Source organism: Heterodontus francisci, chromosome 12, assembly GCF_036365525.1.
Source record: "Heterodontus francisci isolate sHetFra1 chromosome 12, sHetFra1.hap1, whole genome shotgun sequence".
Classification (NCBI taxonomy): domain Eukaryota; kingdom Metazoa; phylum Chordata; class Chondrichthyes; order Heterodontiformes; family Heterodontidae; genus Heterodontus; species Heterodontus francisci.
The window spans coordinates 45,158,527-45,302,705 of record NC_090382.1 but is presented as its reverse complement, the minus strand read 5'-3'; the positions used below and the strand labels follow the sequence as shown (position 1 = coordinate 45,302,705).

Genomic DNA, 144,179 nt, shown 5'->3' with positions numbered 1-144,179 from the left:
AAGGTGGTCAGCTACCAAGCAGGATTTGACAGCTTTCAAGCTGGACTGGAGAGAGAGAGAGAGGGGTGGGGGGGGGGGGGGGGGGTGGGGGTGGGTGGAGAGACTCCCATTTGGGTCTGCATGTCTCAGAGTCCAGAAGCTTCTCTTCTCTGTTGCAGAAAGACACAAGCTTAAAACTACAGATGGGGAGGAGCTTGTCACATGACAGTCATTCAGTGATTCAAACAGAGCAGTTAGCAGCATTTCTTCCTTGCTAAAAAGAAGAGGTAGTTCCCATAAACTTCCAGGGTCTTGGTTCTTGCTGGGAAAGAGCAGACATTTCGTCTCCCTCCTCATAAGACTTGCAATTTAGGATACAGTGTTGCAAATTAGGTGGCCATCCTAAGAACAAAGAACAAAGAAAATTACAGCACAGGAACAGGCCCTTCGGCCCTCCAAGCCTGCGCTGATCCAGCTGCTAGCAAAGTCATCTTTTTATCTGTTCTTTTTAAAATTTCTTCAAAACATAAATTAATTTCTCCAGTCAGTGCATTAAAGAAAATTATCATTCAACAAAACAAGTTGGCATGACACTCTCTTGTATTATCTCCTGGTTTTCCCACACCCCTGCCAAGTTCGTTTAACCCCTCCCCACTAGCAAATCACCCCGCAAGGAACTTTTTCCCAGATCTGTTCAGGTGCAACCCGTCTGGCCTGTGCAGGTCCCACCTTCTGCAGAACTGGTCCCAGTGTCCCAGGAATCTAAAGGCCTTCCTCCTGTGCCACCTTTCCAGCCATACATTCATCTGCACTATCCTCTTATTTCTATACTCAGTGGTGTGTGATACTGGGAGTAATCTGGAGATTACTACTTTTGAGCTCCTGCTTGCTAATTTCTTACCTAGCTCACTAAACTTGTTCTGCAGGACCACATCCCTCTTCCTGCCTATGTTGTTGGTACCAATGTGGACCACGACTCCTGGCTGTTCACCCTCCTCCCTTAGGGTGCTCTGCAGCCATTCAGTGACATCCTTGACCCTGGCAGGAGGGAAGCAATACACCATCCTGGATTCACATCTGCGGCCACAGAAATGCCTGTCTGTGCCCCTGACTAACCAATATCCTATCACTATTGCTCTTGCAGTAATCCTTGAGTCACCCTGTGCAGCTGAGCCAACCGTGGTGCCATGGCATTGGCTCTGGCTGCACTTTCCAGATGAACCATCACTTTCCACAGAATTCAGAACTGAACACTGGTTGGAGAGTGAGATGGACTCAGGGGTCACCAGCCTGTTTCTTCTTGATTGTCTGGCAGTAACCCATTCCATTTCTCCTTTCATACTTTTAAGCTGCAGGGTGACCACATCCATAGACTTGCTATCCAAAAAGCTCTCGACCTAATGGATGTTCCACAATGATATTAGCTCTAGTTCAAAAACCCGGAGCTCAAGCTGCTGCAACCAATGACACTTGCTGCACATATAGTTATCCAGACACGAGAAGCATCCTGGAGCTCCCACATAGCACAGGCTGTGCATTGCAGAGGTTGGAGCAGCCCTGTGATTCCTTTGTATTTTATAAAATAAACTTTGGTAGTACAAATAACCCCTGCTACTCATAAAACCTGCTACTACTACTACTAATAATAAACCCTATCAATAGTAATGAACCTTCCCAATAGTAATAATAACCTTACAACTGCTAATAATAAACTTCACAAATACTAATAAATCTTACCACTATTAATATACCCTACCAATACCAGTAGTATTATAACCTCATTGTTACGACCAGGTGAGAAATGTGTCTGGGGGTCTTTTGCTGTCTTTACCTGGTCTTATTGTAACAGGGTTTTATTTTTAAACACACAGAGTTTTGAGCTCCCCCTTTTGTGAATCCTTGTCCACAGCTTTCCAATTATAAGGCAAAGAAACCAACACAGCAGGTTTTCTCAGGTTTAAAGGAGAAAAGTGAAATTTATTAAAACTTAGACTTAAACTCTAATATGAATGATGCCTACGGATATATGACGCGCCCATGCTAGCATGCACACGCGATATACACATGCAGATAGGGACAGAAAAGAGAAGAAACGATAAAGTGGAACAGTTTGAGGCAATATCTTGTTACAGTGCTTTGAGCTCATGGTATAGTCCTTTCGTAGGTAATTCTTGCTGTTTCGTTGGGGCCCAGTATTCTGCTTAAAACTTGTTCACATATCGGAGACTTTTCTCTCTTTGAGGTTCACATGTTTTCACAAGATTCAGTTCCATGGGAAGGAGATGGGAGCAGGCAGTTCCAGGAGCACATGGCATTCTGAGTTCAAATCCCTTGTTGGAAGTTCAAATCTCAACAGCCAGCTAGTCATGTGATTAAAACTGGTCTGACCACTTCTTCTGTGCTTGTGGATTCCACTATCTTAGCAGTCAACCTGGAATACTAGCTGCCCCCACCTTCAACATCTGGTAATCAAAAGTCCATTGTTGGTTAAATGGGTCAGGGCATGGTCCTTTCTCTCTTGTTCCAACTCTGCTAGTTACTATGCAAATATCTTTCCAGTCAGGGGCTTGCAATTTTAAGTTTATTGTTCATGTGGAGAAATCATGTGTGCCTCAGTCTTGGCAGGTGGGTGGTTTGCCTGACCCTCACCAATGGTAATAAACATTACCAATACTAATAAACCTGATTTAAAAATAAAAGACAAGACTCGCCAGCTACTCACTTGTTACCTGTTATTATTATTTAATATTTTTAACTTTTTAAACTTCCAGTTGTTTAGATTTAGTCCTTAAGCAGCAAATACTCACCAGCCAATCAACTCATGACTTTCCTGTGATGTCACGGTTTTTTTTTTCAAACTCCAGCACCTAGGAGATTCCTCCCAGGTCCACTGCCTCTCCCGACTCCTTACTAATGGAAATGGGCTGCAGCATACTTCAGACAGCATTCCCATGAAATCAGGGCTGGCTGATTCACTTTCACTAGCAATGGTGTCCAGCGTCTGGGAGAGGGTGGAGGGGAAGGGAATGGAGGGAAATGAAAGGGAGAGATGTAGGGCCAGGGCGGAGGATAGGGGCAGAAGCTGGGAGTGGTGCTCTGGTGGGGGCAAGAGGAGTGGCACCTTGGAGGAAGGAAAGTTTATGTTGGTTGAGGGCAAGGTGGGGAGGAATGCTAGCTTGAATATAAGATTGGAGGCTGAAATACTGCCATTAGGACCTTCTTTAAAGACCGTTGCTTTTAGTCTCCCCTTCTAATATCTCTTTCTTTGGTTCAGCATTGATTTTTGTCTGACTACCCTTCTGTGAAGCACCTTTGGATGTTTTTCGATAATAAACACACTATATAAATGGAAGCTGAGTAGATGTAAGCATAGATTATTTGCTGGAGTGAGGCTTTGAATCCACAATTTTCTGAATGAGGTGAGAGTACTACCAACTGAGTTAAACTGACACTACCAGAGTTTTCATTTTGAAATTCTTACTTGTTGTCTGCAAAATGAGTAGAACATGGCATTTGTTTTACAGAAAAAGCAAAACCTTAATGACAATAGTTCTTCTCGCATCTTCATCTTTTTGTGTGGGTAAATACATGCAAGAATCCTCAAACTAGCACAGTCCATTACTTCTTATCAACAGCAATCGCTTCTTATCACCAGTTCCCTTTGCTATTTTTACTCTGATGCAGCCAACAAGGAGATGTGCTGGCTGAGTTGAGGCCAGATTTGAGACTAAACGTGTAGCTGTCTGTGATATGTATGAGGTCTGGTGAGGATGTGGGCCAAAGTGGTGAGGCAAATTTATATAAAATGTAAAACTGTAAGTCATGCTAATACTTTCTTTGGAAATCAAGGCTACAGCTATACATCAATTCTGGTTTAATACCAGTAGCTGTACAATATGATGCACAGTTGGCAAGACTCAAATTCTCTCCTGGAAGCTATTTTTAATGTTTATGTTTGAGAGAAATTGCTGCAGCACCCACTTTATTTTACATTATAAAGACTCAATACTAAATTTATAAAAAGCCCAGGGATCTCCAAAAGGTCACTAAACCCTGCTTCAAGTGTTTTGTTTCAGAGTGAAAATCCACCAAGGACATTGTCTCCTGGTTTATGCTTCCACTTTCATACTGATACACAACTGAAACAGTTTTGCATAAACATTAGAGTGATAGTATAACAGCACCTCTGAAATTGTGGAGAAGGGGAGTAGGAGGAAGAGCGATCAAAAGGTAAGAACCCCTGAAACCTGTAACATGATGTGCAATTTGCTGCATTTTGTTGAAGAAAAGTTTCTGTCACTGGATAGCCATGTAGTATTGTTCATTTCAGCCCATCTCAGGACGCAGGTTTGCGATTTATCGGTCCAATCTGAACAAGACAACAAGAGATGTCTTTTTCTTTCCTCTGTCAGTCTGTACAGCTGTGATATGTAGTTTATCTTCAAATAAATCCTAAATTTCAGATAAGTGAATGCACCTGTGACCCAGGCTCCTGCTGACTTAACACTTTAAACAACTTACTTATACTTTCATCCCAGACTTAATCACTTTGCCACTGATGTTATTAACATTTCATTCGGTTTATTATTTTCTCTAAAATTTGCATCAAATGACATTATCTTTAAATGCTCCAATGATCCTTTGTTACTGCTCAGTGGAACATGTAGTTTTACATAGGGCGGCACAGTGGCGCAGTGGTTAGCACCGCAGCCTCACAGCTCCAGCGACCCGGGTTCAATTCTGGGTACTGCCTGTGTGGAGTTTGCAAGTTCTCCCTGTGTCTACGTGGGTTTCCTCCGGGTGCTCTGGTTTCCTCCCACAGCCAAAAGGCTTGCAGGTCGATGGGTAAATTGGCCATTATAAATTGTCCCTAGTATAGGTAGGTGGTAGGGGAATGTTGGAACAGGTGAGGATGTGGTAGGAATATGGGATTAGTGTAGGATTAGTATAAATGGGTGGTTAATGGTCGGCACAGACTCGGTGGCCGAAGGGCCTGTTTCAGTGCTGTAAATCTAAATCTAAATGGCAAATATCAACAGATTTACTGATTACCATGTGATGGCTTTTCAAAATGCTTTTTTTCAGTTGTGAATTTTGTTCTTCTTTGTACAGGAATGCAGCATGAGAAATTCAACTCATGGCTGCCTATTTTTACAGTGTAAGTTTCTGAACTTGGTAGTGCAATCTTTGCTGATCACCATATTGACTTGGGCAACTTGTCATCATCCAGGACACCTGCCATACTCCCTGCATGCTCCACAACCTCATTCTGCAATGGGAGAATCTCTTAGAGCCACCTGGGGAGGAAGAAGAGGAGCTGGAAGAACATACAGTGTACAGTTGGGGTTTCTCTTCTGCATTGGAATTAAAGCATACTGAGCCAGTAGAGTTGGCAACTGCCACAGCATCCAAAGCTGAAACCAAACAACTGCCTCTTTTTAAAGGTTCACAGCATCAAACTGATACAAATGCAAAATGCTCTGACTTCACTTCTGCTTTCAGAAGGAAGTCTTTGTTACCTAGTAACTGTTCTAAGAATGCTTGCAAATTGAGAGGAATTAATATCATAGAATAGTTACAGCACAGAATGAGGCTATTCAGCCCATCATGTCCATGCCAGTTCTCTGCAAGATCAACCCACCTAGTCCCACTCCAATTGCACATTGCTGTTAATATACTTGCATCCTTCTAGTTATTGTGTGAAACATGTTGGTTATGGCCTACTAATTTGGCTGTATCCAATCTATATTCAAAGTAAATGGAGTGAAACTGACAGTAATGCTGCCACTACTCCAAAAGCATTGGTCTCTCGTAACCAGCTTACTCTCCTGTGCAGCAGTTTTACTCTTTCCCACTTATAATTGGGAATTGGCTAAAAAAGAAAATGTTTTCAATAAAAAGTTTTAAATTGACTCTAACTGGCAATTTATTTGATGATATTCAGTTGTGAAATCGCCACTGGTACAAACATGCCTGGAGGAACATTTATATTGAAAGCGGGCTGAATTGGATGTGAATGGGGAATAAAAGGAACTGAATTCAAAGAACACACATTGAGGCATTATTTATCAAATTATAGTAGATTATTCTCATGGAGCTCTGCTATATTTGAATCACTCCACAATTCCAATTACCATAAACCAAGTTATCTGTTCATTTACCACATCATCCATCATCTTTTCCTGGTTGTGACTCCACCTGCTGTGACATCATATGGCAGTAAAAGCCATTGGGAAAAACTCATTGTGATGTCACAGCAGAGAGTTCTTTAGGAAAAGGTTGCTGTTGGATTTTCTAGTCAAAGAATTTGCATCACAAAAGAGAGTAACAAGGGCTGACTGAAATACTGGTTAATGTACAGATAGTTCCTGTTATAAACTTTGGGATCCTAGGATAAATCAGTAGACTTTAACATGAATGATATAAAATGTTGTACGTACAATGTGCATCAGTGTGTCCATTGTATCCAATGTAAGAAAGGGTGGAATGAAGGAAATATTAAGAATACAGAGAAAAGCACAATTTGACCAGCAACAAAAAGTACATTTAACCAAGGTAGAAGCATAGAGATGGATGGAAAAATCAAGACCATTCTAAGATTTGAAGTGGGGGAAGAGGGGAGGGAGACATAACCAGTGCCAAATAAACTTTGTGGGAGGGGGAACAGACATTTCCCCCAGTGACTGTATCTATGATTCAATTTACAGGGCTGTATGTGGACAACATTTTAATCTCATTTTAAAGTCAGCACCATTTCCATATGATCTGTAAGACTGTTATATATACAGGCATATGGAGACAATCAAAGCTGTTTGTGTTTTGTTTGTGTACTCTACTTGTAAACAGAGTGAGTTTCAATGATTTTGTTCAGCTGTTTCCCAACTTTATTGCATGGTGTGATCTGCTAAACATCCAGAAAGCAGTTTCTAGTTTTCGATCTACGTGATCTGATACAGATACTCACTCGTATTGAACGAGATGTTTAAAAAAAGGTAACAAGTTAAAAATGAATTAATAAGAATGGCTGGTATGGTTAATTAGAATACTGCTTATTTATCTCTTGTTTCAAATCCAGCCAAGACAATGAGATTCCCCCATCTGCACCATCTGTAAAGATCTTTGATTTCGTAGTTTTGACCTAATTCTTGTAGTCTATAAGTTCATATGACAAAATTGCTCATAACTCAGTACAAATTGGTCATTTCATTTAGAGAGGCCACACGGATATCAAAGATGGGAAATGGAATATTACAGTGTACAGTTGGGGTTTCTCTTCTGCATTGGAATTAAAGCATACTTCTGGAACACAGCAGAGGCAGCTTTGTTCTGCACCTCCTAAAATTGCCAGCATGAGCTGAGCACATTAAATAACATGGAATCTCTGATACCAACAGAACTTCCCCTAATAATACAGTATGCTTTGAAATCTTCTGAAACTTTGTGTTTATTGGGCACAGACAGCCTGCATTGGAATATCATGTTTGTATAACCTGGCCATGCTTGGATACTGCTGACTGTGTGAATACTAATGTTGAGTTCTTCAGGCATGTTAATAATATAGAAAGCAATATGTGATGCTCTGTGTGAAGTGGTGATAGATTATGCATCAATATAAACTAAACTCATTTTTATGTTTACTAGAATGATACCAGGGATGAGGGACTTCAGTCATGTGAAGGAATTAGAGAACCTTAGAGCAGAGAAGGATAAGGGGAGATTTAATAGAGGTGTTCAAAATCATGAAGGGGTTTGAAAGAGCAAATAAGAAACTGTTCCCACTGACAGGAGGGTTGGTAACCAGAGGATAAGGCAATTGGCATAAGAAGCAGAGAGGAGATGAGATTGTTTTTCTACTCAGTAAATTATTATGAGTGCATGGAGTGCACTGCCTGAAAGGGTGGAGAAAGCAGATTTAATAACTTTCAAAAGAGAATTGGATATATATTTGAAAAGGAAATATTTGCAGGGATATGGGGAAACAGCAGGACCAATTAGATAGTTTCAAAGAATCTGCATAGGCACAGTGGGCTGAATGGCCTTCTTCTGTGTTGTATGATTCCATGATTTTTATGTTTCTTATCTTTAAGTTGATTTCAAAGGAAATTGAGTTCGATAAAGGGTGGGAAAGATGTACTGTCAGGCAGCAAAGATGAAATATAGTGAAAAGAGTTTTCCTCCTCCTAATTTTCTTTCCCCTCCCTTCTTCCCTCAAGTCCATGTAAATGCTGAATATCAGACAATTATCAAAGTGCACACTCGAATAAGCCAGAGTAACACGGGCCCTTCAGTTCAGTCGACTATTCTAAAATAGGATCCACGTCATTACAGATTTGAGTCCTTGCATACACTAACACTTCAAACTGTCAACTATGTGAGTGATGAGTTGTATATGCCATCAGCTGGGATACTTTTGGAAAATGTCCAGCCCCAGATGAAGTTATATACATCACCAAATTCAATTGACACTTGGGCTTACGGGTATTTGTCACCTATTCTTGAAGCAACATGTATGTCAAAACTGTGGAAGATTCAGAAGAGGAGGTCAGAAAAACACAATCCATGGGCAAGGGCAGGTTGAACTGGGCCACGCCAAGGACTAGAGTTCTTTAGTGGCTTACATTTCAGTTATTCCATAATACTATAGTAACCAAAATGGAAACATGTTAGATATCCAGTATTGAAAGCAAATAGGCACAGAAGAATAATTATACCAGTACCAAAAAAAAAGAAAAACATGGGCCAAAATTTTATGTTGGGTAGGAGGCCCTGCCCACTGGCTAAAAATTTGGGGGCGAGCCCATCTCTGCCAGGCCTGGGGAACCACATCAGGATTTTATGCTCCCCAGGCCGTGAATTGGCTTTGGATGGGACTTCCACCTCTCTGTGCGCCAATCAGTGAGACACTGCTGGAACTGCATCCAGCCAACAGAAGCAAGAGGGACAGCGACCCCAGTACCAAGGTAAGTTTTTGGGGCCACACCGGGGCCCAGCCAATTGTCAAGGGAGGTCGGTTGGAGGTGGGGTGTGGGGCTGTGGAGTGTTGTGCAGTAGTGGGGGGGGCCCTCCATGGGCCACAGGGTGCCCGATCAGGAGGGCTCCCCCCAGCCTGCAAGAAGGTTGTTTGGTTTCACCTGGCGGCATTCTTGGGGCCTGATTCGCCTGCCAACCACTGGTAAAATACCAGAGGCAGCAGGAGGAGGCCCTTAAGTGGCAGTTAATTGGCCACTTAAGGGCCTTGATTGCCCTGGGGCGTGTGGGCCATTTCTCTCCACTGCTGCCTCACATAAAATTGTAGCAGGGGGTGGGAAGGCGTCGGCATTAGCACCCCTTGCTTCCCATTCAATTTTACGGCATCCCACACCCCCTCTCTTGCCCCCTCGTGTGAGGGTCATAAAATTTTGGCCATATAATTCAATCTGTTGAGATCAATGGTGCGTTGCATTAGAAGTGTTTTACATCTAACTTCACTTAGCTTATTGCTCTCCACATAATGGCTATCACTTTGGTCCACATTCTGAAGGGAATGCAGTGGATGTTGTCGATATGGATTTTAAGAAAGCGTTTGATAAAGTACCACATAAAAGGTTGGTTAACAAAATTGAGGCTCATGGAATAGGAGGGGCAGTATCCAATTGGATAAAAAAAAATTGACCTAAGGACAGAAAACAGTGAGTCAGGGTAAATGGCTGTTTTTCAGACTGGAGGATGGTAGACAGTGGTATTCACCAAGGGTCAGTGCTATGACCACTGCTTTTTTTGCTATATATAAATTAATTGCATCTTGAAATACAGAGCAGAATTTCAAAATTTGCAAACTTGGAGCAGGGGCAGACAGTGAGCAAGATACAAGCCCCCTGCAACAGGACATAAATATGCTAGCAAAATGGGTAGACAAGTGGCAGACGGAATTTAATACAGACAACTGTTAGGTGATGCATTTTGGCAGAAGGGATAGGGTGAGGCAATATAGACTTAATGGAACAGTTCTAAAAAGTGTGCAGAAACAGAGGGACCTGGGGGTGCATGTGCATCGATCTTTGAAGGTGGCAAGACATATTGAGAGAGAGAGAGAGAGTGGTTAGTAAAGCATATGGGATCTCAGGCTTCATAAATAGAGACATTGAGTACAAAAGCAGGGAAGTTATTCTGAACCTTTCCAAAGCTCTGGTTAGGCCCAAACTAGAGTACTGTATCCAGTTTTGGTCACCACACTATAGGAAGGATGTGAGGGTCCTTGAGAGGGTGCAGAGGAGGTTTACCAGAATGGTTCCAGGGATGGGGATTTTAGTTACAAGGTCCGATTGGAAAAGTTGGGATTGTTCTCCTTGGAGCAAAGGAGATTGAGGGGAGATTTGATAGTGGTGTGCAAGATTGTGACAGGCTTAGATAAGTTAGACAAGGAAAAACTGTTCCCATTTGCTGATGGTACAAGGTCTAGGGGTCACAGATTGAAGGTTTTGGGAAAGAGTTGCCGGTGAATATGAGGAAGAACTTTTTTTATGCAGCGAGCGACAAGGACCTGGAACTCACTACCCACGAGGGTGGTGGAAGCGGATCCAATCAATGATTTCAAAAGGAAATTGGATGGGCACTTGAAGGAAATAAACTTGCAGGGCCACGGGAATTGAGCAGGGGAGTGGGACTGATTGGATTGCTCTACAGAGAGTCGGCATGGACTCGATGGGCCAAGTGGCCTCCTTCTGTGCCGTAAATTACTCTATCACTCTATGACAATATTCTGCTCTAATTGAATACAAACTTTTAGGTAAAGAAAAAAGGATTTGCATTTATGTAGTACCTAAACATGTCATTCAGAAATAACTCAATGTGGTTCAGTAAAATGAATTAATTAGATATGCATTGACTGTTGTTATAGAGTCTTTGGATCAGCTTAAAGAGATTATTTGATTTTCTGGTATAATCCAAATATTGTTGGCTCTGTGTCATGAAAGTAATGTTCACAAGAAAGATTTTCTACCTAATTTGAATAGTTCTAAATCTCTGTTGAATGTAATATTGTAAGTGTATTATTGTACCATGTCAGACCAAAGTTTAATATTAAGTAATAAAGACTAGGCTGGATAGGTTTTATAAGACAAAATCAAATATGGACACCGACAAACATGGAAAGTTTAGGCTATACGTCTGCTGCATTGATCCACTTGGACATGATCTGCAATATCATTGAATTCAAAGGGTAGAGAAAAGGATCCTAAACTCGGGTTTGTTGACAGTCTAACAACATACATCATAACATTCAGTAATGACCCCCATCAAAAGGAAGTCATGTGGAATATGGGTCAATCTTAGCAAAAGAATTGTATAAAATGGAGCTCAATTATGAATTTAAAGACTTAGCCAAAGTAGAAGTGATGTACATCTGGCTGCAACTACTCAGTGGCTACATGACAGCTCAAATTTTATCAAAAATTCCAGCAAAGAAAAGAACATGTGAACCTTTAAGTTTAATGTTCACTTCAATGTTAAGAATATTGTTAAGAATAAAACCCATACATGATTTGTACAAATTTCCAGTGTTGAATATTTGATCACTAAATTTGTGAAAATATTTTTATATTGCATTTTAATGTCAGTGTTCATGGAATAAACCATGCAGTTATCATTTTTCTGTACAAAATATTGGTCTTTCAGGTGAAATAATAAACATCATAATTAACTTTTAACCTTGTCATAGCTGTGATGATCAAACAATTCCTAATGCTTGCTGCTTTTTAATGAGACCTTTAAGAATTTGCTACTAATACCCACACATCTTTGTGTCTGTAACTAAGATTAAATAACAACCTACAAAGACAGCATTTGGCAACATGTCAGAACAATGAAATACAAAATTAATATTGAATCTGAGGGAAGTTTGACATTGGGAAAGCTGAATGTTTTTAAAACAAGTTTAATAGTGTGTCTTATAATATTTACTGCTCTATAAAGGAGCTTAAAGGATATTTGTCAGGGAGAGCAGAAACCTGGGCTGAATATAAAATGGCTCAAAGATGGTGACAGACTGTGAATCTATTCTAATATTTTGAAAAGTGGTGCATTTGAAGATTATTGTTTAATGTGATCCTTGTTTGGGCTGCAATATGGTCATTTTAAAAGATGGCCCAACACTATAATAGGATATGAAAATACATCTACCTTTTCCAAGTTCTGATATCTGCTCTCTTTAAATCAGTATAACCTTTCACCTTTAGACAGCTTCAATACTCGATGCATACACAGTATGATGATATACTGCTATTGGTGGTTGTTTTGTGAAGTAGGAGTGGTGTAATGTGGGTTAATTTAAGTTAGATTGCAAAAAAAAAGACTTCATTTCATTTCTCCCAAATTTAGCCATGTGGCAGGTTTGCTGTTGGCGACTGGAAAAAAAATTAGCAACTCATCTTTTTCAAATAATGTGCCACTGCATACATTAATATTAAGAATTATTGTTCTGTCCATTTACATTCCATTGTTGCCTTGAGGGATATAAATGTCAAAGCAAATGGGCCATTTGTTACTTACAGACCAGTCCAGTTTATTTTAATGTGTCCATATCTGGGTATAAGACACACAGAAGCATTCCAGTGAAATAAAAGTCACATCACAATTCACCAATATGTGATGGTTTCATGGTTTAATACAATCAACAGTTCCTCCTCAAGATGTGCCAGTTTGTTTATCATGGATTCATGTACTACAGATGTTCTGTGTGAAATGAAATATATGCAAAATCAAAAAGATAACAACATGACAAGGACAAGGAAGCTTTGAGGCTGGTGGGATGATGAGCCTTTCTAACTAGTAATGGTTCCAAAACTTCTTTTTTATGTTTGTAATGTATACAGCTCAGAAAAATGAATCAATTGTTGTTAGCACAATGACTTTCAATAGCGTGAACCATTTATTGGAGATACAGAGACTTACTGATTCTGTGTCGAGAATATAATCTGTTCACCAGCGGAGAAAGAGGACATCACGAAGAAGCAAGAAAGTCAGAAGTAGGCTGATGAAAAGAAATGTTTTCCCTTGCTGCCGTAAATAAAAAATAGTTTTGGGCACGTCTCATGTACACAGATAATACAGTATACGATGTCATTAAATATGCCTTTACTGATCCACCACAATCCTATCCAATTTTGGGCAGGATAACAAAGGAAATTCCAACATGGCTTTCAAAGAAGTTGGATAAATATCTTGAACAGTTCAATTGGTTGGTTTTGTGATGGTTGTGCATAAATGATTTTCTTTGATACATGCAAGCTGTTTGGTAACTAGAATCCCTATCTCTTGAGTCAGAAGGTTGTGGGTTCAAGTCCTACTCCAGATACTTCAACATAGAAATCTAGATTGATGCTCCCTTGCAGTACTGAAGGAGTGCTGCACTGTTGAAGGTGCTGCCTTTTGGATGAAGCTGTAAACCAAGACCCTGTCTATTCTCTCAGGTGGAAGTTCTTAGATTTTAGAACAGTTCCCAAGGATTGGAAAGTAGCAAAAATAATCCCACTATTTAAGAAAGGAGGAAGTGAGAAAACAGGGATCTCTATCACCAGTAGTAGGCAAAATGCTAGAATCTATTATTAGGGACATGGTGACAGTGCACTTAAAAATCATAATATGACTAGCAGAGTCAATATGGACTTATGAAAGGGAAATTGTGTTTGACAAATCTGTTAAGAGTTTTTTGCAGCTGTAGTTAGAATGATGTATAAGGGGGAAACCAATGGATATAATTTATTTGGATTTTTGGAAAGTATTCGATAAGGTGCACATAAGATATTATTACACAAATTAGGATTCATGGGATTGGGGGTAGTATGTTAACAAAATTAACAGTCATTTGGACAAATGTGGATTAATTTAGGAAAGCCAGCATGGATTTGTTAAGTTTAATTAACTTGCTTGAGTTTTTGATGAGGTAACTGAGAGGGTTGATGAGTGTAATGTGAATAATGTGGTGTAAATGCACTTCTAAAAGGCATTTGTCATGTGCACAAGAAGTGCGATGATACAAATTATGGACTAAATCTGAAGAATTATAAAAACTGACTTTATCTCTTGAACCATGCTCCAAAATAGCCACTGAAGAAGAATGAGCTCAGCTCCGACAGGGAGAAAGGAAAATCTTCAAAGCTAAGAGGTGCCAATTGCACCCATCCTAAAACATTCCAGAATATAATGTCTTCTTCTGAAACAAAGAAGGTGTGAAGTAGCCATGGCCTGGGCCATTGTGTGATCACCATGGAGGAGAGACCAAAGCATCTCCTACTAGAAAGTGAGAAATAATGCAGCTTTACCTTAAAAATCAGCCTAGAAAGAGACACCCCAGAAAGAAAGAAAAGCAACATCTAGAAGCTTGTTTTCAGCAAAGCAGAAGTCACATGCTCTGCCTTGAAATTCTACATCTACACTTTATACAGCAGTGAACTAGAAGTGATCCACTGTCTTCAACTGAACTTTCAACCAAGTGAGCAATCTACAAACACCTCAGGCCTGCAACCCACGAGAACTCGCTTTCCAAGAGAATTCAACAGGTTACTGTGATCTCCCCTGAAACCTAGCCCCCACTTATAATTGCTTTCCCCCTTTTCCCTCTATATCTATCTCTTGTGTGTATGTGTGTGTGTCAGTGAATGTGTGAGTGGATGCGGTGCGACAATTTCGGGATAAGGCATATTAATCATTAAACAATTGATTTTCTGTGTTAAACCTACAAGAAAACCTGTAGCTGTCTCTGTTTATTTGATAAATAAAATACCAAGGGGTTAAACCCTAAATAACAAAACACACTTGTTGCAATCACTTGGGAGTAGAACAGTGGGAACCACCCAAACCTCACCATGTGGCTGTAACACATTCGTGCCACATAACAGGCTTGTCAGCAAAGTTAGAGCTTATGGAATAACAGGGACTGTAGCAGCATGGATTTGAAATTGGTTGAGTGACAGGAAACATTAGTTGCTTTTTGGACTGGAAGAAGGTATATAGTGATGTTCCCCAAGGGTCTGTGTTAGGACCCCTACTTTTCTTGATATATATTAATGACCTAGACTTAGGTGTACAGGGTAAAATTTCAAAGTTTGTGGATGACACAAAACTTGGTAGTATTGTGAACTGTGAGGAGGATAGTGATAAACTTCAAGTGGACATAGACAGGCTGTTGGAATGGGTGGACAAGTGGAGGATGGAATTTAATGCAGAGAAATGTGAAGTAATTCATTGTGGTATAATGAATGAGGAGAGGCAAAATAAATAAAAGGGTACAGTTCCAAAGGGGGTGCAGGAGCAAAGGGACCCAGGCGTATATGTGCAAAAATCATTGAAGGTGGCAAGGCAGGTTCAGAAAATTGTTAATAAAGAATATGGGGTCCTGGGCTTTATAAATAGGCACAGAAAGAACTAAAGCAAGGAAGTTATGATTAGCCTGTATAAAACACTGGTCTGGCCACAACTGGAATATTGTATCCAGTTCTGGACACCATACTTTAGGAAGGATGTGAAGGCATTAGAGAGGGTGCAGAAAAGATTTATGAGAATGGTTTCAGGGATGAGAGACTTCAGTTATATGGATAGAATGGAAGAGTTGGGGCTGTTCTCCTTGGAGTAAAGAGAAAATTAAGAGGAAATTTAATAGAGGTGTTCAAAATCATGAGTGGTCTGGACAGAGTAGATAGGCAGAAACTGTTCCCATTGGTGGAAGTATTGAGAACCAGAGGACAGTGATTTAAGGTGATTGACAAAAGAAGCAATTGAGACATGAGGAAAAACTTTTTTATGCAGCGAGTGGTTAGAATCTGGAATGCACCGCCCGAGAGTGTGGTGGAGGCAGATTCAGTTGAGGTCTTCAAAAGAGAATTGGATAATTATCTGAAGAGAAAAAAAGTTTCAGGGCTACGGGGAAAAGGCGGGGAGTGGGACTAGGTGAGTTGCTCTTGCAGAGAGCTGGAACAGACATAATGGGCTGAATGGCCTCCTTCTGTGCTGTAACTATTCTATGATAGTCATGCATTTAAATGTTAATTTCAAACCGAGTTGGCGGTTAAAATTATATTTGAATGCAAATAATAGGTAGACAGACAGGAGAGGTTATAGGTGTAATGCTGTAGTGTTTTGAAATTTTAATTGCATTGTGCATTGTATACTCTAGAGGCTGCTGTAAAACACACATGCCAGCAAAAGGGAAAGGGAAAGTAAAACAGAATAAAGAAGCAGCCTTTATGTTCAACATGTAGGGCGGCACAGTGGTGCAATGGTTAGCACTGCAGCCTCACAGCTCCAGCGACCTGGGTTCAATTCTGGGTACTGCCTGTGTGGAGTTTGCAAGTTCTCCCTGTGTCTGCATGGGTTTTCTCTGGGTGCTCCGGTTTCCTGCCAAAAGACTTGCAGGTTGATAGGTAAATTGGCCATTATAAATTTCCCCTAGTATAGGTAGGTGGTAGGGAAATATAGGGACAGGTGGGGATGTGGTAGGAATATGGGATTAGTGTAGGATTAGTATATATGGGTGGTTGATGGTTGGCACAGACTCGGTGGGCCGAAGGGCCTGTTTCAGTGCTGTATAACTAAAACTAAAAACAGCTTGCTGCTTCTGACTCAGCCTCTGCCTCATATTTCTTACTAAACTTGGCTAAACCTCGCTCAAGCTCCAAGAACATCACAATGAGGCAGTATGGTTGGAGGTGAGGTGGAATGAGAAGGTTGGTAAAGGCTGAGCAAGGCTTATCATAGACAGTGTCAGCTTCATGGAACTTTTCTTATTAGAACAATGCAGAATATGGGGTGATATGATAGAATTGTTTAAAATTTTGAAAGGGTAGGGAAGGGTTGATACTTTTACCTTAGTGTTGGCTTCTTTAACAAAACCAGAAAATGCTGGAAATCTCAACAGGTCAGGCAGCATCTCAGGAGAGAAAATCAGAGTTAACGTTCCAGGTCTGTGTGACCTTTCATCAGAACTGGCAAAAGTTAGAAATGTAACAGGGTTTGAGCAAGTGAAAGGGGGAGGGGGCAAGAAGAACAAAAGGGAAGGTCTGTGATGGGGTGGAGGGCTCAACATTGAGTTCAATAATTTTAGATCATAACCTCTGTCCCCATTTTTTTGTGCTTAAGTGTATTTTTTTGCTGGTTCATTTTCTTTCTCCCCCACCCCCATTTCTTTCTTGATCACTTTACTTTGTGTTAAGACGGTTGCTATCCTGTCATTTACACTGCATCCAGATACATCTTTTATTTATTTACTTGTCCCGTTACTATCTGCTTTGACTCTATACCATGAAACCTTTTGTCATTTAATCTCTCCTGCCTTCCATCCCATCACAGACCTTCCCTTTTGTTCTTCTTGCCCCCTCCCCCTTTCACTTGCTCAAAATCTGTTACATTTCTAACTTTTGCCAGTTCTGATGAAAGGTCATACAGACCTGGAATGTTAATTTTGTTTTTTCTCTCCTGAGATGCTGCCTGACCTGCTGAGATTTTCAGCATTTTCTGGTTTTGTTAAAGAAGCCAAGACTAAGTTAAAAGTTTGTGTCAGAAATTCAACATTTTTACCTATCGGGATATTATCAGGCTTTGTGAGTGTAACATTTCAAGGTGTGATAACCACTTTCCTATCCTTTACAGATACACACTAGATTATTTTTATTGTGTATTATTGTGTTTTGCCAGTTTTTGTGTCGTGTGTGGTCAGCATGGACACCAACTCCATGTTCTCATGTGACATTGCACACATGTGAGTAGTAACAATACTGATTGTAACATCACTGCAGATTTATGGGGAAATAAACTGCAAATTATTTGGAAATTCCAATCAGGGTTCAATAAAACATTGAGAGGAAAAAAATTCTATTTGCCACATCTATGCTGGCCTGGTCACCATAGTAATAGATGTGTAAATATATATGGTTTTCACATATGCCATATTGCATGTGCCATAAAAATGATCCATTTCAACAATAGGGTTTGCCTTATAGTAAACAGACTAAGATAGCAAGAGACTTCAAGAGGACATAGGTACACTGGTGGAATGGGTGGATACATGGCAGATGAAATTCAACGCAGAGGACAGTTTGGTGATACATTTTGGTAGGAAGAATGAGGAGAGGCAATACCTGCTAAATGGTATAATTTTAAAGGAGGTGCAGAAGAGAGAGACCTGGGGTGTTTGTGCACAAATCTTTGAAGGTGACAGGACAGGTTAACAAAGCACTTAATATAGCATATAATATCCTGGGCTTTATCAATAGAGGCATAAAATATGAAAGCCAGGAAGTTATGCTAAACCTATATAAAACACTAATTTGGTCTCAGCTGGAGTATTGTGTCCAATTCTGGGCACCACACTTTAGGAAGAATGTGAAAGCTTTGGAAAAGTTGCAGAAGAGATTTACTAGAATGGTTCCAGGGATGAGGAATTATAGTTACATGGATAGACTGGAGAAGATGGGGTTGTTCTCCTTAGATCAGAGAAGGCTAAGAAGAGATTTGACAGAAAGGTTTAAAATCATGACGGCTTTAGATAGGGTAAATAAAGAGAAACTGTTTCAATTGACTGAAGAGTCAATAACCAGAAGCACAGATGGAAAGTGATTGGCAAAATAACCAGAGGCAATATCAGGAAAAACATTTTTACAAAACCGGTGGTTAGAATTTGGATGTACTGTCTGTGGGTGGTGGATACAAATTCAACAGTAGCTGACAAAAAGGAATTGGATAAATACTTGAATGAAAATATATTACAGGGATATGAGAAAGAGTGTAGGAGGGACTGTTACAACCTCAGCGAGACCATTTTTGTTAAAAATGTGAGATATGAACCTCCAGACCAATTACGTGAAAAGATTTCATGTTTTAAGACTTTTATTATAACAACTAAACTAAGAACATCCCCATTAATTAAATAGTAATTTGTAAGTAGCTAATACACCAAATTACAAAGAAAGGTATTTTCTTTATTTATTAAAATACTTGAAAACCTCACACCCCTACACTTATACGTTACACAATCCTCTTTGATGGAGCAATCTTTATAGTCCCAAACTCTTCCCAATTGCAATGGGTTGGATCTCCCAGACTTTTTCAAAATTCAAGTCCTCTTTGCTCACTTGTCCGAACATTTTGACCTGGACATCCATGAATAAGGTGTGTCCTGGTGGTCCTGTTGGACTTTTACTTCTCTGCAAACTTCAACTTTCAAAACTGGTTCAAGTCTTCACAGCCTTTCACTGTATCAGGCTTCTGAGAGCAGGTGTTCTCTCTCTCTCTCTCTTTCTCTTTCTCTCGAGGCTGCCACCACTGATTGTCTTCCTTATAGCCTGTCTGCCCTCAGAAAATCTGTTAAATTTAAACAGAACCAAACGTCAATAGATTGTTATCTTTTTCCAACATATAAAGTCCAGAAGTCTGGTTTCAGCGGAGCCACCTGGGCCTTCCATTGTTCCCAGGTGTTAACAGCTGCCTGGTACATCTGCATTCTCAGAATCACTGACTACTTGTTTACGATCCAAAAGTCTTCGAGGGCGAAAACCATTGTTCGTCAGGTGCTACCCTGCAGTCTCTGTTTTTCAAAAAAAAAGGTCTTTGATCTCTGTTCCTTGTTGTCTTGGTAACCAAGATTTCTGTCTTGTCCTTGAGCAGAGTGAATGTGAAGTCACCTGACTTCTTGGACTCCATCTTAACCTTTTAAAAATCACAGATTTTAAAACATAATCATGTTACCAAGCAGAGTGTTCATAACACCTCCCCCCAAAAAATAGAAAATTCATTACTGCAGTTAAGATTTTTCTAACAACTTATAATCTTGTAAACACTTACATTATTAATATTTTACACTTTACACAGGTAACAACAATTTTTTATATTTCTGAGTTGTTTACCTCCATTATACCCTTTCTTTAAGTTCTGGTTGGAGCATCGGCAATTACATTGTTCTTTCCTGCAACGTGTACAGTCTTTAGCATGAATGGTTGTATCATTAAACTACATCAAAATAATCTGGCATTCTTGGTTTTGAACTTTTCTAAAAAACCTTAATGGATTATGATCAGTGTAAACAGTTATTTCCCCTTGGCCATTATTAACATAAACTTCAAAATGTTGAAGGGTCAATATGAAACCTAAAGCCTCCCTTTCAATAGTGGAATACTTCTTCTGGTACTTATTGAGTTTTGTATAGGAATGACTGACTGGTCATTCAATACCAGTATCATCATCCTGGAGTAATACTGCTTCCACTCCTACATCACTGGCATCAACAGCTACTTTAAAGGGCTTGCCAAAATTTGGTGCTGCTAGAACAGATTCATTTATTAAAATGGCCTTTAATTTTTCAAACACCATTTGACAGGATTCTGTCCACTGGATCTTCACACCATTCTTTAATAAATTCACCAGTGGAGTTACTACTGCATTGAAGTTAGGAGCAGACTTCCAATAGAACCCACACATTCCTAGAAAACGTAATATCACGTTTTTTGTCTTGGGGGGACTGGAAGGTTTATTATTGCCTGAACCTTAGCTCCCCTAGGCAACACTCAACCTTAACTGACTACATGCCCCAAATAGGTGACCTTAGCCTCAGAAAACTTACTCTTTGCTAAGTTTACTACCAAATTGGCTTTCTTTAACCTGTCGAACATAGCCTTTAAGTGTTTAACATGGTTTTCCCTGGTGTGTCTGTATATCAACAAATCATCAAGGTACACAACACAATTGCTTAGTCCAGCAATCACCTGGTTAGTCAAGCTTTGAAATGTGACCGGTGCATTTTTCATACCAAATGGCATGACTTTACACTGAAATAGGCCATCTGGGGTCACAAAGGCAGACATTTCTTTAGTGTAGTCGGTCAAGAGGACTTGTCAATAACCTTTCAGCAAGTCAATTTTGCTAATAAAGACTGAATTCCCCATTCTGTCAATACAATCCTCAAGTAGTGGGATTGGGTAAGAGTCTGTTTTAGTTACTGTGTTGACTTTCCGATAATCAATACAAAATCTTTTGGAACCATCTGGTTTTGGTATTGGCACCGAGTGAACTCTAACTGCTTTGACTCGGTTTAATTATATCATTCTTTAGCATATATTGAACCTCCTCCCTGACCTGAGCCAATTTATTAGGATTGAGTCAATAAGGATTCTATTTAATGGGTGTAGCTGTTCCTATACCAACCCCATGAATAGCCAGAGGAGTTTGACCTTGTGTATCTGCACATACTGCTTTAAATTCTTTTAACAGTTTAGCTATGTCTCTTTTATATTGTTCAGAAAGATAGTGTAGAACTGTATCTAAATTTTCTAACACCTTTGAGTTTGCCAGTTTCATCGCAGGAGGATCAATCTGAGAGTCTCTGCCCCCTCCTCCAATTCCTCAAAAGTAAGACTATTTTTAACCTCCTCTTCTGTCATTTGACATACATTTGACATACTGGCTGACAAGGTTCATAGTCAGAGAATCTTTTCAACATATTCACGTGACATACTCTTTGACCTTTCCGTCTGTCTGGGGTGCTAACCAAATTGTTCACCTCATGAGGTTTCCTCTTCATGAATAAGGTCCACTGAATCTGGCTTTCAGTGGTTCCCCAGGCAAAGGCAACAAAACTAACACATCGTGCTGAAAACTGACCACTTGTCTCCAGGCTGCAAATTGCGTGCCTTAGCTGTTCTATCCATTTGGGTTTTCATCAGTTGCTGAGAAATCTTGAGATATTTTCTCACCATTTCACACACTTTGTGAGTCTCTCTCGAAATTCTGACACAGAGGGCTGGGTTTTTCCTACCTTCAAAAGCGACCGGGCGCACGCACAGGATTTGCCACGCTGAACCACCGCGATATTTAGTGCGGCAGCTCATTTACATGGAGAGGCCTTCAAGCCCTTCAGGTCCATTTAAATTTTTAAAGTTACAGGTCAGTAAAAAATAAATATAAAACTTTATTAGCACTTTCAATCCCCTCTCCTACCCCGCCCCCCATGACAAATCAATCTATAAATTGCTCACTCCCCCCAAAAAAAGTACAATTTTGATCCCGACCTTCCGCACTGAACTTTCTTCACTTTAACCTTCTACCCCCATTCCACCATCCCCTCCACCAATTGTGTTCGTTTTTGCCATTCTTCACCCCACCCCACCCTGAAAACTTCACTCCTCCCTCCTCCCCACCAGTGTTCCACCTCGGATCTCCGAACGGAGATCTGAAGGTGCGGGAGTTCCGGCTACCAGCCAGAATATCGGAGCGGGATGGACATCGCGATGAGGTAAGTATTAATTCATTTATTAACATAAATTTAAATATTTTAATTAGGTCCCCATTTCTGAGCAGTGGGAGGTCGGCCCAAGTCCTCGCCGTCACTAGTAATATGGGGCGGGGCCTTCCCGGTGTCGAGGCCCATTGCGGGCCTCTCATGGAGGTATTTTCCAGGCCCCCTCCACCATGACCCCCGACATAGGGGGGCTCGTAAAATCCAGCCCATAATCTAAGAGGGTTGTTTCCTTTGCCTGTGCTAAAAAGCTCTCCTTTACGAGTTTAAGGAAAGCCCTAACCTAGACCAATTCAAATGGACTGAATCCAGTGGACTCATTTGGTGTGTCCCTGTTGGCAAATAATAAATATGAAAGTACTACAGGCCTCTCATAAGTCAGGGAGAGATAGAGGAGCAGATATGTAGGCAAATCTCAGAGAGGTGTAAAAATAATAGGGTAATAACAGTAGGGGATTTCAACTTCCCAAATATCAACTGGGATAGTCAGTGCAAAAGGCTTAAAGAGGGCGGAAATCTTAAAATGCATAGAGAGCTTTTTGAGCCAGTACGTAGAAAGACCTACAAGAGAAGGGGCGTTACTGGACCTAATCCTAGGGAATGAAGCTGGACAAGTGGTAGAAGTGTCACTGGGGAGCATTTTGGGGAAAGTGACCATAACTCTGTAAGATTTAAGGTAGTTATGGAAAAGGACAAAGATGGACCTGAAATAAATTGGGGCAAGGCCGATTTCACTATGATAGAACAGGAGCTGGCCAAAGTGGACTGCGAGCAGCTACTTGTAGGAAAGTCTACATCAGACCAGTGGGAGTCATTCAAAGAGGAAATAGCGAGAGTTCAGGGCCAACATGATCCTGTCAAGGTGAAGGGTGGTCCCAACAAGTCGAGGGAACCCTGGAAGTCCAGGGAACCCTGGATGTCAAGGGATATAGAAGATTGGATAAGGGAAAAAAGGAGGCTTATGGCAGATTCAGAGGGCTGAAAACAGCGGAGGCCCTAGAGGAGTATAGAAAGTGTTGGGGGATACTTAAAAAAGTAATTAGGACAGCGAAGAGGAGACATGAGAAAACATTGGTGGTCAAGATAAAGGAAAATCCCAAGACGTTTTATAAGTATATTAAGGGCAAGAGGATAAGCAGGGAAAGAGTAGGGCCCATTAGGGACCAAAGTGGCAATTTGTGTGTCGAGCCGGAGGATATAGGTGAGGTTTTAAATGATTACTTTTCATCTGTGTTCACTATGGAGAAGGACGATGTAGGTGTAGAGATCAGGGAGGGGGATTGTGATATACTTGAACATATTAGCATTGAAAGGGAGGAAGTATTAGCGGTTTTAGCGGGCTTAAAAGTGTATAAATCCCCAGGCCCAGATGAGATCTATCCCAGGCTGCTATGTGAGGCAAGGGAGGAGATAGCAGGGGCTCGGAAACAAATTTTCAAATCCTCTCTGGCCACAGCAGAGGTACCAGAGGACTGGAGGACATCGAATGTGGGACCATTATTCAAGAAGGGTAGCAAGGATAAACCAGGTAATTACAGGCTGGTGAGTTTAACATCAGAGGTTGGGAAACTATTGGAAAAAACTCTGAGGGATAGGATTAATCTCCACTTGGAGAGGCAGGGATTAATCAAGGATAGTCAGCATGGCTTTGTCAAGGGGAGATCGTGTCTATCTAAGTTGATTGAATTTTTTGAGGCGGTGACGAGCTGTGTAGATGAGAGTAAAGCAGTTGATGTAGTCGACATGGACTTCAGTAAGGCTTTTGATAAGGTCCCACATGGGAGATTGGTTAAGAAGGTAAGAGCCCATGGGATCCAGGGCAATTTGGCAAATTGGATCCAAAATTGGCTTTGTGGCAGGAGACAGAGGGTGATGGTCAAGGGTTGTTTCTGAGTGGAAGGAAGCCTGTGACCAGTGGTGTACCGCAGGGATCGGTGCTGGGAACCTTGCTGTTTGTAGTGCACATTAATGATTTAGAAGTGAATATAGGAGGTATGATCAGTAAGTTTGCAAATGACACAAAAATTGGTGCTGTCGTAAATAGTGATGAGGAAAGCCTTAGACTACAGGATGATATAGATGGGCTGGTAAGATGGGCAGAGCAGTGGCAAATGGAATTTAATCCTGAGAGGTGTGAGGTAATGCATTTTGGGAGGACTAACAAGGCAAGGGAATATACAATGGATGGTAGGACCCTAGGAAGTACAGAGGGACCTTGGTGTACTTGTCCATAGATCACTGAAGGCAGCAGCACATGTAGATAAGGTGGTTAGGAAGGCATATGGGATACTTGCCTTTATTAGCTGAGGCATAGAATATAAGAGCAGGGAGGTTATGATGGAGCTGTATAAAATGCTAGTTAGGCCACAGCTGGAGTACTGTGTACAGTTCTGGGCACCACACTATAGGAAGGATGTGATTGCACTGGAGAGGGTGCAGAGGAGATTCACCAGGATGTCGCCTGGGCTGGAGCGTTTCAGCTATGAAGAGAGACTGAAAAGGCTAGGGTTGTTTTACTTAGAGCAGAGAAGGATGAGGGGGGACATGATTGAGGTATACAAAATTAGGAGGGGCATTGATAGATTATATAGGAAGAAACTTTTTCCCTTAGTGGAGGGATCAATAACCAGGGGGCATAGATTTAAGGTAAGGGGCAGGAGGTTTAGTGGGGATTTGAGGAAAGAAAATTTCACCCAGAGGGTGGTTGGAATCTGGAAGGCACTGCCTGAAGATGTGGTCAAGGCAGGAACCATCACAACATTTAAGAAGTATTTAGATGAGCACTTGAAATGCCATAGCATACAAGGTTGTAGGCCAAGTGCTGGAAAATGGGATTAGAATAGGTAGGTGCTTGATGGCCGGCATGAACACAATGGGCCGAAGGGCCTGTTTCTGTGCTGTATGACTCTATGACTCTGTAAGATATGTGACTTCCAATAAGGGTTTGTTTTTAATCAAATGCCCAAGTCCTTCCAGTGACCTTTTTCTAAAAAGTAAACAAAGACCAGCATCTATGAAACCTCTTCAGTCTTTCAAATGAATCAATTTCCACAATTTTCAAACATGAGTCCTCAAAAAATATAAAAAAATAGAAGCACTTTCATAACACCTCCATCCTTGGAGGAATGAAATGCCATTCTTAAATGCGTTTCATTACAAAGAGTGGAAAAAAAGATGAAAAAATATTAAAACGCATTTATACACTCATTCTCATTCACTCTTTACCTGTAACAAATACAGTTATGCTCTGTACCATCTTTGTACTCAGATAATTCAAGGCAAGGATACATTCTAGATAAAGCATCAGCAATTACATTGTTTTCCCTCACAATATGGATAATCTTTAAGTGATAGGCCTGCAATATGGCTAGGGGGTTATGATCAGTATATACCAGTGTCTTTCTGTAGTCGTGGTGGACATATACTTCAAAATCTTTAAGCAGTAGGCCCAGGGTTTCTTTTCCCACTGTAGAGTATCTCTTTTGGTGTTGATTTAGCTTTTTGTAAAAGTATTCCACTGGCCTTTCTATGCCTGATTCATTGTCTTGTAAAAGGACTGCACCAATCCCCAGGCCACTAGCATCACTTGCTACCTTGAAGGGCTTAGTGAAATTTGGAGCAGCCAACACTGGTTCATTGATCAAAAAGGCTTTCAGCCTCTCAAAAGATGCTTGGCACTCTCCTGGCTTTCTTTTTTTCTAGCAAATCCGTCAGTGGAGCAGCTATAGTGCTAAAACTTGGTACAAACTTGCAGTAGAAACCACACATCCCCAAAAACCTCATGATTTCTCATTTAGCCTTAGGAGAATAGAACTCCATGAATGCTAGTACTTTTGCTGTTCTTGGCAACACTTTTCCTTGCCCTACTATATCCCGAGGTAGGATACCTGCACTTTTGCAAATTCACTTTTGGCAAGGTTGATCACCAAATCAGCTGACTGTAATTTTCTAAACAGAGCTTTTAGGTGTTCCAAATAGTCCTTCCAAGCATCACTGTATACCAGAACATCATCAAGGTAAACCTCACAGTTAGGAACACTGGCTACCACTGGGTTCATTAGTCTCTGGAAAGTTGCTGGGGCATTACTTGGCATTGGAAAAGACTATCTGGTGTAAGAAAGACTGATATTTCTTTAGCACGGGGTGTTAAAGGACACGGCCAATATCCCCTTAACAAATCCATTTTGGTAAGAAACGTGGCACTGCCATCTCTGTCAATACAGTCTTCCAAGTGAGGAACTGGGTAAGAGTCTACCGTTGTTACAGCGTAAACCTTTCTGTAGTCTATGCAAAATCTAATTGAACCATCGGGCTTCGGCACTAACATGACTGGGAAACTCCAGCTGCTTTGATTGGGTCCAGTTAGGTGGTTTTCCAACATGTATTGGATTTCAGCATTCACCTGGGCCTGTTTCTCTGGACTTAAGTGATAAGGATGTTGTTTTATAGTATGGCTGAGGTTGTACATCCTGGTTTGTCCCTACAGACTCCTTTAAATGCTATGAGTAGCCTTGTCAGGTCTTCTCATTGTTCTGCCTCTAAAAATGAAAGCATAGTGTCTAATCTCCCTAACAATTCAGTGATAGCTAACCGGATAGTAGAAGGTTCAATTTGAGAATTGTCTAGGCTTCGCCTGCCTCATCCTCACTATCCCTTTCATCCTTCACTGTCCCTATTACCTGACATACTTGTTCTTGCTTATCCTCCTCCCAGCAGTGATATTGTTTCAACATATTGATGTGCCATGTGGGGCTGCATTTTAAGAGTCCGCTGCCGAAGTAGGCAGAGGACATAAAAACATGTGCCCCGCCCATACGGACACCGCGTCACGGAGCCGCTGCGATTTCAAACGCGGCGGCTCATTTGCATGGCTGCGGCGCCCACCCCGTGATGACATGGAGGGGGCGGGTGAGCCGGCAACAGTGTCCGGCACCAATGCGCAGGTGCCGTGCCATTTTTAAAGGTTTTACAGCCCTTAATGGAGATTTAAAAATTAAAGGGCCAGGTCAGTTGAATAACCAAAAATCAGAAATAAATTACCTTTAAATTCATTTTCCCACCCCACTCAATGGCATCTCAAAACATTCCTGCTCTTCCCCCCCCCCCCGGAATTCATTTATTAAGAATTTGATCTTTCCCCACCCTACCCCACAAAGTTCAGTACCTTTGCCCTTCACCCCTTCCCATCACCCTCTCCCAACCAATCCACATTGTTGTTACCCTGCTCCCCCCCTCCTGGACAGGGAAAAAAAAACCCTCCCCCATCCCCACAGGTGTCATGCCACGTTTCCCTGAACAGGGATTGAAAGGCGCAAAATTGTCGGCCCGAATGAAGATCAGTGTGGTGATCAAGGAGGCGATGGGACCCTCATTAAATCAGGTATGTGAATTAGTTTTCATATTGAAATGGGGGTCCTGTTGCCGAGCGGTGGGGCGGCTGCCATGAGGCCTCGTTGGCGCCGTCGAGATTGGCACGGGACTTTCCGCCGTCGGGGCCAGTGGCGGGCCTTCGCCGTAATGATCTTCATGGCCTCCCCACCAATGGCGGAGGGGCTTTAAAACCCAGCCCATCTGAATCCTTTTTCGGAAATCTGGGGTGTCCATCAAATAATTTACTTCACCAATCCTTTTGACTACTCTATATAGTCCACTGAACCGTGCTTTCAGTGGTTCACCCTGTAAAGTCAGTAAGACTAACACTGCGTCCCCTGGTTGAAATCTTCGTGTCCTGGCATGCTTGTTGCCCATTTCCTCATGGTTGTTTAGGAAGCTTTTTGGTGTTCCTGAGCCACTTTGCAGGGTCTCGTGAACCGCTCACAGAACACATACATAATCTAACATGGAAGATTCATCCTTCTGTTCTAAAAACTTTTCTTTGATTAGTTTTAGAGGACTTCTTACCTCATGTCCATAAACTAATTCAAAAGGACTAAACTGGTAGACTCATTAGGTGAATCCCTGGTGGCAAACAAAAGAAATTCCAGCCCTTTGTCCCAATCATGGGGATATTCATGACAGTATGCTCTAATCATCATTTTGAAGGTCTGATGGTACCGTTCTAAAGCCCCTTGTGTCTGTGGGTGGTATGCTGAGGAGTTTAATTGTGTTATCCCCAGATCACTCATAACTTCTTGAAAATTTTTAGACATAAAACTTGATCCAACTAGATCTCAATCGATAATCCATATTGAGTGAAGAACTGGGTTAACTTCTCTACCACTACCTTAGGGGAAATTGTTCTCAAGGGAACGGCCTCTGGGAACTGAGTAGCCATATCTATGATGGTGAGTATATATTGGTGTCCCACTTTAGTTTTCGGTGAAGGTCCCACACAGTCTACCAACACCCTACTAAATGGTTTCCCAAAAACTGGTATGGGAATTAGAGGTACTTGTTTTATGGCAGGTTGTGGTTTTCCCACAATCTGGCATGTTTGGCTCGTTTTACAAAACTGCACCTCGACCTTGTAAAGACCTGGCCAGAACAAATGTTGAGATATACATGATTGGGTTTTCCGGATCCCCACATGTCCTGCTATAGAAATTTCATGGCTTATCCTTAATATTTCCCGGTGATATTTGGGTGGTACCACTATCCAGTGAACAACTGTCCATTCTTGTCCGGAGGACTGTGAGGAGGTCTCTACTTCCTCATCAGATTCCCATTTTTAATATAGTAGCCTTTCGGAACTCCCTTTGCTTCAGCTTCAGTTGGAGCCGATTGTGCCACTTTATTTAACTCTGGATCGGCTTGCTGAGCCTTGATTAGCGAAAACTTACTGAACATTTCCTTTGGATTATCAAAATCCCCAAAGAAAGTTTCAGACATTCAGCTATCTGTCTGTGGTGCCAATTTCACCTGTGACAATGGAACTTGTTTAGACATTGCTTGGACACTACACATGAAGGGAAAATTCCTGGCACCTGCAACTGTTCCATATCCTTGACTTCATTTGGTCTTTCTGTGACTACTGGAGAAGCTACTACCTTTGCTCTGGCCAAATCATTCCCCAGGAGTAGGTCACCTCTGTCTACCGGCAAACTATGGACAACTCCTACGGTTACTGTTCCAGACATTAGGTCACACTCCGGGTGCACCCGATTCAAAGGTATGGGTAAATACTCCCTGCTGATAGCATTCATTAAAACTTTGGCATTCAATGTGCTCATTGGTGGAAAAGTTATGCCTTTCCCCAGCAAAAGTGTTTGGGTGCCTCCTGTATCCCTAAGTATAACTATACGTTTACCTGCCTCACTTGAGGGATAAAGAGTTATTTTTCCTTTTGACAAGAATTTCCTGTAGCTCTTAAGTATCTTGTACACGTCTCCTGCACTCACAGCGGTTTTTGTACTTGGCCTTACAGCTGCAGTCATAGCTACAGCCTGATCTATCATCTCCTCGGTCAGAGCCCTTTTCTCTGCATTGGCCTTGTGTACCCCAATAAGTCCCATGGGTTTACTCTGTTGCTTCCAGCATTCTGTACAAAGGCGTCCCAACTTGTGGCAATAGAAACACTTAGGTTTATGGACCTCAATTCCACCCTCAGGGCTGAATTTTACGAGCCCCTCAATGCCCTGTGTCGCGATGGAGGGGCCCGTAAAATTCTACGGGGAGAGGCCCGCCTCAACACCCAACGTTGAGAAGAGCTCGTCGCATATTACCGGCGGCGGCGAGACCTCGGTGCAGCTTCATCTACAAATTCAAATTAGCCTAAATTGTTACCAATTCATTTACCTGCCGCTTCCGAGGTGAGAACCTGGTGGGGAGGGGGGAGGAATTAAATTTTCAGGGCGGGAGGGGTGGAGGAGCGGGGAAAACACTTTTGATTGGATGTGGGGATGGTGGGAAGGGGTTGAAGGGCAAAAGTTAGAAGGTTGTGGGGGGATGTTCAGGTAGGGAAAAAGGCATGTTTTGGTTATCTCGGGCAATGAAAAGACTGGGTGGGGGGGGTGGCATTGAGGAAGGGCCTCCATATCATTATTATTTGCAATCAAAAAATAAATGTTTACTTTACCTTTAAAAATTAAAATTACTTCGAAGTGCATAATGGCCTCTAGAAATGGCGCCACGCCTGCGCAGTGGTGCCGGACGTCATTGCCGGGGACGCGGCCGCTCCGCCCCTCTATTTAATTCAGCCCCCGCAGGTAGTATCGCAGGGGCTGTGCGGCACCCCTTCCATGTCGGACGGCCATGGAGTTCAAAGTGCGCCACTGCGGTGCGCAAATAAAATACAGCCCTTAGCATCTTCCTTTCTGGGCTGAGGAGGAGATCCTGTGGTGTTCCCAGCTCTCCCTTCTTGTCCCCGGTTACTTGCCTTCCTTTCACCTTCCCACCTTCTTTCCTTCTCAGGTTTGTGGGGGTGATGGAAAAAGTGTTTGGGCTTGTGGACAAGCTCATAATCATCAGTGATCTCAGCTGCCTGTCTGGCTGTTGAAACCTTCTGGTTCTCTATTACTAACTTATGAAGGGAGCGAATTTTTAAATTCTTCCAGGAGAATTAATTCCCTAAGGTTCTCATACATCGCCTCTACCTTTAGTGCCCGTATTCAACGATCAAAATTAATTTGCTTTACCCTCTCAAATTCTATATATGTCTACCCAGACAATCTCCGGAGGTTCTGAAATTTTTGCCGGCAAGCTTCAGGGACTAACTTATACGCAGCGAGAATTGCCTTTTTTGTCATCTCATAATCTGCAGAAGTCTCTTCAGAAAGCTTGGTATAAACTTCATGAGCTTTGCCCGTCAACCTGCTTTGCATAAGCAGTGATCAGCTTTCTTTGGCCACTTCATCTGTTTGGCTATTTTTCAAAAGAAATGAAAAATGCCTCTACGTATCTTTCCTCAAAGTTAGGGAGGGCTTGCACAAATTTAAACAGCTCTCCATTGGGTCCTGGGCTTGGAGACAGATATTCCCCACCAGAACTTTCACTGGAGTCAAGACCACTCTTTTGACTTTGTTCCAGCTTTCTAATCTCAACTTCTATCTCTTCTCTGTCTCTTTCTCTTTTCAATTCCAGTTCAAGTTTTTTTTTATTACCAATTTTTCCTCATGCTCAAGTTTTCTTAATTCCTTTTCCTGCTCAAGCTTCATCTATAACTGAATTTTAGCTAATTCAACTTCATTACCCTTTGGTTTACTTTCTTATTCGCCCAATTTCAAATGGTGTGCTATTACTTCAATTATGTCTGCTTTCTTAGCTCCTGGTTTTCACTCTAACACCAACAGTTCTGGCAAATCCTTTAGTTTAACCTTGGTTAAGTGTCTCAAATCACTCAGGGAAAGATCTTCTTTCCCCAGAAAAGTCACAGCAACTATCAAAGACATTCCAGTAGAATAAACTTTACTTAATTGGACAAGAAACCTGGTTAGTTTTTTTCATTTCCAATTAATTATTATCCCACTTACAATTGCATATTGTTGGCATTGGGTTTATCCTGGAAAGATAACCCCCAATTACGTATGTTATGACCGAGGTGAGAGGAATACACTGTTTATGCTAGTGCCACTTTTTCACAGGTCACAATATAAATTTTCCCACTTACTTATACTCTATTTTTCCCAGAACACACTAACCAGGTTTCTTTAATGAACAGCAAAATTATCAGTTTATTATACAACAAGTCTTAACTAGTTTGCAAGTTCTCCTTGTGACCGCGTGGGTTTTCGTCGGTTGCTCCGGTTTCCTCCCACCGCCAAAGACTTGCAGGTGATAGGTAAATTGGCCATTGTAAATTGCCCCTAGTGTAGGTAGGTGGTAGGGAATATGGGATTACTGTAGGGTTAGTATAAATGGGTGGTTCTTGGTCGGCACAGACTCGGTGGGCCGAAGGGCCTGTTTCAGTGCTGTATCTCTAAATAAATAAATAAAAATAAATAAATAGTAATGAAGTAAAGCGTAAGCACACAGATTAAAACTTTAAAGTCCCAACATTAAATTTTAAATTTCCCTTTTTTACCTTAGCCCCCTCACACTTACACACACACATATGCATACACTGGTTAACCAAAAAAATGGATTTTTTTTTAACAATTCAGAGCTCTATTACAGACAAAAAGCACTTGGGCTGGTTACTTGCTCATTTTTGAAGAAAACAGCAGATGAGATACGTTGTTCCAAAGCTGGCATACAGAATAACTTCTGCGTACACATAGACAGGTCACTGAGACCTTTTAGAACAGTTCTTTTCAGGCGGCATTGAAATGTAATTTAGCAGGCTTTCTTCAAAGCAGGAAATGAGATGAATTGACACAATATCCAAAAACAAAACTAAAACCCCTGATAGCCATAAATCCAGACATGTGACTTCTCTAATTCCAAACTGTTCCATAGTCCATAAGACTCCGGCTGTTTACTTAGTTTAAGATATGTGACCTCGGGTAAGTTTTTTTAAAACAGTCCCAAGTGTCCTTCCAGTGACCCTTTTAACAAAAAACAAGTCCAGACATCTTCTCAGGTCTTTTCCATAGTCTTTTAAAAACAAGTCTTCAAAAAAAAATAATGGAAGCATACAAAAAATTGGACAGTTGTAAGGAGTTGTGCTCCAGGAGTTCCACAGGAGCTAGCTTTGCCTGGTTACTGTTTGGTTGAGAGCAGTAATGCTCAGAAAATGGCCCAGGACCACGTTAGCCATCTTCCCACCACTTATGACTATGAGCAGACCTGTTTGGTCTCATTCACAGTTTGCTATTTGTAGTTGCTGCTTAGGATTGTGACCCCTGAGGAGATCACTGCTCAGGATTGTGGCTCTTAATAAATTCAGTATGTACCCCGGTTCAGAAGGTCTATTTCTCTGGTTTACTGTTTCTCTGTTATGTTGACCACTCACCGCTGACTTTGAGATAAGCCTTGCTGACAAATCTAGCGATCTCTCTGGTGAGAATGTCATCTCTCTTGCCATGTACTGCAAGTGATTGCTGAGTTCTTTATTGGATATTCCCAGCATGGAGCTGGAGTGATGTCATCAGGCTGTCCAAGCAGCTAATAACATTAAAGGATTTTCACAGACCTTCCAAACAGGAAACAAAAAGCACTGAAATAAAATCACTTAAAAAAAAAATTACATAGAGCAAATTAAAGATTGGGGTGAAGGTAGATAAAATATTCCTAAAAAAATTGTTTTCAAAAAACTTAAAAACATTTAGTTTTAAAAAATCTACTAATTAACAGTGCTCCACAAACATAAAATTATTTTTTCAGGGCCAGTTCTGCTCATCATATTTTCCTAACTACACCGCTGTTAAAAACCCAGTTATACCTGATTGAACAAGGTGTAATTTTTTATGGGGTTTCTAAGGGGAGTGGGAAAGTTGAAGTTTTTGCTAATCTCAATGATTGCTGGTTCTGTGGGTTTGGGGAGGGGTGGGTGGGGTGGTGCACAGTGCAGCCTGTCTCAGAGGCCTGTGTGACTGACTGCAACTTCAGGATTTCCGCGCTCATCTGTGCGTGCCTGATATCCTGAAGTTGTGGTCAGTTTCAGAGGGTTAATGAGGGCAAATGTTGACAGTTTGCTGTCAACCTCCCCTGCAAAATCTGGACCATTACTTTTTGGAAGATTTCTTTTTCCTTTATTCCTTTATTACTTTATCTTTTATACATCTGTTGTATAGTTCATTTTCAATTTGTTTTTACTTTGTTAAGAGAAATTATAGCAGAAAATGTTGGAAATAGACAGTGGGCACATCATCTGAAAATGAAAAAGACAATTTCACGTTTTATCAAAACTCTTTATTAAAACGGGAAACTGAAGATAAGCAAATCCATTTACAGGACTAAACAATTTGAAAAGCAGGGGAGAATAACAGGTAAAAATAGAGTTGTGATTGTTGACTTCTTTCACACAGAGACAATTAATGCTTTTTTTTTTGGAGAAGGTGGAAAGGCGATTGAACTGGTGGATGATACATAAAGATAATAATGAGGCAATGAAAAGGTATTAAAAGAACAAAATGACATGAAAATAGAAAAGTTAGATGGTGGGATAAAAACAGGAAAGATATGTTAAAAAATTCAAAAATGGAAACCAATGAATTGGAATATTAGATGGAAGAATAGGCAGGAGCCTGGAAGATGTGGTTAAGTTATGGAATTGCTACAGTCACTGTTCTTGGGCTCTCTTCAACCTTCTGGTCAGAAGAAAATAGATACTATTCCTGAAGCTTGTGTTGAGCTCGATTAGAATAGACACCAAGGATGGAAAGGGCAGAGTGTAACTGGGAAGGGAAGTTAAAGCAGCTAAAAGTAAATTTTGCTACTATGCTACCCTTCTGTACCACTCCTACTGGAGCTTCAGTGACATCCAAGATATATTGGATGGGATAGAAAGTTCTGACTGGTTTGATGGTGCACTATTATTTATGAAGGGTGAAAACAATAAAATCCCAGCTGTGTTAGCTGATGTCCTGAAACTGTCAAACTATTGGTATACAACACATAAATTGGAATGAGACTGAGGAGGTGATTCGCGTGGATTCTGTTTGACATTCGAAATCGATCAAATCTACAGAAATGGGACGTGGTGGGACTGGGCACATTTGAGTTATGATTCCTAACATAGACAAGACACCAGACAGCAGTACACAGTCTGTTTACACAATTGTTATAAATTTGGAGCCATACTTAAATTTACAGCTGCTTCAAATCAAAATGCCCAATGTAAGAAAAAAATTACTTTTGTTCTAATGTTCATCCAGAATCAAAACATTCGCCTTCCAACATCAGTTTAATACTGTCTTCAAAAAGGTGAATCTGAATTAGACTGCTTTAAAAAGTGTGATTCAAAATCCCAATCTCCACATACCTTACCAGTATGTGAACCAAGTGATCAGGTCACACGTCCAGCACATGCCACAGGTTACTTAAATGGTAGATGAGTTGGAATCTGACTAAAAGCCAATGCAATATTATACTCATAGGATTAACTCTATTGATCTAAATTCTGTTTCTGAGGATGCAAGGCTATTCACTGACACTGTACATATAAATGTTAATTATGAACTTGCATCAAAAATCAGTAAGTTTTCAGTGCTTACTCTGTTCTGGTAACATCAGTGGGCATGCTTTACCCTTCATTTATTTAGATGGAAATTGTAGCTCCAAATCTGGAATTCCCATCATTGAGATCTCCAAAGATTCTTCCTAAGCCTGATGCACAAAATAGATTAATAGTGCACTTTCCTTTTATGTGTATTCTTTTTGTTTGATTTGCAACAAGTTATGGTCTGACCACTGCACTATATTTAAGAAACTCATTAACAGATGCTGCTGGGTGCTTTTAGAAAGTGAAACTTGTAAGCTGGATATGAATTAATCAATTAATTCATTTTGAAGTATGATCACTACCATGTTGACAAATATGACAGCCAGTTGTACAAAGTGGGATCACTGAATTTAACCTAATATATCAGATAGGCTCAGTTGCTACCACTCTTGTTCCTGAGAACATCAAGGGTCCATACCCCATTCCAGGGTTTGAGCACATAATCTAGGCTGACACTTCAGGGCAGTACTGATGGGATACTACATTTTTGGAGGGCCTAGCTTTTAAATAAAATGTTGAAAGGAGGTCCTGTCTGCCTGGTGAAATGCATGTAAATGCCCATGGCTTGAACTGAAGAAGACCAGTGCACTGTTTAACATCCGTCCCTCAATCAATCAAATGAAAAAATCAGACTGTGGTCAGTCAGCTTATTTGATGTTCCCGGGACCTAGCTGTGTGCTACCATGTTTGCCCATAAAATAGCAGTGATTACAAAACTAATTAATTGGCTGTGAAGCATTTAACAAACCCAGGGGTGCAGTAGGCATTATATAACTGTAATTTCTAACAATGACTTGCCATCTGGCATTATAAATGTGTTAGCTTTTATTCAAATTAGATTAAGAAATACAAACATACAAAACAAATGCACTGTGAAAGATTGTGTTGTTGTGACAGATACAGAAATTCTCCTCAACAGTCCCATCTAAAGTTGGAGCCTGTGTCCCTGGTAGATTTCGATCCTATTTTCCCCAGTTACTGCTGCTTCCTGGGCTGCCATGTAGCAGGTGGTGGTGGTGATGGTAGGCCTAGAAAGTAGGGTAAAGCCAAACGTTCCCTCCAGTGGAGGGACAGAGTTTTGTACTGACCTGCTTTCCCTGCAGTCATCCCCAGAGGCACTTGCACCAGTCTCAGCCAAGGCCTTAAGTGGGAGTCTTCCTTCTGGGTGTCAGGGTGCTGTTTCCCCTTTAAGATCCCTTGTTACCACTTCTGCTGGTACAGCCGCACCATCAGAATTTCCTCACTCACGTTGAGAGGCTCTGTCTTGAAAATGGGAATCACACTGGGAGTAAACCATACATATGCAATGAAGTTTGATCCGGGAAAATACACATGGCTAGGCAGGTGCAGAAAGATGGGCAGAAGTCCCTCCTGTCCGAAATTTCACCCTGCAGAGAACTAACATGTATGGAGGTGTTGAGCCCTTTCAAAAGTGATGCTCCAGGATCCTTTCTGATTATTAGCATCATGAATTGCTGGGAGAGTTTATCACGTGGCAAGTCAGGCACTGGGACAGACGACTTTCCCAAAAGGGTCAACAGTAACAACTTATATTTGTATAGAACCTTAAATGTAATAAAACATTCCAAGGCACTTTACAGGAGCATTATAAAAGAAAGAATGACAATGTAGGTCAGCAAGCAAGGGGTTATCAGGGAACAGGACTTGGCACAAGTTAAGATATGGGCAGTAGAGTTTTGGATGCCCTCAAGTTTACAGAGAGTAGAATGTGGGAAACCAGTCAGGAGTACATTGGAATAGTCAAGTCTCGAAGTAACAAAGGCATGAATGAGGGTTTCAGCAGCAGATGAGCTGAGACAGGGGCAAAGTCAGGAGATGTTATGGAGGTGGAAATAGGCAGTCTTAGTGAATACATGGATATGAGGTTGGAAGCTCATCTCGGGGTCAAATGTGACTCCAAGGTTGCAGACTGTTGTCAGGGAGAGAGATGGAGTCGGTAGCTAAGGAATGGAGGTTGGAACGGGGACCGAAAACAACGGCTTCAGACTTCCCAATATTTAATTAGAGGAAATTGCGTCTCATCCAGTACTAGATGTTGGATAAGCAGTCTGATAATTTAGCAACAGTGGAGGAGTCGAGAGAAGTGGTGGTGAGGGAGAGCTGAGTATAGTCAGCAAACATGTGAAAACTAACACTGTGTTTTCGGATGATGTCGCCGAGGGACAGCATGTAGACAAGAAATAGGAGCGGGCCAAGGATAGATCCTTGGGGCAACCAGAGGTAATGATGCGGGAGCAGGAATAGAAGCCATTGCAAGTGATTCTCTGGCTACAATTAAATAAATAAGAATGGAACCACATGAGAGCAGTCCCACCCAGCTGGACAATGGAGGAGGATGGTGTGGTCAGCAAAGAAGTGCAAAGAATGACCAATAGATTGATGAGGAGGGAAAAATTAGTGTACGAGAGAAAGCTAGCTAGAAATATAAAAACAGATGGTAAGAGTTTCTATAGATATTTAATAAAGAAAAGAGTTAACAAATGAGCATTGGTCCTATAGAAATTGAGTCTGGGAAATTAGTAAGGGAAAATAAGGAGCTGGCAGATGAATTGAACAGGTATTTTGCATCGGTCTTCACTATAGAGGATACAATTAGCATCCTAGAAATAGCTGTAAATCAGGAAATGAAAGGGAGGGAGGAACTCAAGAAAATTACAATCACCAGGGAAGTGGTACTGAGCAAATTGTTGGACTTGCGGGCTGACAAGTCCCGTGTCCTGATAAACTTCTTCCTAGGGTGTTAAAAGAAGTGGCTAATGAGATAGTTGATGCATTGGTTTTGATTTTCCAAAATTCCCTTGATTCAGGGAAGGTTCCATTAGATTAGAAAATAATGCATGTAACAGGAAGCAGAAATCAGGAAACTACAGGCCAGTTAGCTTAACATCTGTCTCAGGGAAAACATTATTAGTAAAGACGGGGGCACTTAGAAAAATTCAAGGTAATCAGGCAGTGTCAACATGGTTTTGTGAAAGGGAAATCATGTTTAACCAACTGATTGAAGTTCTTTGAAGGAGTAACATGCTGTGGATATAGGGGACCGGTGGATGCATTGTACTTAGATTTCCAGAAGGCATTTGATAAGGCGCCACATCAAAGGTTATTGCGGAAAATAAAAGCTCATGGTGTAGGGGGTAACATATTGGCATGGATAGAAGATTGGCTAGCTAACAGGAAACAGAGAGTAAGCATAAATGGGTCATTTTCTGGTTGGCAAGATGTAACGAGTGTAGATGTATGGATCAGTGCTGGCGCCTTAACTTTTTACAATTTATATAAATAATTTATATGAAGGGACCAAAGCTATGGTTACTAAATTTGCTGATGACACAAAGATAGTTAGGAAAGTAAGTTATGAAGAGGACGTAAAGGAGGCTACAAAGGGATATAGATAAGTTAAGTGAGTGAGCAAAGATCTAGCAAATGAAGTATAATGTGGGAAAGTCGGAAAATGTGAAACTGTCCATTTTGGCAGGAAGAATAAAAAAGAAGCATATTATCTAAATGGTGAGAGACTGCAGAGCTCTGAGATGCAGAGGGATCTGGGTGTCCTCGTGCATGAATTGCAAAAGGTTAGTATGCAGGTTCAGCAAGTAATTATGAAAGCTAATAGAATGTTATCCTTTATTGCGAGGGGAATTGAATACGGAAGTAGGGAGGTTATGCTTCAGTTATACAGGGCATTGGTAAGACCACATCTGGAGTACTGTGTGCAGTATTGGTCTCCTTATTTAAGGAAAGATGTAAATGCGTTGGAAGCAGTTCAGAGAAGGTTTACTTGACTAATACCTGGAATGGGCGGGATGTCTTATGAGGAAAGATTGGACAGGCTTGGCTTGTATCGCTGGAGTTTGGGCGAGTAAGAAGCAACTTGATTGAAACATATAAGATCCTGAGGAGTCTTGACAGTGTGGATGTGGAAAGGATGTTTCCCCTTGTGGGAGAATCTTGAACTTGGGGTCACTATTTAAAGACAAGGGGTTGCCCATTTAAAACAGAGATGAGGAGAAATTTTTTCTCTCAAAGGGCCGTGAGTTTTTGGAACTCTCTTCCTCAAAAGGCGGTGGAAGCAGAGTCTTTAAAAAATTTTAACGCAGAGGTAGATTCTTGATAAGCAAAGGGGTAGGCGGGAATGTGAAGTTGCGGTTACAATCAGATCAGTCATGATCTTATTGAATGGGGGAGTGGGCTGGAGGGGCTGAGTGGCCTACTCCTGCTCCAAATTCGTATTTTCATATGTAACCATGTCATAGGCTGCAGAGAAGGTCCTACAAAAAGCATTGGAGCCTTTAACTTATTGAGCTTCATGAAGTGTTACAGCGGGCTTTTCAGACACCTAGGGAACAGCCTGATCTAATATAATGGGTGGCACATTTCCAGCATGGAATGTACATGTGCACACTGCCTGCCATACTGCAGACATAGGTGTCCTTTTTACACCGGTACAACCGATGCAACATGATCGAATATCTAGGCCAATTAATCCATCATTCCTTAAGTTCAACTTAGAAGATGGGTCCTTAACCAAGTGCAGGACCCGCGTTCATATATATTTATTTGCTACTGTCAGGCGGCCACCCAAGATGACAAAGTCTTTAGAATCAATGTGGTATCCGATGCACCTCTGCTCCAATTTTGCATGGGAAAAATGTGCGACAGTGAGTTGAATTTTTCTCCCGGGATCTCAAATGCCACATCTGAAAGACAGCTCCACTAACAATGCAGCACTTCCTCAGTATTGCACTGATATATCAGCCTATGGAGGCGTCACAGCCAAAAACGGTGGGATAGTGATCAAGAGTGGAAACTCTGTCCAACTTTTCCATTCCCTAATCAAGAGACAGTAGGACTATTTATAGCATCCCTATTTCACCTGAATTGACACCCTACAGACCAGGGAATCAAATTTCACACTTCCTGGTCGATATGGTTTAATTGCTACTGGACAAAGTCAGTAAGTCATTGAGAAAGTTTTATATTTTTCTGTTTCCTACTATTTCACAATGGCATTGTACATACACTTGAAGAGGTCTAACATGCTGACGTATGGGACTAAATTGGACAGCTCTGTAAAAGAGCCGACACAGGCTTTTTAAGGGAAGGTTGTGTCTTACTGACTTAATTGAATTTTTTGAGGAAGTAACAAGGAGGATTCATGAGGGTAGTGCAGTGGATGTTGTCTGCCTGGATTTTAGTAAGGCATTTGTCAAGGTCCCACATGGCAGACTGGTCAGAAAAATAAAAGCCCATGGGATACAGGGGAATGTGGCGAGATGGATCCAAAATTGGCTCACTGACAGGAAACAAAGGGTAATGGTCGACGGATGTTTTTGTAAATGGAAGGCGGTTTCCAGTGGCGTTCCACAGGGCTCAGTGTTGGGTGCCTTGCTATTTGTGGTATATATTAATGATTTGGATGTAAATGTAGGAGGCGTGATTGGGAAATTTGCAGATGACACAAAAATTGGCTGTGTAGTTGATAGTGAAGAAGATAGCTGTAGTCTCCAGAATGATATCAATGGTTTGGTTGAGTGGGTGGAAAAGTGGCAAATGGAATTCAATCCGGAGAAGTATGAGGTAATGCATTTAGGGAGGGCAAACAAAGCAAGGGAATACACAATAAACAGGAGGCTATTGAGAAGGGTAGAGCAAGTGAGAGACCTTGGAGTGCATGTCCACATGTCCCTGAAGGTGGCTGGACAGGTAGGTAAAGTGGTGAAGAAGGCGTATGGAATGCTTTCCTTTATTGGCCGAGGTATAGAATACAAAAGCAGGGATGTAATGCTGGAACTGTATAAAACGCTGGTTAGATCACAGCTGGAGTATTGCGTACAGTTCTGGTCACCACATTACAGGAAGGACATAATTTATCTGGAGATAGTACAGAGGAGATTTACAAGAATGTTGCCAGGGCGTGAAAATTGCATCTATGAGGAAAGATTGGATTGGCTAAGGTTGTTTTCCTTAGAACAGAAAAAGGTGACAATTGAGGTGTACAAAATTATGAGGGACCTAGATAGAGTACTCAGGAAGGACCTGTTTCCCCTAGCAGAGAGGTCAATTACAGGGGGGCATAGATTTAAGGTGATTGGTAGAAGAATTAGAGGGGATATGAGGAAAACCGTTTTTCACTCAGAGGATAGTGGGTGTCTGGAATTCACTGCCCAGATCAGTGGTGGAACAGAAATCCTCAACTCATTTAAAAGGTACCTGGACGTGCACCTGAAGTGCTGTAACCTGCAAGGCTATGGACCAGGTACTGGAAGCTGGGATTGGATTGGGCGGCAAGTTTTTTTGGGTGGCGCAGACATGATGGGCTGAATGGCCTCTTTCTGTGCTGTAACTTTCCTATGGTTATATGTTCTATGATTCTATGACAGGCCAAATGGCTGTAAGATTCAATGATTCTATTTCTTCTTATTGAGGCATTTGTCCTTTTATATTTCACCATATTTCCTCCCTTTGGTGTCCTCTCGGACACATAACCTGCAGTTGGCTCTCCCTCTGATTTTTCCCTCCCATTCCATACTCAACACTGTCCAATAGTGATGTGGCAGAGATTTAGAGCTCTTCAGAGTTGCGGATTGAATCTTTATCTCACCAACTCAGTTACTTTTGTTTATTATAAATAGTTTGTTTAATTTTACCCCAATTTTTCTTTTGCTTTTTTCTTTTCCTCCATGTCATAAGCCAAGAGGGCAAATACCTGCACTCTTTGCCATTTTGTAAGTGGCTGCCAGAAGGTGTGTAAAATTACTTTGGGTGATTCATCCATTGAATTTAACTTCACGCTGCATCTCACTACTACACATTGGAGCTCCTGACGGCACAGACTAGGTTGGAAACTTGACAAATCAGAAATCACGTGCATAATCCTCCAGCCTACCAATCCAGAACATAGCTTATTGGTACATCAGGATCCTAACTTCCCTTCACTGCTCAGGATGTCACCTTTAACTATCCCAAGAACAGTATTAATATCATCTGATGACTGTTAGCTTGCATCAGTTGGGTAGAAAAGAAAAACAGGATAGGCCATAAAGTTTCCTTGCAATTATATTTAAAATTGCAAAAAGATGGGTTGAATTAATGAATAACCACAAATAAAACTCTGAACAAAGTAACACTGAAATTAACACTAAATTAGCACTTTTACTCGGTGAGACCATGTGAATTATTGGCATTAAAAATGGAAAATTCCCAACGATACAATTAGGGGTGCATTTCTGAGGTTGGCTGTTAAGGTGCATTGTTAGTCTCTGACCCCCTCGGGGTAACAGACTGAAATACTAATACTGGTGTAAGGTTGCAGCCTATATCATTCAACCTTGACTGGCTTAATTCCACAGAAGACATTCCCATTGTCTCAACAGGACTAGTGTTCTGTGATGTAATTGATCGTCTCTGTCTATACTTATCCATATAATCTTCAATCCCGTTCTTCACCTGATATTCATCCAGCACCTTTCTAAAAATTAATCAATTAAAACATTAGTTGCTTTTGCTCAAATTTATTCCACTGATCTGGAGAAAACACTTTTTTCCCCCAATTTTTAGCCTTAGTTGAGGTTTTCAGGTTCTGTATTTATGCCCTTTATCCCTGTGATCACAGTCCCACTTTTGCCTTGAGCAAACCAATGATAGTTTATGGAAACAGTGCACCTTTGCAGTATGTCAGGTGTCATATCTGTGATGGAGCTTGCGTTGTAGGATGACTAAACATTGATTTCTCCATTCATTACACCTGTATCTCCTGCACTGTTTACCTAAAACAGTTGTGTTTTGTTGCTTTTGAACCTACAGTTCTACAAATAGATTCCTTTGTAAAGATATACAGTAGATGCACTATAAATCTGAAGTCATATTTAATACCAGCCAGTTTAGCTGTAATCTTGGGAATAATTTGGAGGTAGTTTTGGGGGACATGCTGTAATTTGACTGTAATTTCAATTCTAGAAATGAATTCAGATATACAGCAGACTGATGGGATGAAAGTTTCCTTCTTGGTTTATATGAAAAAGTTTGAATAATTTTAACTCGGTTATAGTATTCATGGATATTGGGTATGAAGTTAACTATAATTTGCCTTTCAAATAACAGCATCAATTATTATGGCTATAAAGATGTCTGGTTTGGAAAATAAAATTCACAGTGATGTAGCAAGAGGTGGCAGGTAAGGCATATTGTTGACAGTCAAACTTAATGTTTGCCTATGCTAAAGTGACCTTGGATGCTGTCATAAAGTTTACAGTGACAACAATTTAAAAGTACTTCATTGACTTTAAAGCGCTTTGGGATATCCTGAGGTTGTGAAAGGCGCTAAGTAAATGGAAATGTTTCTTTTACCAAAAGTGAAGAGAAATTCTATAATCCCAGGTAGTTATTAGCCCATCACTCAAAAAGGTTTAATCGTCATCAGTCCAACAATCTTCAGCTGCATCATGTTTTAAAATTCTTTCATGGGATGTGGGCATCACTGGCTAAGCCAGGATTTATTGCCCATCCATAATTGCCCTTGAGAAGGTGGTGCTGAGCTGCCTTCTTGAACTGCTGTAGTCCATGTGGTGTGGGGACATGCACAATGCTGTTAGGAAGGGAGTTCCAGGATGTTTGACACAGAAACAGTGAAGGAATGGTGATACAGTTCCAAGTCGGGATGGTGTGTGGCTCGGAGGGGAACTATAGTGAATCTGGGATCTATGTGACCAGGGCAAGCAACCGTGTAATAAAATAAAAACAAAATACTGCAGATGCTGGAAATCTGAAATAAAAACAGTATTTGCTGGAAATACTCAGCAGCTCTGGCAGCAGCTGTGGAGAGAGAAACAGAGTTAACGCTTCAGGTCTATAACCTTTTGTCAGAACTGGCAAAGGTTAGAAATGCAATAAGCTTTGAGCAAGTGAAACAAGGGAGGGGGTAGAAGAACAAACCGTTTGGTTTCCCCACTCAACGTCCTTACTTCCTGTTTCATTTCCATCTTTTTCCCCATGTTAAAGCTCTCTGAGATGGTTTTCTTTCTGAGTAATCGAATACAAATCAAGGTGCTCCTCATTAAACAGGCTGCTTTTCATTTTGAATAGCTGTAAAGAGCTAACCTATCAGAAGTAATTGACTTAAATTGGAGATTAGTAGACAGTATCCTGTGTGTCCCAAGTTCTGCTATCCCTCTCCAACTCTGCAGCACATAAAACAGCAGTATAATAGTAATTCTGTTTCCCCCCGCCCCCACCACAACCACTGATGTTACACTGTTGTTGATATGGTACCAACAGGCACATTATAAAGGTTGTATTGTTCTGCATTTAACAAACACATTTACAGTTTTAAAGTTAAGATTAGAAGATTTTTTTCTCTTCCAGAGTAGTGGATATATGGAGCAGACTCCCAGTAAAAGAGTTCATGCTGTGTCCATTAAATATTTTTGTTTAGAAAAAAGAGTTGGATAACTATTTGATTTGGAACAAAACTCAATATTAGCTTTGAAAAGGAAATTCATTATATACTTGAAAAGGGAAAAAAATTTCAGGCTATGGGGAAAGAGTGAGGGAGTGGAATTAATTGGATAGCTCTTTCAAAGAACCAGCACAGGCACAATAACCTCCTTCTGTATTCTATGATTCTATGGTTCTAAGACTAAATGTTTGAGGTAGGAATGGATAGAGATGGGTTCTCCTTGATCGCCTTCCACCAGTGCACCGGAGACTCAAAGAGGGGTTTCTCAACGTTGTTTGGGGTCAGCAGTGTAGCATTGAACTTCCATGTCCCCCTGCCAATCCACTGGTCATCCTGTAAGTGACAGTCGGCCAGTAAGAGGCAGTGGTCAGAGATGAACACTGGCTTGACATCGGTGGATCTGACCGTGAAAGCACGGGACACAAATAGGAAGTCAATCCTGGAATGGGCAGACCCATCTGGTCTTGACCAGGTGTATCTACGCTGCGCTCTGTCTGCAGGTTTGCTGAAGACGTCGTGCAGCTTGGCATCTTTTACTGCTTCCATTAGGAATCTGGATGTGATGTCCAGTTTGCTGTCATCCCTGCCGGATCGTCCAGCTGCGTTAATGATGCAGTTGAAGTCACCGCCTAGAATGGTCTGGATGTTGCCAGCAGCAGTGGGAGCTGCTGGAGGACCGTCAGTCACTCGCTGAATTGAGCCGGGAGGTACACATTGATCAACCGGAGCGGAGCGTTGTTGTACATTACATCTGCTACGGGAATGTGGCCGCCCACCACCTCCTTAACTTCGTTGCCTCCCCGCAGCAGAATACCCAGGCTGGAGGAAAGGGCATCATTAGCCCCTGACCAGATCGATGGCCCGTGGGACCACCATCGCAACCATTGCCTGTAGGTGCTGAGGTGTGGTATTCCACACTCCTGCAGAAACAGCAGGTCGGCTTTGATCTTGGCGAGGTAATCCAAGGTTGAAACACATCGTGTAGTGGATTTAATGCTACGCATGTTAATCGAAGCAATCTTTATACCCATGTTAAAGTTAGTTATTGCTTTCCACACCAGTTGTCCTTGCTAGTCCCAGTCCTTGGGTATGCTCCTGCATACCCATAGTGTACGCAAGCTGTTTCACATTTGTTGGGCTCAGAAACCCCTCCTGGTTAATCATGGGGGGTTTGTTCCACTGGGTTGACATCGGGAGGGTCTTGTAAGCAACAGGCCTGGGCTGTCCTCTGCTGTTGGTGTCTTTCCCCTCTGTTCCTCCTCAAAGACATCACTGCTCCCGGATTCCTGGAGCTGCAGTGCGTCAGACGCTTCTCTGCTCTCGGTGTCCCGGAGCTGGGGTACGTTGGGCATGTTGCTAGGCTTGGCGCTTTAGGTTTGGGACTCACTGGGCCCCTCACAGCTTCCAGTGCCCTGGAGCTGGAGAGATTTATCTTCCAGCTCCTTTGAGTTCTGCCACTTCTTTTGCAGGTGCCATTGTTCTGGCACTTCTTTGTCCAATGAGGAAGAGCTGCCGTAATCTGTCTCAGACGGTAGCCTCCACTTGCCACTAGTTTGGGTGGTGGCCTGTTCCTTTTTGGGAGACTTTTTCTTTGTGGTTTTCCTTTGTACCACTTGCCACTGACCTGTTTGTCCATCTGCTGCCTCCTCCTCCATTGATTCTGTCTGTAGAGGAGGGGTTTCCGAGCACGGGGTAGGTGTTGGGTCGCTGGTTGCAGCTACCTCACCTTTCTTCTCCTTCTCAGGTACACTTTCCTCGTTGCGGAGAGGGTTGCTTGTCTCCCTCCCAGCACCAGACACCTTCACTGCTCCTTCTCCCGGCCTTTCCTTGGACCTTACCGCCTGAGCATAACTGAGGCAGCGTTTGGGGCAGGTTTTGTAGAGGTGGCCTGCCTCACTGCACAGGTTGCAACACTTACTCTGCTTAAAGTCCTTGATCTGATGGCCTTCCTTCTTGCAGTTCTTGCAGACGACTGTACTGCAGTAGGCTGCCACGTGACCAGATTTGCCACAGGTACAACAAACTCTGGGCTGCCCAGCATAGACCAAGAAGCCTCGACTTCCCCCGATAGCGAAGCTGGAGGGAGGATGGATGATGGCTCTATTGGCATTGACCTTCAAGGTCACCTTGACCTGTCGCTTGCTGGTCCAAATCCCAAATGGGTCCTTGACATCAGTGCTGCTGCTAGCCACCTCAACGTACCTGGCGAGGAAGGTGAGTACATCCATGACAGGAACATGGGGGTTGTAAAGGTGAATTGCCACCACCCGGTCGTGTTGCGACGGCAGTATGAAGAGCGGCTCCACTGTGAGGATGGACAGCGGCGCCTGGTTTCCCTTGTCCTTGAACACCTTCAGGAACTTGATGCATCCTGCCATGTTCATGAATGTCACGTCGAAATATCCACTGCTGGATAAGTCCTACAGGCAGAAGATGTCCGTAGCTTGGAATCTACAGCAATCAATAAGGATTTTTTAAATGAAGAAGGTACGGTCAACAGGTGCGCCTCCTTCCTTATCCTGCACCACTACCCAAATGGCGTTACGCACTCCCTGGCCTGAAGCCCTAGAATTGGTTACAGCCATTTTCCTCAAAACCTACCTGGAACAGAATCAAAGGCCGCTGATCATTGTTTCTTTCCCTGCCAGGAATTTTTTTTTTATTTCCAAAATATACTTTATTCATAAAAATCTGTAAAAATTACATTCCCAAACAGTTTAAAACAGCATCAAGTCAAAAAATACAAACAGTGCAAAGGTGATCTGTTTCCTTCTATACAATCATGAGTTGCCTCACAACCCTTCCATTTCATTGTCATGCCATATACATTTTTACATTTACAGCACATAAAATTTTCCCAATACAGTTCGAGGGGTTTCCCATGGATCCAGCCCCTCAGTTCAGCTTGATGGGGGGATCTTACACTGTGGTCTTTCCCCATTGAGCCTTTGCTGCGGCTGCCCCAAGCTTTAGTGCGTCCCTCAGCACGTAGTCCTGGACCTTGGAATGTGCCAGTCTGCAACATTCAGTGGTGGACAACTCTTTGCGCTGGAAGACCAGCAAGTTTCGGGCAGACCAAAGGGCGTCTTTCACCGAATTGATAGTCCTCCAGCAGCAGTTGATGTTTGTCTCAGTGTGCGTCCCTGGGAACAGCCCGTAAAGCACAGACCCCTGTGTTACAGAGCTGCTTGGGATGAACCTCGACAAAAGCCACTGCATCTCTTTCCACACCTGCTTTGCAAAGACACATTCCAGGAGGAGGTGGGCAACCGTCTCTTCCCCACCACAGCCACCGCGGGGGCATTGCGCGGAGGGGGCGAGACTTCGGGCGTGCATGAAGGATCTGACGGGGAGGGCCCTTCTCACCACCAGCCAAGCTACATCTTGGTGCTTGTTTGAAAGTTCTGGTGATGAGGCATTCCGCCAAATGACTTTGGCAGTCTGCTCGGGGAACCATCCGACAGGATCCACCGTCTCCTTTTCCCGTAGGGCCTAGAGGACATTCCGTGCAGACCACTGCCTGATGGACCGGTGGTCAAAGGTGTTTTCCCGCAGAAACTGCTCCGCGAAGGATAGGTGGTGCGGCACGGTCCAACTGCATGGAGCGTTCCGCGGCAATGTGACTAGGCCCATCCTTCGCAACACCGGGGACAGATGGAACCTCAGCACGTAGTGACACTTGGAGTTTGCGTACTGGAGGTCTACACACAGCTTGATGCAGCCACACACGAAGGTGGTCATCAGGATGAGGGCCACGTTGGGTACATTTTTCCCTCCCTTATCCAGAGGTTTGAACATCGTGTCCCTCTGGACCCGGTCCATTTTAGATCCCCAGATGAAGCGTAAAATGGCTCGGGTGACCGCCACAGCGCAGGAGTGGGGTATGGGCCAGACCTGCGCCACGTAGAGCAACAACGTGAGCGCCTCGCACCTGATGACCAGGTTCTTACCCACAATGGAGAGAGATCGCTGCCCCCACATGCTCAACTTTTGTTGTACCTTGGCTACTCGCTCCTCCCAGGTTTTGGTGCACGCCCCGGCCCTTCCGAACCATATCCCCAGCACCTTCAGGTAGTCTGACTTGACGGTGAAGGGGACAAAGGATCGGTCAGCACAGTTCCCAAAGACTTTCCCTGCCAGGAATTAATGCTGTTTTTATACTGCACTGAGGATTGTGATACTGGAACTATTTCCATGGTAGTTCACAGTGTTCTCACTGTTCACACATCATTGTGAAGTTGAATGGACAGATTTTAGTGCAGGTTGTTCTGTAATTAAGTGCCATGCACCACTTATATGTTTCAGTATTGGTGATTTTTGGATTATCAGTGCTTTTTGCTTATTAAAATGTGAATGTTGGGCTGTCGGTCATTTTCACTCTAAAGAAGCTTTACTTTTTTAGGGGAGGGATTAGTTTTGCATCAGCTGTTTTTTGATCTACTACTAAGGCATCTCTCCCTGTCTGTATTTGACTGCTTCATGAGCAACAGTGCTGAACTTTTGATGTCAAATTGCTGTCTGAAATGCAGCATCAAAACACAGCCAAAATGATTGTATTTTATTAATGCACCCTGGATTAATGGCTAATGGCAATGGCCTGGAGTTTCCGCTCGGTTCTGAAGGTTTTTACAGCGCAATTTGGCCAAACCAGCACAAGTAATCACGGAATTTCAAGGGTAGAATATATTTAGTGCTAATTTAGGAAGCAATGCACTAGAAGCTGGCTCCATCCACAAAAATGACCATGCCGCCAGTTCGATTTAATCTCCATTGCGAGTTTCTACTAATTGTGCCTGTTTACTGGCCTTTGAGGAGACTCTTAAAATTAAGCTTGATTTTGGGGCCATCAGGACAATAATAGGCATGTTGTAAAAGTTCTTGATTATAATTTTTTTAATTCACCGAGAAACTGACTACTGTACACCAATGTATCTAGCAAATTGTTCTGTACATATTTTTAAAGTCATTTTCAGTTATTTAAAATCGCAGTGGATTAGACACTGATTATAAATGTTTATTTTTTGTGATAACCACATTTTCAGCTGTATTAAAAATGTCAGCTGTATTAATAAAACTGCACGAAGTTACCATTCTTAACTATAAAAAGCAGTATTGTTTAAAGCAAAAAAGATTTTTTTTTTAAATGCAGTCCTAAAACGCTGCCTGGTTACGCTGGTTCATGGCGAATTATATGATTGGCAATATGCAAATAAGTGGTTGGAAACTTGCGATAGAAAACACATCAAAACTAGTGCATTTTAAATACAATTTGCGTCCGGATCACTGATTGAGCTGAAAGCGGACACTCTACCCCTCTATATTTATTCTTGTAATTCAATTCCGTAACACCGAGGTATAGCAACTTTTCCAGTTTAGTTCTTTGAGGATACCAGTAACGTTTGAAAAAAGGATTCAAAGATTGTTATGAAAGAAACAATATAATAAAGCTAATTTGAATTTTTAACTCGCTTTAAGACGCACTGTTCGCTAATGTCCCTCTTCATAATAAATTTCACAAAATACAAATATTGTAACTGTTGTATATGGAATATTTCCAGTGAAATGTAAATATAGTTTAAACTACTGGACCACCCAGAGGCCTGCACATTTGTATTGCAAGATCTCCATGCTTCAGGTGAATTACGTGAAGTTGGTTCCAGATTTCATCTGAGACTGGAGAGATGCTAGAGTATGCCTTAGGGCCACACTTGCTTGTCCTTTATTGATGTGAGCTTCTATCTACCTGATAGACAGCTGTCACCAATGTTGGAAGTACTCTGCTTCCCTTCATCCGGAGATAGTCATCAGCAGTTCAGGGGATGTTTTGATGGTACCTGAATTACAGTGTTTGTTGTTTTCTTAATGCATTTGACCCTCATCAGGAGAACTTACCTGAAAGATGCTCAGTTTGTACGCACGTGACTTATATTAAAGGCACAACAACAAAACTGGTTTGCATAAAAGGGGCCAAACCCCTTAATTAAGTTCTGTTGTGGAGTGATTGTTGTGGGATCTGAAACTTTCACTAGAGTTGACCACTGGAGTTTTACATGATTTAAAACTGGAAACTATCAAAGGTCAGAAACCAACAATGGTAGGAAATGTATTAACAAGTGCTTCTCTAACCTGTGGCTTTGCAAGATTTTATAAGTTGTATTAAATGTTAAAAACACAAATTCGCCCTCTCTCTCACACAATGCATATGTATTGTAACTCACAATATGTAACTCACAAGCATTCACATTTATTCCTTTAGTAACTTTAGACTTTAGCATCATTTTGAAACTTGTTTTAATTTCCTACCTGATCCCCAAGTTTTTCATTTGACCTATGTTCCCATTGGTGGATTTTTAAAAATTCATTTATGGGATTTGGGCATCGCTGGCTAGGCCAGCATTTATGACCCATCCCTAATTCCCTTGAGAAGATGGTGGTGAGCTGCCCTCTAGAACCATTGCAGTCCATGTGGAATGTTCGAGAACCAGAGAAATCGATTGAAGGTGATTGGCAAAAGAACCAATGGCAACATGAGGGAAAAAAATAATGCAGCAAGTGGTTAGGATCTGGAATGCACTACCTAAGAGTCTGATGGAGGCAGATACAATCAGGGCTTTCAAAAGGGAATGGGATAAACAGCTGAAGAGAACAAAAGTTTGCAGGGCTACCAGGAAAGGGTGAAAGAGTGGGACTAGCTGAGTTGCTCTTGCAGAGAGCCGGCATGGACACAAAGGGTCAAATGGCCACATTCTGTGCTGTAACCATTCAAAGATTCTTGCATTTTCTCAGCCTTACATGTCCTTAGCGATTTCAGCAGTCGGTCTTTCTTAATGTCTTAATGTTTTTGTTCATTGCTTGACTGAGAGGATCCATTCCATGATTTCTTTATGGGTTTGTTTGTGTGTGTGTGTGTGTGTGTATGCATAATCAGAAATTTCATGCATTGACAACTAGACAATTATTTCTCTACTCCTGCATCTAAGGAAGGATACAAGTACTGAACTCTGCTATTCTCAGTTCAAAGAACATACTAATGGCATAGTATAATTTAGTAATATTGGCTGCTAGTGATCCAAAATTGTTACCGTTCTTATACGGTACCTGCTGTATAATTGCAGACTCAAACACATACTTCATGATATAACATTGACGCCATGCTTTTGACAACTTTGCCAAATTGCCTCTATAAAGCTGTCAATGCTGATCACTGTTGGTGTAAGCGGGATCATCTTCAGGAACTGGTATTCTTTAATGCCACTTTGCACCAGTGGGAGGTGGTCACTGTGAAACTTCCTCTGTTAACTCACCTTTGCAAGTTATAAGGGAGGTGGTGGCGTAGTGGTAATGTCACTGGACTAGTAGCCCAGAGGCCCAAGCTCATGCTCTGTGGACATGAATCCCACCATGGCAGATGGTGAAATTTGAATTCAATTAATAAATCTGGAATTAAAAAGTGAGTCTAATGGTGACTATGAAACCATTGTCGATTGTTGTAAAAAGCCAACTGGTTCACTACTGTCCTTTAGGGAAGGACATCTGCTGTCCTTACCTGGTCTGGCCTACATGTGACTCCAGACCCACAGCAATGTGGTTGACTCTTAAATGCCCTTTGAGATGGCATAGCAAGCCACTCAGTTCAAGGGCAATTAGGGATGGGCAATAAATGCTGGCCTAGCCAGTGATGCCCACATCCCATAAATGAATAATTAAAAAAAATTATGTTTCAAAAGGTCTGTGCTCAAATCTTTTTCGTAGAAACGGACCTGAATCATAAACCAATGAATAGAATTAGATGTGAAACATTGACTGCAAACATGCAGAACTCCACCAGGTTGCACATCTCTAACAATCCAAATGAACAATTTAACCAAAGTTTCATGCTTACATCATGTCCAACATTATTGATCTGCACTGCACTGATGTGTTGTATAAAGATAACAGAACACACTCATACTTTCTCTTCCATGTGCACACACATGGTGACTCTCAAATTCTCACACATTGGGCTGGATTTTATGTCGGGTGGACAGGAGCTGGCTACTGACGTAAAAGTCGGTGGTGAACCTGCTTCAGCCTACATGGGGATCTGGGAGCAGTGGCCACTGCTGGGACTGCAGCCCAGCCGAGGAAATGGAGCCAGGAGTGGAGGCAAGTCTGGTTTGCCTCGCCGGGGGTAACTGGTCGGGTCCCGGCAAGGCAAGGGGGAAGGGGGATGTCTTGGTCCAGGGGGTGGTTGGGGAAGCGGGGGCAGGCCTCAATGGGGCATCCTATGCCCATTTATCAGGCCCACCCCCGGGGCGCTGAGAGGCCGCCAGCTTTCATTGGGTGGCCTTTTCCGGCTCCAGGACGCCCGCTTGCTATGGGTAAAATACCCGTGGAGGCGGGCAAAGGCCCTTAAGTGGTCGTTAATTTGTAACTTAAGGGCCTTGGTTGACCTGGGGCGGGCGGCTAGTTTTCAACCCCTCCCCCCCACCCTACGTAAAGTGGGGCAGAGGTGGCAGCGGGTCGGGAAGGCCTCCTGGAGCCTCCTGCTCCATTTTACACCACACCCCCTCCCCCTCTCTCCCCCCACCCCCCCCCCCCCCCACCACCACCATCCGGCTCGCTGGGGTGGCGTAAAATTCCAGCCATAATGGCCCGGATTTCGCAGCCAGCAGTGAAGCAATGACACTTACTGCTATCCTTGAAGAAGGCTGCCCACAAAGATCTAGTGATTTATGCGGCATATAGTTCACCTTTACAGAAGTCAGGTTGAAGCCAGCACCAAGTCAAATGGATTTCCAGATGTTCAGCAACAGTGACGTCATCAAGCAGGGTATGTAGCCTAATCACAGTGAAGTGTTCTCAGAAAGCAAAGCTGGAAGTAAAATCATCCATCACTTTTAATTAAATTTTAGAGAGGGGGGGAAAGATTGGGACATACACATGGGAATAAGTCAGAAAATGAAACATCATAATTTTTTTTAAAATATTTTTTAATTGTGATATTTTTATCATAGTGGAGAAATTTGACAGTCCACAGATATAAAATTAGTTTTTCAGGGCCAAAGAGTCGAAATGGAGTCGGAAACTGTTTTGTTAAGATGAAAGAACTGCATGTTGTGGTGCCCATGCATTAACTCGAGGACACCATACAGGTGATATTACATCGAAATAGTGAATGGATCCAACGACTGGCCACAAACGTAAAAGTCACAACTGTGTATTGTTTAGTCAGATCAGCGAGCTTTAAAAATTTTTGATACTACAACGGAATCCATGGAATGGCTTATCTGTACAATGGGTAAATAATTCATTTTTCTTTCAATTTCTTTTAAATATAGAACAAGTAACGAAAGGGAAGCATGATTCTATACTAAGAGCATGGCATTTCACACAGCCACAGAAATTGTATGCTACGTTGTTGTTACTATGCTACCAGTTATGCACGTCTCTTGAGTTTTAAATACGATGTAGAGGTTGTGATGGAAGATATGTGAAAGTTAAGGGCTGGATTTTAAGTGTTTCCAGTATTCTGCCGAATGCAGTCCGTGATAAAATCAAGAAGGATAATGTATGAATTGTCGTTGGTTGCGGATTTTAAGAAATTCTCCTTTGTTTAAGGCACGATTTGGAAAGTTTAATTCAATATTTACAATGAAATCCGTTTCTTTCCATTTGTATTGTGGTATATTTCGTGTTCTTCATTCCCACCTGCTGATAAAATTGAATTCATGTCATCATATGACAAAGCCATCAAGATTTTTTTTAAATGCAATTGTCTAGCTTTGCCGAATGTGGGTTATAGGGACATGACTCATGTATAAATTGTCTTTGGTTCATTTTCATGGTTCTTAAGAATTTTTGGAGTGCCGTTGTTTTGTTTTATTTATTTTTTCTGATCGAATTTGAACAGAAAAGAATTATACCTGGTTAGACGATCCATTTAATCAAAGTTCAAAACAGTTTTTATGACAAAACCGTATCATACTAATGCTATGGCACTTCATCTGAGTTCATGCTCATTTCAGTACTATAGTTATACTCCTCACCTGCCTCATTGAAACACAGTTTCTATTTCACACCAATGCAGAAATGTTAATATCATTGCAGCCAAACGAAGGTTAGTTTTTCATTCACTGTGAGGTAGTCTCACACTGCTTTAATTTTACATGCCGTCACACCCGATATCACACTTCAAAAATATTACACTTTGTTACGGATGCAAAACGACTGTTTACAAAGAAGATAAACATTCATTAACATGGAGCCAACAATTTACAAGCAATTTATTAACTTCTCTTCCAATCTGCTACAATCACAAGCAGCTGCAATTACCTGCTTTTCTATAGTGGGTACACGAGCAGTGCCTCTAAAATACAGGGCCAGTTTCGCTGGAACCCCGAACATTTTCTTTAGACTCTGCTTCCCATCGGACTGCAGTTATACTCCATTTTGTGCAAATCCAAAGTGATTTGAGACGCTTGCAGAGGAGCCGCACGTCATATGGCTTCACTGCACTCAGGAATCAGATCAATACCTGATTCCTGCGTTACAATGCCTGTGTTAACTTGCACGGGAAAATGTTTTACATTGATGCAAAAGTAGAACTGCAGTCTTTAAAAAGTGTGGTTGCACTGGTGAACAGAATCACCATTTTTAAAAAAACTATCTGCCATATTAACTGGATAATGAAACTGGCAGGAAGAGTTCCCCACACTTCTGCTTCCATCCAACTGACGATGCAATTTAACGATTACAGACGAGAACATGTATAGACAATCACACACCAATTGGTGGTGCATCATAATTCTGTCATGCATCGACATTAACACACATCTGGTGCATTTATATTGCATGTTTAAAGCAAGAACGAAGTCATTTTGGCTTTGCGCTGATGATTCATAGAATGGTTTGAGCATAGAAGGAGGCTACTCGGCCCGTCTTGTCATACCGGCTCTCTGCAAGAGCAACTCAGCTAGTCCCACTCTCCCGCCCTTTCCAGATAGTCATGCAATATGTTTCTCTTCAGGTGCTTATTCAATTCCCCTTTGCAAGCCCCGATTGTATCTGCTTCCATCTCACGCTCAGGTCCCGCATTCCAGAGCCTCAGCGCTCGCTCCGTAAAATAGATTTCCCTCATGTTGCTTTGCCAATCACATGAAGTCAGTATCCTCTGGCTGGTAACCCATTTGTTAATGGGAACAGTTTCTCTCTATCTATTCTGTCTAGACCGCTCATGATTTTGAACACTTCTATCAAATCTCCTCTCAACCTTCTCTTCTCCAAGGAAATCCATCCCAGCTTCTCCAATCTTTCCATGTAACTGAAGTCCCTCCCTGAAACCATTCTCATAAATCATTCTGCACCCTCGCTAAAGCTTTCACATGCTTCCTAAAGTGCACAAATCAACGATTCTCGGAAGACCGCCATCATTAACAACGAGCTCAGTAGACTCAATGTAGACATTGCAGCACTTCAGGAGACACGCCTCACCGCGAGTGGATCTCTAGCAGAGCAAGGCTACACCTTCTTCTGGCAGGGCAGGGATCCTGAAGAACCAAGACAGCATGGAGTGGGCTTCGCCATCAGAAACTCCTTGCTCAGCATGATAGAGCTCCCCTCAAATGGCTCGGAACGCATACTGTCCATCCGACTGCTCACCGCCTCTGGTCCAGTACACCTACTCAGCATCTATGCTCCAACACTCTGCTCCCCACCTGAAGCTGAAGACCAGTTCTACGAGGAACTCCATAATATCATTAATAGCATCCCCAAAACCGAACACCTGTTCCTGCTGGGGGACTTTAATGCCAGGGTTGGGGCCGACCATGACTCATGGCCTTCCTGCTTGGGCGCTATGGCGTTGGAAGGATGAATGAGAATGGGCAGAGACTGCTTGAGTTGTGTACCTATCATAACCTCTCCGCATCACCAACTCGTTCTTTCACACTAACCCCTGTCACCAGGTTTCATGGAGGCACCCAAGATCGGGTCGTTGGCACCAGCTAGACCTCATCGTCACAAGGCGAGCCTCCTTAAACAGTGTTCAAATCACACGCAGCTTCCACAGCGCGGACTGCGACACTGACCACTCCCTGGTGTTCAGACCAAAGAAGTTGCATCATTCCAAGCAGAAGGGCCACCCGCGCATCAACACGAGCAGAATTTCTCATCCACAGCTGTTACAAAAATTTCTAAACCACTTGTAACAGCCCTTCAAAACACTCCCACAGGGGATGCTGAGACCAAGTGGGCCCACATCAGAGATGCCATCTATGAGTCAGCTTTGACCACCTACGGCAAACGTGCGAAGATGAATGCAGACTGGTTTCAATCTCATACTGAAGAGCTGGAACCTGTCATCGCCAGTAAGCGCATTGCACTGTTGAACTACAAGAAAGCCCCCAGCGAGTTAACATCCGTAGTACTTAAAGCAGCCAGAAGCACTGCACAAAGAACAGCCAGGCGCTGCGCAAATGACTACTGGCAACACCTATGCAGTCATATTCAGCTGGCCTCAGACACCGGAAACATCAGAGGAATGTATGATGGCATTAAGAGAGCTTTTGGGCCAACCATCAAGATGATTGCCCCCCTCAAATCTAAATCAGGGGACATAATCACTGACCAATGCAAGCAAATGGACTGCTGGGTTGAGCACTACCTAGAACTGTACTCCAGGGAGAATGTTTTCACTGAGACTGCCCTTAATGCAGCCCAGCCTCTACCAGTCATGGATGAGCTGGACATACAGCCAACAAAATCGGAACTCAGTGATGCCATTGATTCTCTAGCCAGCGGAAAAACCCCTGGGAAGGACAGCATTACCCCTGAAATAATCAAGAGTGCCAAGCCTGCTATACTCTCAGCACTACATGAACTGCTTTGCCTGTGCTGGGACGAGGGAGCAGTACCTCAGGACATGCGCGATGCCAATATCATCACCCTCTGTAAAAACAAAGGCGACCGCGGTGACTGCAACAACTACCGTGGAATCTCCCTGCTCAGCATAGTGGGGAAAGTCTTTACTCGAGTCGCTTTAAACAGGCTCCAGAAGCTGGCCGAGTGCGTCTACCCTGAGGCACAGTGTGGCTTTCGAGCAGAGAGATCGACCATTGACATGCTGTTCTCCCTTTGTCAGATACAGGAGAAGTGCCACGAACAACAGATGCCCCTCTACGTTGCTTTCATTGATCTCATCAAAGCCTTTGACCTCGTCAGCAGACGTGGTCTCTTCAGACTACTAGAAAAGATTGGATGTCCACCAAAGCTACTAAGTATCATCACCTCATTCCATGACAATATGAAAGGCACAATTCAACATAGCGGCACCTCATCAGACCCCTTTCCTATCCTGAGTGGCGTGAAACAGGGATGTGTTCTCGCACCCACACTTTTTGGGATTTTTTTCTCCCTGCTGCTCTCACATGCGTTCAAGTCCTCTGAAGAGGGAATTTTCCTCCACACAAGATCAGGGGACAGGTTGTTCAACCTTGCCCGTCTAAGAGCGAAGTCCAAAGTACGGAAAGTCCTCATCAGAGAACTCCTCTTTGCTGACGATGCTGCTTTAACATCTCACACTGAAGAGTGCCTGCAGAGTCTCATCGACAGGTTTGCGGCTGCCTGCAACAAATTTGGCCTAAGCATCAGCCTCAAGAAAACGAACATCATGGGACAGGACGTCAGAAATGCTCCATCCATCAATATTGCCAACCACGCTCTGGAAGTGGTTCAAGAGTTCACCTACCTAGGCTCAATTATCACCAGTAACCTGTCCCTAGATGCAGAAATCAACAAGCGCATGAGAAAGGCTTCCACTGCTATGTCCAGACTGGCCAAGAGACTGTGGGAAAATGGCGCACTGACATGGAACACAAAAGTCCGAGTGTATCAGGCCTGTGTCCTCGTACCTTGCTCTATGGCAGCGAGGCCTGGACAACATATGTCAGCCAAGAGCGACGTCTCAATTCATTCCATCTTCGCTGCCTTCGGAGAATACTTGGCATCAGGTGGCAGGGCCGTATCTCCAACACAGAAGTCCTCGAGGCGGCCAACATCCCCAGCTTATACACACTGAGTCAGCGGCGCTTGAGATGGCTTGGCCATGTGAGCCGCATGGAAGATGGCAGGATCCCCAAGGACACATTGTACAGCGAGCTCGCCACTGGTATCAGACCCACCGGCTGTCCATGTCTCCGCTTTAAAGACATTTGCAAACGCGACATGATGTCCTGTGACATTGATCACAAGTCGTGGGAGTCAGTTGCCAGCGTTTGCCAGAGCTGGCGGGCAGCCATAAAGGCGGGGCTAAAGTGTGGCGAGTCGAAAAGACTTAGCAGTTGGCAGGAAAAAAGACAGAAGCACAAGGGGAGAGCCAACTGTGTAACAGCCCTGACAAACAATTTTTCTGCAGCACCTGTGGAAGAGCATGTCACTCTAGAATTGGCCTTTCTCGCCACTCCAGGCGCTGCTCCACACACCACTGACCACCTCTAGGCGCTTACCCATTGTCTCTCGAGATAAGGAGGCCAAAGAAGAAGAAAGAAAGTGCAGTGCCCAGAATTGGTAAAAATACTCCAGTTGAGGTCAAACTAGAGTTTGCGAAATGTTCATCGTAACTTTCTATGCCTCTATTTATAAAGCCCTGGATGCCGTATACCTTTTTAACCACTTTCTCAACCAGTCCTGCCACCTTCAATGATTTGTTTGCATGCACCACCTTTAGAATTGTCCCTTTCATTTTATATTGCACCCCCCACCCCACCCCCCCCCGCATTTGCCCTACCAAAATGTTCCATTTCACACTTCTCTGTATTAAATTTCATCTGCCATGTGTCTGCCCATTCCACCAGCCTGTCTATGTCCTCTTGAAGTCTGATTACTATCCTCCTCACAGTTCACAATATTTCCAAGTTTTGTGTAATCTGCAAATTTTGAAACTGTGCCCCGTACACCCAAGTCATTAATACAGATCAAGAAAAGCAGTGCTTCTTGTACCGACCCCTGGGGAACCCACTGTATACCTTCCTGCAGTCTGGAAAACAACTGTTCACCATTATTCTGTTTCCTGTCCCTGAGCCAACTTTGTATCCATGCTATACAAAAGAAAAATAGTATGGATGCCTGGAAATCTGGAATATGAACAGAAAATGCTGGAAATATTCATCAGAACTGGACAAGTTAGAAATGTAATAGGTTTTAAGCAAGTTAAAAGGGGGGGGGGTGGAAAAAGAACAAAAGAGAAGGTCTGTGATATGTTGGAAGACAGGAGAGATTAAATGTCAAAAGGGTCGGTAGTGCAAGGCCAAAAGGAGTGGTAATGGGGCTTGTAAAGAAAGAAAAGATGTGTCTAGAGGAGACGAGAATGGCAGAATGATGAACAGCTGCCATCTGAAAGCAAAAAAAAAACAAGATAAAAATGCAAGTAAAACTGAAACCTGCTCTGCTTCATCCACTTAGGCCCCTACCTCAATGAATTTTGAGCTCAGCACGAGCTCTTCTTCTGTCGCTTTTGCTTTTGTGCCCATTTCTTTGGCCAGGAGTCCTCCCCCCTGCACAGTGGACCCTTTTATCCATCTCCAATATTCTCCCTTCAACCTGGGCCCCTCCCTCTAGCCTCTTATGCTCTCTTGATCTTTTCATTGAGAACTTCCAGCTGAGATCAGCTGTCTCATTTTCTCTGCTCCCCTCACTCACTCTAACTTGTTTCCCTCTGAAATTGTTGCACTCTGTTCTCTCAGATCCAACCCTGTCTGGCAAACCAACCTCTACCTTGAAGAGGCTGAAAGCCAACTCTCTGCCCAGCTTCTTACATCCCCATGAACTATAATCCCACCACTGAACATCAAACCATCATCTCCAGGTCTGGAACTGACCTCACCTCCTCTGGAAATTTTCCCATCATGGCCTCCAAGCTCATTATCCCCCAACCCCATACACCCTGCTTCTACCTTCTTCCCAATATCCATGAACAGGACTGCCCTAATAGGCCTATCATTTCATCCTGTTCCTGCCCCACTGAACTGATTTCTCCTACCTTGACTCTTTTCTTCCCTTGTCCCATCTCTTCTCACCTACATCTGTGACTCTTCTGATGCCCTCCTTCACTTTAACAGATTCCAATTTCCAGTTTCCTGGCCCTAACCATCTCCTCTGCACATTGTTGTTTAATCAGTCTACACCCCCAACCCCAACAGGATGATCTGAGGGCTCTCCACTTCTTCCTTGAATGAAGGCCCACACAATCTCCAACCACCACCACCCTCCTCCACCTGGCTGAACTTGTTGTCACATTGAACAACCTCTCCTTAACTCCACTCACTTGTTCCAAATAAAGGTGTTGCTATGGGTACCCACATGGGTCCTAGTTTTGCCTGCCTTTTTGTGGGATATGTGGAACATGCCTTGTTCCAGTCCAGCTCGGACCACCTCCCTCACCCTTTTTTCTGGTACATTGATGACTGTATCGGTGCTGTTTCCTGCCCTTGCCCTGAATTGGAAAATTTCATCAACTTTGCTTCCAATTTCCAACCTTCTCACACCTTTACATCTTCATCTCTGACACTTCCCCTCCCTTCCTCGACTTCGCTGTCTCCTTTTCTGGAGATAGGCTGTCTACTAGTATTCATTATAAGCCCATTGGAATCCCGCATCTACCTTGACTACACTTCCTCACACCCTGCCTCCTGTAAGGATTCCATTCCATTCTCCCAGATTTTCCATCTCCATTGCATTTGCTCTGATGATGCAATCTTCCATACCAGTGCTTTGGATATGTCTTCCTTTTTCCTCAACCTCCCCACCCTCACTGCCCACACCTTGGTTGACAGGGTACTGGACTGTGCCCGTCCCATTTCCCACACTTCTGCTCTCATCCCTTCCGCTACCTCCCAGAATCACGACAGAGTTCCACTTCTCCTCACCTTCCACTCTGCCAGCATCTGTATTTAACGGATCATACTCCGCCACATCCATTGTGATGCCACATTAAGTGTGATACCACCACCAAGTACATCTTCCCCTCCCCTTTCGGCATTCTGAAGGGGACTGTTCTCTCCGTGACACCTTGGTTCATTCCTCAATCAACCCCACCATCCCCTCTCCTTACCATGCAAGCATGCCCTTTTACCTCCTGTCTCCTCCCTCCTTCCAGATGAAACAACAATTTACATGTACTTCTCTCAAGTTAGTATACTGTATTTGCTGCTCATAATGTGGTCTGCTGTACACTAGGGAGGCCAAACACAGATTGGGTGACTGCTTTGCGGAACAGCTCAATTTAGTCCACAAGTGTGACCCCGAGCTTCCTGTTGCTTGCCATTTAATTCTTCATCTTGCTTTCATGCTGACCCTTCTGTCCTCAGCCTCCTGCAGTATTGCAATGAAACTCAGTCTAAGTTCCAGGAACAGTGCCTCATCTTTTTATTCGGCACTTTCCAGCCTTCTGGACTCAACATTGAATTCAACAATTTCAGACCATAACTTCGGTTCCCATTTTGTTTCCTTTTTCTTTGCAGGTTTCAGTTTTACTCCTGTTTTTTCTTTTGGATGGCAGCTGTTCATCATTTTGCCATTCCCACCTCCTCTGGACACATCTTTTGTTTCTTTACTGGTCCCATTACCACTCCCTTTGGCCTTACACCACCATCTCTTTTGTCATTTAATCTCTCGTGCCTTCCCTTTTGTTCTCTTCCCCTCCACCCCCGCTTCACTTGTTTAAAACCTATTACATTTCTAACTTTTATGAGTTCTGATGAAAGGCCATCAACCTGAAATGTAACTCCGTTTCTCTCTCCACAGATGCTGCTTGACCTGCTGAGCATTTCCAGCATTTTGTGTTTTTCTTTTGTTTCCATGCTGCTACTTTCTGATAACCTGACTTTGTAAATCTGGAGTCAGGGCCTGACTTGATTCTGGAGCAAAGTGGAATGAAACTCTTTGAAGTAATGCACAACTCTTTTCTCCAATTTGATGTTGCATGGGGTGTAAATCCAATGTGCGTAGTTTACAAAGTGCTCAGGGGTCCATTGGACCCTATGAACATGTTGTAAACCTACCTGACCTTTGCACTTTCTGAACATTGAGAGGGATAGGAGCAGACGGGAAGGGAAAATATTTAATTGGGGGAGGGGGAATTACAATGCTATTAGGCAGGAACTGGGGAGCATTAATTGGGAACAGATGTTCTCAGGGAAATGCACGACAGAAATGTGGAGGTTGTTTAGGGAGCACTTGCTGCGACTGCTAGATAGGTTTGTCCCGATGAGGCAAGGAAGGGATGGTAGGGTGAAGGAACCTTGGATGACAAGAGATGTGGAACAGCTAGTCAAGAGGAAGGAGGAAGCTTATTTAAGGTTGAGGAAGCAAGGATCAGACAGGCCTCTAGAAGGTTACAAGGTAGCCAGGAAGGAACTGAAGAATGGACTTAGGAGAGCTAGAAGGGGACATGAAAAAGTCTTGGCGGGTAGGATTAAGGAAAATCCCAAGGCATTCTACACTTATGTGAGGAACAAGAGGATGGCCAGAGTGAGGGTAGGGCCGATCAGGGATAGTGGATGGAACTTGTGCCTGGAGTCGGAGGAGGGAGGGGAGGTCCTAAATGAATACTTTGCTTCAGTATTCACTAGTGAGAGGGACCTGGTCATTTGTGAGGACAGCGTGGAACAGGCTGATATGCTCGAACAGGTTGAGGTTAAGAGGGAGGATGTGCTGGAAATTTTGAATGATATGAGGACAGATAAATCCCCGGGGCCAGATGGGATATACCCAAGGATATTACGGGAAGCGAGGGAAGAGATTGCCGCACCTTTGGCGATGATCTTTGCGTCCTCACTGTCCACTGGAGTAGTACCGGATGATTGGAGGGTGGCAAATGTTATTCCCTTGTTCAAGAAAGGGAATAGGGATAACCCTGGGAATTATAGACCAGTCAGTCTTACGTCGGTGGTGGGAAAATTATTGAAGAGGATTCTGAGAGACAGGATTTATGATTATTTGGAAAAGCATGGTTTGATTAGAGATAGTCAGCATGGCTTTGTGAGGGGCAGGTCATGCCTCACAAGCCTTATTGAATTCTTTGAAGATGTGACAAAACACATTGATGAAGGAAGAGCAGTGGATGTGGTATATATGAATTTTAACAAGGCGTTTGATAAGGTTCCCCATGGTAGGCTCATTCAGAAAGTAAGAAGGCATGGGATACAGGGAAAGTTGGCTGTCTGGATACAAAATTGGCTGGCCCATAGAAGACAGAGGGTGGTAGTAGATGGAAAGTATTCAGCATGGAGCTCGCTGACCAGTGGTGTTCCGCAGGGATCTGTTCTGGGACCTCTGCTCTTTGTGATTTTTATAAATGACTTGGATGAGGAAGTGGAAGGCTGGGTTAGCAAGTTTGCCGATGACACGAAGATTGCTGGAGTTGTGGATAGTGTGGAAGGCTGTTGTAGGTTGCAACGGGACATTGACAGGATGCAGAGCTGGGCTGAGAAGTGGCAGATGGAGTTCAACTTGGAAAAGTGTGAAGTGATTCATTTTGGAAGGTCGAATTTGAATGCAGAATACAGGCTTAAAGACAGGATTCTTGGTAGTGTGGAGGAACAGAGGGATCTTGGGGTCCATGTCCATAGATCGCTCAAATTGCCACCCAAGTTGATAGGGTTGTTGAGAAGGCGTATGGTGTGTTGGCTTTCATTAACAGGGGGATTGAGTTTAAGAGCTGCGAGGTTATGCTGCAGCTCTATAAGGCCCTGGTTCGACCACACTTGGAATATTGTGTTCAGTTCTGGTCGCCTCATTATAGGAAGAATGTGGAAGCTTTAGAGAGGGTGCAGAGGAGATTTACCAGGATGCTGCCTGGACTGGAGGGCATGTCTTACGAAGAAAGATTGAGGGAGCTCGGGCTTTTCTCATTGGAGCGAAAAAGGATGAGAGGTGACTTGATAGAGGTGTACAAGATGATAAGAGGCATAGATAGAGTGGATAGCCAGAGACTTTTTCCCAGGGCAGAAAGGGCTATCACCAGGGGGCATAATTTTAAGGTGATTGGAGGAAGGTTTCGGGGAGATGTCAGAGGTAGGTTCTTTACACAGAGAGTGGTGGGTGCGTGGAATGTGCTGCCAGCAGTGGTAGTAGAAGCAAATACATTAGGGACATTTAAGCGACTCTTGGATAGGTACATGGATGATAGTAGAATGAAGGGTAGGTAGGTAGTTTGATCTTAGAGTAGTTTAAAAGTTCGGCACAACATTGTGGGTCGAAGGGCCTGTACTGTGCTGTACTGTTCTATGTTCTATGTTCTAACTTGTGGGAGAGGGCTCTGCACTCGCATTCATCCTAAACAGGAAAGTTCAAACAGCAGCCATGTGGTGGCCAAGAATATCGAAAGATATACAAGAAATGATTTCAAATTGGCATGTAGGTGCAGTGCACAGACAGGATCAGAGAGAACCTCTTATCTCGACCTGATTCCCAACCAGACCATGGGAACATCTAGCAATGGATCTATTCATCTTTCATGGAAAATCTGACCTGATTGTAGTCGATTATTTTTCTAGGTGGATCAAGGTTAAACGTATGTACACAACAACAACTGAAGCAGTCATTCGAGTGTTACAAAAAATCTTCGCAACACATTATACCTGATCAGATAATATCTGATAATGGACCACAATTACTTCATGAACTTTGAGGAAAACTGTGGATTTGTACATCTAACAAGTTCCCCTAGGTATCAACAATCTAATGGAGAAGCTGAGTGAGCAGTCTGAACTATTAAAGCACTGCTAAAGAAAAATCAAGATTTTCAAACAACACTTCTGAACTACAGATCTATTCCATTATTATGCAGATTAGTACCATCCAAACAGTTAATGGGAAGAAAACTTAGAACGCAACTTCCAATCCTACACAAGAACTTACTTCCAGGGCTACAAATCCATGATTATCAGAGAGTTCAAAACAGAGAAATGTCTTACCAAAAGCAGCAAGCCTATATTTATAACAGGGAATACCATACCAGGAACCTACTGAAGTTGACAGAAGGACAAAAGGTATGGGTACAAGGCCAAAACAGAGAAACAGTAATTATCCAGAGAGAGAAGAATCAACAGAGGTCTTAGTCAGTAAGAACTTCAGAAGATACTATACAAAGAAATAGAAGGAATCGTATTCCTATTCATCAAATAAGCCATTCAGTCATACAGTTGATGGTGAGCCTAAAATTCAGAAAGCACCAGATACTACAAACCTCAATGAAGGCTGCCCAAATCAAGAAACTGGAGTTCGGAGCAAGACTACCAATCCTCCGCATCTGATGACAACAAGATCAGGGAGAGTTGTGAAGCCTCCTGACAGATTGAATCTATGAAGTCAGAGACCTTGAGGGGAGTTGGGACAGAATTTATTTATTTTATTTAGAGATACAGCACTGAAACAGGCCCTTCAGCCCACAGAGTCTGTGCCAACCAACAACCACCCATTTATACTAACCCTACAGTAATCCCATATTCCCTATCACCTACCTACACTAGGGGCAATTTACAACGGCCAATTTACCTATCACCTGCAAGTCTTTGGATGTGGGAGGAAACCGGAGCACCCGGCGAAAACCCACGCAGAACTTGCAAACTCCGCATAGGCAGTACCCAGAATCGAACCCGGGTCCCTGGAGCTGTGAGGTAGTATAAGGGTCTGAAACAGTTAATGTTGAGAGAGTGTAAAGAATACCTCCCACCATGATGATGTAACAGATCACATGTAAGACGATTCACCATATCATTAGCACACTCCCTTTGCCGCATGACCTCCTTGTCAGTTAATCTCTCCTGCTGTCTGTCCTAGCACACACCTTCCCTTTTGTTTCCTTTCCATCCTCTTCCCCCCACCCCCACTTCACTTGCTTAAAAGCTATTACATTTCTAACCTTTGCCAGCTCTGATGAAAGGTCGTGGACCTGAAACATTAACTCTGCATCTCTCTCCACATATGCTGCCTGACCTGCCCTGTATTTCCAGCATTTCTCTTTTTATTTCAGATTTCCAGCATCCGCAGTATTTTGCTTTTATTACATGTAAGAGAGACTTGAAGATAGATGCAGTGAGGCTTTAGAGCAGACACAAAGACGGGTGTGAAGCAGCACATAATTGTAATTTAATAAAGGTTAATGTTCTAATTACTCCAGACTAAGGAATCTACAACGGTAAACACCAGCATAGACTAGCTGGGCCGAATGGCCTGTTTCAGTGCTGTAAATGTGAGTTTTTGTAAGAGCTTTGCATAAGCAGCTAAGCACAAAACCCTGTCTTTTTTAAACAACAGAACTATGGATTCAGTCAGGTGGTGTGAACTGGGCCGCTGAAATCCGACCTGCAGCTACTGGTCTTAGACTGGTAGCTGCAACCTAAATGTAGCCACTGACTTATTTCTCCAATACCTCTGTGGCAGTTTTTACATTTATCTCTCGCTCTCATTCATCCCCGCTATCTCATATATGTCTCTCACACTCACAGTGTTGCATCTGCAAAATTAATTAATGCCTGGCCTCTAATTTTTTTCAGTTGATAATCCCACAAATTAATCAAATTCATTTCAAAAGCAAGAAAATACAGTAAACTTTCGTTCCGAACGCCAAGCACAATCTGAAGTTAGTAGCATATTTTGTCATCAAAGAAGATATAATACTTGCCCCGAAAACACAGGGGGATGGGATGTGAAACGTGCCAATGGTTGTGTAGGTAGACGTTCCCTTTTTTGTGTGTGTAATATTCACTTGTAACGACTCATTTACAAAGAGAATGTTATTGGTGTTTAAATATTTAACCTGCACCAAACAAAAACGAAACGAATTCATCGCTGCGCTTACAAATACCTAATAGGTTCAATGTGATCATGATTTTCCTATTCCGTTAATACTGGAAAATATAAAAGGATTTTTAAAGTACAGCTTTGTGAAGAACGACAGATTTATACCATGTTGGCTTCATAACTTTATATCCTGAAGAATATTTCAAATAACGTACAGCATTAATATAATTGAAAACGTGTCGGTTTAAAGAAACGATTAAAGACGAAATGAATATTTTAAGCCAACTTGTAAGGTTATTCAGTCAGCACTGCGTCTTAGTGTTTATTCTAGTGAGTTTTGACGAGGTAAATTGAAAAGGCATGTTAATATAATTCCAAGATAATTAATATCAATGCGTATGTATACATATTTTTTTATTGTATGTTCTGGTAACTCTTGCGATAAATGAAATAAACAAAAAACCACAATTGCACACTTTTACTGTTTGAACTGCAGTGATTTACACTTCTAACGGCTTACAATTTGTACACCATAACTGAAGATTCCAAGCAATAGCTTTGTAATTTGATAACCAATGGTTTTATATAATGTCATAAAAGTAAAGAAATAGAAAGGAAATGGGCAGCGTTAGTGCATGATTTAAAGGTGTTTTATTCTACCTGATCTATGGCTACTTAACTCTGAATTCGGGGCTGCTAATATTCCGTTTTTCTGTACAAAGTGGTGTCAGCACTACTATTTTTACATTGTGCGTCCTTTAAATTTAAATGAACCACTCACCCTTTACCATATTAGCGCTGCACTACGGAAGACAAAATCAAATACCAAAGCAATTTTTAAATATGAAATTCAAAAGTTGTACGGAAAAAGCGTATAAATTGCGGATGGATTTGCCCGCGTGTTTTTTTTAAATCTACAATATTCCTTTTACCATAATCCACGATTTTGTTTTCAGTCGCACCATTTCAGTCTGGGGCAATAAAAAGTACAACGTACTTTATGCAAGAACATTCTGGGGACTAAATAATGGCAAAAGTCTCATTCAGTGAAGTGGAGTACTGCAAAATAAAAGCTTCAGAAGAGGTCGAAATTAAGATATCACTTCTTCCTTGCTCACTCCCCCTCTGATGAGAAGTTTGAAATTACAATAGTACTTTTTAAAGTTCTGAAGCTATATTAACAGGCTTTGACCGTTTTGCCAAGTTGTCCATGATTTTTATTATTTTGTGACCATAAAGACGAGGAGAAGCTACAACTTCTCGCCATTCTGTCGAATAATCAATGACCTGTGTAACCAGCCGTGAGAGCGCGAATACCGTGCTATGTTTGAGTCAATGTTAACATTACCAGGCCCTGATCCCATGCAATGTAGAAACCCCAGTGTTCTGGTGGATTTGAGTCTGTACCGCAGTATTCAAGTCATTGACAGTGAAATTCATGTTCATAAAGCTGCCGGTCGCTGTAGAAGGGGGTACGGCTTGCACACTAGGATAGTTACAGCTGTAGTTGGCAGTAGTGGCTGCACCACTGTAGCTGGTATAGTTTGCATAAGTGCCATAAGCGTAAGGGCTGATGTTCATGTTATACGGCGAGTTATAAGGTGAGGAGTCTCCCAGACACGGCTTCCCATCTCTGACCAGAACTGGCACCGCGACCCTTCTCGGAGGCGGAAGGCCCACCATCTCTAGAGATTTATCCTGGCGTTGCCTTTTACATTTGTATCTGCGATTTTGGAACCAGATTTTGACCTGGGTGGAAGTGAGCTTCAGTATATTTGCCAAATGGTCTCTCTCGGGTGCAGAGAGATACTTCTGCTGTTTAAACCGCCTCTCCAGTTCGTAGACCTGAGCCTGTGAGAAGAGAACTCGCGGTTTCCTTCTCCTTCGACGGGGTCGCTCGGCTTCGTCAGGTTTCTGTCCTTCCTTCTCCGTGTTAACTTCCATCAGTCGGCATTCTAAATTGCAAAGCAAGGTCATTATTAATAACCAGACCCTTTTTTCCTGCAACTTTCTGCTTAAACCGTTTCTCTCGTTGAATTAACTTTCCCAAGGGCTAGCCAACTTCAATCAATATCGATCAAACTAACAGGTACAAAGCCTGATCAATACATTGACATCTATATGAAGTTTAAAATACAATTAACACGAAGGTACAACTAGAGAACTTTAATGCATTTTATGCTGTACACCTCAACAAAAGCTCGGAAAGGCTCAAGAGTTACAATATTTCAACGGAAGCCGGAGATAACCTCCTGCAGTATGGGTTAATGGGTTCCCCGGTATTTTGTATGAGGTAGCATACTGTAGATCTGAATGATTTTTAGTTTTTCAAAATAAAAAATTAGAACGCTGTTAATGTTGAAGTTCAACCAGGACGTCACTATCAAATGGTTGGTTAACACATGATCAGAGGACGCGACTTGACAAGGTCAACACGAGCACGTTGAAAAATGACAAGAAATAGGACACTTTAAATTGAACGATTTCTCCCTTCAACTTTAGAATTTTCCTGAATTACTCAGCGCAATGTTGTATATCCATAGACGTCAAGGTCACTGTTTACGTATAAACACAGGTTTGGGGTGGAGTAAAATGGATCTCACAGTGAAGTATTGTCAAATGTGTAATTTCATATAGTCATGATTTCAAATACGGCATTTTAAGGAACATAAAATAATTATTGGTAAATATATTTTACTCCTTTAAAAACCGGAAAAATCACACGCCTTCCCAAATGGAAAATATATTCCTAAATTTATAAAAACATATCCCAATATATTCATATTGTTATAATCTTTGTATTAATATTCTTCTTATTGAAACTGAAAATGAACTCGGGAAATCTCAATACCTTTTCACAAAGCAAGCAACCTTTGTGATATTGAATCGGATATTAGAATGTTTCAAACACAGTAATGTAGAGAATCCAAACCTGGAGCGTTTAGTGCTAGCCTGGGTGGAGGTGGGGAGGGGGATGCAAAGCTCTCGGAAAATGAAATGTTAAATTATCACTAGTTTGACACGAATTGATCGCTAACCAAAGATCAGGCAGAAAACAATTCACACTTCTAAAATAAATCCTTTGCTGTCCTTGAATGTCTATTGGTACAGTATTTTAAAACTGCAAACAATATGGAACCGATAGCAATAATAGACACTGAAATAATTAAAAGTAGCAAGCCCAAAAATGTTTAAACTTTTTTTTATTTCAAATCAGTACAACAAATATTTACATTAATTATAAAAAGGGTCTTTTAATTTTTTTATTTAGCCCGTAACAATACATCATTCTGAGTTTCTTGAACGATGAATAAATGCCCAATGAATATATTTGCAAAGGATTTTAATAGATATCTCTTTGAAGTGTGAAGATATCTTTGGGGCGCTCCAGAAATAAATAAATGCAACTTTTATGTAAAATTACTATAAAGACTTATGTTTCCACTGTGCTGTGTTCTATTGCAAACTCCTATTTTAGCCAATTTTCCTAATTTAAGTCTGATTTAAAGTTTTCCAGTCATGATATATATTTTATTCAGTTATTTTATTAGTTTGGACTTCAAAACATCTCGTCCAGATCACCGAACAGGTATATCTTGTGAAAGACATAACTGAAAGAACTTCTTCACATTGGACATGAAGTGAAGCGGGTTCAAATATTTGCAAAGGTCCTTTCTTACCCTTAATTTTTCCCGTCGGTCCACTGCTTGTCTTTACTTCTCTGTTGTCGATTTCCAAATAATTATTTGCGAATGAAGTGCTTGAATAGCTGGGATGATTTTTGCAGGAATTCAGTTTGGGCAGTAGCTCGTTGTATGTTGCCAGGGATTGCGTTTCACGGTAGTGTTGTTGTTTGGTCCGCTCTAGCATACATGAGGCAGGGGATGGAGGCGAGTCGAGCCCGGCCGAGTCACCCAGAGACGCCATGTCAGGATGGTGCTGAAGATTTAAAATATCCTTCACTGAGAATGGGGTGGAAGTTGCTGCGCCGGCAAACATGTTGAGAACTAACTATTGCATCCAAAGTGGCCTCCAGAAGGCGGAATCTTGGAAAGCTTAGAGTAAGAGATATATTTGGTCATCGGAATAAGCAAGAACAATTAATAATCGTTTAATTTAGTTATTCGGCGGTGCACCGTTCATCTTGCCTGCAGTTTGACTAAAATATTTGGTTATGGGATGAGCTGGTGCGATCTGACATCAGTACACTCGGTGGGGGGCAGGGGGCGGGGGTGTGTGAGGCGGCATTGGATCACTGAGGCCAACATGTTATACAAACGGCTATTGGCCTAAGGTACTGTGCTCTGTGCGCCGACAGTTAGGCGTTCAGCTGATATACCTAATATGGCCTAACACGAGCACCATCCATTTTCATGTCAGCAATTGTTCTAAAATTCTTACACCATTGAACATTTTTTTAACTTTATGGCAAGTTTAATTTGTGAAAAATACATGAAATAACAACGTAAACATATACTTGAACAAAGTATTTTTGTTCACTTTCGGTGACCTACTGTAATCTCATGGAACAACAGAGAAACTGGCGCTAGTAAACAACACACTGCGTTTATTGAAGTCTCCTCAAAAGAAGCTCACGTCACATTTATAAAAGTGTGTCTGAGTGTGAATATGTGTGTGAATATGTGTGTGTTCTGTGAGTGTGAATATGTGAATGTGGATATGTGTGTGTCTGAGTGTCAATATGTGAGTGTGTGAATATGTGTGTCTGAGTGTGAATGTGTGTGTGTGAATATGAGTGCGTGTGTCAGTGAGTGTAAATATGTGTGTGAATATGAGTGCGTGTGTCTGTGAGCGTGAATATGTATATGTGAATATGAGTGCGTGTGTCTGTAAGTCTGAATGTGTGTGAATATGAGTGCGTGTGTCTGAGTGTGAATATGTATATGTGAATATGAGTGCGTGTGTCTGAGAGTGTGAATATGTGTGTGTGAATATGTGAGTGCGTGTGTCTGAGAGTGTGAATACGCGTGTGTGAATATGTGAGTGCGTGTGGCTGAGTGTGAATATGTGTGTGTGAATATGTGAGTGCGTGTGTCTGTGAGTGTGAATATGTGTGTGTGAATATGTGAGTGCGTGTGGCTGTGAGTGTGAATACGCGTGTGTGAATATGTGAGTGCGTGTGTCTGTGAGTGTGAATATGTGAGTGCCCGCGCGCTCTGACTTTATCTTAGGCAATTTAATATCAGACAACAGGCCCCTTTTGAACCCCACGTTTCGCATCACTTATCACTGACTTGTTAATCTATCTACACTCTCTCTCTTACTCTCTTTAAGCTTGGAACTGTCCTGCAGTATGGACTTTGACCTTTCTCTTTGGTTTTCCACCTAGAACATAGAATACTTAGATTGACTTATTGAAGAACTAAAAAAGCACATTAAAGCTTGGCGCGTGAATTCCTATCTGCAGTCTGTGAATCCGGCTTTTATAAAGCCTGTTCTTGTAATTTAAACTTTCTACTTGGGTAATTCAATTTTATGTTGCATAATATTTTGCAGAGAATAGCTTTGAACAAGAATACACAACACCGCAATTTGAACACTAAGATTGGATTTTTGAAGTTTGCGGTTCTCTGCAATAAAATTTCTCCGACCCAGGCCCTACCGGGCCGCTGGATGAGATGTTTGCTGAAAGTTCCAAACCGATGGTAATTACAGTATTTAAATGCTGAATATTGAAAGTTAAGAATTTAAACCAACTCGTTTTCAACAGCGGAAAGAACCTTCAAATGAATTCGAGCACAGAATGTATTTTCTGCTGCTTCCTCATTGTTATTGTCCTGCTGTTTGGAGAACAGTACAACAACTAAACAGAACAAGCTGGATGCTCTGAGAGTTTACCTAAAGTGTGAGAAGGAATGGAATCCACGACAGGCGACATGCTGGGAGTTGGAAACTGTGGCCCTGCAACTACTTCAGACACGCCGGTCGCTGATAACGAGTTTGGATAAGAGACGATTAGGAGGGCTGCAAACGTAAAGAGGAAACAGTAGACAGCGTGTTAACAGACAAAAAACAAACAAAAACCTATGGCGTTGGATGGAACAGAATCTGTCATTTTGATTTTGTTGGAATGTATGTATTTAGTTATCCTATTCTACGTAATGAACGTGTACCTTGAAACGGAATGGCGCATCAATTGAAAATTTGACTCAGTTGAGTAAGAAATAAGGCGCACTAGTGACAAAGCAAATAAACCATTTTCATGCAGCGGTCATTACAATGCGAATTACAGCCCACTGGACGGAATGACATGAAACAGTGTGCGAATATTTTTATCCCAAAGCCTTTTCAGCACAAGCTCAGTGTTTCCATTGATAAATTCAGTGAACCAATTCATTTCCTCAATTTGAAAGTGGCATTTAGCCTCAATAATGTGATACAAGGGAACATTCAATACGTCACGAATTGTAAAGCGTGCATTAGGCAATATTAATTCAATCCAATCAGTCGTACTTTTAAATAATATAGATAGGAAACTAGAACATTTCGAAATTTCCAACAGCTCTTCTCCGGTGCTGTCAGTTTACTGTTAACAAGACGTCTAGATGTTCCCTTTTGGCACTTCTGAATATTTTTAGGAATTTAATATGGTACTGGATAAATGAGAAGTCGAAGAGCAATAAATGTAACTATTTCCGTTACACATATAAAACGGGATCAATTTTTTGATCGTTTATCAGTCGCAAAAAATGCTGTATTTTACATTATTTAAATTCTACTGTTCTGTAAAATCAGAAAGTTAATCACTATTTCATCACGGGTACCATGGAAGATGTATCTGGGAAGAACGATTATTCGGTTACTTTCACGTCCATATCCATCTGGAAATAGAAAAAAACTTGCATTTAAATAGCGCCTTTCACGACCATGATCTCGTAAAGCTCTTTACAGCAAATGAAGTACTTTTGAAGTACAGTCAGTGTTATAAGGTAGGAAACGCAGCGGCCAAAAATGTACACAGCAAACACTCACAAACAGCAATGTGGTAATGACCAGGTAAACTGTTTTATGATGTTGATTCAGGGATAAATATTGGCCAGGACACCAGGGACAACTCCCCTGCTGTTCTTCGAAATAGTGCCATGGGATCTTTTACATCCACCTGAGAGGACAGGTAAAGCCTCAGATTAATGTCTCATTCGGAAGACTGGTCCTCGGGTAGTGCAGCACTCCCTCAACCTGCAAGTGGAGTGTCAGCCTGGATTTTGTGCTCAGGTCTCTGAAGGGGAAACTTGAACACACAACCTTGTGACTTAGAAGTGAGAGTGTTACCTACTGAGCCACAGCGGACACGCATTGTAACCAAGGTGGATAAACTATTCAATATACTTATGGCGTTATTTCAGACCGACGGGTTCCCCGAGCAGACCGTCAAAGTCATTTGGCGGAATGCCTCATCACCAGAACTTTCAAACAAGCACCAAGACTTAGCTTGGCTGGTGGTGAGAAGGGCCCTCCCCGTCAGATCCTTCATGCACACCCGAAGTCTCGCCCCCTCCGCACAGTGCCCCCGCGTTGGCTGTGGTGGGGAAGAGACGGTCGCCCACCTCCTCCTGGAATGTGCCTTTGCAAAGCAGGTGTGGAAAGAGATGCAGTGGTTTTTGTCAAGGTTCATCCCAAGCAGCTCTGTAACACAGGAGTCTGTGCTCTACGGGCTGTTCCCAGGGACGCACACCGAGACAAACATCAACTGCTGCTGGAGGACTATCAATTCGGTGAAAGACGCCCTTTGGTCTGCCCGAAACTTGCTGGTCTTCCAGCGCAAAGAGTTGTCCACCACCGAATGTTGCAGACTGGCACATTCCAAGGTCCAGGACTACGTGCTGAGGGACGCACTAAAGCTTGGGGCAGCCGCAGCAAAGGCTCAATGGGGAAAGACCACAGTGTAAGGTTCCCCCACCAAGCTGGACTGAGGGGCTGGATCAATGGGAAACCCCTCGAACTGTATCGTTAATATTCTCAATTGCTGTAAATGTAAAACTGTAATTGACATGACAATTGTGAAACGGAAGGGTTGGGAAGAAACACATGACAGTATTGAAGGAAACTGATCTCCCTTGCAATGTTTGTATTTTTTGGTGCTGTTTGGAAACTGTTTGGCAATGTAATTTTTACAGATTTTTATGAATAAAGTATATTTTGGAAATTAAAAAAAAAGTTATTTCAGACCGACGGACAAACAGCTGACCAAGGCTATGAATGGAGATGTATTGCTTTCATTTTTGGCCAAATGGTTCCCATTCCAGCTTTGGCAGTTTCTTTGCATAGATGACTGGGGACCTCTAACACATTTTCATTTTTAGCAATATGACCACCAGTGTAGGACAAACTAGTGATAAGGCTGCACACAATTTGAATTTCAGCCTTCATTGTTATCATCATTTTGTCAGTAACTAAGCTGAAAAGTGTGGAAGTCATAACCGATCTTTATCAGCAACTGTGCAAAATGCGATGGTTTCCAAATCAAATGCAGCAATTGGGACATTTTAGACCGTTCATTTGTGCATCCACAGCAGGCAGCAACATTCATACGACCTCGTGCTTGTCACAATCAGAGGCATCTCTGATATCAACGGCCATTGAATTCCCGTCTATTTTTAGCCAATGCTTTTGATTACAAACGGAAGAAACCGGGAAACCTTCATTTCTGTCAGACTGCCTGGTGTGCGTTAGCCATACTGTTGCTGTTCGCAAAGCCGTAATTTTCACAACCGAGAATGCAAGGTGTTGTCTGCCTCTCGTTTCATAATTGATTTTAAAAATGTTTAAGACCTGACTGGCCGCCTTTTTGGGTTTTAAGAGCTTAGTCAGAAACAAATCATGGCAATTATTGTTCAAAATCTAGAGCTGACTATATTATGATTGTGAAGAAATCCAGCTCCGTGACACCCAAAAGGCGATTGGGGGATTTTTCCGGTAACACTTGCTGGAGAATCATAAAATAATAAAAACTGTAGCTCGGAAGGGAGCCATTGAACCCATAGTGTTTGTGCTGGTGTTGGCTCTTCAACTAGGGCTAAATAATTTCATTTCCCTGCTCTTTCCCTGTATCCTTTATTTTCTTGCTTTTGAAGATTAAAGTATATTCTGGGTGTCAGCCTTGGCTCAGTAGTAGCACCGCCTCTGAGTCAGAAAGCTGTGGGCTCAAGTGTCACTCCAGAAACTTAAATATATAATGGAGGCTGAACTGTTAAAGATGCCATCTTTTCCACCAGATGTTAAAGCGAGGCCACATATGTCCTCTCAAGTGAATGTAAAAGATCTCATGGCGGTAGTTCAAAAAGAGTAGGAGAATTCAGTAATCCCCCCGCCCCACCACATTTCCGTCCCAATCAATATTTATCAGTCAACTAACATCAGTAAAAACTGATGATTTGGTCATCTCTTTTCTGTTTGTGGGACCTTGCTGTGCTTAAGTCGGATAATATTTTCTATATCATAACTTCATTGGCTAGAAAGCGCATTGGGAGGTCCTGAGGCCATGACAGGCGCTATTTAAATGTAAGTCTTTATTTTTAAACTACTTACCAAACTTCTTTTTAAATGTAGTCTCACACAGTGACCACCTGTACTAAAGCAGTTCATGCTCTAATAACGTTTTGTGAACAAAATGACTTGCATTTTCTCCCTTCATTATTCTGGTGACAATTCTCAATGGATTATCTTATATATTATTTAGACAGATTTACCAATACGCGAATTTCCAATATTTATCCTTTCAAGCCGTTTTAATTTTTAAAATCTCTATTAGCCCAATCCTTAAACTGCCCTGTCACAGTGGAAACGTCCTAATTTTCCATGCCTCTTTTCAGCATCTAATTCTCTTCTTTCCCGGTATAATTCTAGTAAATCTGTCCATGTCTGCAATACCATCTGCAATAACGGGTGCCCGGAACTGCGCTCAATATTTCAACTGTAGCCCACCAACATCTTGTACAAATTCAACATCATTTTCCTTGCCTTTATATTTAGTGCATCTCTACATCAAAAACCCTACATAATGTACCACTACTTTGAGTTCTGTGCCCTTTGCTGTGTGCTAGATGACGTTGCAAAAGTTATGGCAGGTGAATAATGTTTTATTTATAAACCAATATTTATGGATAATTACAGAGAGCAGAGCTCGTTTGAAAGAATGAATGATCATTTCGAATATCTACTTGTCGCAAAATCATGACATTCTAGCATATAGGAGAGAGCCTGATCCCTGGTAGAACCTGATTCAATATTCTGGGCTGTTCGGTTCAGGTAAGTAGAGATTCGGTACTTGAAATATTTTCTGCTGGGAAATGATAAACAGCTACATCCTCTAACAAGATTGTATTACGCATTCTTTTTATTTTTGCACTCTGGACCGAGGGCTGAAACTTTGGCATTCATTTAAGCCAACTAAGGTTTATCTGTTAACAGTCTGCGTTGCACTTCACGTGCGCTTATTGATGTAGTATTGTAAATGTTTTCTAATTCCCTAGAGCGAATGTATAGTTTGTACATACCAAAAAGGCACTTCGGCTATTTTTAAATGTGGTCTTTAATAAATTCGTATTCTAAAGATTTACATCTGGGAAAATTAGAAAAGTTGTGCGTTTAAAAGAAAGAATCTTTTTCTCAGATGTGCAGGGTTTAATCGTGTTGGGTGATAGCAGAGTCACCAACATATTTGACAGCCTTATGTCTCCTCCCGAGTGATTCGCTTTGTTTTTCTGAGACTTTCTCGTTTGGAGCGTTCTGCTAGAAACAACACTAAATCCCACAAGTTACACTGTAAAGCATGAAAAGGTGGGGAGCACAAGTTATTTCTAATCCTGATGATCACAAGATGTTGCAGACACAAATCCAAAAAAAGTCAACTAAAAAGCTTTTAGCCTGTATATTTAGAAAGCTTCTAGTGAGTTCCACACCAGATTAGCTTCCATCACCTTCATTGCCACTTTGCTCGCACGGATCCGCTTAAACAGATTTCCGTACACTCCCATTGGGGTAAGAAATCCTTCCCTTGCTAGTTTTTCTGGATTCCACACATAACATGGCAAATATTGGGAAATTCAACCTCTGTCAGAAAGCTGCGTGTGAATGTACAACACGACAGTTATTTGAATGAAAATGCTGAGTCAATTGACTGGATTAAAGTTTCGTTGATATATCTGTGGTTCTAAGATTAACCATGGAAATGTCATCAAATATGAAGATAAGAGAATACAATCACGTTTCGGGAGCTTTTCTCCAGCATCTTCTTGCATCTAATTTCCTCACAAGCTGAACATTGACCGAGGGTTTCGCAGTATCCTTCTGTGGTAGTGAACAAATAACCAGGTTTTCAAGGTATAGAAATATATGCAAGCATTGTGAAGAATGTCCATACATTATAATTTAGATGGTCCAGTTAGTAACACATGCCACATTCAACAATATCACTGAGATAACTCATTTTGTCATGAGGAGTTATTATTTGGTATATTAGTCATAGAGTCATGGAATGGTCACTGCCATTCGGCCTTCGTGTCCGTGCCGCTTCTCTGTAAGAGCACCTCAGCTGGTCGGTCTTCCCTACACCTCGGGAGTCATCAATGTAATTTTCATAGGCAGTTTTCCTTATAAATGTGCACATATGAATTTAGAATGATAAGAACTGATAGGAAAAACCCAGGCTAGTTCAATCCCAGCAAATAGAAACTGGAACACCAGAATATGTCCCAGAAATTCATGAGATCGAGAGGATCCAGTAAGAGGTTATCGCTTACTTGACAAAACGTGCGAACAATGTAATTAGGGTAGTAACTAATCACACTAGGTAATCACTAATGGAATACAATCATGAATATCAGGAAGTAATAACAATTATGCAAGGAGCCAAGCCTGGTTGAAATGCCATTGTTTTAAAGTATATACTTTTCAGTTCCGTGCATGGTGGAAAGTCAAAGGGGTATAACACATTTCCTAAAAGTGTTAAGGATGGCATTACTGTAATAAATTACAGCTAAATACGGTGGATATAAACGCAATATGAATCACACTGTAGTAAATATAGGCGCTGCAGAGGTAACCTCGTATCGCCTCATTTTTATGGTTTTATAAGTATCTCGGAGATTAATGATCTCGTGCTACGATTTTCAAAAAGGATGTCATTAAGCAGCGTGAGGCGATAATGGTGCCTTGCACAATGATAAGAGACAATTATCAACAGATAAGAATTAGCAGACAACTGCAGGGAGGGAGAGACAAATGCAATGTCTTAATTGACAAGTCTGCTCTTTTCCAGACGTCACCTGAGTCACTGGATTAGGTTGTAGATTGGTAATTGACTGCCAGGAATCAATATTCTTTTGTATGCTCTTCAAGGGTGTTCCTTAAATAATCTAAATAACACGAAACAAAGGGAGGTCATCAATTCCTCTGGGCCCTGGCTCGAACACACTTCAAGATGCTCAAGCCGTTATTGGAGGCCGGAGTCGAAAGCCTCACAAATGATCGAAAGGTAAGGTTGAGGACTAGAGGAGTTTTCTTGAACCCAAGTGTAAGAAATGTTTTTACCTTATTTTCAGGAAATGGCTTTGAAATTATTTTTACTTCTTCTGTGAAACAGGCACTTCATCAAGCAATTTATATCAGACATAATCCTTTCTATTAACGTTTGACTGCTGGGAAGATTAAAGATACAACTCGGACAGAAGTACTGTATTGTGCTACCTCGCATCTTGGGCTATTTAATTTTTTTTCCTTTTAAGCTATGACACGAGTGAGATGGTCATTAAACACAAAAAAGGGAAGTTCTGGGAGAATCCTGATCATTTTAAATCAGAAATATATAACTGGGCATAAGTAGTGTTAAAACAGGGACACTGTACGCAGCGACATTGAACGAATTCGGTGGATAGTTCAAATAATATCTGATAAGATTCTCTTATCATGTGAAGTACTGACTTCCGTTTCAATTAAAATTCCTCAGTTAAAATTAATGGTGGTGTCATGATAGCTTCTGACAGAGTGCATCAGGCTTCCTGTAATAGCTGTGTCCGTGCTGACAGTTTTTAGACAGTTATTGGTGTCGCGTATCTCAGGATTTAAATCTTGTCAATTGAAACAGAATCACCAAGCAAGGACGATCTTCTGCACACACACACGCGACCTTTGGTATAAATGACATAAAGGTAGCTTGGATTTTATCTCACAGGCGCTTCGACATTTATTTACTATTTCCCCATGTTTCCGTTTTGTCCCTTCTCAAAAATAAACCTTAGAATATGCGTTTATATCAGATTTCTACACACCGACACCAGCAAATGTGTTTTGGAATTAGTTTAATACGCTTGCATTTTTGTCTTGTAATTTAAAAAAAAATTGATCAAAACACGCTATATCTCTTGATTATATGTAATATTTGTTTTTACATGTGGCATTTCTCTACGTTCCCATCTTTCAGCATTTTCCCGACGAAAATGTTTTCACCCAAGAGCTGTGCTCAACGACAGTGGCAACCCTGAGCCGTTTCCCATGTTACACAAAACAAATTCCTTTGGAGTGTTTATCTCTTGCTAATTAGAGTTAAGATTATTTTATCATTTCATTTTTTCAGTCAAAGCGTCATTCTCGTTAACTAAAGGTGACAGTATTTTTAAGAGAATACTCGATACAAAAAAATTGCAGGGCGACGGGGAAAGGCGGTGGAGTGGGGGACTAGGTGAGTTGCTCTTGCAGAGAGCCGGCACGGAGACGACGGGCCGAATTGCCTCCTTCTCTGCTGTAACCATTCTATGACTCTAAAATACCCAGGTATTCCAGCTATTAATAAATATAATATATGGGATTTTTATACAAGTGGATTATTTGTGAGATTTTGGCGCTTTTGACACAAAATTTGCGTGGGTAGGATCAGGATATTTATCAGAAATACCTTATAGAAGCACATTTTTTAAAAAAACAATTTACAACCCCTGCATTGGTGTGTCAAAATTGTACTACAGTCTGTATTGTAAACAGCACGGATTCCAACTCGAGGAAAGAAAACAATGACTTCAGGGACTGACATTATTCAAAACAAATGCGCCATTTTTATTGCTGTTTTTAACATTCAGCCTTTGGCTCCAGCCTTCTGTATTGTGTTTATAGTGTTCACGTATTACAGCCAGTGGATGGGAGTCCAGTGTCTGACCGTGTGATAAATGTAGGTTGGCACTTTCAAGACTACTGTATCAACAACTGGGCTGCTTTGGAGCAATAATTGCTGAGAAAGCAAACACTCGTTGAAGTGTTATTGCGCTGCTTTTTGTCAAACTGATTGATGCTCTTCCCATTAAATACGACGCAGTTGGTCCATTTCCGGGTCATTCTCACTATGACCGGTTCCTAGACAACGGAGTATGATGTGATAGAAATATTGCTGTAGGAGAACTGTGTTTTTGACCCGTTCATGATGTGCTTATGGGGTTCACAGATTACTTTTCCGAGGCAAAAATGTCTCGGTAACTCAAACGTGTAAAAAATAACACTGGTGTCAAAATTGGTAACTCAATTCTTAGGAGAAAAAACATTTGGGAAACGATTTGATTTTATCAAAGATATCGTGCTTTGCCAAATCTTCAAATTGTCGCAATAAAAATATGGTAGGCGCTAAACTGGAGGATACAAGACAGCACTGCAATCCAGGGGTTCAGATAAATTCACGAAACACGAAACTGAAGTACGAGCAATTTGTGTGTTCAATGGGAACTACAAGATTGGATTAAGGAATTATACAATAATTCCCAACGGGCTGCGTGAGATAAACTCTTACTCCTTGAAATAACACATACGTCTACGTTTTGGGATGGGGGATGTGCAGTGTAACCAGCTCAGTTGTGTTATGAATTACGGGGTGGGGGGTGGGGGGGTGGAGTTGGTGGTGGGTGGTGGTGGTGGAATGTCTTGTCTCTATTTGTATGTTGCCGGTAAGATAGCGTAGTGGTTATGTTACTGGACTCGTAATCTGGTAGTCATGAACTCACAATCTCACCATGGCAGTTTGTGGATTGAATTCAGCTAATTAAATAAAACTGGAATAAAAAGCTAGTCTCGGTAATGGTGACCATGAAACTATCGGATTCTTGTAGAAACCCAATTGGTTCGCTCATGTCCTTTAGGAAAGGAAACCTGCCGTCTGCCCTAGACATGACTTCAGACCCACGACCCACGACAATGTGCTTGACTCTTTACTGTCCTGTGAAATGATCGAGCAAGCCACTCAGCAGCCCACCATCACCTTCTACAGTATTTTGCTTTTATCATATCACCTTCTCAAGGTATGAACAATAAGCGCTGGCCTTTCCACTCACATCCATACCCATTCATGAATAAAAAACATTTCAGTAGATCTCACATTGTTATTGCTCTTAGGAAATCAAATGCTATATTTTATTTTCTAATGTCAGGAAATGACACCGTATAATACATACTACAGCTTATTATGGCGTTAGCTTTTCGGGCAACAAATTCGTATTGCTATATAACACGATATTCTGTGGTCAGTTGATGGTTAGTTGATGTTGGAGAGGTAAATCTGCAGTTTCGATCTTTGTAAATTCTCAGCAACATTACAGGAGAAACCAATGAGTGCCTTTCATTCTCTTTATTTTGTACTATTAGCACAATGACGTGAGACATTAGAAATGATTTGATTTAAGTATGATTGCATCTTAATCATGTATTATTGCTAAGTATAACATAATGGTATTTGCCTTATAAATTCCTTTCCGTCCCTTTTTAAGCAACAACTAAAGCATTAGCAAAGCATACCAGGAGCACATTAGGACCGTATGGCTGCTAATCCTCTCTTTCAAACACTGGGAAGTAAACAGCAACCAATGAGCTTTCTAGAAAAGAACACTAACGGTTGAAATGATCACCTGGTTATAACTGGCCAAAAGCGACACTCGGCATTTTGCGGATGAATATGTTAAATATGGAGATTAATAATTGATTTGGAATTATAATACAAAAATATTATTTCAAATAATGTATAAAACAGCAAAAAAAAAGTTCAAGCAGGGTCAAACCATCATCTCGATCTTTGTACATATTACGGTTTTGAAGTCAATCGGAGGTAAATCTTTAATCAGTGCTAATAATCAGCTAATTGTAAGGAAATGCGATTATATGCATAATCTGGAGAGTTAAGGAAGGCGAAAGTGGTTACAACAAAATAATTTCATTGGAAGGTTCAGACGATGATGTCATCAACCTGATTCGTTTGAAAATATAAACCTCATTCACAATTATTTGAATAGAGTTCTGTTTTTTTTTTAAATCGATAAACAAAAAATCTGATATATCAGATAAGGTTATGTTTTATTGCAAATACTCCTATCCATTATTAAATAATATTTACCATTTATAAATTTTATTATTAACATTAATTAATTATTAATAACATTTATTATTTATAACTATAAAAATAAGAATAACTCGTTGTTGTGTGTGGAAGTTGGTTAATTTTCCCTGGCAGCAGGTGTCACGGGTGTGCGTTTCACATAACATGATTCATCCGAACGTTGCATGATGTTATTGAGAAATGTTCACTGCAAGAGGATGTGAATATAAACCTCAGTGAAATACTGAGAAACAGCCGTGTTCCGTATAGTACACAGTAACTCCGCTCTGTAAACGTCGAATAGCACCATTTTATGAACCGTATAAAACAAAGTTCTACAATTTATAATGCACTATGATTATTACTTGTCATTTTATGTAAAGTTTTCGCTGAAAGAAGCGGAACACAAAACTCAGATTTAGATGAAGTGCAGGTTTTCTCTTGCTTCACATTTGATTCTATTAATTAAATAAATTAGCAATTTGTTTCACTGGATAGTCCCATCAGTACTTGGCTCCCTGTATGGCTTTTTATTTGTGGCTCTTTAAAAAATTAATAGTCTTTTGTTTAAACTTCCTGTGCTGTGCGGTGTATCAGCCCCAGTCTCTGAAATCTGTCTTGGTATTTTATCTCATCCATTTCAGTGTCCCTAACAGCAACAAAGAGAGACGCCACACGCATTAGGACCCAGACTGCTGGCTTTCCGCACTCTTCACCTCATGCCAATCACTTAGCTAAAAACTGCACTTTCCTAAACTCTGCAAATACTTAGAACACAGAACGAACTGATTAAAACATTCAAAAAGCGAGGTCCCTGTTAAATACATTAGCCAGGAGGTCAAACATATGATTGGCGATTGTCTTCTGTACAATCACACGTTGATTAATTTCTCAGTAACTGTTCGTTGATTCATTTATCTTTCGGGATTTCGGATAGGTTTACAGGAATCAATTGGATTGGCGAAAGGATATTCAATCTTTAATGCATCTGTAGTATAAATCCACGTATTCTGAAATCAGAATATGTGCATCCAAATTTTTTTTAAAAGCGCTTGCCTGTAGTTCATTTATTTTTGTTGTTTATGAAAGGCGTTTCAGACTTGACTATTGCGCTACAAAGATTAAAAGGGAATATTCCAATAGCTGGAAAGCGAAATACCTATTGAACAGCCCGCAACCAGGCCAATGAAATGCTCCAACTTGGAATTTTCTTGTAGACTTCTGAACCGTGCTCCTTTTATTTCGATTATAGTATCCGTAAGCTGTGAAACTTTGCACGTTGTCTTCATGAGCCATTTCTCTTTTTATTAATTCTCCATATTAAGGGATCTCAGAATCTGTAACTTAAAACTATCCAAAAGCAACTCCACCCTTTAATTCCCTTTAGTTAAATCTAGGAATTTTTTTTGACTCAGTAAAATGTAATTGGCCGCCATGTAATACAATACAATTGGTTGATACAATCAGGGACATTTTCTGCGTTATCAGAGAGTGATTGCGACTCATCTTTTTGCATCGATAATGTTGCACCGTAAACTGCAATGCTCTGTGAAAAGAATCGAAAAAAAGTTTTTTGTATTTCTATTTAAATACTGGTAAGTTGGAACACATTGCATATAGGAAGTTCGTTGTGTTTTCATTCACTCTCCATTTTCAACCGAAAATTCCTATGTAAAAGGAAACCAAATGTACAATAGACGACAATTTTCGTGCAGCAAAATAGGAGAAAGAAAATTCTAAATAACAATCCCTGATTTTACTGCAATTAATCATTAATAGATTTCTGAAAATAACCAGGAATATTAACGAGTAAATGGGATGTTTGGCATTCATGCAAATACAGACCGAGCATCTTTAGTATCTTTCACTTCCAGTTATCGAAACCATGCACTGCACAGGCACAAAATTGGAAAGGGGTTAAAGTCTCCGTATACTGGTTTCAATTCATTATTAATAGCCATTCCGAAAAGTATAGGAATATGCGGAAATTTCATTTTCAGGATATGTTTTTTCTAAATATAAAACTGCACCGCTCTTTGCGAATATACCGGGGCGTGAAATAACTTGTAAGTGGCTTTCGGTACAAATTTAAATCTCATGTCGGAATTAATCTCAGAATTGAGCTGACGTAATGTTGGTCTGATTATAAGGATAAGTCTATACTTTAATGACGGCTTATGTTTTCCGAACGTTGCTAACGTGTGAGAGCAGGGAGGCTGCAAATCTTCTAATCCCAGGAAGCGATGTAACAGTGAATTCTCTGGGGCTGTATTGTAACCGATAGAAGTATATTGCAAGTATTTCTTAATTATTTCGAACTTGAAACTTTAAAAAAACTACATTGAATTACAGTTGCTTGACTCAGTCAAGCTCGCTGTTTATATACACAGAGAAGGACACAGCGACGGCTGAAGCAATGAAAGGGGATGCTGATCTTTTGCTGACATTAACAAGCATAAAAAGCTATTTCGCCTAGATGTTTGGGATCAGTCGGCTTACTAGCTTCATTATGTGTACGGTTTTATTATATTTACAGAGTCTCAATTTAGAGGCCTAAGTATACGTACATACGGTCGGATAGGACCAAAATAGAAAGGGTTTTTTGTTAACTTAAAGGATGAATCTCAATTGATAATACTGGGCATTATTCTCCAATAAGTATTTGATTGCAGTTGAGATTTGACTGATTAGTAGGTTGATGTCAGTTTATGACAACGAAGTAAATTGTACGGGTATTTATGAGGGCAGAAAAAAAATTAAACTGACATTTTTTTTCCTATTCTAGGGTTATGAATCAGACATAACATTAATATTACTCACTTTGATATAAATTACAACATCGTTTTAGTAATTCACGTAGATAAAACAATACAAAGGAATATGGGAAACTAACGACTGAGGACAACGCTTTGTGATTGACATGTCAACTAATGGGCTTGTCCAGACGTGTTCTATTTACTTCTATGTGCAACTATAACCAATAATAGCTACTCCTTAGTGTCTAAATCTACAAATTTAATTTCTAATATTTCCAATTCTTTTATTGTATAACTCATTATTTTGGTGAAAGGTGGTGAGATGTTATCTGAAATATATATTGACTACATGCCTATGTGTATCCTGTCAAGTACAGAAATCATAGTTAGTGCAGTTACAGTGAACCTCTATTGATGAGATATGGTACAGGTATATTAATCACTTTCTCTAGGAAATTGTGGACCTGTTTTGAGAAGGTATTATTTATGATTGGATTTCTGTAATCATGTCTTTATGATCATTTTCCCTTTAACATATACTCAGGTTGTGATTGTGACTGTTTAGTCAGTAGGGAGTTGCAGTCAACCCCAGGAGTAAAAATGAAACTGCATTTCAAGGAAATGCTTCCGAAGTTTCCAGCTATTCCTTTGCAAACGTTCTGCTCATTGCTAAAGCCTGAAAGTGATTAATAAGAATGTTGAAACAGTGAAAATATGAAAAATGCACCCATGTGTTGTGTGTTTTTATTGTGCAAGGTTAACCTATTTTCATTGTATAACATATTTTCACTTTGGCTATATCTATCTTTGCTGATTATCTTAAATCTGTTATCGACCCACCTACCAGTGAAAACAATTCCTTATGCTTTACTTTTGAGCACTATCAAATCTCCCCTCAAACTTCCCTGCTGTAACAAAAACGATCTCAGCTTCTCTAGTCTCACCATATAATTGAAGTCCCCGATTGCTGATATAATTTTGGTAAATCTCCTCTGCAGCCTCTCCACGGCCTTGACATCCTTCCTAAAGTGTGGCATCTATATTTGGACACAATACTCCAGCTAAGGGCTAACCAGTGATTTATAAAGCCTTGTATATACTATTTCAGTATATGATATAGAAACAATTCAGTACATAGTGTTTATAGTGTTATATCTTAATCTGAAATGTATATGTTATCTATGTTCAGTTTCAGCATAAAATGGATATGGTTATAGTGTATGTTATGCTTAGTGCCAGTTATATAGTTTTAGTTTATGGTTTGGACATAGATTCAGTGTATAGTGCATGCATTTTCATGCATACCAACTTTTATATTTTCAATTCACGTTGTTTTTCACAGGGCAAAAGAAAGAGCAACCTCACATTTATAAAACAACTTTCACAACCTCAAGTTGTCCCAAAGCGCTTTTACAGCTAATGAAGTGTACTCACTATTGTAATATAGGAAATGCAGTAGCCTATTTGTCACAAACAGCAATGTGATAATGACGAGATAATCTTTTTTAATGATGTGTGTTGAGGGATAACTATTTGCTAGGACACTGGGAAGAACGCCCATGCTCTTCTTTGAAATAGCACCATGGGATCTTTGACATCCACTGGAGAAGGCAGACGGGTTCTCAGTTTAAAGCTCATTCAAAAGATGGCAGCTCTAACAATGCAGCACTACCTCAGTACTGGACTGAAGTGTAAACCTGGATTATGTGCTCAAGGCTTTGGAGTGAGACTTGAACTCACAACCTTTTGACTCAAGTGGGAGTGCTACCCACTATGCCACAGCTGCCCATTTTTCCCGATTTATTTCACCCTCTTAGGCAGGTTCAATTGGCCTTAAATTAACCACACAGAAGCACATTATTTAGGCCTTTTGGTTCTAAAGGAGCACACCATGTTACTTACAGCTGCACCTCACCAACAGAAAAATACATTGTGAGATGGTATTATAAGACAGTATGGGCTGAATTTTACCGGCCCCTCAACGCCGCGAGGTGGGGTGTGGGGGCGGGTAAAATTCTGCGGGGAGAAGCCCGCCTCAACCCGTGATGTTGAGAAGGGCCCGTTGCATATTACCGGTGGTGGGGGGACCTCGGTGCAGCACCCCCCCCCCTCCGCTGCCTGGCGGTGGGCCTTTCATCAGCATATGCAAATTGACATTAATCATATGCAAATTAACTTACCTATAGGCGGCGGCCATCCCACACGGATATTACGGCCGCCATTCGTGTTTTGTGCACCTTTGGAACTCCACACGGAGTTCCGAGGCGAGAACCTGGTGGAGAGGGGAGAGGAATAAAATTTTCAGAGCGGGCGGGGTGGAGGAGCAGGGAAATCAATTTTTATTGGATGTGGGGATTGTGGGAAAGGATTAGAGGCCAAATTTTAGAAGGTTGGGCGGGAAAGTTTAGGAAGGGAATAGAGTATTTTTTGACAATACGTGCCACTAAAATGACCAGTGGGGGGGTGGGGGGGGGGGGGGGGGGTGGTGGGAGGGGGTGGTTGTTGGGGAATTACTGCACCTGTAAAACTTAAAATTACTTATAAGGGCCTAAAGCCCTTTAAAAATGGTGCCGCCGCCTGCGTGGTGGCACCAGACGCCATTGACGGGGACATGGCAGCTGCCTCCTATACATTATCAGGGGCGGCCACTCCGCCACCTCTATTTAAATGAGCCCCCATGTGTAATATCGCAGGGGCTCCTCAGCAGCCGCTGAATGTGGGCAAGCCACCGAGTTCAAAGGGCGCTGCCGCAGAGGGTGGCACCCGAATAAAATTCAGGCCTATATCTTTCAGTTTATTTTGTGCAACACCATTTGAAATTCACTAGTGCATTTAAACATTTAGTAAGCTCTTGTTCTCAAAGAATTGAATAAAGGGACAGAAAGCTGGTTGTAGTGGTGAGCAGTTATTTTACAGATTGCCAGGAAAAATGGTGATGTCCCCTAGGGTTGGGGCTGGGACACTGCTCTTTTTGATATATATTAATGACCTGGACTTGGGTATACAGGGCATAATTTCAAAGTTTGCAGATGGCACAAAACTCATAAATATAGTAAACAATGAGGAGGATAGTAATAGAAACATAGAAAAATAGGAGCAAGAGTAGGCCATTCGGCCCTTTGAACCTACAGCACCATTCAATATGATCATAGCTGATCATCCAAACTCAATACCCTGTTCCCGCTTTCTCCCCGTATCCCTTGATCCCGTTAGCCCTAAGAATTATATCTAACTCTTTCTTGAATATATTTAATGATTTGGCTTCAACTGCTTTCTGTGATAGAGAATTCCACAGGTTCACCACTCTCTGGGTGAAGAAATCCCTCCTCATCTCAGTCCTAAATGGCTTACCCCTCATCCTTAGACTGTGACCCCTGGTCCTGGACTCCCCCGCCTTCGGCATCATCCTTCCTGCATCTAAGTCTGACTAGTCCTGTTAGAATTTTGTAGGTTTCTATGAGATCCCCTCTCATTCTTCTAAACTCTAGCGAATGCAAGCATAATCGACCCAATCTTTCTTCACAGGTCAGTCCTGCCATCCCAGGAATCAGTCTGGTGAACCTTCACTGCACTCCCTCCATAGCAAGAACATCCTTCTTCAGATAAGGAGACCAAAACTGCACACAACTACTCCAGATGTGGTCTCACCAAGGCCTTGTATAATTGTAGCAAGCCATCCTTGCTCCTGTTCTCGAATCCTCTCGCTATTAAGGCCAACATATCATTTACCTTCTTAACTGCCTGCTGCACCTGCCTGCTTACTTTCAGCGATTGGTGCACAAGGACACCCAGGTCTCGCTGCACCTCCCCCTTTCTCAATCTATCGTCATTCAGATAATAATCTGCCTTTCTATTTTTGCCACCAAAATGGATAACCTCATATTTATCCACATTATACTGCATCTGCCATCTATTTGCCCACTCACTCAACCTGTCCAAATCACACTGGAGCTTCTCTGCATCCTCCTCACAGCTCCCACTCCCACCCAGCTTTGTGTCATCTGCAAACTTGGATATATTATATTTAATTCCCTCATCTATATCATTAATATATATTGTGAATAGCTGGGGTCCTAGCACTGATCCCTGTGGTACCGCACTAGTCACCGCCTGCCACTCGGAAAAAGACCCGTTTATTCCTACTCTTTGTTTCCTGTCTGCCAGCCAGTTTTCTATCCATGTCAGTACCTTACCCCCAATTCCATGTGCTTTAATTTTGAATGCTAATCTCTTATGTGGGACCTTATCGAAAGCCTTCTGATAGACTCCAGGAGGACATAGATTGTGAAATGGGCAGACATGGTGCAGATGGAATTTAATTAGAGAAGTATCAAAGTAATACATTTTGGTTGGAAGAATAAGGAAAGGTAATCTGAATTAGGTGGTACAATTTTAAAGATGGTGCAGGAACAAAGACACATGAGGTATACAAACACAAGTATTTAAAGGTGGTAGGACATGTTAGAATGCATACAGGATCCTTGGCTTTTTAAATAGAGGCCTGGAGTATAAGAGCATGGAAATTGTGCTAAACCTTTATGAAACACTGGTTAGGCTCCACCTGGAGTATTGTGGCCAATTCTGGGCACAACACCTTTGGAAGGATGGCAAGGCCTTGGAGAGGGTGCAGAGATTTACTGGAATGGTACCATTGTTGAAAGACTTGAATTACATGGAGAGAATAAAGGAACTCTGGTTGCCTTCTTTAGGGAAATTTAAGGGGAGGTTTGAAAGAGGTTTTCAAAATTGCAAAGAGTTTTGATAGAGTAAATAAGGCGAAACTGTTTCCAGTGACAGAAGGGTCAGTAATCAGAGGACACAGATTAAAGTAATTGACAAAAGAACCAGAGAAAACATGAGGAAATAAAAATCTCACCAAGTTATTATGTTCTGGAATGTCGGAAATAGTAGTGGAAGCAGATTCAATATTAACTTTCAAAAGGGAATTGGATAAGTACTTGAAGGGGGAAACTTTCAGGGCTATGGAGAAAGAAATGGGGAGTGGGACTAATTGGATAGCTCTTTCAACTAGCCTACTGGCCTCCTTTTTCAGTGCTGTATCACACTATAATTCTATGAATTCAAGTTAATGCTTGTTTTATTCAATTGCTTTTCAATTTCCTGCATATGTTCAAATTTCCTTAATTATATTGACTTCCAAAAATCTAATTTCGTCTAAAATTGAAGGTTGTTGCAGTACAAAATTCACTACTCATACACACAATAAAGATTCTTGTATACGTGGCCAATTACATCAGGTGACGAACAATTGTTTATATATGTGAGATACAGAATTTATCCTAGCTACACAAGAACCCAACCAGAGCTGTTTTCCTAAGACCCATTAGGGTTGAATATATAAATAATGCAGCTGTGTGTTTGTTGTCAGCAATAATAAGCATCAGCATTAAACATGTTATTATTCTGGTTTTTAAATTGTTAAATAAGTAGGTAATTCTGTTGTTCACACCAACCTCACTGAATCAAGAGAAAAACTGACTAGAACAAGCACGCCATTAAAATGTAATAACCAGCCTGTGCATGTGCACAACCACTTGCTAACTGATGACATCTCACACTACATAACAATGACTTCTGCTAAGCATCTGGGAACATTACCTCATTAAAATGCCACCATATTGGATCAAACTGTATAGCTAAAAGCATGTTTAATTTAAATTCTTGTCAAAATAACGTCAACCTCAATTGTATAAATAGAATGATTCATAAGCAGCTGAATATCTTGTTTGTGAACTATTCAGTCTCCTTTCATGGTGGAATTGGCACTATGTCTAACATTTTTGATGTCCCTGGTTTAGATTGACCTAAGGGGTCCATGCATCTGGCCTGCACTCAATTCATCTTTAACATTTGCTTAGATTGAATATTTTCTACAATGGAACTGAAAGGACAGCAACTCTGATAACATGTCTGAGGAGTCGAGTTGTAAAAGTTGGCCCACCTGCACGCAGGGACTTTGCAGCATATATGCATTAAGGCATGGCTTCTTATTCTGGTGGTTCCTTGTTGAGTTCCAAAGTAGTCACCAGCACAGGCCAAATTTTTGGCATATATGCAGGTAACTATTTTATGCATGGCTTATTATGGTACCAAATGCTGAAGATGAAAGAACCCTCCTCTCCCCCATGCCCAACACAAGCTTTGGCATTGTGATTATGTTCGTCTGATTTCCCGAGAATTATTGGCCCGTCTGTACAACTCATTACATACATTTCGCAATATAGTGCTGACACATGGAGGGCTGGAGTAGAGAATTTGTGTTGCTTCTATGTACAATGACATTATAAATGCATTCAAAGGGTAATTACCATGTGGTGACCATAAGAATTCTTAAACAATCCCCACCTTCTGACATATATATTCTGTGCATTTTCCCTGAAGTCTAGAAAGCCTGTTGATGATATTAGCAGACCAACCCTTAACACTTTTGTATGATATTCCTCCACCATTTAAAATAGATAGATTAACACTTCCGTTACACCCTTAAATAAAAGCAAAATACTGCGGATGCTGGAAATCTGAAGAAGGGTCACTGACCCGAAACGTTAACTCTGCTTCTCTTTTCACAGATGCTGCCAGACCTGCTGAGTGGTTCCTGCATTTCTTGTTTTTACTTCCATTACACCGCCAGATACAGGAATGTTTGCCCCGAATATCGCCAACACGGGTTTCTAGGCTGATATATTTTACACACTACTGAGTCAGCGGCGCTTGAGATGGCTTGGCCATATGAGCCGCATGGAAGATGGCAGGATCCCCAAAGACACATTGTACAGCGAGCTCGCCACTGGTATCAGACCCACCGGCTGTCCATGTCTCTGCTATAAAGACGTCTGCAAACGCGACATGAAATCCTGTGACATTGATCACAAGTCGTGGGAGTCAGTTGCCAGCGTTCGCCAGAGCTGGCGGGCAGCCATAAAGACGGGGCTAAAATGTGGCGAGTCGAAGAGACTTAGTAGTTGGCAGGAAAAAAGACAGAGGTGCAAGGGGAGAGCCAACTGTGCAACAGCCCCGACAAACAAATTTCTCTGCAGCACCTGTGGAAGATCCTGTCACTCTAGAATTGGCCTTTATAGCCACTCCAGGCGCTGCTTCACAAACCACTGACCACCTCCAGGCGCGTATCCATTGTCTCTCGAGATAAGGAGGCCCAAAAGAAAGAAAAAAATATTTTACACATTTATACAGTGTATAGAATTTCCACATATTTACATTATCTTAAAGAGGGTTTAGATTTTATCCGATGAGATGTAAATCAACCCATCGAACAGCAAATACGGGTTCTGGCTGGGATTTATGGCGTTTCTGACCTCCCTAATCCTTAAGTATTGTCCATGGATCACTTAACTTTGACTCACCTCAAGAATGTACTGAACTTAAGGTTACAGATGGACAATATCGTGTGATGTTATGCATTATATAAAATAATGTTGCATATTGGCAAGCTGTTCCGGATAAAGGAATAACATAACTAAACAAATATTTGCACTAAGTGCATTTGTGTTGTGTACTGCCGGGGGAACAAATTCAAAATCAGACAACAAGGAGCAGCATTTTTACATCAATAACTGCGCATCATTTCGTGACCAACGATTTTAAAGCTACAGAATTCTCCGACATGAAATGCACATTTTCAACGCCTACATTAAACTGAAATCGATTTCCATTAAAGGGAGGGATTGAAGAATCTTGACATTAGCTGAAATTTGTATCGCACGAGAATGTGCCATGAAAAATGATTTTTCATTTCACCTGTGCGTATCGGATTGAAAGTCCAGATGCACACATAATTGCGAAATGGTAGTCTGATAACAGAAAATATAACTAATATATATTCTCGATTTTTTATTGGTCTTTAACAAGTCACCAGAGCAGACAAGGATCAGAGAAGCGGTGTACTGTTGCTTGCGATTATCATGGTTTCGCTCCATCCTACCCCGTGGTGTGGCTCTGTGTCTCTCTGATTGTGTAGCGCACTGAGGGATTCCTCTGTGCGTTACAGCAATTACCATTAGTAAAGGCAGGAAATTTCGTTTACAGTTTCGATCTCCGTAGCCACTGGTGGATGATGCATTGTGGAGGCGTGAAAAAGGACCAAAATCCTGATTATAAAAGCAAAATACTGCAGATGCTGGAAATCTGAAATAAAAACAAGAAATGCTGGAAATACTCAGCAGTTCTGGCAGCATCTGTGGAGAGAGGAGTAGAGTTAACGTTTCAGGTCAGTGACCCTTCTTCAGAACTCCTGAAACCTGTTTGGGAGGAGAGGGCAACTAAAATATCCTTTATATTGTAATAGATTATGAACTTTAATTTGCAAACAGTGCAATTTCTTAAACGAAAACAAGTATGACAATTTGAATTTAACAAATTAATCGTAAATATATCACAATTTTAAAAATTCCTTCCACACGAAGATAAGTCTTTTTCTAAGTCTTGTATATAGTGAATATTGAGTTGCGGTATCACTTTAATACTTTTGAAACCAATAGTGTATTTGCTGAGTACTTATGAATTGGTCTGAAATCAATGCCAAACAAATCCTATTTATGCACATTGCTCCTGTCCGTGCCCCACTTTACACGCGCTATTTGCCATGCCGGTAACCATTAGGCGGCAAAATATTATCGCTCTCACTTCGTCTGTCAGGCATCCGAAAAAAACCCTATTTTTTTACTGGTCTCAGCAGTAGGAACAATGAAACTGAACGCGTGGCTCTGTTGGGAAAGAACTTGGATCCCTAAACTCTCTTCAGTAAAGACTATGTCTCCAATTATCTGCGTGCGAGGGTGTTTTAAGTACATTGGGTTTCAACAACCGTTTAACAAATAACGGGCCTCACCCTAAACCGTGCAAAATACATCGTCCTTGTCTGCTAAAATCCCGCACGACCCTCGTCCCACAAATTACACAAAAAACTGTGTTGGCATATTAAGAGCAATATGAATTATACACCATATTTCCACTGGGTATAAACAAGCCTATATGTTTGGATCTGCCAACGAGATCTGTCTCTAATCGGAGTGATATTTACTCAAAATCTTCAACTCAATTCAAATTTAGAAAGTATGATTTGGGCTGCAAGTGTTTCAGGCCCTCGGATTAATTGGTCAAACAACTGGGAAAAAACTGATCTTGTCTTGGCAAAGAGAAAAAAAAATCCCCATTTCAAACAGAGAGAAAGGCAATTATCTGTGTTGTATCTTGTTCTACCCCTCCGCACGCTTCTACTTATGAATGCCTTTGATCTAAGTTGTCAAATCAGCTACTAGTATCTCCTGGTGACGAGATTGGAACAAGAACTGTTAGCAACATTTGTGAAAGGTCCTCCCATGCTCCACTAAAAGGCACCAAACCCTAACAAGTTCTCCCGAGCATGTCTTTGCTCTAGTTTGTGTTTTGCACATTCCTTATAAATTTAACGGGTGAAATTCGACAAACCATTCTGAGCTTCATGTACCTGCGGGCACGTTACCTTGAACACTACGGTTGTCTCTCTCAACAGTGCGAGGATGACCGAGAACAGTAGGGGGAAATAGATTTTCCATAAAAGAAGCAAAATAAATTATGCTTGCGTTAACCGCAATATTTTCTATACAAAACTGCATAATTATATGTAAATATTTATACGGATTGGAGTTTGGCATTGGGCAATGGGAAAATTGGGCTTGAAATTTTACTGGTTTTCCAAAGTGTCATTATGGTTCAAGTTTCCACCAAAGTCTTTTTGCATAATCACAAACGTAAATATTTCCTTGAACCAGTGTAATCAATCAGCATTATAGAATGGAATCGTTTACTTACAATAAAATTATTCCTTGGTGTATGTAAGAGTGGTAACCTGGTACAGTTTCGTTAATACAGCTGAAAATGGGTCCATCACAAAAAAGCATTTTAATAAGGGGATGTTTTAAAGTACATTTGTCATACACTTGTGAGTAACCCCATTTTAAATAATTGAAAATAACTTTAAAAACTGTACAGAATCAGTGACTATTTTCATTGCTGTATACTAGTCAGTTTCTTAGTAAGTTATATATTTTATATGTGAAAACTTTCAAAGCGTGCCTGTGCGCCTAAGAAAATGAGCTCAATTTTAAGAGCCGCCTCAAATGGCGGCAAATGGGCGCAATCAGCGGAAACTCGTCATTTTCAGTATTTCGATCTGGGGGGCATGGTCAGTTTTGTGAACGAGGCTGGCTTTGGGCGAAATGATTTTTAAACCAATTTTAGAGATTGGGGAAACTTGATTTACGCTTGACGTTAATTTCTGTTTCGAATCTTCAACCTTTCGCACTGGCTCGGCGATTTCACCAACATTGCGCCGATAAAACAAACGACAACCTAGCAGAAAATCTGCCCGATGCTCTGTAACTACAATATTTAGAAACCTGCATGCCGTATTTCATTTGAACATCAACTGACTGATCGATAGTTGAAATGAAGACAATTAGTCAAAAGTTAGAGGACATGAAATTAAATTGATAATTGCATGATTATTTTAGTATTATGTTAAATACGTCTTGTGAGTCCATTCATGACTTCCATAGTCCTTTTTTGATGAGCTAGATTTGGTATGGCAACTTTCAGAGCTGATTTGGGACCTGCATTGTCCAATTCTGCTGATCTGAGACTGGGGAATGCCAAGTGCAAAGTATAGTTGGCGAGGACAGAGTTACAATGTAGCCCGTCATCTGCCCCATGAGAAAATTTTAAGCCTGTGTGTTTACATGTGCTATTTGACTCTCATCCCTTGGCGATTGCTTTTCTGTTATGCTTCTCATGGGATTAGAGAGACTGAATAATGGGTAGAGTTTCTGCTCTGGGCGTAATTGATAATCTGGGCGCAAAATGCTCAAAATTGCGCTAAGTTTCCAAAGTATATTTTCTGCTCAAGTATCTCTGGAGCTCATTTGCAAATCAACAAATTAAAATCCTCTACATACCAATGAAACCGGGCAGCATTTTAGAATGCAATTGTTTTTCTCTTGCATTATAAACCATTCCTCGATATATTTGAGTGATAACCTGGTGCAGTTTTATTAATGCAGCTGAAAATGGGTTTATTACAAAAATATAAGCATTTTAATAACGGTGTCTAGTTCACCAGCAGTAAACCAATTTTAAATAATTAAAAATGACATTAAAAGCTACACAGAACCATGTACAAGTTTCATTGGTGTAAACGGTCAGTTTCTTAGTAAATTAAATATTTTTAATTTACCATTATGCTTAAAAAAAGCTTTATTTTAAAAACATAAGAAATAGCAGCAGTAGATCATTCAGCCGTTCAAGCCTGTTCCACCATTCGATATGATCAGGACTGATCATCTACTTCCTCTTTTAAGAGCTTCCATGAAGTCCTATAAATGGGTACAATTAGTGGAAACTTGCCATATTGATTAATTCAATTTGGGGCAAGTCATGAGTTTCTTTGTGTTATCTTTAGCAACACAATGAGGTACATGGATTCCAGTTCCTTGAAGATCTCTAGATGGTTTATTAACAGCTTAAACTAATATATACAACACAGAGCAAGCTATCTACAGAACCTTTGTCCAGGGTGTTGCTGTGCAGAGTGACTATGACTTCTAGTCACATGACTACATCCTGGTACATAGCTCATTAGCATACTGAGTTCTTAAAGCGATCATACATCATCCCCTTTCTTTCCAAAGATAAGTCTCATACGCTACAAGTAAAACACATAAAATTGGATAATATTAAAATTAGTTATACAGGGATAGAGATTATAAAATTTCAAGTATAAGGATAGGGATTGCAAAATTTACGAATGCAGAAGCTAAAGAGTCCATATATAGTCTCAGTGGTTTCACAACTGTTCCAGATCTGGTTATGGTATAACCTTCTGGGGATGTGGATTTCACCCTTGACTGTTTTTGATTTTGCAGACATGTTGTCAATGTGTTGGCTGTTGTCCTGTTGTTCTGCCTCTGCATGTTGGTCATGCACTATCTTCATTCCCCCTTGTTTTTCCAGCAGTGTCTCCTGCATCTCAGAGAATTTGTGTCTAATCTTTTGCTGTTTTTTCTGAAATTTCTTCCTCTCTGCATTCGGTTTCTGTCACTCTGCCTTCATCCTGCTAAGATGCTTTTCTCAGGATGACCACTTTTGAGAGCTTGTCATTCTTGGAAAGTTCCGGCACCTCACCTCATAGAGCCAACAGACAATGCTTCAACTCATTCCTCCTCTGCCTCTCCAGGTCATCATGTGTCCTTCGCCTCTCCTCATCTGCTGCATCTGAAGGCTTGGGGCTCAAGGTCGAGGAATTGTTGGGGCAAGAGTATTTGGTCTCATGGAAGTACCTGTCTGTTCTGTCTTGTTTTGTTGCTGGCAGTTCTCTAGAGAGCAGAGGTGAGGGCACGGCATAGTTGTGCTGTTGCTGGATTTCCAGACTGCACCGTTTAATGCTTGCCAGAGTCTGCGAGCGGGCTCCAATCCTTGGAGATTTCCCCTTGGCAATGCTCCATACTGCCAGCCTTTGCTTCTCAATGGTTACAACGTCAATCTCTTCTTCTGAGTTGCTGGAGAGTGAAGAAACACTGCATGTTGACAAAGAACTTCCACCATCTGAATTTGGATCTTAATTTTCTTGGTGTGGCATCTCTGAGAAGGGGCTGACACTCTTCAAACCAGAACTACTGAGACCCTGGAAGAACTATGATTCAATCTCAGACATCAAGGTGCTGGACACAGGGAGTGCATCCTCTCTGTGGTGCAGTATGGCATCACCTTTGAAATTTCTTATGGTGTCAAATCTGTCTGGGTAGAGTTGTTGTAGGTCCTGGACTGATTCAATGTGAGTACCCTTGGTCTCTTATACTGTAAAGGGTACCTTGGCGATCTCATGGATAGTCATGATGTTGAAGTCCTTACATGCTGGTAGTCCTGCCACTGCTGGTCCGCTTGTGTCTACCAGGTAAAATATTTATGGTTTTATTATGACTGAGGCATGAGGAATGCACTAAATTTCTTGAGTTCCACTTCACCATGGGTCACAACATATAGTTAAATGTGTATCCAATTACTGATATGGCAAATTATATACTCTATTTTTATTTCAACAAAATTATTAATTTATTATAAAACAAGACTTATTCAGTAAAGATGCAAAGCATTAACACACAAATTGAAATATAAAAATTACTTTTTAAATTAGCCAACACACACGCAGACTTTGATTAAAGAAAAAATAAGAAGTATTCTCTGCAGAGATCTCTTTACAAAAAATACTTTGGCCAAATACTTGCTAATTCTTGAAGGAAAAGGATAAATATAGACTGATATCAGTTGTTCCTTTTCTGGCATACCAAATATGTATAGACAGCTGTCACTGGGATCTTTTGGAGTAGTTCTCTTCAGGCGATGTCGAGGATTAGTCTAGCAGGCTTTCCAGGAGAAATGCAGCATTAGGGGTTTTAACTCACAATAGATTCTCGGAGTTTTTCAGACAGGTGGATAAAAGAATGAGCTTGTTGCTTCTTTCTTAGCTGGCTTACCCCCAACTGACTCAAAACAATCCAAAACGAAACCAACTCTTGACCACCATAAATCTTGACATGTCACTTCTCTGTAAACAACTCCCCCAAGTCACCAAGGCTCCCGTTGTTTACTTAGCTGAAGACATGTGACATCCAGTAAACGTGTTTCTAAACCATGACCCAAAGTCCTTCCATTGACCTTATTAAAAAAAAACAAAGCCCAGCATCTATGTAATCTCTTCAGTCCTCCAAAGGAATTCATTTCCACAATTTTAAACATGAGTCCTCACAAAATATAAAAAAATGGAAATACTTTCATAACAGTTTCCATACTGACTTGCCATAGCTGCATTGTATTGTTAGTGTGCCACTGCAAAGGATGGGTAACCCATTGCATGCAGTTAACTTTGCAGTTGTCATAGTATCAGTAATATCCAATGACACCTGTACATATCCTTCAGTATTCGGACTGGTAGGATATTTGCACTAGCTCCTGCGTCAATCTTAATCCTGAGTGTGTGTTTGCCAACTTTCTTTGGGCACGTGATATTAATAGTAGCAAAAGCTTCCAGTTGTTTGACTTCATCAACACAATGGGCTCAATTTTACCAGACTCTTAATGCTGTGGGTCATGGGGGGTGCGCAGTAAAAGTCTGTGGGGAGAGGTCCACTTCGACCCCCGATGTCGAGAAGGGCCCGCTGCATATTACCAGTGGCGAGAGGACCTCGATGCGGCACCTCCGCCACTTGGCGGCGGGGCTTTCATCTGCATATTTAAATCAACCTAAATTATATGTAAATGAACTTACCTGCAGTCGGCAGCCGGCCCATGCCAATTTTATGGCCGATGTTCGTACCTTGCGCGCCTTTGGAACTCCATATGGAGTTCCGAGGCAAGAACCTGGTGGGAAGGGGAGAGGAATAAAATTTTCAGGGCAGGAGGGGTGGAGGAGTGGGGAAAACACTTTGTATTGGTTATGGGGATTGTGGGAAGGGGCTGTTGGTCAAAAGGTAGAAGGTTGGGGGGGCAAGTTTGGGTAGGGAATAAGGCAAGTTCTGTTAATATCGGAAAATGAAAAGACCATTGAAGGGGTTGGGGAAGGCCCTTCATATCATAATTATTTGTTAAAAAAATAAAGCATACTGTGCCTTTAAAAATTTAAATCTTTGCTAAGGGCTTAAAGCCCTTTAAAAATGGCTCTGGCGCCTGAGCGGTGGCACCGGATGCCGTTGCCGGGGACATGACGGCCGCTTCCTCTACGTCATCGGGGGCAGCCGCTCTGCCCCCTCTATTTAAATCAGACCCTGCACATAATATCGTGGGGGCTGTGCGGCAGCACTTCCATGTTGGAAGGCCACTAAGTTCCAAGTGCATGGCCGCGGAGCACTAATAAAATCCAGCCCAACGTGTCAGTTTAACAATATGAATCACCTGTTTGCCTTCTGGCTGAGAATCGGTTCACTCTGAGTCTTGTCTCAGGTCTATTTCATTGTGGACTTCATGTATCAGCTTGCATTTACACAAGTCTCTGGAGCTCTCCTTGCTGCTGTTGCCATGCTGCGGTGCCTGTCTTCTGTTTGTTTGCATCCTATTGTGACTTCTGGCTGCGTTGTTGGAGCCAGATTTCTTGCACAGGCGGGCCCAATGTCCTTTTGCATTGCATGCCTTGCACAGAACTTGAAATGCAGGACAACTTCACGGTGAGTGGGACAAACCACACTTACCATACAGTTTGCTTGCTTTTTGTGACCTGGTTACCATGCCAATACTGTCCACTGCACTAGTGCTTGCAGATGCTGTTGTCCAGCTTCATATTTCCTGTCATGTTCTAGCAGCGCATCAATGCTGTGATCTTTCTTTTTCCCCAAGATGTCTTTTTGAAACACCTCAATAGACATTGAGACAATCACCAGTTCCATTATTTGCTCGAACAGCTCAGTTTCTGAAAAATCACATTTGTTGCCCTTACTACGGCATCTACTGATGAATTGTTCTATTGTTTCCAGTGGCTGTTGCCTGTAAGACATCAATTCCAGGTGATGAACTCTAAAATTCATTCTTACCCGAAGCTGTTCTTCTAGCACTTTCCATATCTTTGTGGGATCTTTCTGGTCCTCTTCAGATAAGCCAGAGGTATTTATTTACTCTTCATTTCCAACTGCTAACAGTATATTTTCAGCCTGTTTCTCTGGCTCTGCAACCACTTGGTCTATGAAATATGACTGTATTCTTTGCTTTAAAAGTTTGAGCTCAGATAGGATATCAATGGCCTTTCAGTTCATGCTGGGAAATTTGATATCCATTCTTCTGCTGTTCCTTTGCTTTCTGCTGTATATTTAATTTTGTTCAGCTCTGTGTGTGCCTTTAGCACTGTACTTATTATGGTTTTTCTATTTGTGGCTTAAAACCTGTTCTATTTGCTCTGCACTGTTCCCCCTTTAAGAAATTATTTTTTTCCAGGCTAGATGTTTTGATGGAGTGTAACAGGTGCTTTACAGTGTTCTCTGTTTTTTCTCTTTCAGGACATGAACATATTGCAAAGCAGCTGAATAAACCACAAACGCCAGAATGAAATTACTAGGCAAGTAGTTATTGTGTTTTGTTCTCTCAGTGCTTGGACTGGCCTTGTTTAGATAATTCGCAACTGTGGGAACAAACTAACTGTTTTATTTTAAATTGTTTAGCTCAAATTTCAAATGTAATCATGAATTTATACAGATACATAATTAAACAGCCATGTTATAAGACAACCCTCTCCCAGGGCAACTGTCTAAGGCCTAATATAAAAACAGGAAATGCTGGAAATACTCAGCAGGTCTGGCAGCATCTGTGGAGAGAGGAGCAGAGTTAACATTTCAGGCCACTGACCTGAAACGTTAACTCTGTTTCTCTCTCCACGGATGCTGCCAGACCTGTGAGTGTTTCCAGCATTTCTTGTTTTTATTTCAGATTTCCAGCATCTGCAGTATTTTGCTTTTATTGTCTAAGGCCTAATGATTGCTCACAACATTAGTGTCATACCATATTTGACTCTACGCTTCCGACGACATACAAAGACAGCCTATTTCCAACTTCATAACTTTGCCTGACTTGACTCCTGCCTCAGCTCACCTGGAACTGAAAACCACATCCATCCCTTTGTTACCTCCTAGACTTGTCTATTCCAATCACTCCGGGCCGGTCTCCCATCTTCCATGCTCCATATAAATTTCAGGTCATCCATAACTGTGCTGCCTGCATCCTAACTTGCAGAACAAGTCCTGTTCACCCATCACCCCTGTGCTCAATGACTTACATCAGCTCCTGGTTAAACAATGCTTTGTTTTTAAAATTTTCATCCTTGTTTTCAAACCCCTCCAAGGCCTTGCTCTGTGGTATCTCTATGTCTCTTTCCGGCTCTACAACCCTTTGTGATATCTGTGCTCCTCCAATTCTGGACTCTTGTGCATTCACAATTTTAAATCACTGCAAAATTAGTGGCCGTGTCTTCAGTTGCTGAGGCCCTAAGCTCTGAAATTCTCTCCTTAAACCTCTCCACCTCTCTTGTTCTCTTTCCTCCTTTTAAGTTTCCCTTTGAAACCTACTTCTTTACCCAAGCTTTTGGTCATCGGCCCTAACATCTGTTTGTATGGCTTGATGTTTAATTTTGTTAGTTGTTAGATAACAGTCCTGTGAAGCGCCTTTACTATGTTAAAAGGACTTGTCATAGAAATTTTTTCTCCTCTGATTAAAACAGTGTGTCTTTAAGACTCTGTTTAAAAACAGTGTACCTTTAAAAACTAAGAGGCACAGTGTGCCAGCTGCACCTGTTTCCTCTGCCACAGCAGGAGAGGGTGGTCACATGGTACACTGTAACCTTTGACCGTAAAAAATGGCTAAAACCAGTTTGAACTGGGAGACCGGCGAAGCATGCTTACAGGAGGAAGGAGCTGTCTAGTTCTCTCAGCAGAAATTCTACAATGAGCTACAGGCTGTGTTAATTGCCTAAGGAGAAAAAAACCCTTTTGAGGAGAACATTTGTATTGCTGGAGGTAGCAAAATTCCTCTTTACTTCCAATCTAAGAAGTCTTTGCTTCAAGATTGACTCTCTCTTGACTGATTGTGTTTTCTGGAATTCACAGTAAAGTTTCGACTAAAAGACTACCAATTTTAACTTCCAAATAATAGACCTGTCGTTATACTCCATGTTGAAAGAACTTTTTGACTCCTGCTGCAGCCGGAGTGCTTTGAATGCCTATCAAATAAAGACTGTTCATCAAATTCACGTGGTGACTTCGAGTGGCATCTGATTGTTCTAATCTGGGCATCACATCAACCAGGAGTGCAACTCACAAAGACTTATTAAGAAACAGCTAATTTAAAAAAAAACTCTTTTTAAAACCGATTAACCATTGATTTTTGAATGTATGTGTGTGAATGGGGGAGTTAGGATAAATAAGATGTTATAAGGTCGTGAGACATAAATTTATCTTAATAAGAGTTTAAGATTTAGTTTATTAATAAATAATTAATTTGCTGTTGTCTAAAGATACCTGGCTTAGTCTGTTTTATTCTGGGGGTTACTAAGGTGTTTAATTTAGCTAATTTCCGGTAGGTGGGAAAACTTTAATAATATGCTGCGACCTGTGGAGTATTGGGATGAATTGACAGTACATTACTCCTGCCTTGGTCATAACAGACTATGTAAATGAAAGTTGTTTTTGACAAAGTAATATCTGTATTTTTTATTTATAGGTAGTTTTTAAAATATGTATGTGTTTAAAAACTGATAATTAATTGCAACCCACATTCTCATTTTTAGACTGCTGTTCATTCTGTGATTTGAAAGCTCGAGAAATTTGTAAGATTTCATGGACCATGATGCTGAAATGTGCCCTAATGTTACAATTATACTTTCTCAAATTTCAGGAATAGCTGTCATTATAATACTTGATTTTAAACAAATTTTTTCTCACCAGTTTCCTTGCCTTCCCTTCATTCTGACTTCCTGTCTAGTACAGATCCACTGACACCAGTCAGCCTGATAGCTCTTCCAAGCGGCAACTGGAATATGCTGTATAAGCAAGTAACATGTATAAATACAAATATTGCACACTGCATTCATCTCTATTCGAGCCGCGACCAATATAGGGGGTCAAAATTAAGTTCATCTCATTCATTTCTGTCCACTGTTCAGGTTATCAAAATAATTAGAATTTATTTCTGCTGTGCGTTCCTAAACTGTGAACAGTTTGGGAAGAAAATAATTGCACTGTAAATTGACAACTAGAACTGAGCTCAAAAACTGGGACAAAACATGCTTGCAGTTTTTATAATATTGTTTTCTTTCCAAAAAATGTAAATCTTTTGCAGTATTTCTGTTCCAGGGCTACTATGACTACAGTCAAAAAATACTTGAAAGATTTCCAACTGCACCATCTAAACCTGGTTTACTGTTAGGACAGGATGTTAGACAAATGAAGATTATGGCTATAGATATTGTCTCTTCGGGGATATATTACAACACTGTTATCTAGTTTTAAAACCCTGCATTAGGGACACTGTTTCATCCGCAAGTACCTGTCTGCTTTTCAATCACACACCATAGAGCAATCCAACTCCCATCCAAGTCTGCACAACAATGGCCAGGAACAGGCCAAACTCTTTATTTGTTGCTATGGCTCAAGATCTATTTTCATTCTGGCACTATTTTATAAAATATTACCCACAGCCTATAATTAAAACGTGTACAAGTACAAACAGTGCATTTGGTTTTACAGATTCATGGTACAGACCTTTTCAATTCACAACTGAAATGGAAAATATGTGCTTATGCTGCAAAGAGACATAATCAAAAGTAACTGTATATGCCTCACTTGTTTTATGCAGTTCTGTAGCTTTTTTTTGCAGAGCAATTCCAGCAACAATAGTTATTTGATTGAAATTATTTACCATTCATTATGTTTCACTGTAACATCCAGGTTTTTCTTCAAGTTCATGTTACAGCTTTTAGGCTAGAAATGGTATCCCTGTGTTACCCTATTGTTTAAATGTTTTAACTAAAGCAAATAATGCAGTAATTTAATACATACCCCTTTTAAAAGTGAAATGTCTGCCTTTGAATCTCTTTAGCAGCACATCTGATTACCAGTTAATTAAATTATAAACTCATAAAACTCATGTTTACTTACAACTCCACTTTACAGCAGTGCAAAGAGTGATTAGTAGAATACTAATTCATGTTATTAATAGATCATACCTAGTGCAAAGGAAGATGGTTGTGGTTGTTGGAGGTCAATCATCTGAGCTCCAGGACATCACTGCAGGAGTTCCTCAGGGTAGTGTCCTAGGCCCAACCATCTTCAGCTGCTTCATCAATGACCTACCTTCAATCATAAGGTCAGAAGTGGGGATGTTCGCTGATGATTGCACAATGTTCAGCACCATTTACGTCTCCTCAGATACTGAAGTAGTCCGTGTAGAAATGCAGCAAGACCTGGACAATATCCAGGCTTGGGCTGATAAGTGACAAGTAACATTCGCGCCACACAAGTGCCAGGCAATGACCATCTCCAACAAGAGAGAATCTAACCATCTCCCCTTGACATTCAACGGCATTACCATCGCTGAATCCCCCACTATCAACATCCTAGGGGCTACCATTGACCAGAAACTGAACTGGAGTAGCCATATAAATACCGTGGCTACAAGAGCAGGTCAGAGGCTAGGAATCCTGAGGCGAGTAACTCACCTCCTGACTCCGCAAAGCCTGTCCACCATCTACAAGGCACCAGTCAGGAGTGTGATGGAATACTCTCCACTTGCCTGGATGGGTGCAGCTCCAACAACACTCAAGCAGCTCGACATCATCCAGGACAAAGCAGCCCACTTGATTGGCACCCCATCTACAAACATTCACTCCCTCCACCATCTACAAGATGCACTGCAGCAATGCACCAAGGCTCCTTAGACAGCACCTTCCAAACCCGCGACCTCTACCAACTAGAAGGACAAGGGCAGCAAATGCATGGGAACATCACCACCTGCAAGTTCCCCTCCAAGTCACACACCATCCTGACTTGGAACTATATCGCCGTTCCTTCACTGTCGCTGGGTCAAAATCCTGGAACTCCCTTCCTAACAGCACTGTGGGTATACCTACCCCACATGGACTGCAACGGTTTAAGAAGGCAGCTCACCACCACCTTCTCAAGGGCAATTAGGGATGGGCAATAAATGCTGGCCTGGCCAGCGACGCCCACATCCCTAAATGAATAAAAAAAATAACTCCAATATCTTTACTAAATCTAATTTGTAACTTCTGGCTTTACTTGAAAGAGCTGTTGCATGCCTCAGGTAATCCCAGAAATATATTAAGTCCATCTAAATATGAGTCATTTGGAACAAGAGCCAAATTCTTTGTTTGTTCAACAAAATAAATGCCACAGAATACAAAAGAATCCCTCATTGCTAAAGGTCCCTTAATGCAAATTGAATTGTTGGACAAGAAATTCTTGAAGCATTTTATTCAGGTTAAATAATCCCAGACATTTGTTTGTGTTAAAGGTGGAAGACATCTATTATGAACTAAGACTCTGGAACTAGCACTGTTTCATGGGTAATTAATTATATGGCTGGTTGCCTGTTGCCATTATACCTTACTCGCCATCAGCAATAGATGGAACACATGCTTCAAATCTAAGTGTTGCTTTGTTCATATGCACCATAACAATATAATCTATTCAGATACTTCTCCTGGGCACTTGAGTGATCTCAATTTTGGCAATGAATTTGTGCAGTGGTTCCTGTTACACAAGGTGTGTTAGCTTTGTGGTTATGTTACTGGACTAATAACCTAGAGGCCCGGACTAATGATGTGAAGAAATGAGCTCAAGTCCCACAACGACAATTGTAGAATTTAAATTCAATTTGTTAAACAAATCTGGAATAAAAAGCTAGTCTCAGTAATGGTGACCAAGAAACAACAGGATTGTTGTAGAAATCCATCTGGTTTACTAATGTCCTTCAGGGAACAGAATCTGCTGTCCTTACTTGGTCTGGCCTGTATGTGGCTCTGACCCCACAGCAATGTGCTTGACTCTTAATTGCTCCCTGAAATGGCCTAGCAAGCCACTCAGTTGTATTCAGGAAGGCAGCTCACCTCCTTAAGGACAATTCGGAATTGCCAATAAATGTTGGCCTTGCCAGCAATGTCTGCATCCCAAATATGGATTTATAAAAAGCTCTGAGGTTGATGGTACTTACTTTTAGACTGTCCACTGTAAGTGATAGCTATCAGCAGAAAATTGTTAAACCTACATCTATTTACTACTGAGCTGGTAAAGCTGCATAATCTGCTCCACTGTATCATTACCTAATTAAGATATTCAAATTGATCACTTTACTGAGCAGGAATGATCCACTTGACCAATGTAAATAATATGACTCTTTGCACTGGTGTCAGTAAAAGTTGGGAAATGGCACTTGGGGTAAGACATGGTTACACTGTGCAAAAATAGAAGCATGATTCCAATGTGATTGAAAACATCAGCCATCAATGTCAAAAAAAGGTTGACAAATATTTGTGAGTGTAGAGTTGGCAAACGATGTAAGTAGAAGTGATTAAAAAGGTTACTAAAGTGAAACTGTCACATAAAAGAAAAGGAAAATACTGCAGAGTGAAGCCAAAAGCTAGCAAGAAAATTGGCTTTCAGAGAAGGTGACTAGTCAATTGTTCAAATTAAGGATATAACAAAATAGCACCTCCTCAACAGCAGTGTGCCATTGAATCAAGATAAAGGATATGATGTTAAATAATCTTTTGGAATCGGAAGTAAATAATAAGACAGCAATGTTTAGAATTCATAACCATGTAAAGTAGATTAGATCTTCCTCTGAAATGATGATACAGTGACAAAGAACACATCCAGTAGTCACTGCATCATCAATTCAGAAGATGATAGCAACATGGCTGCAAGTGGTGATGCATCTGATCAGAGCCACACAATCCATGCTTGGCAGGATTAGCTTTGCATGGATAGTTCCATTCCATCCTCAGCACTAGAATAACCCTAGCTAAAAGTCACAAATGGCATTTTCTTGTGATTGTGATCTTGCTGCCTTATTCCTCATTTTTCTCGACCTCTCTGCAGCCTTTAAATTGGTGAACCATGCTATCCTCCTCCAACACCTCTCCTTTGAAGTCCAGATTGGTGGAACTGCTCTTGCATGGTTCCATTATTACCTGTAAGATCATAGCAAGAGTATCTCCAGTAATGACTTTGTCTCCAGTCCTCATACATTTACCTCAGGAGTTTCCTAACGGCCTATTTTTGGCCCCTCCTCTTTCTCATCTACATGCTGCTCCTTGGAGTCAGCTTCCATACGTTCATTCTTGACACCCAAGTCTACAACTCTGTCACCTTTCTTGACCCCTCCAACTGCCTTTGTGCTGTTAGTCTGTTTGTCAGCAATCCAGTCTTAGCTAAGCTGCAATTTCTCCAGTTAAACTTTGGAAACACAGAAAACATCTTCCTTCGCTCCAGCTACAAACTCTGCACTCTTGCTAACAACATCATCCCCCTCCCCAACCACTCTCTCAGCTGAGTCAGACTTTTTCAACCTTGGAGTTCTGTTTGACCCCAAACTGGGCTCTTCATCGCAATGACTTACTTCCACTTCCATAACATTGCTAGCACGCCACCACCACCACCCCACCGCACCCCCTGCCCCCACGCCACTTTCAGTCCATTTGTTACTGAACCCCTCATCTTGCCTTTGTCACTTCCAAATTCATCTATTCCAACACTCTCCTGGCTAGTTGCCCATCCTTTTACTATATTTTGCTTATGGCAACCACTTGGTACTGGGTGAAATTTAATTTCTATAGTTAATATACTAAAAATTAGTAGCATATCACTGATCTAAACATATAACCTGTAAGAAAGTCCAATACAGATTCATGGACCTAAAACCAATACGTTCTCGGGAATGGATGGCATATACATTATAGAATATATACATTATGTATACAATCTGTAGGGCTTCCCACCAGCAAGCAGGGCCCCTGGTGAGTTGAGTTGGCCAATGGAAAATCTTAAAGTTACAGGGCATCTCAGTGCAGCTGTATAGAGCTCTAGTCAAGCTGCATCTTGAGTATTATGTTCACTATTAGCCAACAAGATACCTAGATCGATCCTTCAGTGAGGGTAGTAGAGGTAAAACTCCTGGAATCATTCAAGAGGCAGTTTGAGATGAGGTGGGGAAAGCATAGCTTTCTCTAGGAGGGTGAGTTGATAAGCTGAATGGACTCCCTCATCTGTACTTATTTTTATGATTTAGGAATTCATGTGCAATTATGATTTGTGTACTTTCTGCATTGTGGTAACATCCTATGTAGTGCCTGCCTCAGTTGAAAGTGCTTACGGTTTAAGCCTCCTTACCTCTGTGCTTACCCACATTTTGTAGATCTGGCTTTCTATGCCCTTTTTACCCTATCTCATTTTTTGTGACTTGCCTTAATATTTCTTGTTCAGCACATTCATCAATAGCTACTTGACCAACTCCATCTTCTAGTGCTCTTGAGGGAGTCATTGGTGCCCTCAATTGTACAGCAACGGACAAGTAGTAATTGGGATCTTTGGGATCAAATTGGCTTCAAGATGGCATGCCTGACAATGGGAGATTGGAATTGAATTGGTTCTTTGTGGCAAACTTGATAATTTGATACTAAGTGCAGTTCTCCAGGGCATTGTTGGTGATTGATCAGCGAAAATAGCTCATTTGTGGGACTTGGAGGCGTAGATCTGACACTGGAGCCTTGGAATCTTCGCATTTAGATCTCGCTAATCCTGCAAGCTAATGCCCTAAAGGTTAGGGTGATCCCAGCTGGGAAAGCAACAGGACATTTAGCTGTGCTGGCAAACTGCACAGTTTTAACCAGTTAAGCACCATCAATATCCTAGGCACAGTTGGTTGCTTTTAAGCCTTGGGTCATACCAACCTTTGTTTAAATTCTCGACCTAGATATGTGGGACATGTCCATTTATTTGCATAACAGGCAGATGGAAACTACTTGTGTAAATTCCTCAGTGAGTTAAAAAGTTAAAATTGAGCATGGGGAAAGGAAATGGTCAATGCAACCTGCTCACAACATTTATTGGTCTGTTTACTGACACAAGCTAGAGAACTGGCAGAGAAACTGTGAAGGCAGGGAGAGAATAAAAAAAATAAATGACAAATCCTGGAATCCTCTGAACAACAGAACTATACCTCCTAGCAATCCATAAATATACAGTGTTCAGATTACAGTAAACAAAATTTCTCCCAACAGCAAAAGGCAGACTTATATATATTTATGTACTGATATATATAAACTTCCTGTCTAAAATCTCAGTATCCACGTGAAATTCACCAAAATAAAATATAGTAAACATCTGAGGGGTTTAAACTGTAGAGTAACTTCTTCTACCAGTATGGACTGGTATGCTTATGTTGTTAAGCAACTGATCATGGTATCTTGCTGATCGTGGTAAACAGTCACTGATAGTTGCAAAGACGGAGGGCAGAATATAAATGTCATGCATCAGCCTTGGTTTTTGGCCAATAAAAATGCATAAGAGAGTTTTAAAGTGCAAGGTATAAATAAGGAAATTAACATTTGAAAATTGCTTAAAATATCTGTGTTAAAATTGCTATGGATGACATCTGTTTTGATACTGAGCAGGCTCGGTTTAATATGCACAAAGCATTATGAAAGCTCTATCGCTGTGGTAACTGAATGGGATGCTTTAGCTTATCCATTTTGTACTATGCTCCCTGTGACACTGAGTCATTCAATAACTCAAACATTACAATCAATCATTAATGTATTTCCAACATAACACTAACCCATAAAACTTTGACATTTAGATTGACTGTTTCTTGTGCAATTGTTTTCACTTTGTCCTTTAGAGTTTGTTCAAAATTATAAACATCATTCTTTGTCCTTCACATTATTCCTTTCATGCCAATGACCTTCAGCGAAATGACCTTTGAGTTTCATTGAACTAAACCATCTCTCAGTGCATTTCCAGGTTCAGGTGAGTAATGGATTATCACTGGTACTATTTTATTTATCCTTGTTTGATGTATTACAAGGAAAATGCGGAGCAGGGAGACAACATTTTGACTGAATTCCAAGTTGCTTGACCCAACATGGAAACAGGCAACATTTGGTTCAAGTGAATTTTTGAACCACTCATTAAGTGATTTTTAACTTTATTATTTTTGTACAGCTCTTGGGTTTCCCACTTTTAGTTTTGTATTTGTATCCTCTTTATTTAGTGTAACTGGCTTGATGCCTATAGCTCAGAATGTGAGCACAAAGCCTGCTCCCCATCTTCCCTCAAATACTCCATAGTCAGCCATCATAAAGCACCCAGGATAACCTAGCTGTGACTCCTTCCTGAAATGTTCCCTCTTGTTGCTGGAGGATACAGGCTTAAAGACAGGATTCTTGGTAGTGTGGAGGAACAGAGGGATCTTGGGGTCCATGTCCATAGATCGCTCAAAGTTGCCACCCAAGTTGATAGGGTTGTTAAGAAGGCGCATGGTGTGTTGGCTTTCATTAACAGGGGGATTGAGTTTAAGAGCCGCGAGGTTATGCTGCAGCTCTATAAGGCCCTGGTTCGACCACACTTGGAATATTGTGTTCAGTTCTGGTCGCCTCATTATAGGAAGGATGTGGAAGCTTTAGAGAGGGTGCAGAGGAGATTTACCAGGATGCTGCCTGGACTGGAGGGCATGTCCTACGAAGAAAGATTGACGGAGCTAGGGCTTTTCTCATTGGAGCGAAGAAGGATGAGAGGTGACTTGATAGAGGGGTACAAGATGATGAGAGGCATAGATAGAGTGGATAGTCAGAGACTTTTTCCCAGGGTGGAAAGGGCTATCACCAGGGGGCATAATTTTAAGGTGATTGGAGGAAGGTTTTGGGGAGATGTCAGAGGTAGGTTCCTTACACAGAGAGTGGTGGGTGCGTGGAATGCACTGCCAGCGGTGGTAGTAGAAGCAAATACATTAGGGGCATTTAAGCAACTCTTGGATAGGTACATGGATGATAGTAGAATGAAGGGTAGGTAGTTAGTTTAATCTTAGAGTAGGTTAAAGGTTCGGCACAACATCGTGGGCCGAAGGGCTTGTACTGTGCTGTACTGTTCTATGTTCTATGTTCTATGATACTATAGCTTCCACATAGTTGTTTCCTCTCAACAAAGCTCAGTTTGGGAACTGAACAGAGTGAGACATACACCAACACCCATTCCCGTTGAACATACATTGAATCCCAAGTGTGAAGTTTTAGAAGTATATTTTCCATATTTTATTCTAGACAAAACTGTATCTCAGCATCAACTAGTACCTTTAAAACTGGAGGGTAGATAATTAGAAAAAAGAAAAAAAGACCAAATTTTGAATCATGTCAAATATGCAGAATCAATGTATTAAAGATTGACAGTGCTGTGATTCTTGACATCACATGATAATAGCACCAGTCACTGACTAATAGATCAATATCCCATTGCGTTAATTTTGCCCAAAATTAATGGTTGTTTTTTTGACATATTGCACTCTGGGAAAAGGCAAAATTAATTTTGGATGTAAGAAGAAACAAGAACAGAACTGCTATTGTAAGGAATATAAGGAATGCCAAAAGCTAACATCTGGGATTGGCGTGCACACCAATTCAGAGACAACCAAATTGGAAAAAGTCAGTTCCGGCTGGCCACATATACTGACATTTTTCCAGGTTGTTCGCCCCTGAGGCAGGATCAAGGCCAATGCCAGCTGCTACTTTCTGAAACTCTTTACATTTTCCCATTGAGGACTACATGGAGTAAGGATATAATCTACTGCACACAGGCTATTCCAACAGATACTACTTTGCTAGTTTTATTGCATAAAATATGCTATACTTTGTTACCTATCATTCAGACAAGTGGGTGGTCTGCTTCAGATGGTTTGTTTCAGGCTGTCAGTAGGTGTGTATCACCTGGAGTTTCAGGCCAGATTGGGAACTTGCTCAGTGAAGAATCTTGGATACAAAGCCAAGGTCCAGCTGTTGTGTAACACTGTGGTGTAACGCAGTCTGTAGCACACGATGTGTTGGCACTCTAATGAGCTATCCCTTGCTAAAATGTTTAAAGGATAACATTTCAAAAATTGCTTCAAGGACTCAGTTAGTTGAGGCAAATAGCAGAGATGCCCTTAAGGGGAATCTAGATAAACCCATGAGGGAGAAAGGAATAGGTGGATATGCTGATAGAGTTAGCTGAAGAGGGGTGGGAAGAGGCTCATGGAGCATAAATGATGGCATAGACCAGTTGGGGTGAATGGCCTGTTTTTGTGCTGCAAATTCAATGAAATTATGTAATGCTATCTAAGTGCACTGAGCAGTACCGAGTTGAGCCATGCACGATCAAAAGGTCTTGGGTTCAAACTGATTTTAGCCACAGTGCTACAATTAACCTTCACACTCCTGCACCTTGTGAAGGGATTTAATCAGCTGAGGGCCCTGTAATGAATCATTAACCAGTGTAAGATTTTGGAAAGTATGTGTGCGTTGATGTCCGATGAGGACAGGATCAGTCTCAACATTAATGCTTCTGACGATCAAACAGCTTGTCAATTCTCGTTAATAAGATTCATACATGAAGAATGACCACTTGATGGATGTCTGCATCTATGGAACTGTAGTCCAGCATTAAAGAGAGAGAGGGAAGAGGAAAGAAGACTTGCATTTGAATTGCATGTAAAATATTAATGTGGTGAGCAGAACAGTTGGACGACAATAGTACCAGTCACTGAGTGATTAATATGCATGTCTCTGTGTTGATTTTATACAAGATGGATGGTTGTTTTGTTTGGCATCCAGCATTTTGGCAACAAGGCAGAACTGATTTTGGGTGTGAAAAGCAATAGTAAGAAACTGCCATTGAGTGGAAATGCAGGAAGTTTTATGAACAAAAAGTTCTGCAAAATGGCACAGTTAGGGAGCATTACAGATAGCAATGGAGGGGAAACATACTGTTTTGACCATTTAAAAAAAAATTTGTTTCATGGGATGTGGGCATTGCTGGCAAGGCCAGCATTTGTTGGCCATCCCTAATTGCCCTTGAGAAGTTGGTGGTGAAGAATTGCCTTCTTGAACCATTGCATTCCATCTGGTGTGGGTACACCCACAGTACTGATAGGGAGGGAGTTCCAGGATTTTAATCCAGTGACAGGGAAGGAACGGCGATATATTTCCAAGTCAGAATGATGTGTGGCTTGGAGAGGAACATGCAGATGTTGGTGTTCCCAAGCATCTCCTGCCTTTGTCCCTCTAGCTGGAAGAGGCTGCGGGTTTGGAAGGTGCTGTTGAAGAAGGCTTGGTGAGTTGCTGCAGTGCACCTTGTATATGGTACATACTGCTGCCACTGTGTGCCAGTGTGGAGGGAGTGAATGTTTAAGGTGATAGTTGCAGTGCTGATCAAGCAGGCTGCTTTATCCTGGATGGTGTCAAGTTTCCTGAGTGTTGTTGGAGCCACACTCCAACAGTATTCCATCACACTCCTGAATTGTGCCTTGTAGATGGTGGACAGGCTTTGGGGGGACAGGAGGGGGATTACTTGCCACAGAATTCCCAGCCTCTGACCTGCTCTTGTAGCCATAGTATTTATGTGGCTGTTCCGGTTCAGTTTCTGGTCAATGGTAAGCCCCCAGGATGTTAATAGTGGGAGATTCAGCAATGGTAATGCTGTTGAATGTCAAGGGGAGATGGTTAGATTCTTTCATGTTGGAGATGGTCATTGCCTGACACTTGTGTGGTGTGAATGTTGCATGCCACTCATTAGCCCAAGCCTGAATGTTGTCCAGGTCTTGCTGCATATGGACACAGACTGCTTCAGTATCTGAGGAGTTGCAAATTAACTGAACATTGTAGAATTATCAGCAAACATCCCCACTTCTGACCTTATGATGGAAGGAAAGTCATTGATGATGCAGTTTAAGATGGTTGGGCATAGGACACTACCCCGTGGAATCCTGCAGCAATGTCCTTGGGCTGAGATGACTGGCCTCCAATAACAAAATCCATCTTCCTTTGTGCGAGGTATGACTCCAACCAGCGGAGAGTTTTCCCTGATTCCCATTGATTTCAATTTGGCTAGGGCTCCTTGATGCCACCCTTGGTCAAATGCTGCCTTGATATCAAGGCAATCACTCTCACCTCACCTTGTCAGCTTGTGAGAATACAATGATTGAATATGGAGAGAAATAGCTACAGCAGGGATATATAAACCAAGATTGCTTTAGAATGATAAAAATATTTTCCCGATAACATTTCAGAGGAGAATTGAGGCAGGTACACAATGATATTGAAAACATCCAGCTTGCAGGTCACCATAGCAGCCATCAAATCAAAAGAACATCAAAAGAGTGCCATCAGCTAGCTTCCTACAAGATGTGGAGTCATTCTGAACACCAATTTAGAAATGATCATGCAAATAAGAACTGATCTGCAAGTATGTTATATATAGGCAACCAACCTAGAACAGGAGTAACGAACCTCTAGTATGAGAGACTCCAAACATTTCACTCTGTAACATTTAGATTGCTGTGATGATTTAAGCAAAGAGAGTTTGTAGGTGGCTTAACCAAGTATGTATTTGTTTGTGAAGCAAATTTTAGATTCCCTCCAGATTATTAAATATTACTGACTGGACAGTCCAATTTTAGCCATTTGTCAGGGAAAAGAACAAATTATTTATGCGTTATAACTAACCATTTTACATGCAAATGGGAAACATTGCATTACATTCTACAATTATGTGCATGCTACATTATGCGTTAGGATAATTCTTTCTGATAATGTGGTTGTTTTTCAAGTTCTTGCACATTATCTAAGCATCGCTTTCCAAAGAAAATTTCTTGTTCCTGTTCATGTTAAAATCCAAGTCATACTGTCAAGACATTTGATATAAATGTGAACAAGCAACTATATAAAAAATGAATAATAATTCTGCCAGGATTTCTAGCTACTGTGAACAACCATCCTTAACGTTTGGGCATTTTTTGAATTGACATTTATACAGCTTGCATATTTTCTCTGTGCCACTGAATAACATTTGATATAGGATGTTATGCAATATGGAAACATTTCCACATATGTTTTATGTCACCTTTTCTGGGGCTGCTATTCATATGTGAGCCCCAGCAGTCAATCTTGCTCAATTTAATCTACTCAAGGTGTTCTCTTGTCTGTCCTTCTATTCTTTGATAAAGTATTTCCATTTATTTTAAAGTTCATTGTTTTTTAAGCTAGGAAACCACATGTGTCAAACATCCAATTTTTTAAGAGAGCTGTCCTTGGCACCAGAGGAAGAGAACAGATGAAACAGCCGTGACAAATTTTCATCACATTGCTATCACATGTAAGGGAGACCACTGATATTTCACAATGTATCAATACATTTTAACATGAACTGCTGCTCATGTTGTGCTATTTGGCAAATAAAGGAGAAGAGCTTGTCAAATACTATTTTTTTTAAGACTAATGTTTTTTTAAATTTTTTTAAATAACGTTTTCTTTGCAGATTTGGCAAGAATCCAGCTTGGGATAAAAGGTTGACTGCAAATGAACGTTCCACGTAAGCTATGCAGAAAGAACAACACTTATTTAACCATGGACATCCAATCCCCCACCAGGATGGTCTGAGGGCTCTCTGCTTCTACCTTAACGGAGGCCCTACCAGCCCCCACCCACCACCATCCTCCTCCGCCTGGCTAAATTTGTTCTCACATTGAACAACTTCTTCGTCAACTCAACTCACTTTCTCCAAAATAAAAGGTATTGTTATAGGTACCAGCATGGGTCCTGGCTATAATAAGAGCAAAATATTGCGGATGCTGGAACTGTGAAATGAAAACAGAAAGTGCCGGAAATACTCAGCAGGTCTGGCAGCATCTGTGTAGAGATAAACAGAGTTAACGTTCCATGTCTGTGACCCTTCATCAGAACAGTCCCTGCGGAATGCTGAAAGGGAAGAGGTAGATGTGTTTGGTGATGGCATCACGCTGGCTATGCCTAGCTATGCCTGCCTTTTTATTTAGAGATACAGCACTGAAACAGGCCCTTCGGCCCACCGAGTCTGTGCCGACCAACAACCACCCATTTATACTAACCCTACAGTAATCCCATATTCCCTACCACCTACCTATACTAGGGGCAATTTATAATGGCCAATTTACCTATCACCTGCAAGTCTTTGGCAGTGGGAGGAAACCGGAGCACCCGGAGGAAACCCACGCAGACACAGGGAGAACTTGCAAACTCCACACAGACAGTACCCAGAATTGAACCCGGGTTCCCTGGAGCTGTGAGGCTGCGGTGCTAACCACTGCGCCACTGTGCCGCCCATCCACTGTGGGATATGTGGAACATTCTTTGTTCCAGTCATACTCAGGCCCCCTCCCACATGTCTTTTTCAGGTACATTGATGACTGTATCAGTGCCGTTTCCTGCTTTCTCCCTGAACTGGAAAAGTTCATCAAATTTGCTTCCAATTTCCACCCTTCTCTCACATTCACATGGTCCATCCATGACTCGTTCCTTCTGTTCCTTGAATTCTCTGTCTCCATTTCTGGGGATAGGCTATTAACCAATATTCACTATAAGCCCACTGAATCCCACAACTACCTTGACTGCAATTCCTCACACCCCACTTCCTGTAAGGATTCTCTTCCATTACATTTTCCCAGTTTCTCCATCTCTGTCACATCTGTTTTCTGATAATGCAACCTTATATACGAGCACTATTGATATGTCTTCCTTTCTCCTCAACTGAGGATTCCCCTCCACAGTGGTTGACAGGGTCCTCAACTGTGTCAGTTCAATTTTCCACACACCTGCTCTCACCCCTTCCCCTCAGTACCAGAACCATGATAGGGTTCCCCTTGTACTCAACTTCCACCTCACCGGCCTCTGTATTCAATGCATCATCCACCGCCATTTCCGGCACGTCCAGTGTGATGCCACCACCAAACACATCTACCTCTTCCCTTTCAGAATGCTAAAGGAACTGTTTCCGCCTTGATACCCTGGTCCATTCCTCAGTCAGCCCCAACACCTTCTACCCTTCCCATGGCACCTTTCCATGCAAGTGCAGGAGATACAACACCTGACCTTTTACCTCCTCACTTCTCACCATCCAAGAACCCAAACACTCCTTCCAGGTGAAACAGTGATTTATTTGTACTTCTTTCAATTAGTAAACTGTATTCGCTGCACATGATGTGGTCTCCTCTACATTGAGGAGATCAAAATGCAAACTGGGTGATCTCTTTGCAGAACACCTCTGTTCAGTCTGCAAGTGTGACTCCAAGCTTACAGTCGCCTGTCATTTTAATTCTTCATGTGGCTCCCACTCTGTCCTCTCTGTCTTTGGTCTCCTGCAGTGTTCCAATGAAGCTTAATGCAAGCATGAGGAACAACACCTCATCTTTTGACTGGGTGCTTTACAGCCTTGTGGTCTTAACATTAGGTACAAAAATTTTAGATTGCACAGTTTACACTTAAATTAAGGAGCCTAGGCAGCCATTGCAATTGTGCCATGCCCCTTCCCAACAGACAAGTGATGACAGTTGAACTTTAAATAAAGGTGACATCGTTTTGGGCGCATAGTAGCTGTAATGGGTTAACATTAATCCCCATAGCAATCTTCTTGTGCCTAGGAAGCACAGATCTCCCAACATAAGGCACCTGTGATGTTTTTCATGGCTGCCAAGAGAACCACTACATTGTATAGAATCATAAAATCATAGGATGGTTACAGCATAGAAGGAGGCTGTTCTGCCCACCATGTCTGTGCTGGCTCTCTGCAAGAGCAACTTAGCTCGTCCCACTCAGCCTTTTCGCTGTAGCCATTAATTTTTTTTCTATTCTGATAATTATCCAGTTCTCTTTTGAAGGCCTTGATTGAATCTGCCTCCACCACACTCTCCGGCAGTGCATTCCAGATCCTAACCACTCGCTGCATAAAAATGTTTTTCCTCAGTAGCTTTTAGTTCTTTTGACAATCACCTTAAATCAGTGTCTTCTGATTTTCAAAATTTCTGCCAATGGGAACAATCTCTCCTGATCTACTTTGTCCAGAGCCCTCATGATTTTGAACACCTCTATCAAATCTCTTCTGAATCTTCTCTAGAGGCATAGAGTATAAAAGCAAGGACGCTCTGCTAAATCTTTACAAACCACTGGTTAGCTGGAGCATTGTGCTGAATTTTCATTTGGCTACAGAGGTGGGACTGAAAGCAGGCCAGCTGGCAATTTCCCACTATCAGCAGGCGTGCAGATTTGCTGGCACTTCCCACTTTCATTTTAAAACAGGCTGGATCGATGGGGATTGCAGGGTGGGTGGCGGGTGATGACTACTGGCCTGCAAGCAGTGGGTAGCTATTTAGGCCACCAAAAGTACCTATTAAGGCTGCTCTGCAGACGCCAACTGAAAATTTTCAGTTGATATGTGGGTGTCCCGCTGAGGCCAAAACATGGCTGTGAGATTGAGCTGGCCTCCTAGTGGCAGACCAGGATGGGGTGCCAGCCCTCCATTCTGCAAGGAAACATCCCTTCCACATCTGCCATAGTCTCTGACCATCCAGTGGAGGGGTCGCCCCTCCACAATGACGGCCTGGTAGTTGTGGCCTCTTTGTATTTATAAATTTGTAAAAGGTCTTCACGAGGATGTCCTCATCTTGAAATGCCCTCTCTTTCACCTACCAACATCAGCAGCTGTCAATCTTTCTGTGCTGGATGCCTTCCTATTGGCCCTTCAGCCTTGGAAGCCCGCTACCGTCCTTAATTGGTCAGGGCTCCCGGAGGCAGCCACTTAATTGACCACCTCCTCCAAAATCGTTTACAGGGTCCGGCTGCCAGCATCTCTGGGTTCCTGACTCAGAAAGCATCACAGCGTTGAGATCAGGACCCTGAAATGAAAACCCAGCCCATTGTGTCCAATTCTGTGGTCCAAACGTTAGGAATTGGTGTTCAGATAGAGGTAGTACCCTTGTGTTTTCAGTCAGCTGCATCCACTTTGTAGGATGGACTGGAATCACTGGTCCTTATCTACACTCAGCTCTCACTGCTGGCTCCAAGCGCCACACCCCGATACACCGTCTCAGCTGATGGGTGAAACATAGTGAGGGGAGAAATGATGAACATGACACCACCTGGGTGGATGTCTTTCTTGATAAAGAAAACGGCCAAGGCGGAAGGATTCCAAGCAGCTCAAGTGACCATCATGTTCTGAACCAAATGCGTACCACAACATATTGCGTGGGCTACGATTGTTGGTATACCAAGACTGAAGGGCCAATAGGAAGCCATCCAGCACTGGATAAAATAGCAAGGGAAGGAAGGTCCCTTCAAGCTTTAGTCGGCAACCCACCTAGGAGAAGGAAACTCTGAATCCAAACCTACGGCTTGGAGACCTCACTGCTGCCATCCCAGTTCACTGGGCCATGACAGATGAGCTTCAGGCTTAAAGGGTGGGGTCAGTCAGTGCAAACTGTACTCCATCTTAAAGCACCACTGTGCAGGCAGGAAGGAAATCCATCCACCCCAACTATAACTCAACAAGTAAGTCCTGTAGCAACGGGAAAGGGGCAAAAATGGCAGGTGCAAGATGGCACTGGCAGCTGCAGTTCCAATCCTGCATGCAGGCGGCTCAGGATATTGTTCATTTTGACGATGACCTAGAGATGACATCATCACCCGGTAGCACCCTGAGTGACCAAGCAGCCTTTTTGAAGGACAGCACTGCTTGCTGCAAAATTGGAGAGGGGCCTAGAAAAGGTGGCCTAAACAATTGCTCGTCTCCCAACCACCCAGTTGGCTTGCAGTGGTCAACGAGCATTGCATTATGCGGTCAAACTATGACAGGGAAGGAAACACAAACTCCTAATCTCGCTTCAAAAGGTGGGAAAAGAAGAAAAATTCTGAAACTCGTCTGCTGGAACCTGAGAACAATGCTTGACTCTGGTGACAACAGCTGCCCCCAACGACACTCAGTCTTGGTGGCCCATGAGCTAGCCAGACTAGACATTGATATAGCGACCTTGAGTGAGGTCCGCTTCTCAGAGCAAGGCAGCCTGACAGAACGCAATGCTGGTGACACCCTATATTGGTCAGGTAGACCTCAAGGTGAACAATGCCTCTTCGGTTCGGCTTCATGGTGAAGAAGACTATTGCCACTAAACTTTCAAGCCTGCCAATCGGCCACTCCGAAGACATCATTTCCCCGCGCCTGCCCCTCCAAGAACAGCAGCATGCAACCCTCATCAGCATTTATACTCCAACCCTGAAGGCTAACCCAGCTGACAAAGATAAATTCTACTCAGATCTCCATAAACTCATCCAGAATGCCCCTCCCAAGGACAAAATTATCGTCCTTGGTGATTTCAACGCCAGAGTGGGCCGTGACAGCCTGGCATGGAAGGGAGTGCTCGGAAACCATGGAGTTGGAAACTGTAATGAAAACGGACGTTTACTCTGAACTTCCATTTCAAGCCGAAACCCAAGAACAGGTATAGAGACAACCCATCAAAGAAATTTTGAGTCAGCAACCTGCAAACCTCTTTTTTTCCCCAAAATATACTTTATTCACAAAAATCTGTAAAACAATACATTACAGAACAGTTCAAAACAGCATCAAGTTAACATCCAAAAAGTGCAAAGGAAATCAGTTTTCTTTAATGCAGGAGTGAGTTGCCTCACAAACTTTCCATTCCATTTTACCTGCCATGTACATTTTACAGCAAAACCATAATTGGTGTATACAGCCCGAGGGGTTTCCCATGGGTCCAGCCCCTCAGTTCACTTTGGTGGGAGGACCTTACACAGTGGTCTTTCCCCATTGAACCTTTGCAGTGGCAGCCCCAAGCTTTAATGCGTCCCTCAGCACGTAGTCCTGGACCTTGGAATGTGCCTGTCTGCAACACTCGGTCGTGGACAACTCTTTGTGCTGGAAGAACGGCAAGTTTTGGGCAGACCAAAGAGCATCTTTCACCAAATTGATGGTCCTCCAGCAGCAGTTGATCGTTATCTCGGTGTGCATCCCTGGGAACAGCCCGTAGAGCACAGACTCCTGTGTTACAGAGCTGCTTGGGATGAACCTCGACAAAAACCACTGCATCTCTTTCCACACCTGCTTTGCAAAGACACATTCCAGAAGGAGATGGGCAACTGTCTCTTCCCCACTACAGCCACCTTGAGGGCAGCGTGTGGAGGGAGCGAGACTCCGGACGTGCAGGAAAGATCTGACGGGGAGGGCCCTTCTCACCACCAGCCAGGCTATGTCTTGGTGCTTGTTTAAATGTTCTAGTGATGAGGCATTCTTCCAAATGACTTTGGCAGTCTGCTCGGGGAACCATTCGACAGGATCCACCATCTCCTTTTCCTGTAGGGCCTTGAGGACATTCCGTGCAGATCAGTGCCTGATGGATTGGTGGTCAAAGGTGTTTTCGCACAGAAACTTTCCCATGAAGGATAGGTGGTATGGCACGGTCCAACTGGATGGAGTGTTCCACGGCAATGTGACTAGGCCCATTCTTTACAACACCAGGGACAGATAGAACCTCAGCACGTAGTGACTCTTGGTGTTTGCATACTGGGGCTGAACGCACAGCTTGATACAGCCACAAACGAAGGTGGTCATCAGGATGAAGGCGACGTTGGGTACATTTTTCCCTCCCTTATCCAGAGGTTTGAACATCGTGTCCCTCCAGACATGGTCCATTTTGGATCTCCAGATAAAGCGGACAATGGCTCGGGTGACCGTCACGGCGCAGGAGTAGGGTATGGATCAGACCTGCGTCACATACAGCAACAACGTGAGTGCCTCGCACCTGATGATCGGATTCTTACCCACAATGGAGAGAGATCGCTGCCCCCACATTCTCAGCTTGTGTTGTACCTTGGCTACTCGCTCCTCCCAGGTTTTGGTGCACGCCCCGGCCCTTCCGAACCATATCCCCAGCACCTTCAGGTAGTCTGACCTGACGGTGAAGGGGACAAGGATCAGTCAGCCCAGTTCCCAAAGAACATGGCCTCGCTCTTGCCGTGGTTAACTTTGGCTCCCGAGGCCAATTCGAATTGATCGCAGATGATCATCAGTCTGCGCACAGACAGCAGTTCCGAGCAGAAGACGGCGACGTCATCCATGTACAGGGAGGTTTTAACCTGAGTGCTTCCACTGCCTGGGATTGTCACCCCTCTTATGCTCGCATCCTTCCTAATGGACTCAGCAAAGGGTTCAATACAGCAAACAAACAAGACCGGGGAGAGAGGACAGCCCTGTCTGACTCCAGGTTGGATCGGGAAACTTTCCGATTCCCACCCATTGATTGAGACTGCGCTACTGATGTTTGTGTAAAGCAGTTTGATCCAATTGCAGATTCCCTCCCCAAACCCCATTTTGGAAAGCACGTCCATCATGTAGGTGTACGATATCCTGTCAAATGCCTTCTCCTGGTCCAGGCTGATGAGGCAGGTGTTCACCCTCCTGTCCCGTACATAGGCGATCGTATCCCTGAGTAGCGCGAGACTATCGAGATCTTCCTGCCGGGTACAGTGCAGGTCTGATCAGGGTGAATCACCAGCTCCAGAGCAGACTTGACTCGACTGGCTATGACTTTGGACAGAATCTTGTAGTCAACATTAAGCAGTGAGATGGGCCGCCAATTTCTGATTTCTGCCCTCTCCCCCTTCCGCTTGTAGATGAGGGTGATGATGCCTTTCCTCATGGATTCTGACATGCTGCCGGCCAGGAGCATACTCTCGTATACTTCCAGCAGGTCCGGGCTGACCCAGTCCCACCGGGCCGAATATAACTTGACCGGTAAGCCGTCGCTTCCGGGAGTTTTACTTATCTTGAAGGACTCGACGGCCTTTGTCAGCTCGTCCAGAGTTAGCGGCTTGTCCAGTCTCTCCCTCGTGCTGTCATCTAAGACCTCTGTGATAGATGACAGGAAGGACTGGGAGGCTCTGCTGTCTGTGGGCTTTGCGTCATACAGCCCAGCATAAAAGGATTTGCTGATCCTTTGTATGTCGGACTACGAAGACGTTACTGAGCCATCCTCTTCCTTCAGGCTGCTGATAACAGAGCTCTCTCTGTGTACCTTTTGGAAGAAGTAACGCAAGCACATCTCATCCTGCTCAATGGAGCGGACTCTGGACCGGAAGATGATCTTGGGGGCCTCCGTGGCAAAGAGCGAGGCCTGCTGACTCTTCACCTCTTGGAGATCCTCCTTGACCTCGACCCCCATCGACTGCAGCCGGAGCAGATTTTGCATACTTTTCTGGAGTCGGGACATTTCCCTCTGTCTCTCTCTCGCCCTCTGACTTGCCAGCTCTACGCAAACCTCATCTTGCAGAGCTTTAAACAAACAAGCTGGTGGTCTCTATGACAGTCAGCTCTGGGCATGACTCTAGTCTGCAGGACGTCCTTTAGGTCACGCTGGCCCACCAAGATGTAATCTATCAAGTGCCAGTGTTTAGAGGGGGGATGCATCCATGTGGACTTGAAACGATCTTTTTGTTGAAAGAAGGTATTGGTTATGGACAGCTGTTTTTCTGCACAGAGTTACCTTACAGACTAGACTGGAGCATCTTGATCTCACTGCTGACTCCACTACAGAAGAGTTCTGGGAACACATCAAAGCTGCAGTACTAGATAATTCTAACGAGGTCGTTGGACCCAGCACCAGGAAAAATAGGGACTGGTTTGACGAAAATGACAAGGAAATTCAAGTTCTGCTAAAAATAAAAAGGTCAGCTCATCAGGCTCACCTGGCACAGCTGGCCAGCCAAGAGAAAAAGACAGCCTATCGTCAAGCAAGCAGTACCCTTCACTGTAAACTGAGGAACATCCAAAATGACTGGTGGATCGCACTTGTGGAAAAAAATCAACTGTACGCTGATACTGGTGACATAAGAAGTTTCTATGAAGCACTAAAATCTGTCTATGGACTAGCACATCAAACTCAAAACCCCCTGAGGAGTGCCAATGGCAAGACCCTACACACCAACAAGGAGTCAGTCCGGGATCACCGATCAGAACACTCTGAAACTCTCTTCAGTGCCAAGTGCACAGTGCATGAAACTGCCATCAATCACATCCAACAACAACCTGTCAAAGAAGAACTGAGAGCCCAACTCTGGAGGAAACTGTGACCACCATCAACCAGATGAGGAACAACAAAACCCCCGGAGCCGATGGAATTCCATCCGCAACCTTGAAGCATGGTGGCCCTGCCCTATACACCAAGCTCCATGAGTTTTTCACGGCCTGCTGGGAACAGGGCAGGATTCCACGGGATCTTCGTGATGCTGTTATCACCACCTTGTACAAAAACAAAGCAGAAAAATCAGACTGCTCCAACTACTGTGGGATCACCCTCCTTTCTATTGCTGGGAAGATCCTGGCTAGAATACTTCTGAACAGGCTTGTGCCTACCATTGCAGAAGAAAACCTCCCAGAGAGCCAGTGTGGTTTAAGAGCAAACAGAAGCACCACAGACATGGTATTTGCACTCAAGATAATTGTCGTGAGCAAAAGAAAGGCCTGTACGTCACTTTTGTAGACCTTACCAAGGCATTCGACACTGTGAGCAGAGATGGGCTTTGGAAAATCCTTGAAAAACTTGGATGCCCACCCAGGTTCCTGGCCATGGTGACGCAGTTTCATGAAAATCAGTAAGGACAAGTCAAGCAAAACAACGACCTCTCAAGTCCCTTCTAAATCTCCAATGATGTGAAGCAGGGATGTGTGCTGGCCCCGACCCTATTCACCATCTTTTACAGCGTGATGCTGCAGCAGACAATGGAAGACCTTAAGGAGGGAGTTTACGTAAACTTCCGGAATGTTGGAGGCCTTTTCAACCTCAGGCATCTTCAGGCTCAAACAAAGACACAAGAAAAACTCATCTGTGAACTTCTTTTCACTGATGACTGTGCTCTCCTGGCCCACAGTGAGTCAGACCTGCAACGTATAACAACACATTTTTCCGAGGCGACGCAACACTTCGGACTAAAAATCAGTTTAAAGAAAACTGAAGTCCTGCATCAGCCTGCAAGAAGAATATAGACCACCAAGCGTTGTCATCGAGGGAACCGAGCTGAATGCCGTCAAGCAGTTTACTTATTTGGGGAGTGTAATCTTGTTTGATGCCACCAAAGACAAGGAAGTAGACAATAGGCTCTCAAAAGCAAACAGTACATTTGTCCGAGTCTACAAATGAGTGAAGCAACCACAGCATCAGAGCACAGACCAAATTCAAAGTGTACAAAGCCATAGTCCTCACCACCCTTCTGTCTGGCGCCGAGTCATGGGTCCTATACAGCCGTCATGCACGCCTTCTAGAGTGGCTTCCATCAGCACGGCCTCCGCAGCATCCTCAAGATCCGCTGGCAGGACCACATCACACACATTGAACTCCTGGAAACAGCCAACATCACCAGCATTGAGGCCATCCTCCTGCAAAACCAACTGCATTGGGCAGGTCACATTGCCTGGATGGACGACAGTCACCTGCCCACGATCATGTTGTATGGAGAGCTGACCATGGGTAAAAGGAACAGAGGGGCCCCATGCAAATGTTTAAAAGACTCCCTGAAGAAGTCCCTCTCTGTGTGCCACGTTGACCGTTGCCATTGGAAAGCGCAGGCCAGAGATTGTGTTGCCTGGAGATGCTATATCAGGAGGGCTACAGGCACCTTTGCGACTGATCAAAGAACCAGCATGAAAGAGAAAAGGAGAAGAAGGATAGATCCAATTGCCCCCAGCAGCAACTACACCTTCACTTGTACCCGCAGTGGGAAAATCTGCTGGTCACGGATATGCCTGACTAGCCACCAGCTGGCATGCAACCAATGACTACAACCTTCCCAAAATCTTCGTCTGCGAAGAAATGCCAAGAGAGAGACTTTAGGAAGGATGTCAAGGCCTTGGACAGTGTGCACAGCTATTTATTAAAGTGCAACCAGGGATGAAAGACTTCAGTTATGTGAAGAGTCTAGAGAAACTGGGATTGTTCTTGGAACAGAGAAGATTATGGGGAGATTTATTAATGGTGTTCACAATTTTGAGGAGTTTTGACAGTGTAGATGGGGGTGGGGGTGGGGGGATGGAATTTGATAGCTCTTTCAAAGAGCCGGCACAGGCTCAATGGGCTCCTCTTGAGTGTCAACTGTTGCTTAGTTGGTAATGCTCTTGCATCACGAGTTTCTAGGTTCAAGTCCAACTCGACAGCTTGAGCACACACACAGAGGTAACACCTATATGCTAAAAGGTCATATGATTGTTTAGAAACAGTTTAAACATGAGAGTTTCTGGAGCAAAAATTAGAAGTGTTGAATTCCTCAACAATAAATCTCACCCTATAGCTTACTTGGGGGACTTAAGGTAAAAGTTTACTTTAAATTTGGATGGATATTCTAAGATATTTTGCTGTAACATTAGCAAGGTTAATTTTTTGGATTCTATTTTAGAAATAAGATTATGTGTTGCATCTATTGGTAATCTTTGATATTGTGATATACTTATCCACTTAAAAGTGTATTGCATGTTAAATTCTTTAATAAATATATAAAAGTTAATAAATCGTCTCATGTAGCATTCTAAATACAACTACAAGGACCCCCTCTCTGTGTCTCTTTAAGTGGAGAGATACGTATTAAAGAGAGTTTCCAGACCCTTATAATATCTGGGATATTTATGACTTAGCCATAATTATTAAAAAATAGGCTATCCGAAAGATGGTAATAATCTCTGTTGGTTTTCTTTCTTTGAGGAAAAACTAGTTAAGTTCTTTGGACCCAAATAAGATTCTATAAGAATTTGTCTGGTTTGAACTTAATTAAAGGAGATTCATGGGGATGTATGCCTGATTTGATTTAGTCCCTATAAGGGGTTAAAGTCATAAATCACTTCAGGGGGAGCGGTGGGGTGGCACGATAAAGCTGATCGCCTTTTTGGCTGGCGCCGGGAACTCCTCCGCCAACACAAAATCCAGCCCTATACTTCTAAAGTACCTCATTGGCTGTAAAGCGCTTTGAGATGGCTGGTGGTCGTGAAAAGCGCTATATAAACGCGAGTTTTTCTTTCTTTTCTGGGCTGTATAATTCTATGATTCCACTTTCTTTTGTTATTATCCCTACCCATATTCATGGCCACCCTCTCGATCTTGTCATCTCATGTGGCCTTGCTACTCCTGTTGTTACGATCACTCACAAGCAATCTCAGATCATTTCCTTGTATTGTTCTCTACCCACATTCCCCTTCCCCCTCCTGAGGCCACTTCTTCTAGAAAAACTTTCCATCAAGTCACTTCTCACTGCATGTTTTCAAATTCCCTACTATCTAGCTTTGGCCTTCAATTCATCATGACAGCTTTGGCAGTTTTTGTTTGATAAATCACACCCTCTCCAGCACCTTTAATGTTCTTGTTCCCATTAGAACCCTTACACTTTCTCACCTAAATTGTTCCCCAGCTCCGCTCCCTTAAGTCCAAGGGATGCAGACCTGAATGTCTTTGCCGAACAACTAGTTTTACCATTCACTGCCAGAACTGGCTAGACCACTTAAAGCATTATTGGGAAATGCTCTCCAAAGCTTAAACTACACACTATTAAAGATCATCCAGGAGTGCAAAGATAACTTCTGACTTCTCTTCACCACAGTCTTCTTTAACCACCCTCCCCTGCCTCCTCCACCTTCACATCACAAGATAAAGTCGCTCATGGACTCTTTTGTCACAAAGATCGAGACCATCCATTTAGCTGCCCCTGTTGTTTCTTTCCTTTCCGCCAGCCCTTTGGGAGGAACTTTCTCAAAGATCTTCTGCTGACCTAGCCTTGAACTCATGTCTTTTGCTAGTTTCCATTCCGACTACTGCAAAGTGCTCTTCAAACTTATTTTGTCCACGAGACTCACCTTCTGCTCCCTCACTCCTATTCCAACCAAACCATTGTCCACTTAACTTACTGAGCCTCATATTAGCTGATATTGTTAACAGTTCCCTTTCCTCGGGTGCTGTTTCTGCCACTACCCCTCCCACCACCAAACTCTTCAAATCTGCTGTCATCATCCCTCTCCTCAAAAAACTGATTCTTGACCCTTCTGTAACCTGTAAACTATCACACCATTTCCAACCTTGCTTTCCTCTCCAAAGTTCTTGAACATGCTGTTGCTTCCCAAATCCGTGTCCATCTTTCCTGCAATTCCATGTTTGAAGCCCATCAATCAGGCATTCGGCCCGGTCACAGTACTGAGATGGCTCTTATCAAAATCACAAATGATATTCTAAACTATCTCGCCTCATCCTTCTCGACCTGTTGACCGCACCATCCTTTTTCAATGCCTCTCCACAGTTGTTCAGCTGTCCTAGCTTGGTTCCATTTTTATCTATCTAATCATAGCCACCTGCAATGGCTTCTCTTCGCACTCTTGTTCTGTTACCTCTGGATGATCTATTCTTGGCCCCCTTCTATTTCACATCTACACACTGCCCCTTGGCAATATTGTCTGAAAACACATCAGGTTCCACATGAATGCGGATGACACTCAGCTCAATTGCACCACCACCTCCTTGGATCCCTCAACAGCCTCTGATTTGTCACATTGCTTGACCAACATCCAATATTGAATGAGCAGAAATTTCCTCTAAGTAAATATTGGGAAAGCTGAAGCCTGCCACAAACTCCCTATCCAATGTTTCCATCACTGGAAACTGCATTAAGCCAGTGGTTCTTAAACTGTGGTCTGTGGATCCCTGGGCATGAAATAATCTCTCCATTAGTTGAGAGAGAGAAAAAGAACTCAAGAGAGGAAAACGCGAAGGACAAAAAGAAAATACAAGCCACCAGTTTTGTATAAATTAATGGTAGTTTGTGTTAGTCCCACTAAAGTAGCTGACAAAAGGTCCACCATCAAAGCTCTGCAATACTCAAACTTTGTTGGGGTGATGGGCACTTCAGCTACCATGGTTTTCAGCAGTGAATCTCACATTTGCTTTCAGCAGGAGAAGAGGGGAGGTGGGAAGCCAGCTGCTGCTATGATACTAGAGTACATTCATTGCAGTGAAGCAAGTATCATTATGATGCTGCCTGGCCTGCTGAGTATTTCCCACATTTTCTATTTATATTAATCGCTTGTGGTTGATTCTTCTAACTGTGGAAGAACTGTCAGTTTCACTTAGTTAAAACTTCCACCATCTTGCAATAATGTAAATTCCTTAAGAGATTAAATAACACTCAGAAACTGGGCTGGGTTTGCACAGGTCAGTAAAATATTCCTGAGAATTAATACTCTAATTGAATTGGAGGCAAGGAAACTCGAAATAAGAACAAAGTGAGCAAATACTCAGCAGGTCTGGCAGCATCTGTGGAGAGAGAAACAGAGTTAATGTTTTAGATTGATGGCCTGACATCAGAACTGGCAAAGGTTAGAAATATAATAGGTTTTGAGCAAGTGAAAGTGGGGCATGCAGGCGGGGAGTTGGTGGGGGTTGGTGGGGACGGGTGGTGGCGGGAAGAAGAACGCTAGGGAAGGTCTGGGATAGGGAGGAGGGAAGAACAGATTAAATGACAAAGATGTCATGGAATAAAAGGCAAAGGAAGTGGTAATAGCTGTAGTAAAAGACAAAGCATTAGTCGAAGGAGAATGTTAATGGCATAATAATGAACGGCTCTATCCGAAAGCAAAAATATGAAAAACAAGTTTAAGATTGGCACATGGTAAAAAAAAATACAATCAAAATGGCAGTCATGGTCTGAAATTGTTGAAACTTTTATGTTTATGGGAATTTTTGAAATTAAAATAATAACCTGCTTTGAGCCTGTTAAACATTGAAATGGTTATGATTGCTGTTCATCATGATTTACCTAATATCTGTTTGTATTGAATGTGATCTGTGAACTGATTGTGTATGCATGCCATTAATAGGTAATCTTTAACCACATTAAAAGCAGTTTAGTTAGCATGCACTAGAATGTTATTGGAGTCACACTTATCCTTTGTCTCTGGTTTGTCTTGTCTGTCTCATCACTGCCTACATAGTGAAATTGTCCTCAAATTACTTGAAGTAATTACACGTTTTCTTAAAAGCATTATTAAAACACCCATACATGCAGCACGATTGTATAATGGGTATTACATTGCATTATAATTTAGATGGGGGTGGGGGAGGTGGGTGGTGCTGTGTGATTTCGAATCCATTTGGAAAGGGCTCCTTCAACCAAAAAAAAATTGAGAACCAACCACCAAATCTATTGTTTCTTCTATAATCTATTTGTGCGTGTGTGATTCTCGTGTGAATGTGTGCGTGAATATGTAATGTATTTTTAATGATTTATAAATTGGGGATGGAGTGTTAAGTATAATTGTTTAAACTCAAGAAAACCTGTCCAATTGGTTTTTCCACGATCACTTTAAAGGGAAAAGGCACAACACTCACTGAGGTGAGAAGGACAAACACTGTTTAAAAAAGGAATAAACCCTGTTGCGATCAAATAACAGGATGGGTGAGAGGGGAGCCTGAGACCCCCTCCTCACCTGGCCATAACAGAAATTTTGGGGCTATAGTCCGGGATTGTAACCAAATGAGAAATTGGAAGTGGGAAACCAAGTTGACCCCTATCAAAATTTTTTTTAAAACTTCAATCCAGGTTTTCTTGTGGTTTTTGATGCGAGAATACTAACACATCCACATTCGATGCCAGTACTTTCCTAAACCAGGGTGAAGTAATTGAAGAGTTGAGGAATATAGCTGGGCAGTTAGGGATTATTTTCCGTGCAAAAGCTAAGAAATCCAAAATCCGAAGACTTGTGGCCAACCATTTTTCACTTGAACCTGAAGGAATAGAGTCAGAAATAGACAGGGCAATGTTAGCAAAAATACAATTAGAACAGAGGAGACTCGAATTAGAATTCCAGAGAGAGAAAGAGCAAAAAGAGTGTCAAGAAAGGGAAGAAACCAAACAAGAGAGAGCTTTCCAGAAGGAGAAGGAGGAAAGAGAGCTAAGGCGGCTTGAATTAACTAGGGGCCAGGCAACCCAATACCACCAGTGAAAGCACGGCTAACAAGGGAGCTACCCCTAGCTCAGGGCCATGTGCTGAGCTCTTAAACTTCTCCCAGTTGATTTCAAAGATCAATGAGGGGGATGTGAAAGCATTTTTCGTAACTTTTGAGAAGCTTGCAAGACAGATGAAATGGCCAACCGAGAGCTGGAAGCTGTTGTTACAAAGCAAGCTAACAAGAAAAGCCCATGAGGCTTATTCACTGTTGCCAGATGAAAGTTCATCAGATTTTGAGATGACTAAAAATGCTATCCTGGGGGCATATAAGCTAGTACCGGAAGTGTACCACCAGAAACTCTGAACCTTCTGGAAGCAGCCTGACCAAACTGATTTCAAATTTGAATGAGTTAAGCAGCTTGCTTTTGACCTGTGGATAAGGGAACTTAAGGTACAGCCCCACATATGAAAACCATATTGAAGAATTTAAAAACTCACTTCCCCTTTTTATTAAAACCCACGTAGAGGAACAAAAGGTTCAAAAAGCTGGTCAAGCTGAAATCCTGGCTGATGAATTTACCCTTCTACACAAGTCCTTAGCGCGGCACAGTGGTGCAGTGGTTAGCACCACAGCCTCACAGCTCCAGCAACCTGGGTTCAGTTCTGGGTACTGCCTGCGCGGAGTTTGTAAGTTCTCCCAGTGACCGCATGGGTTTCTGCCGGGTGCTCCAGTTTCCTCCCATAGCCAAAGACTTTCAGGTTGACAGGTAAATTGGCCATTGCAAATTGCCCCTAGTCTAGGTAGGTGGTAGGAGAATGGTAGGGAATATGGGATTAATGTAGGATTAGTATAAATGGGTGGTTGTTGGTCAGCACAGACTCAGTGGGCCAAAGGGCCTGTTTCAGTGCTGTATCTCTCTATGACTATGACTTACCAGAAGGGAAACCCTTCCCTACTCACCCGCACAAACCTGAAAAGGATAAAAGGTGGGAGGGTGATAGGAGTCTGAACAGCCCAGGGTGAGAATGGAAAGCTGGACACACAGGGGGCCCTCCTCAAGCCAAAAAAGATGGTGCTGAGAGCAGGAGTGAGACCCAAAGACCTGTATGTTTCCACTGTAACAAGGCAGGTCACCTCCCAACTGACTGCTGGAAATTAAGGGGAAATCCTATAGGATTAATCAGGGCACACCAGACCAGTGCAGAAGGAGCCCTGATGGAAAGCAGAGCAGGCTGTGGCTTTAACTGCAGCAGTAAGACTCAATAAACGTACTGGTGTGGGGAAAAATTAACAAAATCCCTGAAGGTTATCAGGATTTTATATCCCAAGGAAAAGTGACCCCATACCCTTTGAGTGGGGCAAGAAAGCCTATAGTCATACTTAGAGATACAGGGGCCACCAAATCCATTCTGCTGGGAAAAGGTATGACCTTTCCCCCAGAGAGTGCAGTGAATGCTAGAGTGTTAGTGAATGGTATAAAAGGGAGCTCTCTGCCCATACTTTATATCGGGTGCACTTGGAATGCGACCTAGTTTCAGGACCAGTAATTGTGGGGATTGTCCCGAGTTTACCTGTGGATGGGGTTGACCTGCTGTTGGGTAATGATCTGGCGCAGGGCGATGGTGGTAGCTTCCCCAGTAGTTTTAGAGAAACTGAAAGAGGTCAGGTAGACAGAACAGGCAGAAGAAGGTCCTCAGAATTTTCTCTGATTATGTGGTGACTCAGTCCATGGCTAAACAAGCTCCCTCAGAGGAGGTTGAATTGACACTGCAGCCAGATAACGCTATCGTCTGGTTACCTGAAACTTTGGAAGGTAGAGGACTCAAAAGAGGGGTTAGATAGATCTTCCCTAGTTGAGGCTCAGCAAGCCGACCCCCTATTAAAGAAGTTAGCATCGGCTGCCCAAACCAAAACTGAAGCTGAGTGTTACTATTTAAAGAATGCGGTGCTGATGAGGAAGTGGAGACCTCCTCAGAGACTGCTACAGCCAGAGACAAGGGAAAGAGAACCAACTACAGTTCTGTCTCCAAGAAAGCCTTGAGCCAAGCGGGCCAACCACAAAGTGCACTTTGACCAGCCGAGGACTTCTAGAATACAGCTTCAGCCGGAAGGCGACCGGATCATCCACTTCACAGACTGTGTATTTAAGTTCCATTTATTCTGGAATTTAATCCAAATACCAAATCTATTGTTCCTTCTGTAACCTATTGTGCGAGTATGATTCTCGTGTGAATATGTGCGTGAATGTGTAACGTATTTTTAATGGTTTTTAAATCGGGGTTAGAGTGTGACGTATAATAAACTTAAAAAGAACAAAGAACAGTACAGCACAGGAACAGGCCATTCGGCCCTCCAAGCCTGCGCCGATCTTGATGCCTGCCTAAACTAAAACCTTCTGCACTTCCGGGGTCCGTATCCCTCTATTCCAATCCTATTCATGTATTTGTCAAGATGCCTCTTAAACTGTGCCTCTCTATGGTGCCTGCTTCCACCACCTCCCCCGGCAACAAGTTCCAGGCACTCACCACCCTCTGTGTAAAGAACTTGCCTCGCACATCCCCTCTAAACTTTGCCCCTCTCACCTTAAACCTATGTCCCCTAGTAACTGACTCTTCCACCCTGGGAAAAAGCTTCTGACTATCCACTCTGTCCATGCCGCTTATAACTTTGTAAACCTCTATCATGTCGCCCCTCCACCCCTGTCGTTCCAGTGAAAACAATCCGAGTCTATCCAACCTCTCCTCATAGCTAATGCCCTCCAGACCAGGCAACATCCTGGTAAACCTCTTCTGTACCCTCTCCAAAGCCTCCACGTCCTTCTGGTAGTGTGGCGACCAGAATTACACACAATATTCTAAGTGTGGCCTAACTAAAGTTCTGTACAGCTGCAGCATGACTTGCCAATTTTTATACTCTATGCCCTGACCGATGAAGGCAAGCATGCCATATGCCTTCTTGACTACCTTATCCACCTGCGTTGCCACTTTCAGTGACCTGTGGACCTGTATGCCCAGATCTCTCTGCCTGTCAATACTCCTAAGGGTTCTGCCATTTACTGTATACTTCCCACCTGCATTAGACCTTCCAAAATGTATTACCTCACATTTGTCCGGATTAAACTCCATCTGCCATTTCTCCGCCCAAGTCTCCAACCGATCTATATCCTGCTGTATCCTCTGACAATCCTCATCACTGTCCGCAACTCCACCAAACTTTGTGTCGTCCGCAAACTTACTAATCAGACCAGCTACATTTTCCTCCAAATCATTTATATATACTACAAACAGCAAAGGTCCCAGCACTGATCCCTGCGGAACACCACTAGTCACATCCCTCCATTCAGAAAAGCACCCTTCCACTGCTACCATCTGTCTTCTATGACTGAGCCAGTTCTGTATCCATCTTGCCAGCTCCCCTCTGATCCCGTGTGACTTCATCTTTTGTACCAGTCTGCCATGAGGGACCTTGTCAAAGGCTTTACTGAAGTCCATATAAATAACATCCACTGCTCTTCCTTCATCAATCATCTTTGTCATTTCCTCAAAAAACTCAATCAAATTAGTGAGACATGACCTCCCCTTCACAAAACCATGCTGCCTCTTGCTAATAAGTCCATTTGTTTCCAAATGGGAGTAAATCCTGTCCCGAAGAATCCTCTCTAATAATTTCCCTACCACTGACGTAAGGCTCACAGGCCTATAATTTCCTGGATTATCCTTGCTACCCTTCTTAAACAAAGGAACAACATTGGCTATTCTCTAGTCCTCTGGGACCTCACCTGTAGCCAATGAGGATGCAAAGATTTCTGTCAAGGCCCCAGCAATTTCTTCCCTTGCCTCCCTCAGTATTCTGGGGTAGATCCCATCAGGCCCTGGGGACTTATCTACCTTAATGCTTTGCAAGACACCCAACACCTCCTCCTTTTTGATAATGAGATGACTGAGACTATCTACACTCCCTTCCCTAGGCTCATCATCCACCAAGTCCTTCTCCTTGGTGAATACTGATGCAAAGTATTCATTTAGTACCTTGTCCATTTCCTCTGGCTCCACACATAGATTCCCTTCTCTGTCCTTGAGCGGGCCAACCCTTTCCCTAGTTACCCTCTTGCTCTTTATATACGTATAAAAAGCCTTGGGATTTTCCTTAATCCTGTTTGCCAATGACTTCTCATAACCCCTTTTAGCCCTCCTGACTCCTTGCTTAAGTTCCTTCCTACTGTCTTTATATTCCTCAAGGGATTCGTCTGTTCCTCGCCTTCCAGCCCTTACGAATGCTTCCTTTTTCTTTTTGACTAGGCTCACAATATCCCGCGTTATCCAAGGTTCCCGAAACTTGCCAAACTTATCCTTCTTCCTCACAGGAACATGCTGGTCCTGGATTCTTATCAACTGACATTTAAAAGACTCCCACATGTCAGATGTTGATTTACCCTCAAATAGCCACCCCTAATCTAAATTCTTCAGTTCCTGCCTAATATTGTTATAAAAAGCCTTCCCCCAATTTAGTACCTTCACCCGAGTACTACTCTTATCCTTATCCACAAGTACCTTAAAACTTATGGAATTATGGTCACTGTTCCCGAAATGCTCGCCTACTGAAACTTCGACCACCTGGCCGGGCTCATTCCCCAATACCAGGTCCAGTACGGCCCCATCTCTAGTTGGACTATCTACGTATTGTTTCAAGAAGCCCTCCTGGATGCTCCTTACAAATTCTGCCCCATCAAAGCCCCTAGCACTAAGTGAGTCCCAGTCAATATAGGGGAAGTTAAAATCACCCACCACTACAACCCTGTTACCTTTACATCTTTCCAAAATCTGTCTACATATCTGCTCCTCTACCTCCCGCTGGCTGTTGGGAGGCCTGTAGTAAACCCCCAACATCATGACTGCACCTTTCCTATTCCTGAGCTCCACCCATATTGCCTCACTGCATGACCCCTCCGAGGTGTCCTCCTGCAGTACAGCTGTGATATTCTCCTTAACCAGTAATGCAACTCCCCCACCCCTTTTACATCCCCCTCTATCCCGCCTGAAGCTTCTAAATCCTGGAACATTTAGCTGCCAATCCTGTCCTTCCCTCAACCAAGCCTCTGTAATAGCAACAACATCATAGTTCCAAGTACTAATCCAAGCTCTAAGTTCATCTGCCTTACCTGTTATACTTCTCGCATTGAAACAAATGCACTTCAGACCACCAGTCCCGCTCTGCTCTCCAACATCTCCTGCCTGCTCTTCCTCTTAGTCTTACTGGCCTTATTTACTAGTTCCCCCTCATTTATTTCACTTGCTGTCCTACTGCTCTGGTTCTCACCCCCCTGCCACACTAATTTAAACCCTCCCGAGTGACGCTAGCAAACCTCGCAGCCAGGATATTTGTGCCCCTCCAGTTTAGATCCAGGTCCCATCTGTCCCTGCAGAGATCCCAATGGTCCAGATATCTGAAACCCTCCCTTCTACACCAGCTGTTCAGCCACATGTTTAGCTCTTTCTTGTTTGAATTCAAGAAAACCTGTCCGATTGGTTCTTTCACAGTCACATAAAAGGGAAAAGATAAAACACTCACTGAGGTGGTGAGCACAACCACTGTTTAAAAAAGGAATAAACCCTGTTGCGGTCAAATTAGAGGAAGTGTGAGAGGGGAGCCTGAGACCCCCCCACCCCACCCTCCTCAGCGGGCTGTAACAGGTGAGAGACTGGTAACTGTTGGTATGAGAGGATTTGGAGTCCTTGTACACAGAAAATTAACATGCAGGTGGTACAGCAAGCAATTAGGGAGGCGAATGGTATGTAATGCTTTATTGCAAGGGTATTGGAGTGTAATAGTAAGGAAGGCTTGCTGCAATTGTACAGGGATTTGGTGAGACTGCACCAGGAGTACTGTGCACAGTTTTGGTCTCCAAACCTAAGGGGTACAATGAATTGTAGATTGATTCCTGGGATGAGAGGGTTCTCCTATGAGGTGAGATTGAGTAGAATGGACCTATACTCTCTGGAGTTTAAAAGGATGAGTGATGATCTCATTCAAACATCTAACTTTCTTATCAAAATTCTTCTTATATTCTTACTATATCTATAAAATTCTTAGAGGTAGATGTGGATGCTATTTCCCTTGGCTGCAGAGTTTACAATGAGGCATTATAGTCTCAGGATAAGGGGTCTGTCATTTTGGACTGGGATAGGGAGAATTTTTTTCACTCAGAGGTTTGTGACTCTTTGGAATTCTATAACTCAGGTGGCTGTGGATGCTCAGTTGATGAGTATATTCAAGACTGAGATGGATAGATTCTTAAGCACTGAGGGAATCAAGGGATATGGGATAGGGCAGGAAAGTGTAGGTGATGGAGAATTTAGACCATGATTTTATTATAGAAGCATAGAATGGTTACAGTGCAGAAAGAAGCCATTCAGCCCGTCCAATCCATGCTGTCTCTCTGCAACAGCAATTTAGCTAGTTCTGCTGCCCTAGCCTATCCCCATAGCCCTGAAATTTTATTCCCTTCAGGTGCTTATCCAATTCCCTTTTGAAAATCACAACTGAATATCATATCTAGGAACCACATGGGCGAGAACAGAAAGGGATAGAGATAAATGGAAAAGGCATGAGGAGGGCTACATTCTACAGTGGACGAACAACCTAAATGATGATGATGATGATGATTGATTCTGCTTCCACCACCCTCTCAGGCAGTGCATTCCAGATTGTAACTCCTTGCTGTGTAAAAAGGTTTTTCCTCATGTCGCTTTTGGTTCTTTTGCCAATAACCTTTTAAATCTGTGCCCTCTAGTTGTTGACCCTCTGCCAATGGCAAGAGTTTCTCCCTATCAACTCTGTCCAAATCCTTCATGATTTTAAACATCTCTATCAAACCTCCTCTCAACCTTCTCTTCTCTAAAGAGAACAGCCCCAGCTTCTTCAATCTATCCATGCAACTGAAGTCTTTCATCCCTTGAACTATTCTTGTAAATCTTTTCCACACCCTCTCTCAAGCCGTCACATCCTTCCAAAAGTGGGATGGCCAGAATTGGACACAATCCTCTGGTTGAGGCCTAACCAGTGTTATATGAAGGTTATTGAATGGTGGCCCAGGCTCAGGGGTTGTGTGGCGTACTCCTGCTCTTATTTTTTATGTTTGTATAAGTTTAATATAATTGGACCTAACTTATAGGGAGTTCAGTTTTGTTGAATTAATAGCTTACATTTTGAGAGTTGAGTTTGTAACAAATGTTTAGGACAGAATATATAATAAATTGGAACTGCTTTGTTTGAAATAAACTTGTAAGCTAAAGCACAATTGTACTTTATATATCTGCTATAAATGTCAAGACTTTTGGTTTTGCTTAAAGGCAATCTGGATGATGGCTTAGTCTGTTGTATACTGTGAAATAAGGAGAATTTACTTTCATGCTTGCTGCCCTTATCTTTAACTCAGTGTTTCCATCTATTGATCAAATGTTGCAACTGCACTTTAGGGTAAAGGCTGACGCGGCAACAGAGCTGAATGTATTCAGTTTGGCAACTTGAGCAAAAGCTGTTTACTGACTCATTATTCTGAGATCTTGGAACATTCCTTCAAATAGTATATTTAAATGACAATGCTGCATCATTGACGATTGAAAAGTTATATCAAAAATAAATTAAACTTTTTTTTTAGCCTTGTCTATATCCTTAAATCCATGTATTACTGTACTTATATCATTGAGGGAGAATCAGAGTGTTTTCCTTTGTTCCTCATTTTGTCTTCAAAGTCAGAAACTACTAATAACCTAAATATTTTACCTGCAAGTTTTTCTAAAAATCATTATATTCCTGGAATTACAGTTTAGAAAAATGCTCAAAATAAGTTTGCGGTAATCACAAATCTTAATTACCACAAGGTTCTTAAAATGGTTTAAACCATGTCCAGATTTATATAATACTGCATTTATATAATGCCTTGAGTGCTACACAAACAATGAAGATGACTTACTATAAAACATGTATTCCCTGTAATCTATTTTAAAATTATTTTCTAATCTCTCTTAACTAGTGCTTCCTAAAACTCGCTACCTTTTGAGCTCTGTACTCCTTAAAACCTATGGCGTCTCAGTCACATCTCCTAATAATGCCTCCTGTGTCATATCTTTTGTCTAATTATGCTTCTGTAAAGCACCTTGGAATGTTTTCCGACATTAAATGCGCTGTACAAATGCAAGTTGTTGATGTTAGGGACATAATGACGCACTATGGCACTGGTACAGATGTGCTATCCACTCTATGGATTATTAATATTGGTGATTTTAATAAATACAGACTAAGCTCACAGCTTCCTGAGTAAATGGAATGCCCAATGCAATCCTGAGCCATATATTTCAGGGAAGCTCAGGTTTCATCATTCCCTGTTTTTGGTAAGTTTGCTGGTCTCAACCAGGCTAGCAACTGGGTGCCACAATTGGCCTCAGCACCAATCGGACAAAGTTCACGTTACTGATTGCTATCCATTAACTGCTGGCAAGTACACTTGTGTGGATATTGGATGAGAGCAGGATCAACTTGGCTGTGGAATCCCCTCACCGTGAAATAACTTTCAACACTCACTGTCAAGGATAAAACAAAATCCAAACAAAATCCAGGAAATTCCTCTCCAACCTCCATCCCCTTAGGTGATCTAAACTAGTCGAGGTGAATAGGTGCTGAGGAGCTGTTGATTTCCGTGGAACTGGATCCTAGGAAAAGACAGCACCTTCAGGAGAGGAAGAAATGGGGAAAAAAGTTGGGGAAAAACATGTCATAAATAATTCAGTAGCCAAGTGACACCTTATTCGTGCTCCAAGGCACTGTACCTCAAAATATACCCCACAGGTTTGCATTCACAGCTCCAGAAATTTAATTGCTCCGCACCTGTTTCACAGGCATAAAATGGGTGCATAAGGTTCTAATATGGTGGGCAATGTGCCTGCACTTACTGCACGCCGGAAATGCGCCACTTACCTTGTTAATTAAGGCTCTTCCAGAGGCATCCAGATGTACACCTGAAAGTAACATTACCAAGTTGGACAGTGAATGACCACAGCATGTCTCCTGCATGTAGCAGTCAGTTTCTTCAGGTGATTAGCAGCCAAACCAGTGGTCCTTAAGGGAACTGCTGTAGGTTGCCACCTGAAAGGTAAGTATTAAGTTTTGCCTTATCATACTGCGGAGCCAGGAGAAGCAGGAGAGCTCATCTGGCTCCACATTAAATCCACGAGCCATTGCTAGCCACCCCTTCCCCTCCCCCACCCCCTGATTACCTCCCTCCAACCCAGTTCAGACTCACCTGAGGACCTCAGTTGGTGTCCATAGATATAGAGGATTGGATAAGGGAAAAAAGGAGGCTTATGGCAGATTCAGAGGACTGAAAACAGTGGAGGCCCTAGAGGAGTATAGAAATTGTAGGGGGGCACTTAAAAAAGTAATTAGGAGAGCGAAGAGGGGGGCATGAAAAAGCAGTGGCGAGCAAGGTAAAGGAAAATCCCAAGGTGCTTGATAAGTGTATTAAGGGCAAGAGGATAAGCAGGGAAAGAGTAGAGCCCATTAGGGACCAAAGTGGCAATCTGTGTGTGGAGCTGGAGGATGTAGGTGAATGATTACTTTTCATTTGTGTTCACTATGGAGAAGGACGATGTAGGTGTAGAGATCAGGGAGGGGGATTGTGATATACTCGAACAAATTAGCATTGAAAGGGAGGAGGTATTAGCAGTTTTAGTGGGCTTAAAAGTGGATAAATCCCCAGGCCCACATGAGATGTATCCCAGGCTGCTGTATGAGGCAAGGGAGGAGATTGCAGGGGCTCTGACACAAATTTTCAAATCCTCTCTGGCCACAGGAGAGGTGCCAGAGGACTGGAGGACAGCAAATGTGGTACCATTATTCAAGAAGGGGAGCAGGGATAAACCAGGTAATTACAGGCTGGTGAGTCTAACATCAGTGGTAGGAAAGCAATTGGAAAAGATTCTGAGGGACAGGATTAATTTCCACTTGGAGAGGCAGGGATTAATCAAGGATAGTCAGCATGGCTTTGTCAGGGGGAGATCATGTCTAACAAACTTGATTGAATTTTTCGAGGAGGTGACTAGATGTGGAAATGAGGGTAAAGCCTGTGACCAGTGGTGTACCGCATGGATCGGTGCTGGGACCCTTGCTGTTTGTAGTGTACATTAATGATGTAGACGTGAATATAGGAGGTATGATCAGTAAGTTTGCAGCTGACACAAAAATTGGTGGTGTCGTAAATAATGAGGAGGAAAGTCTGAGATTACAGGACGATCTCGATGGGCTGGTAAGATGGGCAGAGCAGTGGCAAATGGAATTTAATCCTGAGAAGTGTGAGGTGATGCATTTTGGGAAGATTAACAAAGAAAGGTAGGACCCTAGGAAGTACAGAGGGTCAGAGGGATCTTGGTATCCTTGCCCATAGATCACTGAAGGCAGCAGCACAGGCAGATAAGGTGATTAGGAAGGCATTTGGGATACTTGCTTTTATCAGCCAAGGCATAGAATATAAGAGCAAGGAGGTTATGATGGAACTGTATAAAATGCTAGTTAGGCCAGAGCTGGAGTACTGTGTACAGTTCTGGTTGCCACACTATAGGAAGGATGTGATTGCACTGGAGAGGGTGCAGAGGAGATTCACCAGGATGTTGCCTGGGCTGGAGCATTTCAGCTATGAAGAGAGACTGGATAGGCCAGGGTTGTTTTCCTTAGAGCAGAGAAGGCTGAGGGGAGACCTGATAGAGGTACACAAAATTATGAGGGGAATAGATAAGGTAGATAAGAAGAAACTTTTTTCCTTAGCGGAGGTGTCAATAACCAGGGGGCATAGATTTAAGATAAGGGGCAGAAGGTTTAGAGTGGATTTGAAGAAAAGTTTTTCACCCAGAGGGTGGTTGGAATCTGGAACACATTGCCTGAAGGGGTGG

At 42.1% G+C, this 144,179-nt stretch overlaps 1 protein-coding gene across 1 annotated transcript; it reads right to left on the bottom strand.

Annotated features, from left to right (window-relative positions):
• Positions 1-68,871: 68,871 nt before the first annotated feature.
• nkx2.5 (NK2 homeobox 5) lies at positions 68,872-71,526 on the bottom strand. Its single transcript, XM_068042941.1, has 2 exons — positions 71,208-71,526; positions 68,872-69,482 (listed from the first exon to the last, which is right to left on the bottom strand). The coding sequence occupies exons 1-2, from the start codon at positions 71,524-71,526 to the stop codon at positions 68,872-68,874; spliced, it is 930 nt and encodes a 309-aa protein (XP_067899042.1).
• Positions 71,527-144,179: the final 72,653 nt, after the last annotated feature.

Excerpts from the sequence above, each read along its gene's own strand:
- nkx2.5 (XM_068042941.1), bottom strand. The coding sequence starts at position 71,526 with ATGTTTGCCGGCGCAGCAACTTCCACCCCATTCTCAGTGAAGGATATT. Across the intron at positions 69,483-71,207 it reads ACCGACGGGAAAAATTAAGG|AATGCCGACTGATGGAAGTT; the intron begins GTAAGAAAGGAC and ends TTTGCAATTTAG.